Source organism: Equus przewalskii, chromosome 31 (assembly GCF_037783145.1).
Source record: "Equus przewalskii isolate Varuska chromosome 31, EquPr2, whole genome shotgun sequence".
In the NCBI taxonomy this organism is placed as follows: Eukaryota; Metazoa; Chordata; class Mammalia; order Perissodactyla; family Equidae; genus Equus; species Equus przewalskii.
This window is the reverse complement of record NC_091861.1, coordinates 27,734,519-27,851,322: the sequence shown is the minus strand read 5'-3', so window position 1 is coordinate 27,851,322 and position 116,804 is coordinate 27,734,519. Positions and strand designations below refer to the sequence as shown.

Below are 116,804 nucleotides of genomic sequence, written 5' to 3'. Positions count from 1 at the left end.
CCTGCCAGGTAAATAAATGTGAGGTGAGCGTGGCCTCTGCAAAGCTCAGTTGCCGTCCGTTTCAGTTGGCTGGAGCTGCGTTCTCAGAGGGTCTTGCTCTTGACCTATTGTTTAGATAATAAAGCAGCGGCCGCAAGGCGTAAATTGTTAATGATTTCTACAAGACTTTAGAGGTCAGAACTGTAGTGTGTCGGCAGAGGAAGAAGGGACCCAAATCAGGGGACACGTAGCTACCTTTGTTGCTCAGGAGTAGAGGGGCTCTGTTCTGTCCCACAGACATACCTGGCAGCTTCTGACTACACATGGAAAGAATTTCCTGGTGACTCTCAAGAGCTGTCCACGGCTTCATTAAATATGAACACAGTGATAGACAACACTTATTAAATACTTATGCATTATTTCACTTAACCCTCATAACAGCCTTATGAGTTAGGTACAATTATTGTCTCTATCTTAAAGTTGAGAAAAGTGAAGCACAGAAAGGTTGAGTGACTTGCCCAAGGTCACACAGCTGGTAAAGGACAAAGATGGGATGAACACGAGGGAGTTGGATCAGACATTCTGCTCTTGACCTCTGAGAGAGGAGAATCTCAAACCTGGATGCCCATCAGCCTCCCAGGAGGAGCTTTTTAAAAATATCAACACCTGGGGCCGGCCCAGTGGCGCAGCGGTTAAGTTTGCATGCTCTACTTTGGTGGCCCACGGTTCACTGGTTCGGATCCTGGGTGTGGATGTATGCACCGCAAGCCATGTTGTGGCAGGCATCCCACATATAAAGTAGAGGAAGACGCACACAGATGTTAGCTCAGGGCCAATCTGCCTAAAGAAAAAAAAAAGAAAACATCAACACCTGAGCCCTGACTCCTGGGGGATCTTGATTTAATTGGTCTGGGGTAGGGATGTTTTTAAAGATATTTTCTATTTATTGTGCAGGCAAAGATGAGAACCGCCAACTCAATCCCTTCCAATAGATGGCATTCATTTTCATTGTGATATTTTAATGCAAATGCACCAAAAAAGGGCAGAGTTACTTTTCAGTTTCCTAGAGAGAGAAGCAGAGCATTTAGAGCCCGGGCTGCAGGTGCCACCTGGCTCAATGGCGACACCTTCAGGCGGAGAAGAGGATTGCAGAGGATCTTGTAGAAACGCTTAGGGTTACAGCGCTTCATCTACGTTATGACGTCAGCATGCTAGCCGCCCCAGGGGGTCTCGCATAATTCATGGGCCCCTTTTTAAAGTGGAAAGGGTTTGCTTTTAAACCTCACACCAGTTTTTGGAAAGATTTAAAAAATTACTCCTTATCTCAAAAGCAATGGGCGTGCTGTTCCTCTGAGATGCTCTCATCGGTCGTCCCAGGCATGACGCACACAGCTTCTGCTGCATCACCTCGGGCAGCCCCGTGTGCTGGGGGGCTCCCGTCCCTCTGGTGTGCCCGTCCGCCCCCGTTCTCGCTGGCCGGCAGCTCAAATCTGCACCTCACGCCAGATGAGAAACGGCACAGGGCCAGCTAATTTGCACATCCGTTTGGCATTTGCAATGGAAATCAGGAAACAGTCATTCGTCCAAGGGTTTTCTGTTTAATGAGAGCAGAACGCAGATACAAACTAACATCCTGATATTGCAAATTCTTCTGGACAATATATCAATGTTTCTGATGGAGTTTGAGCATGTGAAATCGTCTGAAACTGGCCGTTAAACTTTTCAGTGCTAATACGGATTGTACCTCTTTCTGAATAACACTTGATTTTAGCCCAAAGCTTTTGACCTTATTAACATTTAAAGGCTGAATGGGACTATAAAATTCATATGTGTAATTTTGGAAACTGAAACTGATAAGCTTTTAACAATATAATTGAATAAATCTAAAATGTCCTTTTTTTCTTTTTTGAGGAAGATTGGCCCTGAGTTATCATCTGTTGCCAGTCTTCCTCTTTGTTTTTTCTGTTCCCCCCAAAGCCCCAGCACATAGTTGTATACCCTAGTTGTAGTTTATTCTAGTTCTGCTATGGGGGACGCCTCCACCGCATGGCCTGATCAGTGGTGTGTAGGTCAGCACCCAGGATCAAAAATAGCAAACCCTGGGCCACCAAAGAGAGCATGCGAACTTAATCACTCAGTCACAGGCTGACCCCTCCATGAAATCTTAGTGTCATAACTGCTATATGTTGTATATTATATATCGCAGATACATATCCGATGATGATAAGTGCTATGGAGAAAATCAAATAGACTAAGGAGGATAGAGAGTCCTAGGCTGGTAAGAGCCGGGTGCTATTTTCTGGAGGGGGTTAAGGAAGATCTCACAGATATGGCGATGTGTGAGCAGAGACAGGAAATGCTGAAGCAGCCGTGCAGATCCCAGGGGACAGCACTGGCACCAGAGGAACCGGCAAGGGCGAGGCCCAGGGCAGCGGGGAGCCCTGTGGGACTCAGGTGGGGGAGCCTGGAGTGGCAGGAGAGGAGAGTGTGGTTGGAAAGGGGAAGGGGCAGAGTGGGGACCGGGTGGGGGGGTTCTAGCCATTTGTAACATCTTGGATTTAGCTTTTGAGTAGAGGAGCCCTGGAGGGTTTCCAGCAGAAGAATTCCATGATGTGGTGGAGACTGGAAAAGCGCACTCTTTGCGCTGTATGGGAATAAGGCTAGACGGGAGAAAACCACTCAGGAGGCCACTGAAATAACCCAGGGGAGAGACGATGAGGCCATCAAGTGTGGTCCTTTCATGAACTTGAATAGAATATACTCCAATGCGACAGGATCCAGCTCACAGCATGAACAAACATGACAGCTTTGGCAAGGACACTGCAGCTCCTGAAGTAGCTCCTAGATGGCTCTGGGGCCAGGAAAGCTCCCCTCAGCGCTGTCTTCAGCCCAAGCTTGTTACACAACCATGAAGTCTTAGCAAGCAGCAGCCTGCGGGGGCCCATCCAGGGAGCAGCTTGGGATGCACAGAGTTTGGGACGACTGACCTTGGTTTGTAGAGCAGAGAAAAGCGAACCACATTGGTTGTCAACACGACAGTCAGCCTTGGGAAACGGAGCAGATCCTGGAGCCTAAAGATTATTATGAATTCCTCCTTGCCTCAAAAAAAAAAAAAAAAAAAAAAGTCTTGAGTATGATAAATCTACCTGGGAAGAATTGACTATACCTTAGATTTTTTTTTTTTATGGTAATGAGCCTGCGGAGAGGACCACCCAACAGGAGTCCCTTTGCTCAGGGCCCTGGAGCCCCAGGGAGCTGGGGAGGTAACTGTCACATCCTCACCCAGCTGCCTCCCTCTTGGCTCCTGCTGGGGCTCCAACACGAAGCCAAAGGTTGGCCAAACCCAACGAGAAGCCGGAGGGCGAGGGAGCCCCTTGGTGTAGCCGTGCGGGTCAGCTTCCCCACAGAGCCCAGCGGAAGAGGATCTTAGCTGAAAGGCGGTGAGCTCACGGGTAGCTGAGGAGGGAAGGAAATATCCTTTTGCTCCTCCTGCCTCTTGATTCTCCCTTCCTCCATCAGAAAGGAAATTCAAGATAGGAAAGAGGGACTGGGCAAGGTGCCCCCAGAGTCCAGGGAACCACACACCACGCCGGGCTCTGTAAGAAATCGGAGGTGGAAGGGGACAAATGCTCTTATGTGTCATAAAGTCAAGGTCATATTAACAGAGGAGGTGACCTTGAATGTAAACTTGAGAAGAGTAAGTAACAGGATGAACTTCTAGTTTCTAAGGGCTAATCAAAGGAAAACAAATGGGAAGACACCGCTCCAAGCTACAACAAGGAGAAAAGGAATCCTCTCCTCCTTCCCGCCCCTCCCGCCTTCCTTGGGACCAGGAGCTGCTACCCCTCCTCCAGCTGTGATGGGGAGAGGCTGGAGCCCACCCTCACCAGAGGCTGTGCAACCGGGGGACCCCTCAGAGAGGCTCGAAGCCTTAACTTCTGCGGGAAGGAAGGCCTGCAGAGAAAGGAAGGAGACAGGACATGGGGAAGGGAGCGTGGGCTCTGGCCGCCTGTGTCCCCAAGAGAAAGGCCCGTTTGTCTGGGTGTATGAGGAGCGAGACGACCTCTGACAGTCACTCAGCACTGGGCCCAGGCACTGAATAAAGGTGAACTGTTGCCAACCGTGCTTTCTGTCTACCGTCGCCCACACACGTGCGCACACGCAGATGTTACTGCACAGAATTGGGGCTCTCTGCCTGATGCATGTTAACAGCCGATTAATTACAGCATCAGCCTTTGGGAAGAGAGATCAGCTTTGTTCTGCGAGATCGACCTGCAGGGAGACGGGGGGCACGTGCCCCTGGATCTGTCCCCCCAGTTCAGGAGTTGGGGTGGAATTTAAGCTGTTAGGTGACCAGGCTGGCATGTGGAAAGGCTGGTGGGACAGGTTTTAATTAGTGGGCTTTGAGCATTTGTGGTAAGATTTTAAACATTTATGACAGAGCTCTAAACATTTATGATGGGGTTCTAAACATTTCCGATGGGGTTCTAAACGTTTCCGATGGGGCTCTAAACATCTCCGATGGGGCTCTAAACGTCTCCGATAGGCTCTGAACATCTCTGATGGGGTTCTGAACATCTCCAATGGGCTCTGAACATCTCTGATGCTGTTCTAAACGTCTCTGATGGGGCTCTAAACATCTGTGATGGGGCTCTAAGCATTTTTGACGTGGTGGGGAAGGAAATTTCACACCGCATCTTCCTGAATGAGGGACCCCTCTTCTGATAAGAGTCTGCCTTTCCAGTCCCAGCTGTGTCCCTGTCCTCGGGTTCCGTGGGAAGGAGGATCTTTGGTTCCATGGTCAAGTCACGATTTCTTCTTTTGCACATGCTCTGGCTCTGCGACTCTGCAGATTTTCTGAAACGCAATTCTTTTTTATTTTTTTTAAAGATTGGCACCTGAGCTAACATCTGTTGCCAGTCTTCCTTTTTTCTTCTTCTTCTCCCTAAAGCCCCCCAGTACATAGTTGTGTATTCCAGTTGTGAGTGCCTCTGGTTGTGCTCTGTGGGATGTGGCCTCAGCATAGCCTCGCCAGCGGTGGCATGTCTGCGCCCAGGATCCTAACTGGCGAAACCCTGGGCCCCCGAAGCGGAGGGCCCAAACTTAACCACTCGGTCACAGGCTGGCCCCAGAAAGGCGATTCTTGCTCACTCTGTTGATAAGAGATGGGGTCCGTTGCACTGGTCCTGGCGGGCCCGCGGTTACACAGACGCACATGTGCAAACAAGCAGATGACACTGCATACGCCTGGCTTCAGTTACAGGACCCGCCCTCTGCTCTTGCCTCCTCGTCGTAGCAGAATCTTCTCTGGGAGACCCTGCTGCTTCCCAGGGGGACCTGGTGGGGCCATGTGTGGTCTCTTGCCAAAGGCTGGGGGGGCCGGATGGGGGGGACTCAGAACTTCCGGGCCTCCCTCCCCTCTCCTGTTTGACCCTGGAATTGGCACTGGTCACTCCTGGGCACAGGGAGGAAGGGAATTTGCAGACTAGGTGTAAGAGCTGGGCAAGGTTTCCACGTGTGATTCTCCAGACTCCGTCCCGTGCTCCCGGGCCTGCGACAGAAAGCAGGTGCACACAGGACCTGAGGGCCCTGCGCGCAGCGGTTCCCGGGCTGTCTGGCATGGTGTAACCGTGCAGATCCTGCTGCGGGGGTGGAGGACAAGGCCTTTGAGGGCCTTCCTGCCACCCCACCCCTGCTCTACTCCCACCTGTGTCTCCCCTGCTCCCTCTGGGAGGAGACTTAGCCTGGAGCTTGGCGGTGGGGAGCCGGGGAGGGGGGTGTGTGGCGGTGGGGGGCGGGGCAGGAGGGTGTGGCGGTGGGGGGCGGGGGAGGGGCGCGTGGCGGTGGGGGGCGGGGAAGGGGCGCGTGGGGGTGGGGGGCAGGGGAGGGGGGTGTGGCGGCGCAAACATGGGACTGGAGCTCGGGGAGGGGAGCGAGGTGCAGCAGCCGCAGGGCCCTCTCTTCTTGCTCCCTGTCTTCTTTCTGCTCCCCAGCGCCGGAGCCCTCAGCCGGGCACCCTGTGTCCTGTCTGTTGGCCCTTTGTCCCCTCTGTGGTGCGGGCTCCTGTCTGAACTCCGGCATCTGCAGGGCTCCCTGTCCTGAGGGCTCAGGTTCCGCACACTCGAGGGAGGGCATGTGGGTGAGGTGTCCAGACTTTAATGCCTTCTCTGGGTCCCTACCCCCGCCCCTCCCTGGGCTTTGTAAAGTGCAGACCTTGCTCCACTGGGGGCTTCGCCTGAGCGTGGGCTCAGTCCCACCTCAGCACTGAGGGCACAGAGGATGTGGTGGGGCTGTGGTCCAGATGCCTCGGGCGGCCTGAGAAGGGGAGCGGGGAGGCGCCGGCGGGGCCACAGCTGCACTGCGGGGGGCCAGGGGGTGGGCTCAGCAGTGCAGGGGTCTGTGACAGCCTGCAGAGGCCTCAGCCTCAGGGTCTCCCTCCAGATTAGACACGCTCGCACCTCCTTCACACACAAACCACACGGACACCTCAGTAGTTTCTGTAGGGCGGCAGGCACCTAATGTGGTGGGCTTAACAGGGTGGCCCTTCACCACTGCCTTTTCCCCCATATCAAGTCAAGAAGCCTGAAATTCCTGTTGCAGACACCAAAGGACTGTGATTTGCCAGGTCCAGGAGAGATGGAAATGGGGCCTAGAGCCTGTGAGCTGGCCGATGCTGTCCATGAAAATGATAGTGTCAGTTCCTAACCCCAACTGCATCTGACGGCAGGTGCAAAGAGGTGAGCACACTCACACAGACGCTCTCCACCAACCTGCACCGGCGTCCCATCAATCTCCCCACTCAATCCACGTAGAGGGGAAGCGACACGCCCACCGTCACACAGCTAACCAGTGGCAGGGCCGGGATTTGAACCCAGTGCCCCCGATGGGCAGCCGCATGCCCGACCCCTGCGGTATTCTGCCTCCATGCAGACACGGCCACCGGGCAAGATTTGAAAGAAATGCTACATTTAAGTAAAACACAAGTGCTCCGTGATTGCGTCCGAGTCTCGCAGTCGTTGCTCGTTTCTGCCCGTTTCATCCCCGGTGCAAGTGAACTCCTTTCTGCCGCAGTGAATCCTGCCCTCTGGCTCGGAGCCTTCGAAACGGAGCAGATGAAACAGAAAAGCATGACTGTCACCCTGAACGGTTTCCAGCGACAGAACCCCACGGCAGCTCTGAACACGTTTCATAACCGTTACGTGTCCTGCCAGCTGTAAGCTCCCCGAGAAACTGGGCCACCCCGCCTTTCTCATCTCTCAGGACAGGGCAGTGAAAACGCCTGCACACTGGGCTTGCTTCACCTGAGCCACCCTAATTCCAAGGGGGGGCCCGTCCCTCTTCCTGCTGCCTGCTGGGGTCTGTGTTCATGGGAGGGCTGCACGCCGGGTCACTTTTGGCACTCCAAGTTATGCAGCTTGGGTTTTTTAACCTGATTTTCTGCCAACTCTCACTGTTTCTTAACGGGGCGTGACTTCTCTCCAGGTCAGAGGTGAGGCAGCCAGCTCCTTGCTCTGGACTTGGTCTTTATTGTTCCAATGGTGCCTCCCACTTCCCAGGGGCTCTGTCCAGGGCTGGCACAGCCATGTGCAGTCACGTGATCCACGCGGTCAGTCCCGCCTGGGCACAGGTCAGGGGTTGCGATTTTCATGTGCGTAGAGGCACATGAAAATCTCTCTGGAGGCAACAGAGAGTAGGTTAGGAACCGACCCCACACAATGGAAGTAACGACAGGGTCAACATCCCAACTCTGTAAAGCATAAATGCAATTTGAACAGAGAGCCACTAACACCGTGCAATGACGGCATGATCTTAGTTCCCTCAGCAGAGGCGGGACGCCATGTGACATCTAGGACGGAGCAGTCCTAGGATGGTAGAGCTTGAAAGGACATGAAAGGGCACGTGCTCCTCCTCCCTTTTATTTTAAAGTGCCCAAAGTCCCAGCCAGTTGTTGGTCGAGGCTGGCAAGAGTGGAATTCTTTCACAACTGGCTCTGAGTGTTGTGTCTCTAAGAAGCGGCGTGAGAAATCCTGAAATGCCACCAGGAGGAGGTACAGCAAGGCCTTGTCTAGAACAACGGATGCTCAGGAGGCTGGGCTTCATCAGATACGGCTGGCAGCCGGCCCTATATCTTTGGTGAGCCCAGTGAGCGTGTTCTGAGTCCTTCTCTACAACCCGGCCTTCTGTGAGGACATTTTCCCTTTGAGGTTGATGGCTGAGAAAGGAGAATCCCGGGTCTGAGAAGCTCGCCAGTGTCTCGCAGTGAAGGCTATTTTTTTCTGTCCGTTCAGCATCCCGGATGTGTTTGGTGAACTGTTTCTTCCCTATTCTCAATCATGGGATTCTGGCGCCAATTATAGTGCTCCATCCCTGGCCACGAGGCTGGTCATGTGACCTAGGCCTGATCAAGGAGAGAGAGAGAGAGGGAAAGCAGAGCCCTAATGATTTCAGTTGAATCCTGGATCCAGCTGCGTCTGAAGACAGGGTTTGCTCTTCTGGACTGTTGAGTTCCATGAGGCAAGTAAGTTCCCATTACTAATTACCTAAAGAGCTCTAACAAGTCTGGGGAAGGGTAGATCGCTGGAGGCGCTCAACATGGCTGATAGGTGTGGTCACCGGACGGGGCAAAGAGGTGCAGGGTTCCCCAACAGAACAGGGTCCACCCAGCCCTGTTCCTGGGTGGTGTGACTGCTGCCCACAGCCAGGATCCAGAAGTCCCCAATGTGGGGGCCTAGCAGGCTGGGGGGCTCTTCTCTGAACTCTGTCACCTATTACCTGAACCAATCACCCCGGGAAGGAGAGGGCAACGGACTGGAGCAAGTGTCCTCAGCTGCCCAGGAAACAAACATGGCGGCCAGCATGGGGACAGAAAGGGACACAACTCTGCTGTCATCTGTGGGAGAAAGGGGAGGTCCCTCCTGCGCTCTAGTGCTTCCGCAGTCCCTTGGGGAACCCAGGAGCACTGCTGGCCTTGCTTCCAGATTGGAGTGGAGGTGCGGGTGGTCAGAGCTGTCGGCAGAGAGTGCCTCCCCAGACCCCTGGGGCTGATTCGTAGCTGCCCCGGTTCTGCCAGCTCCCAGCAGGTGGCCAGCTGATGGGTGGTCAGCCAGTTGGAACAAGCACGGCCCAAGCTCTCAGGTTCTTGGGCGGACAGAGGGATGTTTCCACTGCTCCTTCTGTTGCAAAATACGCCTTCAACTCCTCCTCCTGGGTATCTGCTGCAGGCCCTTTGTCGTTGTCCCACAATGGGGCTGGCCTGTGGCAGCCCACTGTCGGGAGGAATACTCTTCACTTACTTGAAAGGATATTCTGATATTTATAGGAATTACTTCCACGCAGGTCTAAAACCTTGATCAGACGACTCCTGCAAATGCACAGGTACGTTGGCATTGGAGAGCTGTGGAAGATTTGTGTATGTGTTATACCCATGGCCCAGTACTCAGAAAACACTGCTGGGAAATACACACAAAGTGTCAAATTTGATTAAAGTGCTTGCTGATATTTCCAAGAAACAGTCAATGCTCGAAGCTACCATGTTTCTGGCAATGTCTAGAGAAATCTGGACCTTGTTGGTCACGTGATCCGTCAACTGGCCTAGTCATAAACACATGGGCACCTCCCGAGGGTTCATGCCCTATTTTGCATATGCTTAGAATTTTCTAGTTTCCCCTCTTTGCCTCTCAAGTATGCATGCAATTATCAGAAAGTTCGCTGGTTTTGAGACAGTCACAGTTCACGTTTCTGTGGTTCTTTTTTTTTTTTCCTCTGCATGGCATCGCAGGAGCATTTGGAACAAGCCCAATAACATTCATGCAGTTGACTCAGCAGATTGGTGCTGACTTCTCAGTGACTGGTCTCCTTTTCCTTTTTCTGTAGAAGAAGTTGACGTATTGAGGGTGACACTTTGTAATCTACCAGCCCCAAGCCTAATCCCGGTAATAATTGTTGGAAAATACACACACCGTGACGCAATATGTATTTTACTCACTAGGTATTTTCTAAATCCTCAGGGCAGGAATGGTCTCCTTTAAAGTTCCTCAGGATTTATGCAAAGAGACTCGGCTCCTGGATGTCGCTCGAGCAATCAGCACAAAGTCTTAAAAAAGCATTTGGGGGAAGAATTCTGGGGAAGTGATCTTTGCGCGGATTTTTGGCAATGAGGAGAAGCCCTCTGCTTAGCAGAGTGCATGATGGGAACTGGAGAATTCCAGAGGTTTCCCCTTTTTTTTTTTTTTCGTTTCTAAAGCTAACTTCAGAATAGATTTGTGCAGAGAAAAGGCAGGGCCTTCGTCAACTGACAGGTCACCAGTGCTGTTCCTGGTGGAGGCCTGGAGGGCTTCGCCAGCCTTGCTCTGTCGAAGGTCCTCCAGAAGTCTCTCCTGGACTCGCTTCCCCGCTCCTGAACTTGCTCTTCAAGAACTCTCACCCCCAGCTCCCCGAGGGGAAAGATGCCAGCTTCTTGGCTGGCGCATCCTGCGGTGGCCAGGTGCTGGCTTCTCGAGAGAGGCTGTGTTCCCCCTGTGGTGTGATCACCTGGGGACGGGACAGGTCTCCCTGCTCCCCAGACTTCTAAGTGGCCTCCTCTAGTGCAAGGTTCCCCCGTGGTTTCCACTAACGGTTTCCAGCATTAGTCAGCCCTTACGGTCAAAATTTAGGTCTGAAGTAGAGGTTGCTGCCGGGTGCACGAAAGGCTCATGCATCCAGGGTGGGGCTTTACTGGATCTTATTTTATAGAATCCAAGAGCTTTCTAAACTGTCCAGTTCTCTGCAGAATTAGAGGGTCAATAAGCAGGTGCCAAAGTCTAGAGCAACGTCCCAGCTTTTTTCGGTTTTGTGCCGTCCCACCCCTATCCTCCTCTTCCCACACTTGCTGATTCTTAACAGCAACCCCTTCCCACCCTCCCCCCCCCCCCCAGCACCGAGGACAGGGCCTCCCTCACAGCCGGCGAGCTTTTGGCAGTTTGTCCGAGCCCCCCATGTCCGTGTCCTTCCTTCAGTGATCTGGAACCCGCATGCTGTTAAAAGGATGCTAAGAAGCAGGAGAACTTCGAGGCTCTGGAAAGTTCTGCTGAGACGTCTGTGAATCAGCAGATGTTGACTCTGCCATGAGGCTCTGTCTGGAGAAGCAGAGCCCCTGGGGCCCTCCGTGCGGTATTTGCCTATGACTGGGGCAGAGGGAGACGCGGGGCAGGACAATACGAATCGAAAAAACGGCGTAAGGATCAGACGTGTAAGGAAGGGAGTCGAAAATGAGCTTTGGCTCCAGCCCTGTGTCGTTCTGTGCGATCCCGGGCAAATCATTCGTCCTCTAGGTTACACAAAACTCCACCTTCATTGGGAGCATCATCTGAGACTAGGTTGCAAAGGTGCCCTGGAGCCTGTTTCAGGAGATCTGCAAGTTGGTGCTTCTCAAGCTGCAGTGCGCCTGCGCTTGTTAAAATCAGATTCTGGATCAGCTGGGCTGGGGCAGGGCCTGACTCTACTTTTCCAGCAAACTCTCAGGTGATGACAATGCTGCTGGCCTAGCGGCCACATGGTAAGAAGCCAGGGTTGTCCCAAAGGTTGATCACAGCCCAGGCCCCTGGCAAGTGCTCCAGAGGTGGTCACGATTACTAGTAGTGATGTTCGAGAGAGCTTTACTTGTATTTTGGTTCAGGGAATTGCTTCCAGATTAACCCCTCACCTCCACCACTGATGTAGATGATGGTATATGTTTCAGCCCCGAGGATAATTTATAGCCTGAGCTCTTTTTCCTGAGGAGTTTCCTCTAGGCAGCCCCTCGATAGTGAGTGCTTTCACGATGATATTTCCAGAAGGATTTTTCTTTATCCCTTTCCATTATCTCCGCTCTTTGGATGGTTATCATGTATCATATCTAATTTTCCGTAAGGCCTGAGAGTGCGGGATAATCCTACATCACAGCCAGAAGAGGCACGAGAGTCCTACTAGTTATGTAATGCGAGAGCACGGAGACAGGAGAAAATGTGACCATTTTCTTTAAGTTCCTCTCTAAATGTCCGTAGACCCTTCCACACTGCTCTGGAAGTTGCATCTTCCTCCAGTTCTGACATAGAATAATAGATTCATGAAGAAGCTAGGAGCACCAAGGGGCTTCAAGAAATCTCCAGGTATTTTCCTCGTTCACCTTTGCAGATTTTTTTAAAAAAGAAAATTCCAAATTTACAACCGAACCTGAGAGGCTTGCGAGAATTTTGAGCAGGTGAAGAAGAAGGAACTCATGTCCCTTCTTGTCCCTTGGCCGCCTCCCTCGACACGCAGGGTGTGAGGGGCGGCCCCTATTTTATCTTATTTAATCCTTTCTGCATGCCGGCCGCCTAAGTTATTATTACCAGCCTCATTTTCCAGATGAGGAAACTGAGGCTGGAGCAGGGAGTGACATTCCCAACAACCGTGAATGCCTGCGGACTGACCAGGAAGATACATTCCTTGACCGCAGGCTCTGGGTAGATGGAAGAGCTGGTGGAATGGGATTCTGGTTCTTTTTGGAAGAATGTGGGTTTGTTCCTTCTTTTCCTTCCATTTGCTGAGGGTTTGACGCCCCTGCCTTTTCCCTCAACCATCCAACGATTAGCTGTTTTCCATCTGCATTCCTCTGTTAAAATCAACTTAAAAAGGGAGCTCTGGGCTTCCTGCGTTTGGACTGCGCATCATTTAGCAATTGTCACTTTTCACCCAGGAGGGGCTGCATTTCAGCGGTGGATGATGTGTTCCCAATGCGTAATTTATCTAGTTGTTTATAAAGCACTTTAAGGTCTTCTGGGACCGCAGGGGCTGTGTAAATATGCTATTTATTATTCATCAACATATCCTCTTAATGGTCCCCCCTGACGGGTCTGCATCAATTGAGAGGGGTCAGGTTGCCAGCAATGCCACACGACCTCCTTTCTGGGTGACAGGCTTGGCCCCTGCTCATGCTCTTCCACGTGGCAGGTGGCGTTCAGGTGAGCAGCTGACTGGAGGAGCTTCTGAAATCCCCACAGCGGCCTGTGTCCATCACAAAAATGATGTTGAGAGCACAGGGACCCTCCTCACTCCACAGGGGAGTCACGAGAGCAGTGGTCCAGTAAGTGGATATTTCCCTTTCAACCCTTTGGAGTTGCTGAAAATCTTGCTGATGTGTGTTGCCCCTACTTCATTCCTTAAGAGAGTAAACTGAATGCAAGTAAATTTTTCTCAAAATCAGATTTTTTGTATGATTATGAAAATATTAAAAAGCTTACTTGTAAAAATGTGAGAAAAATAGGGAAATCAAAGAAGAAAATAAATATCACCAATAGTCCTTATATACAAAAATAATATCTGCTTTAAAATTTTAATTTTTTTCCAGTCTTTTTCATGTACACCCCCGCCCCCCCAATATTTGGCATCAAGCTGCCTCTGTCTTTGCTCATTTAGTATTTTATACTTCCTGTACACTTTCCTGTTCATTAAGTATTTTTCACAACCTGATTTAAAAGTCTTCATATGCGTACGCAGCAGGTGTTTCTGTGAGGGGCTGGGCCTTGCAGTGTCTTACACAGTCATCCAGAATATTAATTTTCATTGGTGATATAAAAGGGGTACGTGACCTGTGTGGAACTGAAGTGTCAGCAAAACTCAGGTTAAACGTTGAGTATTTTAATGTACCATTTAATAAACCATATCTCACACTAATGAGCTTCTTTTCCCCGTTACTAGAATAGAATCAAAATCCTAGTTAGATTTTTCCTGAGGTTTGCGGATGGCAGAATCATTTGAGAGCACAGTGGGCAGGGAGCGAGCAAAGATATTAACTCAAGCCATGACAGTGTTCCTTAGCAGCCCTCAGAGATGCAGGAAATCTCTCAGCTTTGGGGCCTTCCCTTCTTCCCTCTGTTCTAGAGATGGCAGACGTGACATCTCAGACCGGACGTCTGCTCTGCCCTGTTTCCTTCCCCACCTCTATTCTTACTCTCATTGAGATGCGTCAGGTTCGTGCTTCCAAACTCATATGCTACATTCCTTTTAGAAGCACAAATTAGAACAGATCAAGTTGTAATCACAATAATTCATGACGCATGGACACCCAGGAGCCCAGAGGCAGAAGCTCGCAGGCTGCGCTCAACAATCGATAGCGATAGCGAAGGCCGACCATTTCGAGGGCGTCGCCTCACGCTCCTGTGTGGCTGTCTGTCATCACTCCTCCAGATGGGGTCCTTGTTGGGGGCCTCTCCTCGTGCTACGATTTGGTTCTGCCCAAGCTCCTAGCAGGCAGGGCCAGATCTGTGTAAATCACTTCGTACGGTAGCCAAAACCCACTCACGATGTCACTTAGCGAGAGGTTTTAATTTGTCTATTTCCCGAACAGGTAATGCATTCACCTGGTTCAAAATCCCAAGGGCACAAGGGTGTCCAATATACAGGCATCCTCTGAGCCAGCCCTCACCCCAGCCACCCCGATTTTCAGTTTTTATGCTATTTCCCATAGATATTTTAGGTATTCATAAGCAAATGCATATTTTAAAAATTACACTCCTTTTTAAAAAACAGCGCATTCTGTATACACTCTTCTCTACCTCACTTTGTTCCTGTAACAACATCTTGGAAATCATTTCAAAATCAGTTCGCAAGGAGCGTCCTCATTCTACCTTACAGCTGCCCAGTTTTCCATTGTTTGGACCATAACTGAGTGAATCAAGGCCTTATTAATCAACATTTAGGGTTTTTCACTCTTTTACTATTACAAACAACGCCTCAAGGAATAACGGTGGGCTATGTCATTTTACACATCTGACAGAATAACATACGCTTTTGACGCTCACTGAATGGATTTGAACCGGATGAGTCGAGGCAAATCTCGTTTCATGTGGCAGCGAGTAGGAAGCTAGTCTGTTCAGTGTTTTCCCAAGGAAAACAGAATCCACCTGCCCGGGGAAACTCTCCTAAGGTGACTCGCCTGTTGTCGGGATGACTGAGTTTAAGCGCTCAGAGCCAGCCGCGCTCTGATCACCTGGAACAGGTACAGGCAGTTGACCACAGGTCCTCACTTTCTCCAATACCTGCCCGTTCCTCCTCTCCCTCACCCAATCCCATTTTCTTGTATTTTGAAAGAACAAGACTAGGTATCAAACATCCTGAACGCTGGAATTTCGAGCGCTGTCTGTCCCCTGTCTTATCCTCACAAGAACGCGGAGCCTCCTGCCAGGTCAGCTCCCGCTCCTCCACCTTCCCTCCCTTCTTCCCCTGCTTCCTTCTCTCTCTGCCTGCTTTTCTTCCCTCAACAGCCAACTGAGCAGACTTTAGTCGGCGCCTGTCTTATGCAAGGCCTGTGCCCAGACCTCTGCCCTGGACGGTCCTACGACCCAAGAGGAGAGGACGGGAGGGCGGTCACTGTGGCTGGGCAGTTCGGAGAGCACTGCCTGGAGGAGTGAAGAAGGCTTCACGGCAGGACGGAGGTCAGGGAATCCTGGGCCCTGTTCGCTCCAGGTGGAAGGAACGGAGCAAGTGAGGCCCAGAGGGGAAGGCGTGCTCCGCAGCCCCACGAGCATGGAAGTAGAGGAGGGGAGACGCAGCAGGCAAGGTCGGGAGGGCAAGCGGGGGACAGACTCTAGGTCTCCCGGGTGGTGGGAGTCAGAAGGCAGCGACGAGGTCCGAGCTGGACTTAGGTGGCTGATGTGCTGTGTAGACGGACCTCTACTGTGGATGGAGGGGAGGGGAGGCTGGCATCTCGGGGCCAGTTAGAGGTCATCGTGGAGGTCCAGCTGAGAAGAAGGGCCCGAACAGGGCAATGCACAGACAGAGGGTGGAGGCATTTGGGGGCCGTAGATGGAGGGATCTGGCGATTACGCTCACATCCCTGCGGAGGGACCCACCGGACACTCAAGTCAGATGACGTCACTGCTCTGCTGAAATCCCCGCAACAGCTCCCGTCTTGCTCGGAGTCACAGCCAAATTCTGGGTGGCTCAGCGGCCTTTCCCGCCCTCCCACCCAGCGCCCTCCTCTGCCTCCCGCCAGCTCTCGGGTCGGTGCTCCCTCTGCCCGCCGCCCGGCCTCCTCCCTCCGCCGGGGCCGGTTCCCCGCGAGGCCTCCCTGAGCATCCCGTTTAAGATGACACCTGCCCTTCCCGCTCCGCCAGCACGCCAGCCCCTCACCTGCTCGACGTTTGCTTTTCCGCGGCACCCGCTCCAATACCGTGTAATTTCCCTGTTTCTCGTGTGGGGGGCGGTCGGCCCCGCTGCAGCGGGCGCGGCGCAGAGGGGCGCCTGTTCCCGGCTTCCCGGGGCGCAGGGGCCGCGCGGTGACCCCACAAAGGGCTGCAGCCACGGGGTTGGATGTGTGCAGAGAACGATGCACTGCCACCTGCGGAATAGGAAGGGGTCGGTCTCCACGTAGCCTTACTGACGAATTTCATAATTTAAAAAAATAATAAGTAATTTAAAAATAATAAATAAATAAAATTTATTATTTCAAAAATTTTCTAGGTGAACAATGACATCTTGCTTTGGATTGAATTATGTTCCGACTGTTAGTGAAGTTGAACATTTTTTCCATGTGTTCATTAACCACTCCTATTTTTTCTTTTGTGAAGGAATTATAGTTTTTGCTCATTTATATATATATTTATATATATTTATATATATTTTATAGTTTAGTGCTCATTCTACTAAGGCACTAGCAGGCTTGGTTTTGTTTGTTTGGTTTCGTTCTTAGTTTGTTTCCCGGATTTATAAGGATATAAAACTTGGTCATGTGTATGGCGAACGTTTTTCATTATCTAGTTTGTCTTTTAATTTTGTTCATCATATGTTTGAAATTCAGTGGGATCAAAATTGATCAATATTTTGTTCCATTGTTTCTTCCCATAAGCTTCATGCCTAGAAAATCTTTTCCCATCCTCCGAGTGTAATAGTCTGACAAACAGTCACCGTTGTGTTCTTCGAGCTCCGGTTAATGCTTTCACTTTAAATTCTTCGATGGATTTGGGATTTATTTTGCTGTATGATAAGAGATAAGAAAGATTTTTCCCCAAAGAATTAACCACTTTTTAAAACACTATTTGTCATACACTCCATCCCTTCCCCATTAATTTGTGACTTAAAAAATAAGCATAATATCCTATCTTAAGTATTCTAGGGCCATTTTATAACCACTTTTTCTACTCCATTGATCTATTTATTTATTCTCATGTCATTACCACATTGTTTTAATTAATGTCTTTTTTTTTTTTTTTTTTTTTTTGCTGAGGAAGATTTGCCCAGAGCTAACATCTGTGCCAGTCTTCCTCTAATTTGTATGTGGGTTGCCGCTTCAGCATGGCCGCTGACAAGTGGTGTAGGCCCATGCTCAGGATCAAAACCCAGCTGCCAAAGCAGAGCATGCTGAACTTAACCACTAGGCCACAGGGCCAGCCCAATGTGTCTTTAAATTGGTTTTAAAATCTGGTAAGGCAAATCCTCCTTCATTATTCTCTAACTGTTCTTCCTAACTATTCTCAACTGTCTGTTCTTTCAAATAAATGTTAAAAATACTTTTGTCAAATTTTAAGGCGTAGTATTGAATTTAAATTTCCTAAGCCTAGACATTAATTGAAATAAAATCTTCCTCCCCGAATTTCCCTGCCTCCCTTCTCAGGTGCCCTGCTCGTTCTTATCTGCCACAAGAAGCCCCTGAGAGTCCCCAGCAGATGACACAGAGGAAAATCGGGAACAGATGATGGCTTTTCAGGATGACTAGCACTGAACATTACGTATTTCCTTGTCAGAACAATTAGAAAGGGGAAAAAAGTGGGTAGATGCTTTAAAACCTACCAGGGAGTTAAGCGGGCAGTTTCAGATGTGGAAGATGCATGGGCATGTGTGTTAAAAAAGTCAGCGTGGCTTGAATTGTGAATATATCGCACTCACGCTGGCGTGCCCGCGTTTCCTGTGAGCTGGAGCGGTGTGTGTGTCGGGTGGTGGGGAGCTCCATCAGTGTAAACACAGCCGACCGTCACCATTGTGTCTCGTGCCTCCCCCCACTTCTGTGGGTTGGTGTGTCATCAAAGGCATCCAGCGTGATTCACTCAGCTGAGTCAGGGTCAGACGGGATCTTAAAAATAGACGCGTGGGAGAGCAGACGTGGTTGATTTCATGAAACATGCCATCTTACAGGCAATCCTGAACGCTGACGGAAACGAGCATTTTAAGCCACCTTGGAGAAAGTTCCTTCTCCTTTGGGCTAACTCAGCTTCAAGGCAAACCTAAGAAAGGGAGAGAGCACAAATTCCCTTTAAGTTCTCTCTGATTTTATAAAGACTGTCCCGCGAGGGTACGAATGATTGCAAAAGTAAAGCTGAAGTTCTGTACTCAGTTGTGCAGAGCTTTAAGGGAACGGGGCGGCCACGTAGGACGTCTTTGTTGTGCAGAAAAAGCGGTGTTTCTTGTTTCTAACTTCTAAAGGACTGTCTGGGAGTTTCATCTGCGTGGGTGGACCGGCTCCTGTAACAATGCCCCCATATCGAGTAGCTAGACACAATGACACTTTATTTCTTACTCATGTCACTGTCTAATGAGGGTCATGGAGCAGGAGGTCTTGGCTCCATGCGCTCATTCAGAGATCCCACCCTGTGGGAGCTCCACCCGCCTTTAGGTTCTCGGAGTCCTTTCTTTTTAGCTGCCACAGGGGAACAGGCAAGGAGGATCCCATAGAGAGCGTTTTAATGGGCCAGGCCCAGACCTAATGCTTCTGATGGCCAGAAACCGATGCCATGGCCACACCTCACTGCAGAAGAGACTGGAAAATGCAGACTCGTAGTGATTCTGGGGAAGAAGACAGGAGCCCAGATATTGCAGAGTTCTAGCAGCTTCTGCCACAGGACTCCTTCATGTACTCATGCATCCATTCATTCATGGCTATTTATTGAGTAGCTATTATGTGCCAGACACCATCTGCAGCCAAGATGGCCGTCCGCAGGGTGGCAGGGGGCGCTGCCTTCGGGAGAATGTGGTTGGTTCCGGATCCTCACTTACTAGCTGTGTGCATTCCAGTCGTTGAGCTGCTGGGCGGGGATGAACAGAGTCCACGGCGCTGTTGTGAGGCCTGCACGAGATGGTGTATGTAAGCTCCTGTCCTGCTTTACACACATGTGGTAAATGACCTACTATGTGCTGGTCACATACTGTGTCTTCAGTATTGATTGCCAGCTCTTACCAATGAGGCACAGAATTCACATGATACGCGCTTCCCTCTCAGATCTCAAAACAGTGGGTTTGTACTTCTACTTTCCACGTCTACAAATTAAATGGCTGGATTTTCTTTCTAACCCCAACTTCATTTATCCAAATATATATTAAAAAAAAAAAACCTTAATGCTTTAACCTGATTAGTTTATGGCCCATTTGTACTCTTCACACTGAGGAAAGGAGAGCATTCATTTGAGGACCTAGAAGCTATAGTCAATATTATTAGTGGGAGTGTTGGTGACAGGAAGCTCCTGGGTTTGCCAAATAAAGCCCAGAATTCGAGGGACAAAGGGGTCTGGTCATCCACTGTCATGGTCACATTGGACGCTAGATGGCAGCATCTCACAGGACTATGTTGAAGATCTGGGGCGACTGGTCGCTCTCCCTGCCCTTGGACTTCAAGCCCTAACTTCAAAATGAACTGAAGAGAGACAAAAGGAGCAGTAAAAAATGTCAAATATTTTTGTTCTTAATCTCATGAGGAGAAATCTCTCTAAACACTCTCAAAAAGTTGTGACATTTTATATCCATTTTTTATACCTAGAGGCTGGCAGAAATAACACAGTTATTATATTTTATGAGCAGCGAATGTGTACACACATGACTTGGGGGGTTTTCTGAGTCGTTTTCTAAATGCCCTGCGAGCTTGGTTTCTATTCTTGGCTGTCCTCGCACAGCTGGGAGCTGGTTTTGATGGAGGCTGCTGATAGAAATTCTCATTTTTTCCCCCGTGAACAAAATAGAAGGGGCCACTCATTTGGAGACATCCAGAGACATCCAAAGCTAAAGGGGCATTTCTGGCGGTTTTTATCCTTGAGGGGAGCCTAAGACTGTCCAGCTAGGAATGGAAGCCAGGTCTTGTTTCGTTTTAGTTTGTATCCATGGGCTTGTTCCAGAGAAGTAAATATTGAGTGGCAATTCAGTAGACATGGGTGGTGATGATTCCATAAGAGGAAATGTCGCTAATAATAATAACAACCACAGACGCTGTCATTTATGGAGATGCCACTCTGTGCCAGGCGCTGGTCCGGGGGCTGTACTGATGTTATCGCATTTAATTCTCCCTTGAGCCAGGGACGGAAGACATTGCTATTGCTAATTTACAGGTGAGGAAATGAGGCTAAGAAAGGTTAAGTAACTTCTCCAAGGTCACAGAGCAGGTAAACGGTAGATTCAGGTTTGGACGTAGGTTTGTCTGACTCCAAAGCCAATTAAAAAAAAAACCAAAAAACCAGAGGCTTTGTTTTTCTAATATGCCACATTTTACTCCCCTCTTAAATGCTAGGCTTGTCCGTGTATTTCATTTCCCTCCTCAGGTGTTTATTTTTAGACAACAGTGCTCTTTAACTCCGTATGAACACGCTACCACTCCCCCCCACCCCCCGTGCAGATAAAACAATTTCTGTAATCACCAAAGAATCCAGCCAGATTTTAAAAATCTTGATCCACAGCCTGAAGGAAGAAAAACAATGAAACTGAAGATTGAAATTCCCGCTGTGGGTGGTGGAGCTCTGGCTTTTTCCAGGGACTGCCTGGGAGAGAGGCCGCACGGCCTGGGATTAAACTGTCTCCATCACTGTCATCTTTCCACCTTCCCCTGGCTTCCTATTGTTCCTGAGACACCTGAGACGGCACAAGGGCACCAAACAGGTTGCAGGTGATCTGGCGTCCCCTTCCCCAGCCTCAGCTCTGCCAGCCTCTTTCATCCTGTTTCCCCCGCTTCAGTGACGTGGAATGCACCGTGTCCCCTCCGACCCTCATAGGCCGTATCTGAGTTTGTCACGACACATTTACATTGTTATTTGATTGACTCCCTGTCTACACCGTGAGCTCCATCAGGGCAGCATGGATGGCATCTGTTTTGTGCATCACCTCCCAAGGAGGGGCCCGATACACGGCAGGGGCTCCAGTACGATCCGTTCAATGAAGAAATGCACCGTGATCATATTTTCAGAGTGAAAATGAAGCCATATGATCTAGAAAAGGATATTTTCCCTGATTTGTTCATTTATTTATACGAAGTCATGTAAAGGTAGAAATATTTCATCACGGGTTTTGTCGCTCTTAGGGAATCAACATAATCAAGAACATACAGTGACTGATACCCAGATCAGGATGGTGGGGAAGACGGGGTTGCTGTGCCGAAAGGCGGCTGGGAGTTGTCGCAGCTGCACGGAGAGGGCCATCCCGGGCCGTGGCTCTGGACTGTGAAACCAAAATCCGGCTCTGAGAGCTCAGAGAAGAGAGCGAGGCCTGTAGGGTGGAGCAGTCAGGGGGGCCTCAGAGTGAGGACCAGAGCACAGGTGGATGGGTGGGAGGGCGTTTGTCACTCCTCCTCCTCCCACCCCCAAATCACCCATCGTTCTGCCTCTGCTCCAGCACCTGTTCTTTCTTACAAGTTCTCCGTTGAAACTTGTCAAATCTCAGCTTTAATGAGAAGCCGTTTCTCGGCGGTTCAGCAATACTTCTGGGGCCTCCCTCCGCCGCTGTCAGGTCTGCGGGTTTTATTTTTGTGTGTGTAATTGGAAAATTCCCCGTGAGACTGGGGACAAGCATCAATGTCGCTACAAAAATGGGCTCTTGGTCCAGCCTGTAGGGTCGGGCGAGCCTCGGAAAGCGGAGCCCATCAGAGAGGTGAGGGTCAGGCTGGTAATTTCGCGTGTCGCTCTGGTAGGACATTGGTCTTTGTTCCAAACTATTAGGATGTGGCGGCGGCCTGGGGGAGACGAGGCTGTCGCGAGCAACATGACACATAAAACACATTTACGACGCCTCCAGTGGCAGAGCTCCATGGCTGCCTGCAATATCCCAGGCACAGGAGCGGTTTTGTGCTCTGCCTGAGGGCCACCACTGCCGGTCCCCACGGGGTACTGACGTTGCTAGAGGGGTCTCCCTCCGTGCAAAGGCCAACTCGTTGGTCTTTCTCCTCCCACATCTCCTTACCTCCCTCTTCCCTCCTCCCTCTGTCTGGTTTAGCTTCTGTTTTTCACCCAAGATGAGAAGAAACCATCTCCAAATGTATTCTTTTTCTGTGCGCCAGAAATGAATCTCTCATGTCCATGATGGTCAATATTTTTTAGAAAATTCACCGGAGGAAATTTATTTTGCATTTTAATGTTTCTGTTATAGAGTGTGTGTGTCGTGTCTAAGCGCGCCCATGTGCACTGATAGATTAAATAACTACAAAGATTTGCTTCTGGAGCAAGGGAGCATCGCTGTCCCGACCAGCTGCTTCCTCCTCTTCCACGTTCTTGCTTTTCTATAGAGCTCCCCATTGTGGCTGGAGCCTCATCCAGCATCCCCTGGAGACAAATTCCCCTCTTGCCTCTCGGTGTGGGACTCACTTCATGTCCAGCCTCCAGTTTTCAGGTCTCTGAATGCCCCAAATCTTTTGGGCTCCTATCTGATAGACCTGTGTTGGTGTAAATCAATGCCCATAAACTGCTCACTCGGGAACCGAGAGCTGGTGTTTTTTATGACTTGAAGGACAGTAAAAGCGGCTTCCACCTCTGGCGGCCCCCGGATTGTGATTGAGTTATTCAGTCCTTGTTGGATCCATCTGGCCTGACGTCCTGCACGTCTGCTGCAGCCTGTAATTTCTCTGGTAGGAAAGGAGCTCAGACAAGCAAGCCCACCCCGACACCCCCTGGAGTGTCAAGGACGCTCGCAGTTTGAGAAATAATTCCAGTTTGGGTTTCCTGCGAGGCCAAACATTAAGTACGGGATGCACTAAATTGGTTCCACCTAAATTCGTCTCTTGCTATCTCAGTATATTGATTAACGGTGCTTATTTGGTCCTCTATTGGCTTCTTAACACCTTCTTCTGGAGCAGGAGTTTGCAAACCAGGACCTGAGCTTGGAATGGTTTTACATTTTCAAATGGTTGAAGAAGATTAAGAGGATAATATTTGATGATGTGAAAATTATGTGAAATTCCAATCTTAATGCCTATCAATAAAGTTTTATTGGCACACAGTCACGCTCATTTGTCTCCGTATTGTCTACGGCTGCTTCTGCTCAACCGTGGCCGAGGTGGGTAGCATGCCCCATGGCATGCAAAACTTAAAATATTTCCTCTCTGGGCCTTGGCAGAAAAAGTTTTCAGATTCCTGTTCTAAAAAACAAAATGATGCTTCTTTGCTCACAAATAATTTCTTGGCATGCAAGTCCCCCCAAACTTTGCAATTCGTTCATGTTCAGGATATCAGTTCACCATGATCCCTTCAGACCCAGGTCTGGTCTAATTGTACTCCAAGGGCTTCTTCAGATTAGGTGGCCGTCCCTTTAAAGGATTCCGTGAGTATTTTTTCCTAAATGATACCTTTCGACAGGGATACAAATTCCTCATTTGAAGAACCTGTAAATCCGAGCTTCTCATCCCTGACTGTCCTTAGGATAACCCGGGGAGCTTTTAAAAATCCTTACGTCAGCCAGCCCTGACGGCCTAGTGGTTAGAGTTCGGTGCTCTCACTGCTTCGGCAGCCCGGGTTCGTTTCCCGGCTGTGGAACCACACCACCTGTCTGTCAGTTGCCACGCTGTGGCGATGGCTCGCACAGAAGAACTAGAAGGACTCAAAACTGGGACATACAACCATGCACTGGGGCTTTGGGGAGGAAAAAAAAAGAAAAGAGTGAAAAAAGGAAAAAAGAGGAAGATTGGCAGCACATCTTGGCTCAGGGAAAAAAAATCCCAATGGCCGGGTTGCACCCCAGGCCCATTAAGTTTGGATCTCTGAGTGTGGGGCCCAGGCATGGCGTCTCTTAGAGTTTCCCAGGGATTCCAGGGATTCCAGAGTGGGGTCAAGGTTGATGACCGCCGTGGAAGTCCAGCTTACGAAGGGGGAACCCTCTGCTCTTTAGAAATTAAGGTTTTAATCCAATTCTATGGGAAACTCAATTCCTTTCCACGAATATTTGTTGAACGCCCACAAGATGCTAATTGCTCCAGAAGCTGCATCTTAAAAAGCAATGAACCATCTCTCTGCTCTGGAATTCGGCAAGACAGACCCTCAACGGCGGGTGGGGTGGCCTGCATTTCCCAAATAGACCAGCATCATCGAAGTCATTATTTCTGAGAACTAGTTAAATACGTAGAATTGGGTATGCACATATATGGAAGCCAAAAGTATTAAACTAAAGTACTAGCTTTCGAGCCATCTCACGACCATTTTGGAAATGGCCAGGTTTATACTAACTGCAACTGGGTGGGGAGCCTTCAGCTTCGCTTCTCATCAGAAGCAGCATCACCACCACATAAGGCTCTCAGGCCCTCCTGCGTACCCGCGCAGCAACGTGCGCGCATCCTTCATTTACCTTAGATTTGTCTTCCTCTTCTATAAAATGGTACCAGTAGTTCCCACGTCACAGGGCTGTTGAAAGATTCGATGAGATGACGTTCACAGAAGCTCTTTTGTGACTGTCGAGCTCCAGACGCCGATTCCACAGGTTCTCCTCCGGGCTTGCGCTGTAGTGGGAGAGACAGGAAGAGACAAGGAAACAAATATGAACGGATGCCATGGGGGTCAGAGCCATCGAGGAAAGCCAGTGAGGTGAGGGTGCTGTTTCAAACAGGGCGGACAGAGAAGGCTCCCATAAGTGTTAGTTATCATTACAGCGTTGATGAGAAGTGACAAGCTGCCTGGTATGGCCACTGGGTGGGAGAGAAGGCAGTGACCAGCTCACCCAGATCTTTTGTCTACTTCCCTCCTTTGACTCCAAAACGGGCGAGTCCCTGACTTGGACAGGGTGGGCCTTTGAAGTTCGTGCTGGTGAGTCATGTCCTAAAGGTAATCAGGGATGGTAAAATGATGCCCCGCCTCCCAGAGGCTGGCGGGTGCTCCCTCGGTCTGCCCAAGCACAGGTGTTGCCTTCGTGAGCTCCGTGGAGGAGCTGAATGCCGCCGACTTGACTTGCAATTGATAAGATGAGCGGCCCCTTTACACTCCTTCTAGAAAATGGGTCGAGGACATGAAAAGACAACTCACAGAATTAGCTAATAAACATAAGGAAAACACTCATCTTCACTAATGACCAGGGAAAGACAAATTAGACCACATTTCTTACCCGTCACATTAGGAAACCGGCCGTATGGGATTAAGAACTGAAACCTCCTTTTGGGGAGGGCAATTTGTCAGTACCTATCAAAATTTAGAATGCTTACACACTGAAGCCCAGAAGTCCCATTTTTAGGAATCTGTTCTCTAGAAATAATCACACACACAAGTAGACAAGAATATATGTATAAAAAGATTTATTTATTATAGTGGTAAAAAATTATAGATGACCTAAGTGTGTATCACAGGCACTTGATAAGTATTTGTTAAATGAGTAAATGAATGCATGATAAATGGAATATTACAAGACAGTTAGAAGTGAGGTACATCTGTGTGCACACACAGGAAAGGATGGCTGCATTAGTGAGTGAAAAAGGGCACTGGAGAACAATAGTGACATAGGCAGCATATAAATACAAACACATGCACCAGGCTATGGAAGGGTCTGGAAAACTGCTACTCAGACTGCGCAAACCTATTGGGTTACCAACAGCAAAGAACATTTAATCATAGACTTTTTTTTTAGGAAGATTAGCCCTGAGCTAACATCTGCTGCCAATCCTTCTCTTTTTGCTGAGGAAGACTGGCCGTGAGCTAATATCGGTGCCCATCTTCCTCTACTTTATATGTGGGATGCCTGCCACAGCATGGCTTTGCCAAGCGATGCCATGTCCACACCCGGGATCTGAATCGGTGAACCCTGGGCCGCGGAAGAGGAGTGTATGCACTTAACCGCTGCGCCACCAGGCCGGCCCCTAATCACAGACTTTCTTCACATGCTGCAGAGCAGAAGGTTGAGGAGGTCATGAAGGAAGATTTCTACTTTCCATTTTATACAGTTCAATATGGGCAGAAATGTTTTCAGTTATCACAGACTACTTAGGTAAGCTTTAAAAATTAATTTCGTATTTTTTAAAAAGCCGTTTAGAAAGATAGGCATTTTTAACCTGGAGAAGCATCCTGTTCCTCGCCAGCCAGCTAGCACTCATTTCCTAAGCACTGCAACTAATTGGAGATGGGTGGCATCTCGAGTGCCAGGTGCTCTGCATTTGTCATTTCCTCTAATCTTGCCAGATGGAGAAATGGAAGCTTCTAGAAGTTAAGTAACTTGCCAAAAATCACACAGCTGCACGTTGGAAGACTCGTCTGGTTTCAAAGGCCATGAGCCCTCTTGTTGGCGACCATTAGCCATGGAGGGGGCCAGGGTCCTGAGGACACAGCCCACCAGGTAGCAATGAGGACTCAGATCCTCTCAGGGCGCCCCCAGTCCCTCGAGAGCAATATTGGAGGCAGGGACATGCAGAAAACAACTCTCCCTTTCTCACATTTTACCCAGGGTCAGTCTATGTGCAATGAAAAATTGAGAAATAGCTCTAGAAATTTTTTTTTTTAAAGATTGGCACCTGGGCTAACAACTGTTGCTTTTTTTTCCTTTCTGCTTTATCTCCCCAAACCCCCCCTGTACACAGTTGTATATCTTAGTTGCATGTTCTTCTAGTTGTGGGATGTAGGACGCCATCTCAACGTGGCCTGACGAGCGGTGCCATGTCCGAGCCCAGGATCTGAACCCTGGGCCGCCGCAGCGGAGCGCGCGAACTTAACCACTCAGCCACGGAGCTGGCCCCTTCTAGAAAATTTTGAATCATCTTTGAACGCTACAAGGCCAGACACAGGCACCCATGAACGAGTTCACACCTCGCCAAGTGGCCTGCCGGCCACTGAGCCGTGGGAGCCAGAGACGGCCACGTGAAAACCGGTTCGGATTTGCTGTAAAACTGTTTCCTAGAAAATTGACCATTATATTCCTCAAGGTCCTGAGTAGAAGATTCGAGGGAAACTTTGTAGGATCCAGCGCTAGGACTCGATTGGTCACCCCAAGACCTCAAGACATCTTCCTTCTGGACTTCCAGATAACGAGGACCTTGTAACCTTGTCACCCTTTGGCTCTGTTGTCAGAAAGCAGACCTGAAGCGCAATGATCACACCTGTCAGCCCTTAGAGGTGGCAGACCTGTCGGCTGTGGTTAGTCTCTTCCCAGAGCTTCTGACTTTGCTTCCATTATATCGCCGTGTCTTCGGCTCCCGGGATCAGAGCCAGAGTCCCAGTAATGTCCTGCAGGGCTCCCCACAGCCTGGCTCCCGACCAGCTTTCCAGCCTCAGGTCCCATCGTTGGCTCCGACCGGAACACCCTTTCTACAAACACACACCACGCTCAGACCTGCTTGGGGCTTTCCCTCTCTCAGCTCTCCGTGGCCGCCTCCCTCTCACCCCTCAGGTCTCAGTGGGAGGCCCTGGGGATGCTCACCCTGACCTTTGTCCCATCAGCACAGTCACTCTGCCGCAGGGCAGCACGTTCATTTCCTTCAGAGCATCGACCGTGGTCTGTATTGATCTTGTTTACTCGCTGACCACCTCTCCCCCTTGACAGAACAAGAGTTCAGGACCTGGTCTGTCTTCGTTACCTCTGTATTCCTGGAGCCTGGAAGAGAGGCACGGAGCTGGTACCCAATAAATATCTGTTGAATGTTGAAGGAGTAAATTTGTTTCTGGCTGCTTCAGATTCTTTTTGGTGCTACAAGAAAGGTAAGTTGTTGATATTTCAATCGTACAAATGTCAAACATCCTTGTGAACTCGAGAGCATTTTCCTCCTATTCGCCTGTGGGGTACGCACCCAAGATTTTAGCCTACCTTCCAAAGCACCGCAATGTCCGCGTTCCCTGTAGACAGGTCTCTGGCAAGGTGGATACTGCGCTAGAGAATCCTTACACGCCAACTACCAAACTTTGTTGCTTAGTGTCCCTTTCGTGGATCCATAGAATATGTTTGTGGAGGGGTCAACAAGTGTGTGCTGTTTCCTCCTGGCTCCTCTTTCACGTGCCTTGACCTTGTCTCAAGGAGATGGTCAAGTCTGGGAGGGCAGGGAGAGCTTATCTTTGTCTATGTGACTCCTCTCTCAGTGCCTGGGACCCAGGGCAGCGTCAATGCTAATGAAGCATTTGATGATTGAGTGACTGACGGATGTATTGTGTACCAGTCGGTCACATCATCAACGGGAAAGCAGGTTTATTTCCTATTTCATTGAAGTTGTGCCTTGACAACACGCCGTTCAGTTATGTACTAGATGAAGCCACAGAGCACACTGGTCAAGGACGGAGCAGTCCCAGGTGTTCTGGAGGAGGCTGGAAGGAGAAGGAGGTCGGGCCTGCAAGGAGCTCGTGGTCTCACTTGGGAATGGCAGTTATCTTAAGGTAAATGTTAGCTCCAGTGTTTTCTGAGCAAAATATTAGGTGGTTTGCAATTCTGGAAGCTGTCCTTCCACCCGGAGTTAAGTGAGCCCCTTGCACCATCCCGGGCTCCGTCCATAGTACACAGCCACGTGACGCTCAGTGCCGGGGCTTCGCTCTGACAAACGTGCCGTTAGGCCATGTGGTCTCCGTATGAACATCACAGAGTGTCCCTACTCAAACCTAGATGGTGCAGCCTATCACACACCTAGGCTGTGTGGTGCTCATCTTATGGGACCACCCTTGCATACGTGGGCTGTCGTTGACCGGAATGTCGTTATGTGTCGCGTGACTGTAGATGGACGATCTGGGCGGGCCGGGGCCTCAGGGTGCAATGCATGAACTTTCCCTCGCTTTCCCATTTCCCAGCCTCCTCCATTTCCAGACATCCACTTATTTTTGCTTTCTTTCGAGTCAGCCCTGCCTTCCCTTTTCTATTTCCTTACTGTAGAGTCTGATAAACTATTCACACACACAAAAAGTCAGATCGAATGACATGTGTTCCTACCCCCAGTGGCTTTTGCATTCTGATTGTGAGCCCAGCCCTTTTGTCAAATTGTGAAATTTCGGGAACTTGAACTTACTTTGAAAAATGCGCTACAAAATGTCAAATATACACAGAAATAACAGTAATATTAATAACACTTCATAGGGTGACGGGTCCAATGAGCTGATCTTTTTTAAGTGTCTGGTACACAGCACACACTCAATAAATGGTCACATCACTATTGCTGCCTAGCGAATCTCTATGACGGATCAGAAGCTGTCATCTCTGCGGTTGCCGTGGAGACAGGGCATCTCCCTCACGTCCTCCTTCCCGGTGTAAGCCAAGCGCGGTCCGGTGTTGTGGCGATGAGTTTCAATGGTTACGAATTTTATACTATATTTCTCATGAGTGTTTTTTAAACTTGCAAAATGTGTGCATTTTCCCACTGTGGTGAAGTTCAACTTACCAACAGTAAGGAGCAACCAGTGGTGGGTTTCGCAGGGGAACGGCAAGCTTGAAGCGCAGAGACCCACTTTGGAAGCCCTAGAGAGGACGTACGTGTGATGGGCATTCAGGGAAGGCCGCCTAGCCTCACATTCTTCTTTCCTTAAATCTCCCCACAAGCAAGTTAAACGTGTTTAATGAAGCGAATTCTGTAACGCACCTACGAGACACCGTTTGCAGGACACGGTTGCGAGGGGATTCGAGGCTGACGGTGAGGTCCTGGGAGGGGGGCTGAGGCTGGTGGGCCCTCCTGGACTGGGACCGAGTAACCGGGTTGTGATAAGCCAGGAAGCAGTTCAGTGGCAGCTCCTGCTCCCGCTGTCGCTGCTGTGCCTTTTTACTCCTGCAGCCCCCTTGTGCCCCCAGGCAGCCTTTCGAGCACCTCCTTCCTGTGGAATTTCTGTAAACCATTGGCTCAGATGCCAAGAGGCCGTAGAAGCAGCTGGCTCTGAGGGTCTGGCAGGATGCACGAGTTGGTTGTGGTTCCGAATATCACTGAGAAATTCTCCGTCCCTGTGTTCCCCAGGAGAGAGGGGAACAGTATCCTCTACCTTCGGGGAGAGACAGCAAACTGGCCAAGCTGCAAAACCCAAGTGCATTGTTCGTACGGGAGTGTTGAACATCGTTTCTTCTTCCAAAATGTTTTATGAGGGTGACTGACAGTGAGCCGCGGGGGTGCTTTCTGAGACTCCCACTTGTAGAGTGAATTGCCGAGTGTGACATGGTCCCTGAGTTAACTCATCCTTTGCAGCAATATCATGATTTCCATGCATAATCCGGTGGCCTGTTACGGAGCGACAGGGACTCTGACCACCCCGAACCCAGGCTAACACAAGGATTCGGAGACAAGCTTTCTTTTTCATTCGTCTCAAAAGGGTCACCCCATCCGCTCCTGAACAGTGACTTAGGCTGGCTGAGGGAGAAGCCGGGGACAAGGCACGTGGGCAGAGCTCCACGCTCACCCCACTGTGCACCGTGCGTGGGGTTTCAAGGACACCACAGACGACAGCGATACGTGGCACGTGTCCCGTTTTCTGGTGGGGCAAATTGAGGCTCACCGAGGTTGATGAGGGACAGAATGAGAAATAAGTCCCAGACCCAGATCTTGCCAGTGCTGCTGCCATTTTCTTCCTACCACATCATGTCAACACACTTTTCTTTTGAAAAATGAGGGAATGACAGTTGACAACCTATGCGGTCTCTTGTCACTCTTGTGTTTTGTCAGTACGACTCTGAAATACGAAAGCTGGCTTTTCAGGCTCCGGGGAGTGTCTTGGTCAGCGTGGTTTCGAAGGCTGCGTCCCACAACCAGGCTAGTCCATCCTGAGAAAATTAGTCGTACCCTGAAGTCAGAGGCAGAAGGAGATGACTTAGCGTTCTTTGTTTTTACTGCATCTAAATACGTCTTGATGAGTGGTCCCTGAGTAAATGATGGGAACAAGACAACGACCATTCAAAGACACTTAGAGATCCTGATCCTTTTTGCAGCAGTTTCAGAGATAGGAGCAGAATTAAGAAATCAAAACGTTTTTGAAGAAACTCTTGGCAGTTGAGTTTCATGCTATTAAAATAAGACGTTGCTAAACTAAAGCTGCCTCCAACGGCCACACGGCTCCTGAGGCTCGTCTGCACAAAAGTAGCAGGGTTCTTCTGGGGGACGTTGGGAGACCCATAAACCCCCTCTCATTAAAACAGGATTACAGAAATGTATGTTCCATGGGAGAAAGTCAATTTTTAAATATAGGGTTTTTTTTTTTTTTACTTCTAAATAGAGTAAAACTGTTTCCCTTTATTTTAAAATGTAAAGCGCATATTCCTGAAAGCAACATGACCGAAGCGCTCTTGTCCTAAACGTCTACTATTTATTTGTTTTGCCATTATCGGGTGTCTCAGCAGTGTCTCGTCATGCCTCGTGTCACACGAAAGCAAACACAGTCACGTTACATTAATGAGCAGTCTGAGATCATGGAGCTGACTGGCTATAATTCTCTGCCCCCTTGCTATTAAAACATGACTCTAAATCCTAGCCAGCTCTGGAACAAAAGGCCCCACAATTAGGATATAGTAACAGAGTTCATGGTATACACAATTTGATTGCTTCAATGCTCTTTGTCGATCCATTTTCATTTTACCTGCTATTTGTATGTGGTAGTAAAAAGTCAAGTGGAAAATCCACTCTTTGGTATTTTAGGCACAATATTCATTTACCCAACATGTTTGGCAGGATAAAGTAAATATAGGGGAAAGCGCTCTATAATCCTGGTGTTTGAAGTCAGAGCTAAGCCCGCCCTGCAGTGTGATTGCAATCACAGACCTTTTCCATATGGATTCATGTTTCCAGTGAGACCTGGTAACGATCTCCATGTAAAGGGATGATCAGTGATCCCCAATACCACCTGATGGTTAGCCAGACTAGTCTTTACCAGATAGTAGGATGTCAACAAGCACTAACTATTTGGAGCAGAAATAAACGTTCTGTTTGGGCTGTTAGTTATCCAAAGGGGCCAGTACAGACTCTGAGGAAAAGCAGAGCTACGTGCCCAATATATTAAGCAAAACAGCCCCAGTGACAGTGGGTCCGCACGACGCTGTCTTCCTGGCGGGGAGCAGCCATCGCCGAGGTCTGCGCGCACCTCCGTCCTGCCCGTGAGCTGGCACGGTTAGAGCTTAGAGGCTGCACGGAGCAACCGTCCGCAGCTGTATGACTTCCTTCAGTGCCAGCACCTTTCATTCTTTCCAACAAGTGTTTGGAGGAACGTGTTGACGCTTATTAACCTGTTTCTTGTCTTACAAATGTGCTTACGCCTGACTGGTGGCAAACCCGCCTACCTGACAGCCCTCCGTGTAATCGACACGGTGGGACCGGCTGCTACACTGAACAGATCTGCGCGGAGTTGTTATTCTTTGCAATTACCTTCATTAACGGAAAGCATGTGTCAATCAACTCCGAACTTTAAACAAACGAGTGGGTTGCCAGAAAAATGCATTTCTGTTTCCTCTGCGCGCATGTGTGCTTGAAGATGAGTATATGTGGAGATAGGTAGGTACGCTGTGTTAGAAACATGTTTTTGTAATTTTCTGAATATATGGTTTCCCCTGGTTTGCATTTGATAACTTTAAATGCAAATAAAGTGCACAACAACTCCAGAGAATTGTGTCAACAGAGTAAGTTTAATAAATAGCTAATTTATGTACTAGTGGGAACAGATAGTTTTAAACTAAGGCACACTCCTTCCTGAACTTCTGCAGTAACAGTACACATGTACGTTGATTTTAATCACCACTGCTCACAGAGGATATAAATTTGAAAACACGTTTGCCCTCCTGCTCTATCATAGTGTAAATGGTCCACGGCGTTGTAACTGTCTTGATCTGATCAGACTTCACTTTGGTCCGGAATCTGCAGCCAAAGCAGAGAACATTCCGGGAAAGCATTGGGAACTTCTACGGGTTCTGAACTCAAGGAGCCCTCTCATTCCACCCTTCACCGATGGTTCTGGACCCATCCCTTCTCTCCTTGCAGCAGACGCCCCCCTGCATTTGGTCATTCGCTCGACCGACCCACATGGATGGAATCACTGTGTGTGCACAGCGCTGCGGGGGAGTCACCAAACGGACAAGATGCTCCAAGGAGGACCGAGGGAAGGAAAGAGGAGAAAAGCTGCAGAACTCACCGCATTTCCATTTCCAGCCTGTGCCTTAGGCAAACTCCTTTTCCGCTTCCCAACAGTAGCCTTTTCCCTCCACCAGGGGGTGTCCAGGGATAGAGAGAAAAGACAAGGTGGGGGAGGCAGCTTCGCAAACTCCTCGGCAACCGCCTTCCCTCCCAAGGGCCGGGATGACGACGGAGGAAGGTGAGCATCTCAAAAGGTCTGGGGACCTCAGTTCATCCTCAACACAGGAGCCAGAGGGTCCTTGTGGACTGTCCTTCCTCAGCCTCCAGCTCTCCGGCGCTGCCCAGCTCCCCAAGTGAGGGCCGAGACGCTGCTCCCTGCCCTCCGCCCCCCCTCCCCTCATCTCCGCCTGCTCCCCCCATCCCTCAGGCCGCTCCAGCCCCCACCTGCACCCCCCTCAGCCTGGCCCGGGCTGCTCTCTCCACCTGGCACTCCCTTCTCCAGATACGCTCCCGGGCCTCCCCTTCAAGTCCTTGCATATGTCACCTTCTCCATGAGACCCACTCTGATGGTGCTTTCAAAAATCGCAGCCCGCTCACTCCGTGCACAGGCAGTCCTGCCCCTTTCAAACAGCCCTGCAGACATTCTAAGGCACTACATGACTTCTTTCCTGTATTTACTGTGTGTCCCCTCACGAGGGGTAAGTTCTGAGGGGTCGGGGCCTCTGCTTGTTTGACCGTGTGCATCGTGTGCATCCCCAGCTCCTCACTTGCAACCTAGTGTCTGTTAAATTGTTTTTGAATAGATGAGCATTTCCAGATCCCCGTGACCCAGCACATCAGCGGTGGTGTCTTTGGAATGTCCTTCACTTCCGGCCCACTCACTGCACGGGGAGCTCATGATGGGAGAGACGGGCGAACGGTGTGCTCCGAGCTGGGGCTCAGCTTTAGTGAAGTCCTTCCTCCCGTCTCCCCGACCTGTGAGCTCGGGGAAACAAACGCCTCCTCTCCAGGTGCCGGCGGTTTTCATTCCTAAATGGAGACGAGGGCGACACGAAGCGCCTCAGAGGGCTGTGGCGGCTTCCCCGGGGGGCTCAGAAGACGAGTGATGCTCGCAACCTCTCAGAGGGGCCGTGGGGGACGCCCCGGGGGCTCTGGCAAAAGAGAAGCCTGTGGTGAAACTGAGGGCTAGTCCAGAAACTCTCGGTTCCAGGCGTCCTCGGAGGTGCAATGATGGACGCAGGTGAAGAAGCTTCTGGAACACTTTGAGAAAATTTGCTCTGGGGCGCTGACTTGGAAAAGAGGTGCTCACGGGGGTGGGCTGAGAGTGGGGACATTCAGAGGGAGAAAGTCTTCGAAAGTTGTGGCATTTAACCTGGAACGGAGGGGGACCCACAAAGTCCATCGTGGCCCTGGTGTGGGGCTGAGCGTATGGGGCTGGGTGGGCGCTGAGCAGGGCTGTCTTTCGGGACTGGACTCGATCCTGTACCTCAGGCAGGGTCCTTACGACACACAGCCCTGATCGTCTCCGTAAGGAGGGCTCAGAGTTCCACGCGGACCTGGTAGTGGAGGCTGTGAAAATGAGCCAGACAAGTAGAGAAAACTGTTCATTACTGGGAAGGAAGAGGCGCCATTAAATTGAGGGGGAGAGGGGAAAAGCGTTTATAAGATGCCCAAGCGGGGCATGCAAAGGTCTGGACTTTCCATCATCAAGGAAAACATTTCTGGAGGTGACGGGTCCTGTCTCTTTGTGTTACATGCGATTGCTCTGCCCATAATAGTCCAGTTAGCACACTCTCTTTGAGCCCACATGATTTTTAAAAAATATGAATGTCTCAGCATTCATAGTTTTCTGCAGCTTTGTTGAGACGTAATTCACATCCCATGCAATTCGGCCATTTAAATTGTACAGTTCAGTGGGTGTTGGTGCATTTGTGCAACCGTCACCACAATCAACTTTAGAACATTTTTATCACCACAAGAGAACTGTACCCACTAGCCCTCACTCCCGGTTCCTCCCTCCTCCCAGCCTCTAGCAATCACTTACCTCCTTTCTGTCTACAGATCTGCCTGTTCTGGACATCTCGTAGGAACGGAATTAAACAATATGTAGACACTTGTGACTGACTTCTTTCACTTAGCATGTGTCTTCAAGGTTCATCCAAGTTGTAGCAAGTATCAGTGTTTCATTCTTTTTTAGGGGTGAATAATATTCCATCATATGGACGTACCACATTTTGTTTATCCGTTCATCAGTTGACGGACATTTGGATTGTTTCCAGTTTTTGGCTATTATGAATAAGACTGCCATGCACGTTGGTCTACAAGTTTCTGTGTGGATATATACTTTTATTTCTCTTAGGTATTTATCTAGGAGTAGAATTGCTGGGCCATATGGTGACTCCGTGTTTAACCTTTTGAGGAACTACCAGGCTATTTTTCAAAGCACATTTGCAGTAAAGCAAGACATTTTATAAATGCTCTGGCCTTTCAATGACAAGAACTACTTTTCATCCTACCCTTCCCCTAAGAGCTGGTCCGTGCAGCCTGAAGATGCCAGGGGGGCCGGCCTGCCCCGGGGGGCCAAGGGCAGGTGTCTGGGGGGCCTGATGGAAGAGAGTGGAAGGGAAGAGGACAAGGAGGAGAAAGAAAGAAAAGAAAGGGCAGCTGAGGCCAGGGTTATGAGGGCTGAGCTGCCTTTTAGGGGCTACCAACTCCCAAACCTAAAATTTATTAATATATGTGGATTATGAGTTTTCCGAGTAATTCTCTCAAGTGCTCAAGAGGGGGTGTGTCTGAGCTCCACGTAGAAGGCTGAGCATCGAGTGCTCGGCTGCAGCCTGCTCACAGGGCGACTCGGGTCCCGTGCTGAAGGGCAAGGGGGCAGGAACTCACCTCACCCGTGGAGCGTGTCTCCTCCCCGACACGCACAGGAATCCCCGGGGAGCTTTGAAAAACCACGGAAGCCGGGGCCTCGGGCCAGGATTCTGCGGGTGCTGGCCCGGGGTTGGGCCTGGGTGCAGGCATATTTCAAAGGCTCCCCAGGTACTTTCTATGTGCAGCCAGGGTTGGGAACCTCTGATGCAGACACACCGTTTTTATATTTCAACAAACATTCTTAAGATAAACACACTGCCAGGATGATCTTCCGACGCGCCATAGAACGTTTTCAGAAGCGCTTCAGAGCCCCGATTTTTGCTGCTTCTAAAAAGTGCTCGTGAGTAAGGGATTTTGAGTGCAGTATTAATTGGCCTCCTTAACTGGTCAGAAGTCACTCTCTTTTGGGATTGGGGAGCCCGTCTGTTGGGACCCATGAAAATCTCCAGTGGAGCTGACCCAGGTGAGTGTGAAATCAACGTGCTTCCAGAGACCCTCCAGCCTAGAATTGTTCCTGGATCCGAAATTTGAGTAATGCTCTCTCCATCATTCATACATCCCTTCAGTATGTATTTTCTGGCAGCTTCTAGGTGCCCCGTCATGACCTGGATCAGCGCTGTGGAGTCAGGACACTGCATCTCTGAGCTCTGGGACTTCAGTCTCCGTGAGCTCCGTGACCTTCCCACCGCCACCCGAGGCCGGGTCACCTTCTTCTCCAGCCCAGACCTCTGCAGGTGCCTCCTGAAGGGACTCCTTGCCTCTGCTCTTAGGCCTCTACAACCCCTTCCCCTCACAGCCCGAGGGATCTCTTTAAAAGTCGATAAATCACCTGCCACCATTCCCTAGCTCAAAGCTGTCCAATGGCTTCTCATCGGACTCAGAATAAAGTTCAAGCTCCTCACGCCTCACAAGACCTCACCTGTGACCCCCTCTCCATTCTCATGGCCTTCCTGCTCATTTCTTCCTTGGGGTCTTCACACGTGTCATTCCCTCCCCTTGCACTGTCCTTTCCCCAGATCATCAGTGGGTGCTTTCCTCTGCTGTGGCCCTTGGGAGATGACAGGTCTCTCCAAAGCAAGGACCCTGTGCCACTCATCTGTGTGTCCTGCACAGCATCCATAAGGTGTAGTGCATTCAGGAGGTACTCAGTAAGACACTTGATGTCATCAATGGACAGAACTATAAAGAAAGCCACCTGCCAGGAAAATCCCTGCCCAAAGTTCTCCGGAACAGGTAACTCAAAAGAGCCAAATCAGCATATCCAGGCCTGACGGGGTTCTCCCGCGGCTCAGAGAGCTGCAAAGATTTTACGCTTGTGCAAGCAGATCTCTGGAAGAAGTAATTTTCTCTTTAGGAGAGTGGCAGCGCACAGGACCAGCAGTAAATTCCCAGTATTTTACAAGAAGATGAAAAGTGGAAATCATATGAAAAGTAGTAATCATACACCAGCAGCACTGACCTCTGAGCGTTAATGGTACGGTGCCATAATGCGGCCATAATTTCTCTCTCTCTCTCTGTGTCTCTGGCTCTCTCAACTATGGGAAATGCTGAGTGGCAGGTCTACACAGCACGAAGGAAACCAGCGGTAGTATAGACAGGTACGTTTGGCCATAACACAGTCTGTTTCCTGTATTTCTTCTCCCGTTTCAGTAATATGGGCTTTGCCTCTGTATAAATAATGTGGACAATAGTGTGGTACTATAAAGACATGGTCCCTGATGGCTGGGGTCCCTGGGTCACACCCTCAGGTGAAGATGGAGCCCAGTATGGAAGATAGACACCATTCCAATCTGTTTTCTTCTATCTTTGCATTTAATGGGTTTTCTGAAATGTTCTTGCCCCATAAGCATTCATTCTGCTTACTGTTTCGGAGTCGCTTCTCCTCATTCAAAAGTTGTTTATGACCGTCCTCAGTGTACGGTCATATTTGGAAATATATGGAATAAAGAAAAACCCGCCACTCATAGTTCCACCACCCAGAGAAAAGTCTTCCTAATTTCTAGATTCCTGCGTGGGAAAACTTTAAAATATTTCAACTTTCTTTTCCCCCATGATTATGAAAGCACTACATCTTCATCACAGGAATTTTGGAAAACGCAGAAAACGGTAAAGCAGCAGAGGGAGAAACAGCCCATGAGGGAGAAAGACTTTTCGATAATGAGTATTTCACCGTGGTGCACATGGCAAGCCAAAGCATCGGGCTGATGGTGGAAAAATTCCGAATAAACAAATGCAAAACAAAGATGTTCCCCTTGGCCTGAAACCGGCAACACTCGGAGCCTCTCAGCATCGGTTCTAGCCCAGCTCTGACACTCACCAGCCTGAAGCCTATTATTCTGTTTATCCTGGGTTTGTGTTTTTGTTTTTTAAAGTGAAATCAATGGCTTACCTCTCAGGAGAATTGAGAGCATAAAATGAGGCGGTAAACACAAACGAATATTGCTCTTATTTATAGTAATATTCCGGGGCCGGTTCCCACGCATCCTTCAGGTCTGTTAGCGCAGCCCTCCCTTGGGGAGGCCTCCCCGGACCCCCAGGCTGGGTGAGGTGCCCCCACTAGGAGCTTCCACAGCTACCGGTCCCCAGCAGGTTGACTGGCGCTCAGTGTTCTTCGCTGGCTAAGCCAGTGGGGGGCTGGCTGGTTGGTCCCGTGTCCTATCCCAGCACCCTGCACACTGCTGGCACCGCAGAGGCTCCATAAGTCTTCGTTGGCTGAATGAGTGAGCACTGCTATTGAGTCATTGCCGCAAAGAACGCAATAGTTGCTGGTTTGCTTTTTATATAACGAAACCAGGAATTGAGCCATAAAGAGCCAAAGAAATAAAACTCAGGAGACTCCAGCCGCTTAAGGCAGATTTGCATCCTGGATGGATGCCAACGTCCTCTGTAAAACCGCCACCCTGGGCATTCACTGGGTGTGAATTTTGTGCCGATGGAAGAAAATCTATTAAAACTTCATAACTACGACTTTTCCCCCCCAGGCCAGCTCCTTGAGGCCAGAGGTAACAAAGGGAAGACTGGGGAAGCACGAGGCCTGGGAAGCCCTGGATTCCAGTCTAGCCTGGCCCGGCCCAGCTGTGGGGTGCTGGGCACAGGTCACTGCTCCCCAGCTCTGCTTGCCTGTCTGTAAAATGAGGTGGTGGGGAGGTTGCTGACCCTTTGACTTATATTGACCTGAAACGTAAAAACGTGTGAGGCCAGCAAGGAACCTTTCTGTCACAATATCTGGCAAGAATGAATCCATTTAAACCAAAAAATGTGGAATAGTAGAATTTGTGCCGTGTGCACGGCTAAGTCTGTGTGGTCAGTGTGTGCGCAGAGGGCTAGACCAAGAGGAGAAGCCACACCAAGACTCCACGGGGCTGGTGAGGACGTGTGCCATACTAATGATAAACAGATCCACACAAGTATGTGTGTGTGCGTGTGGCAGGGGAGCGGAGTGGAGGGTGGGTTGGGGATCATAGGTAAATTTTCATTTGTTATTTTTGGTAATTTTCATAGGGCGCAATATGTTTCTCATTGTGACATATCTGTAGCATGATTGACAGGCTATTGCCACCATCTCCCAAGGTCTCACAATTGGTCCCAGCGCAAGGACATTCTCTATTAAAATTGTAAAACTATCTCTAAGCATGTTATTTTGTTGCTAAGCTCTTGGCCTTATTTCATTTTAAATGACTCTAATGAAGTACCTAACATGTTTAACTATTACCCTGATATTGTATTTAATATGTACCTAATGTATATTAAAAGCGCATAATATCAAATACCTCCAACTTTACATTATAGCGTTAATGACCCTGTGTTCTGAAACTAGTAGTGTGCTTACTGAATTATATAAGGGATATTTTCAGGAAAGAAATTGTTTAAGATTTGGACGGGTGAAAAAGTAGTTTTTGTTTTCTTTAATAAAATATTTTTCATGAAAAAAGTTTCGTTCACGTGTAGTTACTGCAGGATGAGAACTTGTGGGCTATTCTGGCACTATTCTTCCCCCCCCCCCACCCCCGTCTCTACTTTATCACTCTGTGTTCATTTAGTAGCGAAAAGTATCCTCCTCAGCTGAGGGAGGATGTTTCCGAGGAAGGTGCTGGTTATCTAATAATAAAAAGGATGCTTGACTCTTCCTACCGTGCCGTCCTTCAACATCACTGCATATTTTGAGATGAGAGTGATCTATTACACATGGAAACTCTTCACTATTACTTTACAAACTTTTAAAAAATAGATGTTTCAAATCAAGAAAGAAATGTGTGGTAGACTAGTAATTTCATCAGAGCATAAAAGAAAAAAAAAAAAAACTCTACTCGCTTATAACAATGTTTAAATTGTATAGAGAAATAGCTTTGTCCTTTGTTTGAAGAGAACAATGGCACAAGCCTCTGAGGGAGGATGATTTGTCTCTCGCTAAACCGCCCTAACTGTTTATGACAGCAAAAAGACAGGTATCATTAACCTTAGGTGTTGACAATTGAGAATTCATGGGAATGAGTTAGAAAAACGGTGGACGGGTCCCACCCCTGAGTTTGTGGAGAGCAGATGGATTCTGTGAGCCATTGTCACCGACTCCTATGTTACCAGAAAAGAGTCCCCTCAAATTTTCACAGAGGGGGGTTGGTTTCTTGTCCCTTCCTTCTGAAGTTGAAGTGAAAATTCTTTTCAGGAAAAATGGATCTATATTCCAATCAAAGTATTTCCCCAGGTCCTACAACCAAGTTTATTTGTAAATCCATAATTTACTGAACTGTTTTGCCTTCCTTTGTAAGCGATTCTTGTATCAATTAGTGATGGATTCCTGATTCATTTATTTCGGCTGCTGTTCTTGGATTTTAAAAGCTTGCATTCCTCAAGATCACTCTCTTCACAAATACCGTCAATAAATTTCAGCCCAGGACGACAGCTCCAGCTCTCTTCTCCTTTATGGGGTGCTGCTGTCGGCATTCGGAAGCAAATAAGAATTCGGTGACCCCAAGAAAGTATTGGATCAAAACCTACCAATAAAAAATGAAGCTTTCCCAGAGAAACCACTCTGCAGCTATCCTTCACTTCAGAGGCACATGGCAACAACAGGAATTTGGGCTAAGATCTGGTCTCAGGGTGGCACACATTCATTCACGTTTCAAAATCTTTTACATATGCTTATCTTCTTATGCGCATATGGCTGGACTACATTAGATCTACTTAAAATCTATTGAGAGTATTGATTTCTCTTCTTCAGAAAAACCAACATAGTGAAATAGTCTCCCTCCTCTTATAAAGCCCATTAGAGAAAACCAGAATTGTGTTGACATCAAGAAGAACGCTTCCTAATGTACGTGACAGATTGCTGTGGTTCAGGAGACCCGACTCTCTTTCAAATCTAATTAACTGACGTTGTCACACTTGTGAGCTAGTTCCGGCCCCCGTTTGCACAGCAATCACACCTCTATCAACATCAACTCCCTATTTCGTAACCAGAGGTGGCTGAGAACAGGACTAATTAACATATAACTCTCTTAATGATATTTTACCAAAGTAGCACTATTACATCCAATAATTACACGAAGTGTTTGATTTTCATTTGGGCAGTTTTGTAAAAGATAATCTTCAATAACTATGAGACTGGAGTTTAAGAGTGTACGATTTAGCTGAAGTGTTTTAGTAAAACTCGGTAGATGAGTCAGAGACCCTGAACTCCCTTAATAGCTGTTATGATTTTGACGTCTTCTTATCTTGAAGAAATTGCCGAAAAGTTGAACAAAACTAATGTGGACGGCTATAATTGAACTGGACAATATCTATATGGGGAAGAGGTGAAGTCACTATATTTAGAAACGAACGCTTGCATCCCGTCCCAACTGCATATTCAGGTTAAATGTGTGCACATCCTGGGAGCCGGAACATCTGTTTCTAGCTTGTTGTTCCTCTTGGCTGCTTTTCAATTGGATTTCCTCGAGCAGGTCCCAGGCTTGTCACCGCAGCCAGGGTCTGTTAACCATCACCACCGGTCCTACATTAAGTAGGAGGTTCAGGGCTGAGCTAATAACTTGCCTGCCTTTCTGACTGATCGCAGTGATGCTCTCCGGGGCCGCTTATCATCAGCCTCCTCGGGGAGGGTGCTCTTCTTTGTCTGTACCTCTGGGGAGAATTGGTTTTGTTTCTCCTTGTTCCTGGAGTTATACGTGAAAAGACAGAGCTCTCGCTGTTGCTTCTATGAAGCGGCCGGGCGAGGCTGTGCCTGTGTGCCCTTTCTGCAGGGACTCTAAGTATTTTGTGTGCGTGATGGTTCTCTTTTCCTTCTTCTACTCTGCAAAATAGAAAAGGAACTATCATTGAATAGGGTTTAAGGAAGCCAGGCAACTTTCAGAAAGAAATAGAGTACTTGAGTGTTTGGAATCGTGGTTATGATTGGGCACCAGATCCCAAGTGGAACATGTTTAATGTTTATAGGGTGGCAAGTGTGTCGTCCACATCCCAGGGGGTGAGCTGGGGGTGGGCTTGGAAGGACATTGGCAATTGTCAAGATGCCTATAAAGGTCTTTATACAATTCAGTGGCTTCCACCTCACAAGTGGTGCAGGCTGACCCTATCAAACGGGATGTCCAGATGCAAGGGTAGATGAAAAGCACGTAGAAAGTTTGTGAACTGGCAAAAGGGGGACGCCTTGGATTTGCTTCCCCTTTCTACCTTCTAGGTGGCTTCTGAGACAGCAAAGAAACTTGGGTTCAATCCCCGCCTTGTATCCTGGGATTGACACCATCCTGTTGCGACTGCCACAGCTAAGCTTTGATTGCCAGGGCCTCTCTGACAAACCTTGCACTGACTGCAAACATCACAAGTATTCCTTCCCTCGGGCAGGCCTTTCATTGGGAATTGTCTCTTTTGCCACACTTTGCCCTGGTCCCTCCTGTGATCTGTTGCAAGCTGAAAACAGATATTAGACGAGTAACCTGGAAGTAACACCCCAAGGGACCAGGCCCAGTTACAGAAGCACAGGAAATCAGATCAGCACGCAGTACTATTCTGATGCATGTGGTGTTCCTCTTTTGGGGGAAATCGAGGAGGCAGGTGGACATTTTCCACATTTGTAACCACCAAAGTCATGAGTAAACCCAGCGCTGGGCCTTACTAAATATGATGATAAAAGCTCTTTTGTTCTGATTTTATCTATCTCCTTTGCTTACCCATTTTATAAGCACTTCTGGAAAAGGAGCCAATCTTTAGGAATTGTAGTCATTAAAATCTGCTCGTTAGCCTGCTTTCTAAGTCACAGAATTCCATTGTTAATGCAGTTTGAGCTTGAAAGAGAAAATAAATCGATGACATAAAGAATAATCAGAAAATTCTAGCATTTTGGGGTAAGCCTCTGATTTCCCTTTTGACCTTGCAGAAAATGCTGGCGAATCCTGGGCATTTCCTAGATGGCCAGCCTTGCACAGAGCGCTTCACTGCATTGTTTCCCTGAATTCTTACCAGAAGCCCATGAGGTCTCTGCTGCCTTTATATTTACTGATCCAAAACTGCAATTGTTCCAAAAGTTCATCAGCACAGCAAGCGTCGACTCCTCCTGTTTAAGAAAAATCTGAGAAATGCCTCTATCCTTCCCTCCCTTCAGCCCCACCCCATCCACCCCTTATAAGCTGAGGGGAACTTGTATCGTATGTAAGTATGGGATGAACCTGAGAAAAACCCTGAAGAAAGGTGACGTAAGTTGAAAATCTCCTGAAACTACAGCTTCAGTCTTGAGCTTTTGCACAGAAACAAAAACATCTGGAGGGAGGAAAAGGCAGCAGAGAGTGGCTAGGAAAAGGAAGACCCTCATGGGCAGTAAAGGTGGTCTCGAAACTGTTAATTTCAACACCACTAAGACTATCATTATTGTGATGCCCTTATCCTTATATCTAACTAATCTACCACTCCATATTAGAGGGACTTTCCTACTTTCCTTCTGGCACAGATGCAATTATTTAAAACCATAATGAAAGAATTCCCTTAAGAACAGTAACATGTAAATACCTTGACCAAATCCAAACTATTTCCAAATTCTGTGTGTGTTTATGGGGAGGGGGGGCGGTGGGGGTAGGAGAGATGCACATTAGAAACTAGCAGCATTAATTCAAACTCCTTATTTCATTCAAAAAATCTGCTTTAAATGATTTCATTTACTACATCTATTATTTCATTGACAATAAATAACAATGTGCTCATACTTCCTGTTTTTATTGCCGTTTTCTTCTTGTTTTAGGACTTTGTTTTACTTTGACATAGTTCCGCTCAGGCACCAGATTCAATTTTGCGTCCTACTTTCTCCCCCTCAGCATTATATCTCAAGCACAGCATTTACTATGGTCTTAAATAAGATGCAAAGACAAGATTTTTAATGGCTATATAATATTCCATCTAGTAGGTGGTCCAGAGTTACCCCGATAGCTCATGTTTTGAGGTTGTTTCCAATGTTTTACTGGCAAATATGTTAGTGTGTGCAAACATTTTAATAACTAGGATTTTCTCTATGTTATAGTCCCAGAATTAAATAGGGTGCATAGTTGGAGGGATCTGAGGTTCTTTAACTTTTCAGTAATAGAAAGAAAGCTCTCTTTCAAGGTTTTCTTTTAGCAGAGGAGCTAAAACTGCGACTCTAGTGAACTCGTGTATCTGACCCACATCTTACTACTAGACGGAGTGGTTCCTGGCTTATTCAGAAACACTAAGGTAATAATCATAAAGAAAATTTAAAGTGAAAGAAGCACATTTCATATCTTGCGTTCAATACAAGCAAGTTTTCCAGAGGTAGAAAAGTTCTGATTTATCTCCATAGGTGTATAAATTTGGCTTGTGAATATATCTTAGGGAAGGTAGATGGAAATAGGAGGATGCAAAAACAGAGAGGGTGTATGAACAGGTCTGTAATGATATAAAATTTATTCTGGGGGCGAGGTAAAACTTAATGGTTCGTAAATAGCAAATTCATTATATTTTTAATACTCGCATTATATTAACACCATATAACATCTTTATGGTACCGTCAGTAGCATTTAAATCCTTGACTCGACTTGAAAAACAAACATTTCCAAATCTTGACCATGAAATGATTAGCCAAATAAAATGTTTTAATAAATATTATTGGATTAGAACATGGTTGGTTGGCTCATAAACTGTCTTATAAATGTTTTATGTCATCTGTTACACTGCATTTTTAAATGTTAACAAATTAATTTATTTTAAAGGCCACATCAAGGTGAAAACACCTTGTTTTCACTGGCACATCAGGCAGCAGGACGATAGATCATGGAGCCATTTCTAATTCAGCACATCAGTGGCAGAAGAGATGTTAAGACATAAAATGTGGTATGGTTTGTTAAATATTCATTTATAATTTGCATTCATTATTAAATTATGTGTTGGGCTAATCTTTAATCTTAAAAATACATAGAGTGTCATAAAGCTCTCAGAAGACATAATAAATATTTTATTATTTAGTGTTACTTTGAGTGTTGACTAGAATGCACACAAATGTTTGTCTGTAATGATACTTAATTATTCCAAGGAGATGTGACGTGCGCTGGTATGAAGTTCAATAATTCACTCAAGCCTTCAGGTCACTAAGAGAAATATCAGTTTGGGGACACCATCTCTTCACAATTAACAATGATTCAACTGCTTGCTCCTCATGGTTCCACTGTCATTTCATTGCCTAAAACCGTTTCAACACAGGGTGGTGACTTTGAGGGGCTTATTTTTTGGGGGTCTCAACAACCATCACGATAAACTTCACTTTTAGTATAGAAGCTTGAGAGTTGACATTCTCAGAGATTCAGTCCTTTGAATAGACTATCCCAGAATATGGTATGTTCCAGGCTAAGAATTCCCATGCTTGAATAGTCAACTATTTGATTAAGCTCCATAGCCGTGATATTCAATTTGCATTTACTAAACTGAAAAAGTACAGCCATGATGAGAAAGCTGGATGTGACGGAGTGGTGATTTGTATTATAGTCGCCTGGTAGCTGCCCAATGAACCATGTAAAAACAGTTCATTAAAATGTTTATGTGCTTGGCTGGTTAATGCAAAGAAAGCTTTATTGCAGGCTTATAAAACCTTGGTAACTTCAGGATGGAGCCAGATCAATGCATTGTAATAATGTAGGCATATGCTTCATCTCTCCAGGAGTGGAAAGAAGAATCCAGAAACTTCCTTTTCTTCCTCGTTTCTATGACCACATATTTTCAGGTTTTTAAAGCTAATCTAGACCTAATTCCTTTTAGCTTTTTTTAAACTAGATAAAATTTTCCAAGTTCACTTGTAGACAATTTGTAATAATTTTTTTTTGCATAAAACCATGGAGTATTGTTTGTAGTAAAATCTAATCAACGAATATGTGATGACTGCAGTTTGTTTGGAAGTTAAACTTTTATGGAATCTCAACTATATTGAATATCCAAAAATAATCAGTATCAATTGGAAAACAGATATGTTAATTTATTTGTCAGCTTGTTTCTCCCATTTCCCTCAACACTTTTGGGGATCACAGACACATTTTAAGCCCATGAGGATATGACCGCGAGACTATAACTATGTGATCTTTAGAAAAATACTTAGGGGCTGGCCCGGTGGCTGAGTGGTTAAGTTTGTGCGCTCTGCTTCAGGGGCCCAGGGTTTCACCAGTTCAGATCCTGGGCGCGGACACGGCACCGCTCATCAAGCCATGCTGAGGCAGCGTCCCACCTGCCACAACTAGAAGGACCCACAACTAAAAATACACAACTATGTACCGGGCCGCTTTGGGAGAAAAAGGAAAAATAAAATCTTAAAAAAAAAATACTTCTGAACAATTGGGTCTATAACAAGAAATGATAAAAAAAAAAACTTCCTTAAAACAAACAAAACACTCATTTTTAATAGAAAGTTGATCCATGTGGGCATTTACCTTCACAGGGTGGGCCAATCAGACTTATAGACGGAAAGGCATGTTTCCAACTCACCTACACAAAGTCTTCCAATAAAAATGGGTTATTCATTCGATTAGTATGTTGAAAAGTGCCTCAAAAACCAGCATGAGAAGAAAATATGCTTTCAGGAGCCAAGCCAAAGGTGTTAAAAATCATAAAATAGTATAATAGTAAGAAAGATATCTTTATATGTTTCCTCTCCTTCTCTCGCGGTGCACACCACTATTTATTATAACAGAGAAAGACACCATACAGTACATTGTCACAGTCAAAACCTATCTATTAAAATAGATACTTCTTGCACACAGCAGACGGTCTCAAAATATTCTTAATGTCCTGTGCATCAGCCAAACTATGGAATTTGAGAACCGCACCTTCATGTGCTTGTGAACATCAAAATCTACTCCCCCCCCACCTCCTGTGAATTGGAGGTTGCGTGGCTGCCTCTAATTGGCATTTGGAGCTTTTTTTTCCTAATTCCTAGGTCTACTCCATGTAAGAGAGCGTTCTTTTGGGATTAGGTATTATATTATACAAAGATGAATTTGACTCCAACACATTATATCTATTCAAAAAGTATTAGTAATAAATCAAAGCCAGCACCTAGCATAATGCTTTACACATGGTAGACACTCAATATACACTTGTTGAATGAATGAATGTTGAAGGAGTGGACTTCTAAAATCTGCTTTGAAATGCAGTGGCTGGGTCCTCTTACCTGAGGATATGAGGCCAGGTAGAAGGAAGGGAAGGGAAGAATCCATGAAGTTAAATACATGAAGCCAAATATTGACCTGCTCTGGAGGTCTAGCCTAGTGTTCAGACGGACACAGAGCACCATTTAAAATATCCCTTAGCACACTGCTGGATGGACATTAGATAGTTTTCCTTCTCTATGCAGGTTTTTAAAGCAGACTTGGGTTGAGTTGGGTCGGAAGCCACACCAGTTCAAGACCATTTAATTGAGAATCTCTTCTTATCCTTTGAGATTGCACATCCCATCCACTTTCATATAAGATTAAGAGGCTGTAAGCAGTGATGTGGCCTCTGGTTGGTGATGACAGATGAGACACTTATGTGCACTGACCCACATCTTACACCAGCGCTACAGACGTCAGTGGCCACACCTGATTCGATGACTGTTGTGGCTTCAGATGAGACTCAAAGCAAGTCAAGAATCCATTGTTACCAGAATTGTTTGACTAACATCTGTGCGCACGCGCGTGTGCAACTACGGCAATGTGAGTATAGTGAGAGAGGTGACAGCACAAGAGGGGAAAGAAGGTCCTAGATTTGAAACCCACCATACCCATGATTATGGCTTTCCAATTCCTAGGATGAAAAAAAGAACTTGGTTAAGTATAATTAAGCTTCTTCATCTTTTGCATCTTTCAAAAAAGCTGGGTAGGGTGCAGAGGGGAGGGTTTGCTCACCATGTGGGTCTCCTCAAGCCCTCTCAGATTTAATTGCAGGCGTAAATGACCCCCAGTCCTGCAGCATATCAACTTGATGTGTATAATTGATAGCCAAACATTTTTTACAGGCTGTTAAATGGTGAGGCCACAATGAAATGTATATAATGTTGATTAAAGTGATTTTTTTGTACAAAAGGGTCAGAGACATTAACAAGTTAAAAGAAAGTGTGAGCTCTGTTCTTATTCCTCTAACCCCGGTTGAGTTTTTTCCCATAATTGACACCACATGTTTACGATGCCTATTTTTGTCAAATTTAAGGCTGTGAGTCTTGAGTGTATTTCGAAGTGCTCTTGAGATTAAGGCGCTCACAGAGTGCTCAGAAAGGTGGATTTCAAACATTATTGCAGCACATGGTAACGGAGAAAGATTTAAATAAACCCCCCTAGCGTGCCTTGTATTAAATTGTCTGGCTCATAATGGCAGACTAAAGTAAGAATAACTCTGAAAAGGATTCAAATGGACACCTAAATGATAATTACCGGGTAATTTTGTTTTGGTTATAATTTGCAGTGTTATTTTTATAACTGACATGAGACATAATATATTTTTCAGGGTTCTGCAATAGCTGAGCAACAAATGGAAGCTGTCAGAAAGCATTTGTAGGAACAGTTATTGCAGAAAGCTGTGAGATTGTTGAAATGCTGCACGGACTACATTTTTTTAAGCCCATCCATTGAACACTTTCCTAAAAATGTAATGGCTGCAGACGTGTCGTGCAGCGAGCCCTCTGCCTAAGCTGTTAAAATCCTCTTATTCTCATTAATGTGAAACCGGCACGGTATCTCTCAAGGATCTTTTCAACACGTCCTGTGTCATTATGTAAACATCCCTGAGCATCTGATTCTGTGGGGGCTGTGGTCTTGTCTCTCCTCCTGTCCTCGGACCCGCCGACCGTCTCCCTCATCCTCACTCTCCTCTCTTCTGTCTGTGCTCGGGATCTCTCTGCGGCACCAAGGACACTGTAGGGTCTTTAGCTCTTGGTCCTTAACTGGCAGCCCTCAAATCTACTGAATTTACTGACCTCTGCCCGAGCCATGAACTGAGACCGACGAACAGACCACCCAAACTCACGGCAACTACCAGATGGCAGTTACACTTGGCCCTTCCCATGCGACATAATTTCATGGAATTCACCTCTCTCCTCATATGGCTCTGATTATTTGCTGACTTGTAATTTCAGTTGCTTTCGTGCAAGTCTTATCTTCCTTGCCAGACTGTAAGCTCCTGGACGACATGGGCGAGGCTGGATGCTTTTTGCATGTCGTCCCTCCTTCCCCCGGCTTCGCATGGTGCTCTGCCCAGTGTGGGAGCCCAGGAGATGTGCGCTGAGTGAATTAGTGACATTTAAGCTAGAGACATGGAATATCCTAAAGATAATCCAGGTCTGGATGCCCAGAGATTGGCCACATCCCTGGCTAAATGGATAGCTACTCAAAGTAAGTTCACAGTTTCTTATTTCCATAGATATGAAATCAAGAGGACGTATATTTTGAAATTTCCGCAATATCTTATTTCCAGAGATTTGAAATCAAGACGTTATATCTTCCTTCATCGAGGAGGAAATAGCTCTCGGGCCCGGCTGTGGCAGTACAAGGCTGAAGGAGTTATAATGATCCTTGAACTCAAATCTACTGATAACACATTTTATTAACTGGTTGGAGACCAGAATAAGACTTGTGGGGGAACCCAGCGTGTCACAAGCAATTCTAATTTCCAGGCACAGAAACTGTACATTTTAGCAGTAGAATTTTATTTGACTTTACTAGGGGGTTCTACCAAGCATTTAATTTCTTTTTTCCCTTAAATTATACGAAAATAGTACCTCCCAGCCTCAAGAACTCAAATCCATTGAACATTATAATACACACACTGGCATTGTATTTTGTTTGCTTGATAGTAATTTTGGGGAAAAACACAAGAAGCTAACTGACTGTGTTTCCTTATGAATGTTTCTAACTTGTCCAATTTTTCTTGACTATCTCTTTTTACACCACATAGAGATTAAAAATAACAAAACCAGTTACTGAAATATTTCAAACAGGAAAAGTCAGTACTTTTTCACTCACACTGTTTTCCACAAAGAAGAATTCTTTCATTCCAAATTATATTTTCCTCAATCTCTGTCCAGTCTTTGATATTAAATTTTCATTGAGATGAAATATTTTTCTCATCATAAGCTCATCAACACAGGTATTTCTAATATGTTATAAAAGTGAAAATTCAAGAGTCCTGAAGTTAGAAACATGTTTGTGTCTTTTTTCCATGACTAACCCATGTCTATTCTCTATGAAATTGATGTCAAAAAAGTATTATATATTTTCAGTAGGAAATGGAAGGCTGCCCCCTACTATCCTTGTCAGACCGTTGTATCCCTTTAATCATACTTTTCATTTCAGTACATTGAAATTTCCGTTACCAAGGACAACATCATAAATAAAAGTGTTTGTGAAATTTTACCTGCAGCTTCCTAACTTTGTGCATTAAGCATGAGACCAGCAGAGAGGTGGTCAAATGTGAAAATTTATAATCATTTATTACGTACGGCTGAAGCAAGAGGGGAGTAAAAGCGTGAAGGCATACATCTATAAACGGAAGCCGAAAAGCTTAAATGAAAAGTAAAGTGAAGTTCTGCGTCTTGTCATAAAGTAATGAGAAGCTAGAGCCTTTATTCATAGCAACCCCAGATGCATTTACTCTCAATCTAGCTTCAGCAGTAAACGCTTCCCTGATGGATTGCTCTGGACTTACAAAGAAATATTTGTGCTCTACATAATAGTATACTTAGGAGAATGACTGCATGGTTGAGAAGATTCCATAAGGCTTTATAGCTGGTGGTGTTACTGTAATTTAATCACAATGTAGCTAATGTAGTACTTTCATATCATAGGTTACTTTTTTATTTACCATTTATTAGTAACTGACAGAGTCAATCATCTCTACATCATAAACAAATCATGGAAGGATTCCACAGGAACCCGAAAATCCCGGCAGAGATGGACGGGGCTTGTTTTCCGCTACCACCTGCCCTGTAATGAGCTGGCCATCAAATTATTATTTAGATCTGTGAAATGTAAGGCAGGCTCCTGGTCCACAGTCCATTGGCCAAAGAAAACTTGGGAACATTTTATGTCGTGAATGCAATTAGCAGTGCACGTCGTGTATGCACAGAAATAACACACTGACCCGGTTTGAGCAACGCTTAGAAGCCATTTCTGAAGAATCTTAAGGTAACCAGCCAGAGAAGTTTTCTAACTGTCCTGTAATATATTCATGGACGTTAACACAGTATTGAGCTCAAACCAATGCTTTCTCATTAGAATTTTCTATAAAAAGTTTTTGTTTTTACATTTGAAAACTAAATGCAACTGCTTTTATACTTGCTGTTTCTATATATTCCTCCTTTGATAAATAGGTAGATAGAAAGGCAGGTAGACAGAGACAGACAGGAATAATTAGTTGTTACATAAATCAAGCCACGTTAACCCGGTTGATCCAGAGAGTATTAATCGAGACAGGAAAAGAAGGGTAGTCACGTACCGAAGCTGCGTGACGTTGTGGAAAGTAGACTGAGGGCAAAGCCAAGTCTAAGCCAAGGTCTGGTTCTCCGACCCTGGACAAGTTTCCCGACCTTGGGGAATCTCAGTGGTTCCATCTGTAAAACAGGACTAATGGGATTTATCCTACTAATCCCTCTGGATTGTAAGCATCAAATAAGATATTGCATGAAAAAATTCTGCAGACTGAAGAGGTGTACACACTGTCGGGGCTTTGGACATAAAAGACATTAAATAAATGCAGCATTGAGTGTTCAGAGCAGGTATTTTTTAGATATTTGCACAGCTTTTATTACCAAGTGGGTGCAAAAGTCGTACAAAACAAAAGGTCTGTCATTCAGCTAATATGTATTGATGACCTACTATGCATCAGGCGTTGACAGAGCCCATCGCAGTAAGAAGAACTGACGCAAGTTTCTAAAGGGATGGTGTATTTGAACTAGGCCAGATGCTGGTCGACAGCCACACGTCCCAATCATCCTTCTAGCATCTTTGCTCCTGGGACTCTATGCCACTCGGCCTTCCAGCCTAATTGATCAGATTTTCCAAATTTTTAAATTTCTGGGCATTTACAGACTCTTAAGTTCTCCGTAGATCTTCAACTCTCCTAGGGCTGGTCCCATGTGAAGTTGTTAGGCTAGAATTCAGTGACAGTGACTGATCCCTAGTTTGGGAGGTGACACTTGTGGAAATAAAAATAGCCCTGCTCAAAAGCACAACCTTAGATTAACAACTCAAAGCAAGAGAAACAGTCTTCAGGTAACTGGAGTGACCATTCAGTTGAGAACAGAAATGTCAACACAGGCATGGCCTTTATTGATTTCTTCGTGGATGTTATTTAGTTCCTGGAATGTCCTCCCCTTTGGCTGTCAAAGTCGCACTGATTCTTCAAGGTCCAGTTGAAAGGTTACCTCTTCCATGAAGTCTTCCCGTCCACCCCTCGTATTCCATCACATGATTTCTTACTTATAATTCTAAAGTTCTCCTTATATTATAGTTAGCGCCATGTCATTATTTATTATACTTTAAGTTTTTAAAAGCAAGGGCAAGTTGTCTTCATCTTTGAGCTCCTTTTGGCTTCTGGTCTGGTCTCTTGCACAAGAAGTTAATCAAATGGTCATTGAATTTAATTACCACCCCTTTAAAAAAATTGTGATACAGGCATTTATATACCATTAGCATTTGTCAATTTTGATGACTTCAAAAACAAGAGTTAAAGCTCTTTTATGCACAATGAAACAGCTGTATATTGGTTTCATATTTCTTTTATGAAATTATTATCTTTTTGGGGGTGAGGAAGATTGGCCCTGAGCCAACATCCATTGCCAATCCTCTTTTTTTTTTTTTTTTTTTGCTTGAGGAAGATTAGCCCTGAGCCAACATCTGTGCCAGTCTTCTTCCACTTTGTATATGGGACACCTCCACAGCATGGCTGATGAGTGGAGTAGGTCCGTGCCCGGATCCAAACCTGTGAACCCAGGCCACCGAAGCAGAGCATGCAGAACTGTAACCACTTGGCCACGGGGCTGGCCCCTGAAATTAATTTTTAAATATCATCAATTTTGCATTTTAAATGCAGTTTAACTTTATTTTGTTTTTCTCCTCTATAGTACATTTTAATTCTTCATTCTGTACATCAGGCGACATAGAGTTCTGGCCAGAATGGTCCTCCGGTATCTTCCGCTGTGGGATGGGTACAAGAAGACTCCCGGGACGTGGAAGATGAGAGACCTCCCAGGGGTCTTAGCTGTCTCATAACTACAACAAATCTGGGGGGTCAGACCCCAGCAGAAGAAAACACTGTGAGGAGCCCTCTGGGCGTGGGTCCTACGTGACCTGATGTTGATGGAATATCAAGAGGAGACTGAACACATTCCACTTTTCCAGCCTCTCTGTGGCTGAGGCACATTATCTCCATTCTAGAATATCGAACATTTTATCTCAGGACAAGAGTACAGAGCTACAGCAAAATAGGATTGATAAAATATGCCTCAAGCCCTCCTACTCGAGGTAATTTTTAACCATTTTCTAAATACATTTATCTTCCTACAGTATAAGATGTAGAAATAAACTTAAATATTTGTATTAGTGATAAGAGAGAATCATGATTTAGTGGAAAAAACCGTTTGGGAAGTTCTGTGTATTACATCAGCTCTAACACCACAGCAAACCCCTTTACCCATCTGAATTTCTAGTTTCACATCTACTAAAAAAAATTAATTTTTCATAATGTTTTTCATGTGAAATGTCTAATTATACCTCTTAAAATTAGAGACTAGAATAAATTAGTTCAAGTTAAAATTTTTGAAAGTCTACTCTGTGCCAATTTCTTTGGTAGGTATGTGTGTGCATGCACGTGTGTATGTGTGTGCATGCACATATGTGAGCCTATGTTTTGGAGGATGTTGTGAAGAGAAAGATACATAAGACCTGCGGTTGGCCCTGGTGGGGGATGCAGAGCACCCCAATGTCAAATGGCTCACCCCAGGGGATGACCTATGAGGGACTTCATTATTATAAGCGGGATCTCTTATAAAATATTGAAGACATATTTCCCAATTCCCTTTCATTTTAGTTGATTTAAATGTCTGTTTTCCTTGACTGGATTCTACCACATTTCGTGATTTTTTTTTCTATTTTTTTTCCAAATCTTAGGAAACGATCATTCTTCCAAAGAAGCAGTAAATACATATGGGTTTTTCATGATTTGATTAGCATTTAACTCTTTAATTCAAGTGTTGTTAGAGACACCTTTAAACCTCATTTTTCTGGATACACACAAAATAGAGGAACTTGCAGGTTTAAAGAGCTGCTTGGAAATTTTAGGAAAGCAGTTTACAACATTACAGAAATCAACCCAAAGAAAGACTAGCTGGGTTTAGACAGATAATCCTCACTCTGGAGAGGTGTAATATGGAGAAAACAAAATAGTAAGGGGAAAATATTTGACACAGTGCCGGGTGTGTAGAAAATACTCAAATCCTTGTTGCCTTTGAATCTCAGGGCAGATGCTCACAATTACTCCTGAAACCACTTGAGGTTCCAGACATACATCCTAAGTATGATGCTTTCTACTCGAGGGAAAAAGTGGGAAAGGTAAGTAGCCATCAAAATCAGTAAGGATGCAAGCAGAAAGAAATTGTACCCACATTTTTGCATTTCTCTAAATGTGGCTGTAAATTATATAGTTCCTATTGAAGTGTAATTACTTAACATAATTACTTAAATACAGTGTTAGTATTCCCGATGTCTAATGACAGTATTTAATGTATAGCAATGACAGCATTTAAGGAGATTATTTAGCTGCCTGGAGAAACGCAGAGCCGAGTGGGAAAGTCTGCCAAATCTTCACCTCGATTAATTATATTCGTTCTTTCAATATGATTTATTGAGCTTCTACTCTGCGCCAGGCACTGCGGATGCAGCCGACAACCAGCTGTGGGGCTCAGTTCTGCGAGAGACAGAGATTAAACAACGAATTACGAGGTAAGTATTTAAATACAACTGTGGGGAGTGCTTTGAAGGAGTAGAGGAGTGTGGGAGGGGGTGCGTCAGGTGTCCCGGATGGAAAGCCGGTTGATGGGGTATTCTGCAGGTGAGTTCATGACTCAGACACCATCCGCTCGCATCTACCAGATCCAGCTTCTCCTACAGGTGCAGAACACCTTCTTCCTGAAGAAGCAGAAGGACACAGTGTGCGGCGAAGATGGCCCTATGGACTCGTGGTCAGCCCTGGTTGATGGGTGTTCTAATCGCCAGCCTGTCCTGGGGAGGGGGGAGGGGACAAGAGGAAAATTCTCTCCGTATGAAAAACACAAGGGAGAAGCTCACAACCTGGATTTTTCCATCGACTCAGGGATACTCGGGGATAGTTTAAAGGTCATATTGGGCTTATTTCAAACGTTATCAAATAAAGTCTCCGATAACAGAGGACAGGAGGCAAAGGTGGGAAGATTTAAAGGGGTTAACGGAGGGAGAAAATGTGAGAGGGATTAAGAAAGATTCGGAAAAGAACTGAAAGGAGAAAAGGGGAGCATGTGATAGCACTTCAAGTTATGAGGGGACAATTTACGGTCACTCAAATTAATGCACTAAGTCCTTTTGTGGCGAATATTCAACGGAGCGCTTAAATATGTTAGGTGATGTGCTAAGAACGCAAGGGTGAACAAAACCAGACCTTATTCCTGTTTTCATGGAGTTTGCAGTCTACTAAATCACAAAATAAAATAAAACATAGGAAGAAATGTGTAATTAAAGTTGGATTCAACTGGATTGCATTAGATAGGTGCTACTCAGCACAGTGCAACAGGGGAGCCCCGCCTGGTCCAGGCCCTGGGGCTTTAGGGAAGGGCTATCTGGGTGGAAAGGCGAAGAAAAAGTATAAGGTTCACCGGCGGGGGGGGGGGGGGGGGGGGGGATGGAGTGCTCCAGGGAGAGGGGCTACGATGCGCAGAGGCCCTGTGGCTGAAAAGAGCGTGAAGCTTTGGAGAAGCTGAAAGACATCCAGTAGGGCTACAGCTGAAAGCAAGAAGGAGTGTAGTCAATGAGACTTGGGGGCCCAGAGGGGTCAGGCTGGACAGGGCTGAGCAGACTATGTTTAGGATTTGAATATTTGCCCCAAGAGCAACGGGGATCTGTTAGAGAGCTTTAAATAATGAGTGCTATAGAGTTTTGTAAAGATCGTTACTGTTGCTTGAGAAGAACACATTGGAGACGCAGCTGAATGGATGCAGGAAGACCATTTGGGAGGCTATTGCTGCAGCCTGGTTAAGCGATCATGGAAGTGTGAGCTGGGGTGATGGTGTTGGTGGTGGCCATGGTGACGGTGAAGAAGATGAAGAGAAGCAGACGGACGAGGCATAGATTTAGCAGGTGAAGTTGTCAGGACTGGGAGAAAGTTTCCGGCTCACGGAACCGGGTGGATGAGGGTGTCATTTCCTGATGCAAGGAAACCTGAAAGAGGACCAGATGAGCCGTTGAGACAAGCAAGTGGAGATGTTGCCCAGGCAGCTGGATATTTGTGTCTGGAGCTCAAGTAAGTGATTAGGACTACGATGAAAATGTGAGTGTCACTGACTGCGGTCACAATTAAGACAGCCAAAAGAGAGGTTTAGTGTGAGAGGACTACAGTGTGTGGGACCAGTCTTGAGAAATTCTAGCTTTTAGAGCTTAGGGAAGGGAGAATGAGGCTGAGGAGGAGATAGGAGGGTAGAATCCTGATTGTAACTCCAACTTTCTGAATTCTGGCATTCCGGTATATTGTACTATTTCTTTTTATGGAAAAAAAATACCATTATGCCATATTCTACAAACTCTGCCCTGAGTCATTCGTGTCTTGAAACAAATCTAGACGGTTACACACTGTTCTAAAGTCTTTAATTGAACAAAGATGTCTTTGATTTACAAAGCACTTCGACCACATCCCTCTCCTGTTCAAAACCCTTTCAACGGTTAAAATGTTGCCATTTTAATTCCCATTTCCTGAGCTAGTGAGGCGATTATTTTTTCCTTTTCTCATATAAATAGGTAGATGGGAGCGCCCTTAAAATTTAGGAGGGAGAGAAGAAAAGACGGGGGGAAGTTTCCAGGCCCGATTCCCAGCCTCAAAGTCTTGCTTCTCTCTGCTCCCATCCTCTGAGGCCTGACCATGGTTTGCCTAGAATAATTCTCAAAATAGAAACAACCATCTCCTCTGCAGAGAGGGTCAAGCTACAAGGGCAGCCTGGACTCTGGGCTTTGGGGATGGCAGAGCATCTGAGGATGACAAGTGCAAGGGATGGTGACCACCTCTCGCCTCTTCTTAGCATGTGCAGTGGACCCTCCTGGACCACTCCTGTCGGTTTGCTCTCCTATTGCGATCGCCAGATGGGAAGACAGCGAGGGGACCTCGGTATCACCAAAGCCAAGGAAGGTGTTTCAAGGAGAAGGTCAAGAAAGACACGGCCTCAAATACGTCCATGAAGCGGAAGAGATTACTTTTAGTGGGAGCCGTTTGGGGTGAAGGGGTGGAAGCTGTTTTCAAGTAGGTTGAGGGGTACGTGGGGAGTGAAGAAATATATAGGAAGCACAGACGACTCTTTAGGAATTTGATTGTGAAGAGAAAGAGAAAGAGAAGACTGGAGAGGATATAGGGGCTAAGGAAGGGGTTTGCTGTTGTGTTGTTCATTGAGAGGGGAGAATCTTGAGTATGTTTAAATCTCCTTGGCTGGAACCCAGTTGAGAGAGTGAGGTGAATATTCCTGGAGAGAAAAGAGACAACTAGGAGTACTGGAAAGTGGCATTCCTGAGAAGGAAGGAGCGAGTGGATTGAAGGCCTCTAGGGCACGGGGCCTGAAGCAGCAGGGGGGGAGGAAGGGGCAAAGGAGGTTGGGAAATGGGTGGAGATGCTCTTGAAGTAAGGGCTGAGTCTGTGATCATGAAAAGGAGGGAATCGAAGTAATTTAAAAACTGGGTAAAAACCTCTCTCATTGGATTGCGAGCTCCTGGAGGTCAAAGGCCTTGTCCTAATTATCTTTGCCCCAAAACAAGCACTCAATAAGTGTGTGTTGAACCAAATTGATAAGAGCCCTCCTATTTCTCAGATCTCTAGTAAATGAGTGTCAAAATGCAAATCCAAACCCTACGGGCTGTCGATTATGATCTAACATAGAAAACATACGGAACTTTCTTAGCCTGCTGGCAGAGTATATTTTAAATGATGGGTGTTGATGTAATGAAGGCTCGCCATTTTTATAAACAGCGTTGTCACTGATACATTTTTATTTTAATCTAGTAGAACTGAAGAGCGTAGCTTGCCTGAATGTGAAATTTAACTTTAGCTGTTCGTTTGCCTGATTTAAGGCTCAAGCTAGTGCTCCAGAGTGGTCTGTTTGCATTTTATAGACCTGTAAACTAAATCTGCCTTATTTCACGGTATTCATGCTAGATCCATAAGTTAGGAAGAATTACACATCAGAATACTTGTAATACAGAACAAATAAAAATCTAGCCTGTTGGTGATGACCAAGACAGCCAGCAAGAGGATTACATTAGGAGAGAGCACTGAACTGTGACTTCTCGTTTCAAAATAAATGATCCCCATAAACAATTGAAGCAGCATTAAAAATTTAAGGATCGGTTTGGAAAATTTCCAATTTCTTTATTAAACCAGATTTCTGGAGATAGAGAATACGTTTCCCTTCCTGTTTTTAAATAAAGTTCATTTGTGCCTGGCTTAAAGTAACCCGACACCTGTTAAGTATCTGAAAGAAGTAAGGCCTTTGCTTTAGAGGAATCGCTTGAGTCACCATTGAACGACATCGTTAGAATATTCATTCATATCCATTTATATTGATATTAATTGGTTATCCAATATCTAATCCCGTAAGTGAACTCACATAATTTTTGTATTCTCAGGCTTTTAGGCATACATATCAACGCTTAGCATGGAGCCTGGCTTATCACAGGTGCTTGGTGAGTGTTGGCGGGACAAATTAATGCCACGCAATAACACATCTAGGTGTCAGGTCCTCATCTCCCCCATTCAACAATAAATGTAGGACAGGGGCTGTCTACACCTCACCCTCCCATCTCTTACATGGCCAGGCATGCAGTAGACACTTCAGAGATGCTTGTTGAATGAATTCATAATATTATAGTTGTAATTATTACTGAGTTTCTATTTAATTAGTAGTATCTCCTTTCATTCATTTTCTCTCTTTAATTTTGGTTCTTTCTTTCATCAGCTTTTTTCCTCCCCTTCTATTGGTCAATGTCTCCTCTTTTGCCTTTTCATGTGTATTTTTGGTATTAGTCCTTTCGCATTTGCCTTTTCAAGTATATTTTGGTATTAGTCCCTTCGTAGTTTGCTATCTGACTGCGTTGGACAGATCAGGTAAGGCAGCCTTTTCTGTTGTAAAGACCCACAGAATCAACCATATGATTAATCAAGTACAGTCAGCACAATGATGACCCAACGTGACACTGAAACACTTGGATGTCCTTCAGAATTCGTCAGCTCAGTTAACTTCAGTGTGTGTGTGACTGTGTGTGAACGTGTGTGCGTGTGTCCCATTCACAACCCCATTCCTCCTGTAATAGAGATAAAAATGTTCTCTTCCCCTTCTCCTTTTGTGGTTTGCTGACTTTTCCTTGTCCTGTATTAATAATAACGCTTCTGGCATTGGCGGGTCCTCACGACCATCAGATTTGTGGTTATCCCACGTCTCGGCTTCCTGTGGATGTTTAATTACCCACAAAAGCAGCTCGTTATGTTTTATACTCCACTGCCATGAACATTATTTCTTAAATATATTTTGATTTAGCTCAACGGGATTCATTTATTTTTGAAAAATAAAGTGGCAATTATGATAAGTTTTTTCATATGAGGAGTCCAACACTCAGCCATTCTTGCTTCCACATTCAGACGTTGTATTTTTTTAGGTGGGTTCAAGAAAGCAACATTAAGCTATAACTGGAGTTTATTTGGTTGACATCTCAACAAACTGTATCTCCGTCAATAATAATAATAATTACTGTTTTCGGTTGAGGGCTCGCTCCGCGATAGTATTTTAATTATATTATTCCTAATCCTTCCAAGATTCATACAAAATGATATTATTCTCCCTCTTCAGGTGAGGAGAGCGAGGTTTACGGAGATTAGATTACTTGCTTACAGCCATTTGACTAGTGGCTCCATTTGAAAAAGAAGCCTGAGACACAGTTTCCAGGGAGGAGCCTAACTCAGAAACGGGGTAAAGAGGGGCAGGACTGGGTAGAGATGGCGGGACAAAGAGGCCAGACATGGAAAGGGATTCCCCGACACACGACCTCCTCCCGTGGCTCCTGGTGCCCAGGTTCCCATCAGGAATTCCAACACCACTGCTAAATGGAGCTAAGAAGCTGGTACCCCACTCCAGGACAAATGTCTGATTGGCACAATAAGCAGAGAAAAAACAGAGATGCGAGGATGCGAGTTGGACATTCTAGGTTGGTGTGTGTCAAGGCCGCTCCCCACCTGCATCGCATCAACCGGGCATGTCTGTTAAAGATGCAGGTTCCTGGACCTGCGGCAGACCGACTTCAGTGACTCCTGGGCGGGGGGTGGGGTGGGGCACGCCAGGTGACGCATGTGCACACTCAGATGGGGAAATTCCTAATTTAGGCTAAGAGCCAAGAGATTGGGGGGGGATAGGTGCTGTGAGAGGAAAGATGGTCTAATTTAATCTTTTCACCTTGGTCTTCAAAATCCACTTACTATGCCTGCTTTGCTAGCACATATACTAAAAATAATTAAACAAAAAGGACATAAATTACTTATAGTTTAGTGGGATGATTTTTGTAAAAAAAATAGGAAATTTATGAAAATATAAAGAGGATGACGAAAATAACAGAAAATTCTACAACTGGAGAAAAGCCCCATTACTATTTTGGCTATTTCCTTTCAGTCTTCTTCGAAATTCAAATCTCGATATATTTATATAATTGAGGTCACACTGTCTACATTCTTACCTCCTAACATTGTATCCATCATAAGCAAATTTCCAAGTCACTAAAAATTCTTTGAAAAATTAATGACCGCATAATATTTTATCATTTGGATGAAACAATTTATTTAACGATGTTTTCATCATTGCACATTTAAGTTGCTTCCGTTTTTTTTCTCTTATAATATTCAGTGTATCAAATACAGCTCTCATTATTTGAGATTCAGCTTTACTGAATTAACTAATCTTTTTTCTTATGTCTCTTAGAAAGTTTCAAGCAAGTTTCACTCCAGAGGTTCTAAAAGGTACGTATTTCAGGCATTTCTTGGTATTTTGCACTGTGAGATGCATGCCAATCCCGCTGGGGCCCCAGGAATGGACATCCCTGGATACACAGTGGACTGGGTAATGAGTGTGGCTTAGAAGGACATTATCAGAAAGAATGAATGAAACAGTTATCTTAATAAAATCGAAACCAGGGGATTTTGCTGAAGCTGCTTTCAAAACATGAATGACCCATGCTGACATAAGGAAAGAATAAAGATTACACAGTTTGGTTTCTATATGATTGTTTTGGGGGTTTTCCAGTGAAAAAGCGTTATTTACTAGTACTGTAGAAGTATGCCAAAAATACGTCTTCAAATGCAGAAGGGATAATTAGGTTTTCGCTGTCCCAAGTCAAAAGAAAAAGAATTACTTTCTGTCCAATCTCTAAAACTCTGGCCACCTGCCTGGTATTTCTCTTCAATTTCACACTTTGGAATGGCCTCCAGGCAGACACCACTCAGGAACGGTCCCAAAAAACAAAGCTGCCAAAATAACCCGTTCACTCACTTTTCAAAGCAAACCAGCCATCTTAAATCTATATATAGAGGGATCACTGAAATTAACTTTTGCTTATGAAAATGATTGGTTTTGTGTCATATTTCTTACAATACAGCCATTGCTGATTGTAAGCCAATGAAATTCACGGAATTTACAATAAATATAACCTATCTCACCAGAATCTTCAAGCCTATAGAATTTTAACTAGATTGTGTTCCTTTCCCCACAAAACTAACCCTAGGCAAATTTTTGACAAAGACAAAATGTGTCTTTGAATATTCTTGCACCGATGACTTGGGGATCCATACACGTCTTCCTCTTTTCTGCAGGCAAATCATTCACACCAGGTTACAAAGCACCGATAACCACTTAAAATGTTACTCCTCCCAGACGTCATCACCTCAAGGCAATATTTCTCAAACTTTAGGGTACAAAAGCGTCCTTGTTAAAATGCAGTTCCTGTGCCCCCCTTTCTGGGGGAGACCCAGGAATCTACACTATTCATACACATCTCAGGTGCTTCTGATGCAGATGGAAGAGAGGCACACAAGCTCAGGTGGGTGAGAGTATAAATACTACCCAGTGGCAGTGGAATTATCATATTGAGTACTGGGCTTTTTCCTGTGGTTCCCAAAATGGAAGCAAGGAGACGGCTCTTAATCTGCCCCAGGTAGGACAAATTCATTCCTCAGCTGTTCATTCAACTATTCATTCGCTCGCTCACTGATCACTGATTCCCTCACTGACTGATTCCCTCACTCACTTAATAGAGACATTTTCAATAAACATTTTTTCTTTTTAGGAAGATCAGCCCTGAGCCAACATCCACGCCCATTTTCCTCCACTTTACATATGGAACACCTGCCACAGCATGGTTTGCCAAGCAGTGTGTAGGTCTGCACCCAGGATCCAAACTGGCGAACCCTGGACCCCCAAAGTGGAACATGCGAACTCCACCGTTGGGCCACCGGCCCGGCCCCAAATACACACTCTTTTAGAGAATTGAACAGAGGGAGGCACCCAAGGTGAAAAAAACTTTATATGCGCCCATGAACTCTAGTATGGAACTTGGGCATATTAACAAGGAACTGCAGTAAGAGACAAAATTCAGGAAATACCAAAGGATTTCAAAGTTTTTTGGGAAGTTATTGTTTACCTATTTCTACCTCATTTGGTTTCAAAAAATGATTTGGGGTGGCTCGAGGGGATGCATGTAATACAACAGAATGAAAATAAAACAGATGAAGTAGTCAGAGGAATAGAAAGATAGGCAAAGAAGATGAATCAGAGTCAATACCATATACAAAATGTCCATCTTAAGCATAAGAATGACTAGAGATGGGCAGCACATTGGGGTCTGAGCTTTCTCAGCTGCCAGAAAAAAAAAAAAAACCAAAGGTGTCCCATTCTGTGGCAAATTCACTGTATCCATAAGATGTATAGTTTCCCGGAACCACGGCCTGAGAAAAATCTCTTTTTTGGGTCTCCATAAAGGAGAGTTTTGTGATATTTTGTGACAAACTACATTCCTTCAAAAAACACAGAGTTGTGCTTCATAGAGCTGTTTATTACAGTGTTAAAATGCTCTTTGGTGAAAACAATCCTAGCAATAGCCACACGCGAAAGAATGAAGTTGGACCCTTGCCTCACACCATATACAAAAAGTAACCCCAAATGGATCAATGACCTGAAAGGAAGAGTTAACATTAGAAAGCTCTTAGAAGAAAATGTAAGGGTCAATCTTTGTGACCCTGGATTTGACAGTGGATCCGTCTCTATGACACCAAAAGCACAAACAACAAAAACAACAAATTAATAGGACTTCATCAACATTGAATCTTTTGTGCTTCAAAGAACACAACAAAGAATGAAAAGACAACCCATAGTGTGTGAGAAAATACTTGCAAATATAAGGAGCTTCTTTCTAGAATCTATAAAGAACTTTTGCAAATCAATAATAAAAAGACAGCCCAATTTAAATAAGGGACAAAGGATCTGAATAGAAGTTTCTCAAAAAATATATACAACTGGTCAATGAAAGCTCATGAAAAGATGCTCAACCTCATTGGTCATCAGGGAAATGCAAATCAAAACCACAGTGAGAGAGAACTTCACTCTGAGTAGGACGGCTGTAATGAAAAAGTAGATAATAACAAGTGTTAGAGACGCTGTGGAGAAATCAGAACCTCACAGATTACCAGCAAGAATATACAGTTACTGTGGAAAACAGCCTGGCAGTTCCTCAAAAATTTAAGCACAATGATACTATTTGGCTCAGCAATTCCACTCTGAGGCATGTATCCAAGAGAAATGAAAACATATGTCCACATAAAAACCTTTACATGAATGCGCATAGCTGCATTATTCACAATATCCAGAAAGTGGAGACAAGCCAAATGTCCGTCAACTCATGAATGGATAAATGAAATGTGGTATAGCCATGCAGTGGAATAGTATGCAGCCATTAGAAAGAAGTGAAGTACTCGTACCTGCCACAACATGGATGAACTTCGAAAATATTATGTTAAGTGACAAAAGAAACCAGTCACAAAAGACCACATAGTATACAGTTCCATTTATATGAAATGTCCAGAATAGGCAAATCTGTAGAGACGGAAGTCAGATTAGCAGTTGCTCAGAAGTGAGGGAGGTAGGCCAGGGAGAGGTGAGAACTAAAGGGTAATTTTTTTGGTTTTTTTTGGTAGGTGATGAAAATGTGCTAAAATTCATTGTGCTGATGGTTGTAGAACTCTGTGAGCTTTCTAAAAACCAGAGAATCGTATACCTCAAATGAGCGAAGTGCTTCTATCTCAATAAAGATGTTACCAAAAAAAAAAAAAAAACATCCTAGGGGAGTTCAAAACTTGGAAATCAAGTATGTGACCCTCTGACGGTCAGGCTTGGTCCCAGGCAAAATCTGCAATATCCAGGAATAGACAGGCTGCATATCTTTCTGGAAATCATCCATTACTATCATTTATCATAAGTGGCCTTTGATAAGAATCAAGAGAGTTTAAGTTCCATTTTCTGGGAGGATCCTAAAATGCAATTGTTTTTTAATGATTCAGGCTGAATTCACGTACTGTGGCAATCCAAAATAGAATCCTTTCACAGGGCCTGAAGGTTTTGATATATTCTATTGGAAGTGTTTTGAGGTCTTTTGATTACAGCACTGCTCAGTGTTGAGCACAGAGACTAAATGGTCATGGGGGTTCTAGTCAGTAGTCAGAATAATTGTTTATCAGGTAGAGTGGACTATACAATGAAACCAGCAGCGGTCCCAAGTACCACGATGAACTAGAACAATATAATGTTGAAAAGTAGTGGTATCTGTTCTGGTTTTCTTAAATAGAAAGCCACAATAACTTAAAAAACCGTTTCTTTTTAAAGACAAGTATTCCACGACACCAGTCTCACAGAACTCAGGTTAGCAGGTGCTCGTCGGCACGTCCAGTGCTTCATATTATTTTGCTGTGTGATGCCTGTGGAGTTCGCACATCCTTATATTCCCACCATCAAAAATAACCACGACGTAAAGGGGAACAAAGGCCATAGATCATCTCACTCTAGGTACCACCGCCTTAGATAATTCTCCTCCTTGAACCATCCTTTTTGTTAGAAGGAGTGCAGGAGAGGAGTCCAGGAGATGAGCAAGACTGCCTTACCCACCTAAAGAGCCCAGGGTTTCGCCATCACTACCGTCTTTGAGAAGGGGCTTTGCCCAGCCCAGGCCCTTCGAGATGTCCTCGCGGGCTGGCCTGCTTCGGGTACTTTCAAACACAAGGCTCCGTTCTATCGCGACAGCGCTGGAGGAGACCATTCAGGTCCAACTCTGCCACCTGGAAGTCCCATCGCTGTCTCGGTATACTGTAGACAGTTCTCATCTTGGGTTTGGCTCCTCTCCTCAAATTAATTATTTTTAAGGCTTCTAAAAGGGAGCAGATAAGACTGCACTGCGTGCCACCTGCACAAGATGTATACACGTTGATGGATAACAATAGCGAATTCAAGTTTTCAAAATGTCGGTTTCAAAGTGATTTTTCTTAAATGTGACGGAGAGTCACATTATCTTATCGTCACAGCAAAGGTTCTTAACTGCCCATCAGATGGGGGTGAGGTGGAGACCCCATCGCTACTATTCACAGGCAAACCACTGAATCTCCCTGGGCCTGATTCTCTCCATTTGTAAAATAAAAAGGCAGGATAATTTCATAGTCATTAGGAGATGGTATTTAACGCACTTTCTAGCTTTGACATTTATAACGATTTTGACCGATCCTATTCATCAGACGTGGAGAGAAATCAGAATTGTGTGGCTAACCTGTTACTTTGTTTCCATTGTCTCCGTCAAGGAGAATGGCCTTTATACTGGAAGGAGCAGCTAAGAAGGGCTGGGCGCCCAGTTTGGATGTCAGAGCTTCTGTGGAAAGTTCAGCTTCGGACCCTGACCATCCCTAGGGACATAGTTCCTATTAGGGACAGGAGCCTACCCTGACTACCTAGGACCCTGTAAGATCGACATGAGTTCTCTCCCAGAGTCACACTACACCTGTCCTGGAAAACGCAGGGTTTTGCTGATGGAACAAGAACAACCAGACTCAGGCCCAGTTTCCACCTCATATGAGGCTTTGTCTCACGCAACAAATACTTATGGGGCACCCACTATGTGCTAAATCCTGAGATGACAGCAGTGACCAGATCGACAAAGTCTGCCCTCATGGAGCCAAGGAGAGATGGGCAAAAAATAGTAAACAAATCAATACTTGTAACATGATCCATATGGTCAGAGCTAATAAGGAAGTAAGTAGATGTCTAGGAGAATTCGTGATGGGGAATGTCCTAGAGAGTTAGGTCAGGACAGGCCCCTTGGGAGACATGACACGGAACCTGAGACCTGAAGGCAAGAGGAAGCTGGCCTTGCAAGGACTAGGCAGAGGACTGCCAACATCAAGTCCCTGATACGGAGAGGAGTTGAAGCGTTCCAGACTCACAGAGCAGGACGGCGGTGCAGGGGGAGCAGGAGGGAGAGGGGCAGAAGGCAGGCTGGAGAGAGAGCCTGGACCAAGTTGTCAGCGGCTGCAAGGCCCACTCACTATATTATTAATATTATTATTTTATTTTTTGTGTGTGAGGAAGATTTGCCTTGAGCTAACATCTGCTGCCAATCGTCCTCTTTTTTGGCTTGAGGAAGATCGGCCCTGAGCTAACACCTGTGCCAACCTCCCTCCACTTTGTATGTGGGATGCCTCCACAGCATGGCTCATGAATGGAGCAGGTCCACACCCAGGATATGAACCCGTGAACCCGGGCTGCCAAAGCAGAGTACGGGGAACTTTAACCACTCGGCCATGGGGCCGGCCCCTATGTTATTAATTAACTTCTCTTTCTTTGAACCATTTTCATCTATATTCTACATTCGCATGTATATTGACCCATTTCTGGGCTCCATTTCATCCATCTGTTGGATGGATGATCCACGCCAGGGCCAAACTGTTTCAACTGCTGTAACTTTATCATATATTTTGGTATAGGGTAGAGCTAATCCTCCTCTGCCATTTTTTTAAAGAAATGTCTGGGTACTCTCATACCAGTGGTCTTCAAACTTTGTGGAACATTAGAAAATCACCTGGTGTGCTTTATTACAGGACCGGGGGGGGGGGGGGCTGGGAGTTTCAAAGCTCCCTGGGTGATTATAATTTGCAGCAAAGTTTGGGGACTGGTGTCTCAGGTTTATTTTTCCAGATGAATTTTAATATGATTTTGTCAAGTCTCGCCCCTCTTCAAATTCCTCCTGTTATCTTCATTGGGACTGACTGCACCGTATTTTGAAATTCAGAATTAATCTAAGGAGAATCAACATCTTTACAATGTTTAGTCTTCCTGCTGGAGACACGTATCTTTACATGACACTTATTTCTACATGCACTTGAATCCTTTTTTATGTTAAATTCTTCAGGACTTTGTCTGATTTGTCACAATCGCACACGGGAGCTTTCCTTCTACCGTCTTGTTTAACTTGTTGAAGACATCTTGGAATGCTAGTGGTTTTGTTTAACCTGTTTTTAACCTGCTGCTCTGTCCTTCTTTTAGCCTCTATCTCTGCCACACGTGTAAATAGAATTTCCTTCCCCCATCTTTGCATATCCATCTATTTCTGCCTCAAAGCCCAAGTCAAACGTATTAATCAACCTAATCAAAATTAGAAAAGGAACACTTCGTCCCCCTTCAATTCATCCTCATTAACTCCCACCACCGCCATCTCTGCCCAGCAAGGACTCCACCGTTCATGTCTGCGAATCCTAACAGCACCTCATCCCCACTTCTCTGGTGGCCCTTATTCAACAGGACAGCGCGGTGGTGGGGTTTCCCTATAAACAGGATGCTTATCGGGAGTAGGGTCTTCTTTGTATTTTCCCACAGGCCTGACCTCAGTAACTTTGCAACATATTAAGTACTCAATGAGTTTTGTGAACAAATGGATAAAGGAGTGACACCTGCATAGAGGAATCTGGTGAACGGATAAATGGACAAAACAAATGAATCTTTGACTTAACTACTACCAAAGTTCTTTGAGGAGCTCTGTCTAAAAGTTCAAATAAGCCTACCAATTAGGACTTAGCAGCATGCGGCGTCCTTGATCCTGTGTAGAACCCTCCAGTCATTCATTCATTCCTCTCTCATTCATGATGTCCTACTGTGTGCCTGGAACTGTGTGGGGTGGGAGCAGATTAGGAAACTCAGAAGCATTTTGCTGTCTAATAGACTCTATGGGAAAGCAAATAAGTAAATAAAAAGAGACTGGCAGAGTATTATAATGCTGTGCTATAGAAGTCTGAATGGGGTTCCCTAGGGGCAGAAAGACAGGAACAGTCAATCCCAGGTGGGGATGAGGAGGCACTGGAAGGCTTCCTGGAGGAGGTGACCTTTGACCTGAGTTTGTGTTTGACATTTTTACCAACTACTCAGATAAGGAAAGAAGATGAGCTTATCACATTTACAGGTAATACAAAACTCAGAGAGACATACCACGGGACAAACTCAGGAATTAAAAGAAAAACTGTGCTAGCCATACTTCTAAGAATTTATACAAAGTGCAAATTTACACAAGCGCAAAAAGACTGTTTATCGTCATTCTGCTTATAAGAGTGTAATTGGGAAAGAAATTACTTGTTTGTTAAGTTGTGTTGCACAAATGCAATAGAATTTATTTATTAATGCATCATCATTAAAAATAATGTTGTAGGGGCCTGCCTGGTGGTGCAGCGGTTGAGTGAGCACGTTCCGCTTCGGCGGCCTGGGGTTCGCTGGTTCGGATCCCGGGTGCGGACATGGCACCGTGTGGCACGCCATGCTGTGGTAGGCGTCCCACATATAAAGCAGAGGAAGATGGGCATGGATGTTAGCTCAGGGCCAGTCTTCCTCAGCAAAAAGAGGAGGATTGGCATCAGTTAGCTCAGGGCTGATCTTCCTCAAAAAAAAAAAAAAAAGTTGTAGTTCTATATTTATTACCTGAAAAGATGTATATGGTGAGACAAAACAGTACGTTACAAGACAGAATATAGTGTGGTCCTATTTTTTAAAATTTGTATCTTCCTATCGATAGGCATGGAGTTTCTTTTGTCAATGAACAAAAAGTCTGATTATACATTTTGGCAAGTTTCATTTTTTATGTTATCGTGCCATAGACCTCTTTCTATACTTAAAAATGACAAAACGTAATTATCAATTCAACTCTACACTCACTGTTATAAACAACATTTGTTTTTTTTGACACCATTATAAACATAAAATTGCATGTTTTTTAAAAAAATGTAATCACTCCTAGGCAGCAGAATTTTGGGTGATTTTTACTTTGTTCTCTGTACTCTTGCCACTTGGATTTTTTACAACGAACAAATATTTTTTTAAAAAAGGAATAAACTACTCTTTTAATCACACAAAGCTAGTCTACATTCCAAAACAAAGATGAGACAAAAGAGGGATAAATGTGAAGCTCTGATTTCACGTCCTCTAAACAAAGCACAAAAGACAAAGGATGGGAGGGGTGTAGTTAATCCCAAGAAGATCTGGGGTTTTAATTCATCTCATGCACATGCTCCCCGTGCACAGTCACATGGTATGATGTTGTTGCTCAGATTCTAAGGCAATTTTCGGCTACACTAACAGAATTATAACATGCCAACCATTGGACTGTCAGCTTGTCCAACCACACGTGGACTCAGCTCCACCTTTGCCCTGTAGTAAGACACATGACCATCCAGGGAGCGTTCACCCGGGGAGAGAGATCAGAAACACTGTCATAGGTCCGTGTTGAGAAAACTGACAACAATTAGCCGGGAAGAGAGAAGATGCAAGAGCACACGTGTGACGGCTTCAAATACTTTGTGCGCTGTCCACAGAAAACAGCATAGAGTTCTGTGCTGCCCCAAAGAGCAAAATTGAGACAAAGGAATGGATTTTACAGAGAGGCAGAATTCAGCCCAATGTTACCATATAAGTCAGTGCTGCCCCCAAACAGAGCTGGTGCCCACAAAGCAGGAAGTGTAGAACGTTTCCTACCGTTGCAAGTGTTCAAAGAAGGTAGGTAATCACTTGACAAGGAAGTTACGGTGCTGGGAAACTGTTCCAGATGACAGACAAGCTCCTTCTAAGTCTAAGATTAGATGGTTTATTTTTTCCCCCGTAAACATGCATCCTCATTGGCCTCAGAGTCCGCTCACTCCTGACTACTTCTTCATTTTATCAGTCACGTTAAATTACAACCTCATGCTCCTTAGTTGGAGGAGCCTGTGGCTCAAAGGACCGATGACTATTAGGGAGGGATTTCTTGGTATGAGCTCATGCCCGAGAAACTGGGGAATGTATCTTGCTGAACAACCTCATGCGTTTTCACCTACAGGATTTGTCTCAATAATGGAAAGTCTGGTTAATAAAAGATATGCAGTGGTACCTGAATCTGGCAATGATAATTCAGGTCCCTCCCCCAAAGACCCATCAAAGTCACTGCCAACAGGTCTCCTATTGATTGCCCCACTCTCTTGGCAAGGGTACTTTTATGTGAAACACTGACGTTTACAACAGTTACAATAAGGTTACCGACAGTCAATAAGTTACTGAAAGGTCATTTTAGCATAGCTATTTAAAGGTGATCCTTTTGACCAAGTATTTGGTGCGAGAGACATTCTAATCCCTTAATGCTGTCCCTGAACCTTATTTCTAACCCCGACTCAATCTTTTGCCCCATCCCTGAGTCTTGCCTCATCACAAAACCTTACCCATTCCTTTTGTCCTATTCTGTGACAGAGCCTGAGCTCATCCTCACCCTCTCCTGTCTAGAGAAAGGGTGTGGTTCCCTGGGAAACTGAACTCAGAAAGCTTTAGGCAGGTGGGAGAAGGAATTTCTCATCAGTCTCTGGGTCTCCTTTCTTAGATGCAAAAATCTGGACATCAAGATGTCAAATGAAGGAGGGAGTAAAGGAGGATGCTAAAATAGTGCCCACCATATGGAGGCGAGCCATCAGCTACGATGGGATAAAATCTACAAATTCCTAAGGGGGAGATTGCTTTCTAAGCAAGATTATTTATTATATATGATTAATCTCTGTTGTTTCCTTTCTATGATACCCAATAACGACAACGCCTTTATTTAGTCTTGCCTATAAGTTTTATTTCCACTTGATGATCATAACTGATTCATTTTTTAATTTGATGATCTGTTCAATCATTCATTCACCAATCCATCAAACATTTATTGAACATTGTGTTCAACAGTGGGAACACAAGAAAGAACAAGATACAGAGCTACCCTCAAGATGCCCACACTCTGAGCTGGATGGGATCTCCATCCTTGATGCCCCCGAAATGCAAAGGTCTAACTTAGGGGGCAGTAATGGCCCTGCTGTGATCTCTACTGGTGAATTCTCTTCCCAAAGGCCAATCTTCATGAAGTAGCCTTTTATTAAGAAGGAAGCTCTCTGGGAAATGCCTATTCATCACTGGAAACCTACATAAAATACTTAAGATAGTGTCAGGCATCTTGTCTAGTAAGCCTTTCCTGACTTGCCCTGACACTGCAGAATTATGAAAAATCCCCCGGGACAACTTTTGTACCTCACTGTGTACCTCTCTGTCTCCCCCTCCAGAAAGTTAACTCCTTGAAAGGAAGGACTGAATTTTAGCATTACTGCGTCCCAGCCCCAAGCAGAGTGCCCGCCATGCGGCTGGTGCACGGCAACCACGTCCAGAAGCGGAGTGCCCTGAAGGCTCACTGGTCCACTGTTGTCATAGCAACCTACTTCCCAGCATTGGGGTCACCCCTCCTTTTAGATGTCTCTCCCCAGACTATCTAGATACCAAGGTTCTTAGACTTGCTGAGCTGCAATGGGAGAAAGCCCTAGAGAAAACCCTTCTGCTTTAAGGAACAGTTCTCCTTCTCTTACATCTCAACATTGTCTCTGCTTCCATTTTAAGCTCCCAAACAGGAGCCCTTCCTTGTGGGAAAAGCTGACTGCAGCTTGGTCATTTCTGGATATGTCTGTCCTTCCTCCAGAGCACCATGGAATGGAATCCTTGTGTTTTCACACAGGGAGGCTCTCCTCTGAACTTCATTTAATGTCCTGAGCTAGAAAAACGAGTCATTATCCTTAAGTCTGTTATTCAGGATAACCTCTACCGATGCTGACAAGACTTTCTAAAGCAAAAACCAGAGCTCATGTTCAGTTACACAGGGGAATATTCACGAGGTGCGGCAGAAATTGGGACTGTCATAAATAACTGGGACACAGTGTCGCTGGGCGTCACTCTCTCCTCTCCAAGTGTAATTCTCCTGAATATCAAGCATGTGCTCTACTCTTACAAAAGTATACCACAGTGGTCAATAGGTGCACAGGGCCCCCATTATTCTTCCATCCAATTCCAGGAGAAGGCTGTGCAGGGAAAGAAAATGCACTTGGACCCGAGGTTGAATCTCCAGCTTTGTTACCTATTAACCTGTGACCTTGGGCAAGTTAGCTGACTTCTCTGAGACTCTTTTCTTATCTACAAAAGGGTTATTTGGGGAATAGACGTGATGAAGTCTATAACACGTCGAGCAGACACCACGGACACGTGATATGTTCTGGATCCTCTTCTGTCTTCCTCGGCTCCTGTGACACACGGAGATGATCCCTGTATAAAACCAAACCAAAATAAACCAGCACAAGATAAAAATAAGTTTAAAAAAAGGAAAAGACAATGGGTTGAAAGTTCTGGCTTCCAAATTCCTGAATACTTCACTCCACGAACGGTGGTCATGTACAGAATAACCTGGGTTACATCTGGTGGTGTCCCAGTGTCCCAAGAGGGGTTTCAGGATCGGACATTTTGTGTTTCTTTGGGTTGACAGTGGCCACATTCCCTAGAATCACGTTCTCTACTCACGTGACTTTGCGACGTTGATTCAATTTTTGTCATGCACGTTGATGAATGCCGTTCAGGACGCAACTCAAAATCTTGGCCAAGTCATATTCTGCATTCCTTCAACCACAAATAGTGAAATTTATGGATTATCATTTTTGGTAGAAATACAAGTTGCCTGTAGATTTGCTTCTTCTGTGTTTCTCTGCAACTAATATCTTGAGAGATCAGGTTTGTCTATCAAGGGTTCCTTGTTTCAAAATCGGTTTATTAGTTTGTTTCCTTAGAAATGGTTTTAAGTTTATTATTGATGGTTTTTCCCTAAAATTTTCGAAGCCATTAAAGTGAGGTTGACTAATACGTTATGTGCAATGTAGACAAAACTCTGAAAGGAAAACAATTTAACTTAAATTTAAGGACAATGCAAGTGTGTTTGTGATATGTTGTTCTGTAAAAACAACAGGCTGCGAAGCAGAAAGTACAGAATGAGCTGCCCTTCCCTTTTAAAAAGAACGTATGTATATATTTAGGTATTAAAATAAAAAAGACTAGAAAGATAGATGCCAAAGTGATAATGGTGGTTATCCCTAAGTTGTAAAATTACAAATGACTTTTAAAAACAATTTTCTAATTTCTAATTTATAGACCAACTGAAAGGTAGCCTAAAATGAGCATAAGTCACTTGTCTAACAGGAGGTTAAAAAAGCCTCAAAAGTTATCTTAATTTTATGTGTCTCCACAAAAGGTATGTTGAAGTCCTTGCCCCCAGTACCTTAGAATGTGCCATTATTTGGAAAGGGCCTAGGCAGATGTAATGAAATTAAGATGAGGTCATTAGGATGGGCCCTACTCTAATATGACTGATGTCCTTATAAGAAGAGAGGAGGCATAGAGAGAGAGAAGGTGGCCATGTGATGACAGAGGGAGAGATTGGAGTGATGTATCTACTAGCTAAGGAATGTCAAGGATTGCTGGCAAAAACCAGAAGGTAAAAGAGGACAGGGTTTCTTCTCTACAGGTTTCAGGAGCCTGGCCCTGCCAATACTTTGATTTGAGACTTCTGGCCTCCTGAGCTGTGAGACGATAAATTTCTGTTGTATTAACCTAAAAAAAAAAAGTTATCTTCATTTTTAAAATCTGTCTTTTAAAATGATAAGCTCAGATGGACCACTGTGTTAAAGTTATTTATATGTAAAGAGCTCTTACAAATCAATAAGATTTCGGAGTTGATTCCAAGATGGCGCCGTGAGTAGTCCTCTTTGTCTCTCGCCCTTCGAGTCTACAATTATTTGGACACTTATCGCTTGACAAAGGATATCCAGACAGCATCTCAGGACGTCTGAGACACCCACGCGACTATACATCGGAAGGCGGACGGACTTTCCTCCGGGAGGATGTGGAAATAGGTGAAAACTCTCCGACCCCGACGGGCAGCCTAGTACCCGCAAGCGGCTTTCTTCCAACGGACGCCCCCAGAGGATCCACACACATCTAGGGCAGGAGCGAGAACACAACAGAGGAGCGACGGTGGAAACAGGTGACCAGAACCCTACTTAAACCCCCTGCAATTACTCCTAAACGCAGAGGGAAACTTTGGAGTTGCACACCTGAGCCCGCGGGGAGAGTCTCTCCCCGCCATTGGCGGGGAGACCCAGCCTGGTGCTCGGGGCGCCCGGAGGGTCCCAGAGAGACGCCCGCCCCGGGGGACTAGGGATTGCCGGAGATCTCGGAGAGGACCGGGGCGGGGGAACTTTCAAAGGCGGGTCCGGCGACCCGGTGGGGAAGCGCCGGAGCTCCGCCAGGCAGCAGACAAAACTCTCTGTCTGCCGGTAGCAGAGGGGCCACGCTGAGCACTCAGGGCTCCCGGCAGAGGCCCGGAGAGAAGCCCAGAGGGCGGGGCGACCCCCAGCTGCCGTTGCCCGCCCCGTGGGACTAGGGATTGCCGGAGATCTCGGAGAGGACCGGGGCGGGGGAACTTTCAAAGGCGGGTCCGGCGACCCGGAGGGGAAGCGCCGGAGCTCCGCCAGGCAGCAGACAAAACTCTCTGTCTGCCGGTAGCAGAGGGGCCACGCTGAGCATTCAGAGCTCCCGGCAGAGGCCCGGAGAGAAGCCCAGAGGATGGGGCGACCCCCAGCTGCCGTTGCCCACCCGGTGAGGCTAGGGATTGCCGGAGATCTCGGAGAGGACTGGGGCTGGAGAGAGTTCCAGAGACCCAGCTTAGTAGCCTAGGGGGAAACCCTACAGGCTCACAGAAGCCTTAGGGAAAGCCTCTGCACAGCACCAGTAGAAGGCACCCAGCCGCCAGCCACAAGGCTGGAAGACCCCAGGGCAAAAGCAGCATAGCTAGGTGTACTAACCACAGACTGTAGAAGATGCCAATAGCTCTCCTGCGACCCATAGAGGACAAGTGAGATTTGGTGGGTGCCGACAGCAACGGAGCGACAAATATAAGTGATCCCACCCCTGGCCGCTGGAAAAGCCCATAACACCGTTGCAGACCCCAAGGAGAGAGCGCATCTAGGTGGGCAACAACAGTAGGCCCCTGCAGCCTGAAGCCCCCCGTGACGGCCCCCACGGCAGAGGAGGGAATCCAAAGGGCCACTGTGGCTACGAAGAGGGGCCCAGGCCCAGTTAGCAACTACGGACAGGGTTCCTGGTCGGTGAAGTATAAACAGCTGCTCCCCCCACCGCAGCAGCTGAAACAAGTGAAAGGAGCAACTAAACTCTATCTCCATGCGGAGGCACAAATCAACATCATCAAGCAATATGAAAAAATACATTAAATCTCCAGAACAGAAAGAAAGTAACAAATACACAGAAAACAATCCCAAAGAAAATGAGATATATAACCTAAATGATGATGACTTCAAAACAGCCATCATTAAAATACTCACTGAGTTAAGAGAGAATTCTGACCGACAACTCAACGAGTTCAGGAGCTATGTCACAAAAGAGTTTGATACGATAAAGAAGAACCAAACAGAAATATTGGAAATGAAGAACACAATAGAGGAGATTAAGAAAAATCTAGATGCTCTGAACAGTAGGGCCGATAATATGGAGGAAAGAATTAGCAATTTGGAAGATGGCAATATAGAATTGTTGCAGGCAGAGGAGGAGAGAGAAGCAAGACTTAAAAGAAATGAAGAAACTCTCCGAGAATTATTAGACACAATTAGGAGATGCAACGTAAGGATTATAGGTATACCAGAGGGAGAAGAGAAGGAGAAAGGGGCAGAAAACCTATTCAAAGAAATAATGGCTGAGAACTTCCCAAATCTGGTGAGGGAGATGGATCTTCAGGTGACAGAAGCCAATAGATCTCCAAACTTTATCAATGCAAGAAGACCAACTCCACGGCATATAGTAGTGAAGCTAGCAAAAGTCAACGACAAGGAGAAAATATTAAGGACAGCCAGGCAAAAGAAACTAACCTACAAAGGAACCCCCATCAGGCTATCAGCAGATTTCTCAGCAGAAACTTTACAGGCTAGAAGAGAGTGGAATGATATATTCAAAAATCTGAAGGACAAAAACCTACAGCCGAGAATTCTCTACCCAGCGAAAATATCCTTCAAATACGATGGAGAAATAAAAACTTTCCCAGATAAACAAAAATTAAGGGAGTTCATTGCCACAAAACCTCCTCTTCAGGAAATCCTCAGGAAAACCCTCATTCCTGAAAAATCCAAAAAAGGAAAGGGGCTACAAAACCAAGAGCAGAGGAGATAAGTAGAAGGACAACAACAGAGAGTAGCAGCTCTACATCAGAACAGATTAAACCATGGGACGAGAAACAAAGGAAACTGAAGAAAACCGGAAAACAAGACACAAAATGGTAGTGGTAGGCCCCCACGTCTCAATAATCACTCTAAATGTAAATGGATTGAACTCCCCAATCAAAAGACACAGAGTGGCAGGATGGATCAAAGAACAAGATCCAACAATATGCTGCCTCCAGGAAACACACCTCAGCCCCAAAGACAAACACAGACTCAGAGTGAAGGGATGGAGAACAATACTCCAAGCTAATAATGAACAAAAGAAAGCAGGTGTCGCTATACTAATATCAGACAAGGTAGATTTCAAAGCAAAACAGATAAAGAAAGACAAAGAGGGACAGTATATAATGATAAAAGGGACTCTCCACCAAGAAGACATAACACTTATAAATATATACGCACCCAACACAGGAGCACCAAAATTTGTAAAGCAACTCTTAATAGAACTAAAAGAAGACATCAACAACAATACAATAATAGTAGGGGACCTCAACACACCATTAACACCAATGGACAGAACATCCAGACAGAAAATCAACAAGGAAATAATAGAATTAAATGAAAAATTAGACCAGATGGACTTAATAGATATATATAGAACACTTCATCCAAAAACAGCAGGTTACACATTCTTCTCAAGTGCACATGGAACATTCTCAAGGATTGACCATATTTTGGGAACCAAAGCAAACATCAATAAATACAAGAGAGTTGAAATAATATCAAGCATCTTTTCTGATCATAACGCTATTAAACTAGAAATCAACTACAAGAAAAAAGCAGAGAAAGGTGCAAAAATGTGGAGACTAAACAACACGCTTCTCAACAAACAATGGATCATTGAAGAAATTAAAGAAGAAATCAAATATTATCTGGAGACAAATGAAAATGAGAACACGACATACCAAATCATTTGGGATGCAGCAAAAGCAGTCCTAAGAGGGAAATTCATCGCAATACAGGCTCACCTCACTAAACAAGAAAAAGCTCACGTAAGCAACCTCAAACGACACCTAACAGAACTAGAAAAAGAAGAACAAACAAGGCCCAGAGTCAGTAGAAGGAGGGAAATAATAAAAATAAGAGCAGAAATAAACGATATTGAAACAAAAAAGACAATAGAAAGGATCAATGAAACAAAGAGTTGGTTCTTCGAAAGAATTAACAAAATTGACAAACCCCTAGCCAGACTCACCAAGAAAAGAAGAGAGAAATCGCAAATTAATAAAATCAGGAATGACAGAGGAGAAATCACAACAGATACCAATGAAATACAAGAGATCATAAGAGAATACTATGAAAAACTATATGCCAACAAATTGAACAACCTGGAAGAAATGGACAAATTCCTAGACTCCTACAATCTCCCCAAACTGAATCAGGAAGAAATGGAGAATCTGAATAGACCAATCACAAGTAAGGAAATAGAAACGGTAATCAAAAACCTCCCCAAAAATAAGAGTCCAGGACCAGACGGCTTCTCTGGAGAATTCTACCAAACATTCAAAGAAGACTTAATACCTATTCTCCTCAAACTGTTCCAGAAAATTGAGAAAGATGGAGAACTCCCTAACACATTCTATGAAGCCAACATCACTCTGATCCCCAAACCTGACAAGGACAACACAAAGAAGGAGAACTACAGGCCGATATCACTGATGAACATAGATGCAAAAATCCTCAACAAAATTTTGGCAAACCGATTACAGCAATACATCAAAAAGATTATACACCATGATCAAGTGGGATTTATACCAGGGACACAGGGATGGTTCAACATCCGCAAGTCAATCAACGTGATACACTACATCAACAAAATGAAAACCAAAAACCACATGATCATCTCAATAGATGCAGAGAAAGCATTCGACAAGATCCAACACCCATTTATGATAAAAACCCTCTGTAAAATGGGTATAGAAGGAAAGTACCTCAACATAATAAAGGCCATATATGATAGACCCACAGCCAACATCATACTCAATGGACAAAAGCTGAAAGCCATCCCTCTGAGGACAGGAACAAGACAAGGGTGCCCACTTTCACCACTCCTATTCAACATAGTTCTGGAGGTGCTGGCCAGAGCAATTCGGCAGGAAAAAGAAATAAAAGGAATCCAAATAGGTAACGAAGAAGTAAAACTCTCGTTGTTTGCAGACGACATGATCTTATACATAGAAAACCCCAAAGAATCCACAGAAAAACTATTAGAAATAATCAACAACTACAGCAAAGTAGCAGGGTATAAAATTAACGTGCATAAATCAGTAGCATTTCTATACACTAACAATAAACTAACAGAAAAAGAACTCAAGAACTCTATCCCATTCACAATCGCAACGAAAAGAATAAAATACCTTGGGATAAACTTAACCAAGGAAGTGAAGGATCTATACAATGAAAACTACAAGACTTTCTTGAAAGAAATAGGCGATGACATAAAGAGATGGAAAAACATTCCTTGCACATGGATTGGAAGAATAAACATAGTTAAAATGTCCATACTACCTAAAGCAATATACAGGTTCAATGCTATCCCAATCAGAATCCCAAGAACATTCTTCACAGAAATTGAACAAACAATCCTAAAATTCATATGGGGCAACAAAAGACCGCGAATTGCTAAAGCAATCCTGAGCAAGAAAAACAAAGCCGGTGGAATCACAATCCCCGATTTCAAAACATACTACAAAGCTACAGTGATCAAAACAGCATGGTACTGGTACAAAAACAGGTCCACAGATCAATGGAACAGAATTGAAAGCCCAGAGATAAAACCACACATCTATGGACAGCTAATCTTCGACAAAGGAGCAGAGGGCCTACAATGGAGAAAAGAAAGTCTCTTCAACAAATGGTGCTGGGAAAACTGGACAGCCACATGCAAAAGATTGAAAATTGACCATTCTTTTTCACCACACACCAAAATAAACTCAAAATGGATCAAAGACCTAAAGATTAGGCCTGAGACAATAAGTCTTTTGGAAGAGAATATAGGCAGTACACTCTTTGACATCAGTTTCAAAAGAATCTTTTCGGACACTGTAACTCCTCAGTTGAGGGAAACAATAGAAAGAATAAACAAATGGGACTTCATCAGACTAAAGAGCTTCTTCAAGGCAAGGGAAAACAGGATTGAAACAAAAAAACAGCTCACTAATTGGGAAAAAATATTTACAAGCCACTTATCCGACAAAGGGTTAATCTCCATAATATACAAAGAACTCACACTGCTTAACAACAAAAAAACAAACAACCCGATCAAAAAATGGGCAGAGGACATGAACAGACATTTCTCAAAAGAAGATATGAATATGGCCAATAGACACATGAAAAGATGTTCATCATCGCTAATCATCAGGGAAATGCAAATCAAAACTACACTAAGATATCACCTTACCCCCGTTAGATTGGCAAAAACATCCAAAACCAAGAACGACAAATGTTGGAGAGGTTGTGGAGAAAGAGGAACCCTCATACACTGTTGGTGGGAATGCAAACTGGTACAGCCACTATGGAAAACAGTATGGAGATTTCTCAAAAAGTTAAAAATAGAAATACCCTATGACCCAGCCATCCCATTACTGGGTATCTATCCTAAGAACCTGATATCAGATATCTCAAGAGTCCGTTGCACCCCTATGTTCATCGCAGCATTATTTACAATAGCCAAGACGTGGAACCAGCCTACATGCCCAGAAACTGATGATTGGATAAAGAAGATGTGGTATATATACACAATGGAATACTACTCAGCCATAAAAAAAGACGAAATTGGCCCATTCACAACAATGTGGATGGACCTCGAGGGCATTATGTTAAGCGAAATAAGTCAGTCAGAGAAAGACGAACTCTATATGACTCCACTCATAGGTGGAAATTAGCATATTGATAAGGAGATCTGATCGGTGGTTACCAGGGAAAAGGGGGGGTGGGGGGAGGGTACGGAGGGGGAAGTGGTGTACCCACAACATGACTAACAAAAATGTACAACTGAAATCTCACAAGGTTGTAATCTATCATAACATTAATAAAAAAAAAAAAAAATCAATAAGATTTCAAATGCCTCAACAGAATGTTTACAAAGGGCCTCAATAAACAGTTCACAAAAGAAGAAATTTCAATGTCCAACACAAGTATAAAAAAGAAATTCAAATTAAAGGCCACAAAATTGATTAAATTTTCATAAATTGTTTCATGCTGGTGCAGAGGAGTAAGATAGTAATAGGAGCTACCATTTTTTGTGCATTTACTTATATCAGCACTCAACCAAGCCTTGAAGCTTAAGTAACTTACAAGCAGTGAATTTGACTCAAAATCCTACACTCTAAACCATTTATTAGTTGGGTCAGAAAATACGAACATTAAGTCTCTGGAAAAATATTGTCAAATTGCTTTCCAGGGAGTTTAAATCAAAATAAACCCTCTCACCAACTGCTTAGAGCCTACCTTCTGGGAATTTACCTCTCATTCAAGGAAATAATCAGAATGCAAATAAAGATAAACACAAAAGTGTGCAGAAGTGAAACACATAGATTAGAGAAATAGTGAAACAAACTACATTACATCCTATTTTGCTGTTCTTAAAAAATGGCTCTTTTGAAGAATTTTTAATGACCTAGCAAAATACTTATGATACAATATTTTAAGCCAACAAAACACCCCAGCCAGATAACCATTTAGTGAAGCCACAAACCCAGACATGGAGCTGCCAGGTAACTTTTTTTGTGTCCCACTCTTAAATACATACAAGAGAAAACTTAAAAAAAAGATACTCCCAAATTCTATTATTAATATCATTAGTATCCATGAAACGAGAATAAGATGAGAACAAAACAGAGTTTTTGAAAATTAAAGTAATACGGTCTGACAAACTAAAAACTTAATAAAAGGTAAGAAGATAAAGTTGATGAAATACCTCAGAAAGCAGAATGAAAAGATACAAAGGTGGAATGTAAGAAAAAGAAGAAAGTTAGAGATTCTATCCAGGAAATCCAATATTCAAAGAATAGTGTGCTCTAAAAGTAGGGGGCAGGGGGTGGGGAACAGGGAAATTAGAGGAAGGAGAGGAAATTGTCGAAAGGGAAAAAAAAAAAAAATTTAGGAAAACTTCCCAGACATGAAGGATAAGAATTTTCAGGTGGAAAGGGCCTCCAAATGCCAGCTTGATGGATGAAACTTCACCCACACCAACAGCATCATCAGACACTAGGAATAAAGAGGAACAAGCTTCCAGACAGAAGAAAGTAGGTTTCACAAAAAGGATCAAGCGTAAGAATGGCAGCTAACTCCTCAACATCAGCCCTAAAAGCTGAACGGTAACTGAGCAATGTCTTACAAATTCTGAGGGAAAGTCATTTCCAAACTAGAGTTCAGCACTGTCAATTGTTTATGATGGAAATACGAAGACTTCTTCCGATATGTCGGGTTGCAACTTTGCCTCCCATTCACCCTGTCTCGGGAAGCTACTGAAGGATGTGTTCCAACAAAAAGAAAGAATAAACTCAGAGAAAGGAAAGCAAGGGGTCAAGGAGGTAGAGTGGGGTTAAAGAGAGCCAAATTCACATTTTCCATGGTGGAGAGTCCGTAGATGGAATGAAAACCAAAAACTAGGAAGTAGCAGTGTAAGCATATCATTTAGACTTATTGAGTTAAGTATGAAAACAATCAACTAAAGGAGTAAAAATCAGTTGCCTCTGGGAATGGGAAATTGGAGGTGGAGGTCAATGTTTTTTATGACAGGCCTTGGAGAGCTATTTGACTCTATAAACCATGTACGTGTGGAACTTTGATAAAAACAAAAATTAAATTTAAAAATTAAGGTACATAATATCATTGCTCATTGAAGGAAGCCATATTAATATGATTTGAATATGTTGCTTTCTGATGATCTAACTTTAAATAGAAATAGCACTCAGAGAACCTAGGAATAGCTGACATATATCCTTGATACAGTCTCTCACAAATATCAGGTGTCTCAAAGGAGCCTTTGGCAAGCGATGGGTTGCAGTCAATGGATGCGTGAAACTCTGGAAGTGCCTGAAGAGCTGGTATTCTGTGATGTGGATGGAAGGGCTTCCAGTGAGCCTGGAAGCCAGCTATATAAGGCAGAAGTGTCCTTCTCTTGTGCCACATCAAGAATCGCTGTGTCCTCGGACAGATTTTGGGTCAGCATGCTTGTACAGGTGGGATGTAGGAGGAAGGGTACATGCCAGAGTGCTCTGGAACATTTTCAGAGCCATCTAGTAGCCCAGAATCTTGCTGCAGTAACACAGAAGACATTATTTCGGCCTGAAGAGCTCTAACCTGAAGGCTGCAACCCAGTGGAGCTCTCAAGATGTCAGCCACAAAAGCATTCCCAAGTATCTGAGTATCATCCCGTTGAAAAGAGTCATTTTTTTTTTTTTTTTTTTTTTTTTTTTTGAAGATTTTATTTTTTTCCTTTTCCCCCCAAAGCTCCCCAGTACATAGTTGTATATTCTTCGTTGTGGGTCCTTCTAGTTGTGGCATGTGGGATGCTGCCTCAGCGTGGTTTGGTGAGCAGTCCCATGTCCGCACCCAGGATTCGAACCAACGAAACACTGGGCCGCCTGCAGCGGAGCGCACGAACTTAACCACTCGGCCACGGGGCCAGCCCCTGAAAAGAGTCATTTTACAGCTACTTTAACCTTAAAACAGGTCTACTGAAGACAACACTCTTACTATCAATAGTTGGTGCTAAGTTGCTGCTTCCTTTTCTACTAAGCAATAGGGTCAGCTGCCTCTGAAGTTAGCACCCAGGTGAGAGAGAACATTCCAGGCCATTAGCTGAGAGGTCAGAGTTTATTCAGTTCATAGAATAACTGTTACTTAATTTAACTATAGATTAAAATAATGCGGAGCCTACAGCAAAGACTTATTTTATACTCTTTAGGACTAAAGGTTCTTTCCCCTGATTTAAGCAGTAATATTATACTACAGGTTTTGAGAAAGAATGATTAATATTCCAGGATTTGGGGACAATTTAGGTACTGTTTATGAAGCCAAGAACTGAAAGTCTGGTTATGTTTCAAAGATCCACATTATCCTTAACTACTCAATGGCGAAATAAAACAGGATGTAAGGTATTGTGGACCCATTACTCTTGAAAACTGCTTAATCTTCTCCTAAGATTTTAGGTTGAGTCCAAAAGCTTGTTGAGTAAAAAACTCAAGATCCTTGGCAGAAATAGCAGATTTCATCAGTGCCGCCTTTTAAAGATGGGTCAGATGAGCTTTTAAATCCATCTTAGGAATTTGTGTTTATAGCCTGTCTTCTGTAAGAAATTCGCCAATTAGTCTTTCGTCTACCCTATGAAGTGAGCAAAGACGATAACTACAAGTTTAATGGAAAGAGGAGCAGGCATGAGTAAGCCATTTTATTCGTCAAGCAGAAGCGTGCTATCGTCAAACAGATGCCAAACCAGCAGCCACAAGGTCCAGGTCCTCTCTTTGCTGCTTTATTTTGTAATGTTAGGCAAGCCACTCACTTCCCTCAGTTTTAAAGTGGGATGTAATGAGGCCAAGACGCGATCACGCGCCATCAAAGTAACTTACGAAGTAGAAAGTACTAGGCAAACGTTTACAAACGAACAAATGAAACGTCAGGAACTGACAAGGGAGATTGCACAGGGTTAGTCTTAAGAATTCTGGCTCTTATTAATACTACGGCTAGGGTTAGACTTAAGGGGGGGATTTCCAAATATTTTGGCCTTGTGTCATCTTATTGTTGATTTTTAAAATTTCATGCTTATGTTCTATTTTAAAAAGTTTTTTCTTTTTTTTTTTTGGTATATATATAATACACCAAATTTCCCACCAGTTGGTATACTTGTAATAGAGGAGCCCTTGGATTTGAACGTCTCGAGACTAGAATTCTGACAGTTGACTATCCAGGCAACCTAAGCACTCAGTAGTATATGCTCATAGTAAGCACTCAACAAACACGTGTCCAACGACCCCAGCTCGTGATGAAGTTCAGCCTGGAGGGTGTGTCAGGCCAACTCAGCACCTTGACACGAGAACTCTACTGAACCACACTCTGATGTCCAAATGGTACGCGTTCCAAGAACCGCGGCTGGCTTTGGCAAAAGACACAACTTCAGTTCCACTTGCCAACATTTTTATGCTTTCTTTGTTTTTCAAATTTTTCAACAGACCGCGGCAATTACTCAGTGAATTTGTTTGCTAGAACAATTTGCCCCAGTTCCACAGAAGAGGCTACTGCGGCCTCTTTTTGGTTCGAATCAACAACTTCTGTTCTTTATGTTCTGTCACCAGACGGCAAAGTAGCACAATCCCCCTGTTTTCCTTAGACAGTCTATTCTGTGTAATTATCTTTTAGACACAACAGGAAGCATGGGACTTGTTGTCAGCTCTGAGCTTCTGGGAAGTTCTCAAAACTCAAGAGGTGGTTCATTTCTGCTAAATGTTAAGATGCTTTTTCAAAACTCTTTCTTGGAAATGTGTAGCGACATCTTCTTAATTGAAAGTGGAAGTCTAGATTTAGGACAGATATAGTCATAAAGAGAGCAGTTAAATATGGATATTTCAGATTTATTAGGTTTTATGTTTATGGAGCCCTTTTTATGTTATTTGGAGGGGCAATTCTGATTATAAAAGAAACACAAGTCCATTGGAGGAACAACAGACAGAAAGAAAGAATAAAAATGCAGGAAAAAGACATTTCCTTAAATTTTACCACATGGTAGCAAGTTTAAACATTTTGGTATGTTTTTGTCCATTTTTTTCTATGTGTATTTTTATATAGTGATTACATTGTGATACAAATTTGAAGGTACTTTTTGTCATTTAACAGCTGAGAATATTTATTGCCCCATGCTATTACAAATCTTTTTGTTTGGTTGGGTTTTTTTGTTCTTTCCTTTGGTGAGAAGATTGGTCCTGACTTAACATCTGTTGCCAATCTTCCTCCTTTTGCTTGAGGAAGATTGTCCCTGAGCTGACATCTGTGCCAATCTTCCTCTATTTTTCATGTGGGATGTTGCCACAGCACGGCTTGATGAGCAGTGCACAGGTCCATGCCTGGGATCCAGACCCACAAACCCTGGGCCGCTGAAGCGGAGCATGTGAACTTAACCACTATGCCACTGGGCCAGCCCCTAAAAATCTTTTGAAATCTATTTTTAGAAAACATTTTCTGATAACAAAAGAAATAAAAATTTTCAAAAATTTTAAAAGTTTAAAATTTTTATAAAAGTATATAAGGAATAATTTTATATCAAAGTATTATAAGGAAAATAAAATTTCTCCATAATCCTACAACTCAAGGGTAATTATCATTAATACTTCGGCATATTTCGTTTCTTTTTCTTTAAATGCATTTTCTTTTACATCGCTGAAATCATACTTGTTTCATATCCTGTTTTTCTTCACTCGTGTATCTTAAGCAGTTTCCCACATGATTAAAAACTTTCTGTAAAAATTATTTCTAACGTCTGCCTACGTTACATCACACTGCTCCACCAGAATTTGCTTAGCCATTCCTTGACTCAGTCAGGGCTTTTTCCAGCAGTTTAACTCTGTCCTGAAATGATCCAGGAGTCTTGAATTTCACATTAATTTTCAATAAATAATGAAATAGCTTGAGAAATTCACATCAATAATCGAAGAAAGAAAAAAATGGGTCATTAGAGATACACAGTCAAGGTGGACTCATTCTTAACCATTGGCGCTGTGCCAGGCTCTAAATTTATGCTGCAGGCACATTTTCCAAAAGAGGATTGAGACGGTTTATGGACACTCAGAAATTAGGACAAAGTAAAAAGTGCTAACGGCAGGCCACAAATTTGATTCTGAGCAGCCAGCAGCCAAAGCAAATTAATTTTAAGATTCACAGTTTCCTTCCGACGAAAACCAAATTCGGCTCGGAAGGGCAGCATTACCTGGTATGGAGACCTCAGAGAAATCTTTACACAAGGAGCAAGACAAGGGCAGGGCATTGTGGAGTACGCACGAGTCTAGAAGAAGGGAGGTCTGGATTCAGCTTATGGTTTTGCCGCTGACGAGCAGTGCAAACTGCCTAAGTCACTTAATCACTCCACCATTTAATGGTCATTTTTAAGTACCCACTATGTGCCCCTAGAACCACAAAAGCAAATAAGAAGTTAGCGTCCTTAAGGGGCACAGATCCTGATGGAGAAGACAGGCATGGAAGCTGTTTGATTGAATACACGGTAGCAAAGTTGTAGCAGGGATAGGAACAAGGATGCGAATGGCCCCTCCGACATCCTGTGACTTTTAGGTTACCCCAGACACCAAATACCACCTCCTGCAAAATCCCATCGTGTTTGTCAAAATCAATATCCTGAATGAAGAAATATTAAAATTTTAATAGGACTGAATTGACTGACTATCAGTGAATCGACCACAACTGGGAATGGTAACTGCTTTACGTAGAAAACTGAGGACGCACGCAGGCACGCGATAGAAACATCTGTCTACTCTCGCTTGCTTTTGTCATCGCAATGTGGGTTGTTTTACAAAATCCACTCCATCAAAGAGTTGTCTTTTTAAATTGTATGCTTTATCGGAAAACCGACTCTCTCTCTCTTTCTTTCCTCTCCTATGTCTACTCATGTTCTCCTGAAAAACAGTCCAGCTGAGCTCTCCTTCCAGAACCTCCACCTTCACGCCCCTATCTTCCATGTTATTACTGCAAGTCTCCGTTTGCTGTTTCACCCTCAAGTTTAAAATATTCACATTTCTTTGGCACTTACTTTTCTTTGGTTTCTCGTATCCAGTCAATCAAGCTCTGCAACTTTTTTTCTGAAGAGCCCGTTCTGATTTTCCACTCCCCTCTGTCCTCACTGACAGTTCCCTGCCTCCGCTGGGGTGAGCCCTCATTTGGGATCCTCTGGTATCTTCCTCACGTCCTTCTCTGCTTCTATTTCCTGCACCCCCTTCTAATTATCCCAGGAATCTTTACATCGTTAGCATCTACGGTGATTTAATTCTTAGAATTCCTTTAATAACTCTGCCATTTTCCAGAGCAAATGACTCATCTGGTCTTAATGGAAAACTACCAAGACTCTAATCAGGATTTTCCATCCAAGGAGGTTTTATTTCACACACTCTCTCTTTTCACACAATCTTCGTCTCTCAGGCCTGAGACCCCTCATGGGTCGCTACGATTTCCTCTCCTCTTTTAAGACTCAGAATCCCAATTATCCAGGGATCCCTCAATATTTCACTTTGCATTTTCTTAACACCATACTCCAGGTATGTAAGCCTTTATTTGTTTCTCATATACACATTTATTTGCTTTGCTCTCCCACTAAGTTGTGTGTCCTGAGGATCGGGACCTAGGGACCACGTCTGTGGTATACACTAATGGGGGTGGCAGACATTCCCCAGGTGACAATTTCTGTGCTTTCCTCTCCCTCCTCTGGCTCTGGCTAAGTCGTCTGAATACAAGTGGTCATCTTTTAGGATCTTGTTTTTCTGATCACAGGATTGGCTAAGGGGTAGGCTTGTAAAACAGCCTGAGCCAATCACAAGAGTCCACTCCTTAGACTACAGTGACTGGTCCACTGAGGGACATGTGACCCAAATGGGGCCAGAATCCAGTCTCAAGAGTTGTGAGAGAAAAGCCATTTTTCCCCTTCGTGTATAGGAGCTGTAAGAATGACAGCCTGGACCTGCCGGGCATGACATCTCCCACCAGAGAAAAATGCTCTGGGAGGATGACCGAGAAGCAGACAGAGAGTTCTTTGTTCATTTTTCTTCTTGCCACCTCAAGATTTAATTATTCAACTATTTATTCAAGTCTGATCGCTACCCCAGTATCCTTCCAATAAACCTCCTCCCCTTTTGTTTCATCTGGTTTGAGTTGGGTTTCTGCCATTTACAACCAAGAGGGTCCTGATTCATATAATATTTAAAAAATATATATATAATTTTTTTTTGGTGAGGAAGATTGGCCCTGACTTCTCATCTGTTGCCAATCTTCGTCTTTTTGCTTGAGGAAGATTTGTCACTGAGCTAACACCTGTGCCCATCTTCCTCTATTTTGTATGTGGGATGCTGCCACAACATGGCTTGATGAGCAGTATGTAGGTCCTCGCCCAGGATCCAAACCCACAAACCCGGGGCTGCCGAAGTGGAGCATGCGAACCTAACCACTATGCCACTGGGCCGGCCCTAAGCTATATTTTGAAATCCTTGTAGCAAAGACCTGTAAAATGATAATCCCTATATATGGCATGCCATATATATCATATTATCATATCTGGCCACTCATCTTAGCCCAAAAAAAGATACAGAAGAAAAATTTTGTTGCCAAAACTCAAAACAGTGATTTCTTTATCTTACATGACAAATGCGTACAGAATGCTTATTTTGAGCAAGGCATGGTGCTAAAAATTTTGCTCGTTTGCTCCTCCCAACAATCCTCTGAGCTAGGTCCTATTATTATCTCCGATGAGGAAACCAAAGCCCAGAGAGGTGGAGTAATTTGCCCCGGGTCACAGAGTGAGTGGGTAGTGAAACTGGAAGGAATTCTTCAACTTTATCAGGCATCAGAACGACTGGGGTGTGTGTTAAAAATGCAGATTCCTGGGACCTATTAATTCAGAAACAGACCAAGAAAAGGTAAGATTACTCTTTAGATTTTTTTTACATTTGCCAAATATTCTTATCTCTCATCTGCAGCCTTTAGTGATTTTAAATTTGGTTGGGAGTACGTTTCATCTTTGATTTTGTAATAGAATGAGATTCTGCCACATGTGGATCTGATATTTAAATTACACTGACCTTGCTTCAATAAATAATACCAAATATATACCCTTCAGGCATTCACGAGAGATCTTAATCTGGAACTGACTGCCACCCAGCTCATTGCAAAGGAATTGTGGAAACAGACATTTGAGAAAGACTTGACCAAGGAACACGCTTATGATTTAATCCTTTGGCTTTTCTTATTCTGTCACTCAAACAAAATAAATCCACCGCAAATCCGTGCTTGGACTTTGTTAGTTTGGTTCTCTGTGGAAATGCCTTGAGCATCTCTCCCCATTAACTAGCTCCCATTTGAAGCTCAGCTGACAGCAGTCTGGACACGGCCCCCACCAGGCTTCTGAAGCCGCTGACACTGAGGTCACCTGCAGCCACCTGGAGACCGTATGATTATCAGATTCAGGAGGCGTTCAGAGCCAGTCCAGCTCAGTCTAAATCCTGCTTCTGTCATCTCCTGGCTCCAGGACCTTGCTGAACCCCTCTATGCTACTTATTGTTCTTATCTATAAAATGGGGATCAGTAGGGTACCAACATCCCGGGGTAACTGTGTGGAATGAGTGAGGTGACGCTCATCAGCTGATTAGAACAGCGCACACAGTAGGTGTTCAACAAATGCTATTCGCCAGAGTATAAGCTCCATCAAGGGCAGGCTCAATGTTTGGCTCATGACCGTGTCCTCCGTGCCTGACATACAGTAGGTACTCAGATATAAATGGAACGAACCATTAACTCCCAATCCAATAGCATTTCAGGTCCTTTCTCATTGGACCCAACTGTGACACATGATCCCTCATAGAGTGACCTCATGCCAGGCAGTGTTCTAAGCACTTTACAAATATTAACTCATTTAACCCTATAACAATCCTATGAGACAGGTACAATTATTGGGTGCATCTAATACTTGATGAAAATGAGGAACAGAGATATTTAGTAATTTGCCCAAGCTTACGCAGCCAGCAAGAGCAGAGCTAGGACTGAAACCCAGGCAGTCTGGTTTCACAGTCTATCCTTTAACCTGTGTTTGCCGCTAGTCATTTCTTCCTTGTTGAAACTCTCTTCCATTGGCTTCCATGGAAACATCCCCTTTTAAGCTCTCGGACTCCCCTCCACAGGTTCTCTTCTTTCTGCTCATCACTGAAGCAGAGAAGACATTTCCCAGAGCTCTGTCAAGGTCAAGGCCTTTATTTACTTTACTTGCTCCCGAGTCGATGGCTTCTATTTCCATCCTACTCTGATGATTCTCAAATCCATACCTCTGTTCCAGACACCCTTCCTAAGGCTCAAACTTCTGTGTCCACTTGCTCACTGGACCACACTCACATGCAACATATGCAAAATAATAAAGGTACTATTTTGCCCATCAAAGATGCCTTTTTTCCATTTAATTCTCTCTCTTAGGAAATCGTACCACCACGCACCCATCACTGAAGCCAGCAATCTAAGACGCATCCATAACTCAGCTCCCTCCTTTGCCCTCCATGTGCATCAGCACCCATGTCTATTGAGGGTGCCTTCCAACCATCGCTGAATTCTCACAAGAATGTCCTTGATTTTAATTCCCTTCCCCTGACGATAGCTTCCTAACTGGCTGTCTGGCCTCTAATCTGTGCAGCTTCAATCCATCTCCCTCATTGTTACCAGAGTTACTGAAAGAAGAAACTCATGACATCACCTTTCTCTTCATGGAAGATTCAAACTCTTCCATGATGCCCTTTTCCTGGAGAGAAATACCTGAATTCCTTGATGTGATATGCAAAGGCTTTCACTATCTGCTCCTCTCCCGCCTCTGGTTTCATCACCGTCCCCTCTCTCATGGGAAAACCACCTGCTCTAGCAATCCGCAGCTCCTTGCAGGTCCTCTGGAGAGTTCTGTGCTCTCACAAAGCTGTGCTTTTTCAGAATCTCTCTCTGAAGTGCCCTTTCCCAGCTGTCTCCCTGATCACTCTTCCTAATCCTTCAAAAATCACATCTTCAGAAAAGTATCAAACAAATGCGCAACAAAAAAGAGGCAATCACTTCGATTTTAGCTCCCCTTTCACCATCATGCACTTGCCCGGGCACAATTATTTGTTCCATTGTATAAACTACTTATGTGTCTTTTACTCTACTAATCATAATGAATACATATTTATTTAAATATATTATAAACTCATTTAAAAAATAAATTTACTTTAAATAAAGTCATCTTTTTTGTTCAAATTTATTGCAGTTTTTATGTTAAATCAAGGAATCAAGGGAAAAACCCACAATCTTATCCCCAAATCAAACTAATATTTTATTTGTCCACCTTATATTTTGACCTTTATCCGTGTGCAGATCCTGTTTCCTATATTGATTGGCAGATGCTCCCTAGAATTTTATATTCCACCTCTTCTGTTGACAAGGTCACCCTCGTTTTTCTAGTTTGCTTCCATTTCTCTGGTTTCTGACTTACCTCCTCTCCCTCTTGTCCTTTCCACTAGGAAACCAGTGACGACAGTTTGGTGTGTTATCTTTCCACACCTTTCTCCTGTTTAAACAGTTATATCTGGGGAGGGGGAAGGGGGTGCTGTCATTTTTGTTTTACAAAAATGAGAATACATAACACATGTGTCTTTTCCTCTTGCTTTTCTCATTCAACAATGCATAGAAGTCTCTTCATGCTAATAAACATAGCTCTACCCCGTTCTTTCAGCTGCCTCATATCACAAGTGATGGAGATGCCACCATTTGCTCTGCCATTCCTGCACTGAAGGGCATTTGGGTCCTTTCTGCTTCTCTCCTGCCACACGCAGGGCTGTACCAAGCAGCCTCAAACATACACAGCCTTGTACACTAGTGCTTTTGTTTCTAGGGGGTTTAGCCCCTCAGATGGGAACTGTTTCTAGAAGGTAGGTTGGAGCATGATTTATAAATAAATAAAAGCACACAGCATAGCGCCATACATTCAGGGAAGTTCACTAAAGGATGATAATGAGAAGGATATTTGGCTATGCGGTTACCTAGCAGCCTGTTGATGGGAAAAGATATGTTTCCCAGCAACTAGCAAGTATATATCTTCAAATGAGAATTCGTAAGGAAACTACAAAAGACAGAACCTGGCCCATAGCAACTGAGAACCGTTGCCGCAAAGCCTGTTTTCTGTTGTATTTGCTAGTCCATTTTAGACACGTAGAGAACCAGGGCTACCTGAAGCCTTCTCCGTGGACACTGAGTCCCTGACCTGCGCAGCTAATCAAACTGCAATACGCTTTCAAGAAACCCCAGCTTTGATACATCTCACCAGTTGCATTGTCTTGAAGCCGGTGACTTGAGAGTTACGAAGGTGTCTATTTAAGGCAGTGTGTGTGACAGAGCATTATCTTAGGAGTCAGAACAGTAATCCTTGGCTCTGCCAACTTGTCAGCCTCGTGGCGCTTTGAGCAAGCCTCAAAATCCCCATATAAAAAATAAAGCTAATAATACTCACGCTGCCTCCTTTGCAGTATTGTAGTGGGGAACAAACGGAATTATGTAAATGAAAGCGCTCTGAGAGAGCTATACACATATTAGCATTGTTCACATTACTCTGACTTTTCAGTAGACAATGTACCGTGTATGGCGGCACCTTTCCTGTTCTTTGTATCGCCAGGAAAGAACATATTACCACTTAAAAGAAGATTGATTTTGTAGCAGTCATGAAGTGCACGGTGAAAGTACAGAACAATCAGTATAAAAGTAATAGACTAGACGTCAGCCACGGACTCTATCTGCAGATATCCTTCAACGGACTTCTAGAACAGTGAAAATATTTACAGAGCTGCCCCAGGGTTTTTAATGTTTCACAGATAAATGAGAATAAAATAACAGAGGAGGATTTTTCTCCCCTCTTGCCCTTAAGTTTCTATTTTTAACTCCTATACAGTATCAGATGTAATATCCTGGTGTTCTTTCCCCAGCCCTGGCTCCTGCCCATAAAATACACACATGCTGCAAGAATCCAGCTACGTGGGGGAAGGCTTCCTGCCCAGTTACAGTTATTCTTACTGGGACTAAAACACTGAGAAATTGGTACCTCTCTAGATCAATACTCCACACGTGTTATGGATGGACATGTCTATGGATGGAGTAGCAGAAAGCACCTAATGGACACGAGGGATCGCTCGGGACAGAAACGTGGCGTACCTGCAGGGTTCCCTCTTTGGCAGGACAGAATGTTGGTATAAGGAGTTGCAGAAATCCCAGTGCCAGTTGAAGTTTGGCAGTTGGTTCCTTCCAGCTGTTCTTAAAGGTATTGTCTCCGCAGGGATTAAAAGGGGCTCAGAGTGATGGCTTATGATTTTTACGTTTAGCTGTGTTTTGATTCTTCCCTTTGGAAAATAGAGCAAATGGGATGTCTATCCAGTAGTAAAGGCTTTATGGAGCTCTGTAGAGTTTGATCTCAATGATTGCAACCATCAATAGCTGGTAAAATCAGTGGGGAAAAGTCATGACGTGTGAAGCATACAACTGGATTAACTGATTATTATTACGAATGTCTTACCTCTCATCTGGTTCTGGTGCCATCAGGTAGACAACCCCAGAGAAACAGTGGTGGAGATTCTCAGAGTGATTTCAAGTTTCAGACTGTTTCTAGGTCTCTAGAAGTCCTCATTTGGGGGCTTGCTTATCATGCTCTTAAGTGTGAAGAAAAAGGAGAAAGAGAAAAAACTTTTGAGATTGAAGCTGCCTTTATTTAAAATCCTTTTTCAGTCTAGATCCTTCTTTGAAAAGGGAGACTTGCTGTTGATCATTTTCCATTCCTTTAAAGGGTTAAATGTACTAAAATTTAAAATGTGTAACAAGTAACATGGAAGGGCAGTAAATAAAAATATTAGGACATACTCCATGTTCTTCTCCCTTTACCGAGACGTGGGGAAAAATGTGATCTTTTTTAACTGTCTTTTCTTTTAGAGAAAACTGAATTTACAAAATAGAGGGTAGGAGTGATTATACACGTTATACAAGGCTCTCTGACTTTCAAAGGATCATATAGATTTCACGGAAAAAGCCGAGTTTCTTAACATATAGAAATCATAGTGCATATTGTTCAATATACAGGAAATTGTATTGTCAGGAACTCATCTCCTGCACAGAGCAAAATACTCCTATCTCATAAACAGAATGAAAATTCGAGTGATATCTCTTAATTTATATTATCTATATAACACAATATGAAGTGCAGAATTAGCAATGACTAACGGAAGGAGGACTGTTAATTATCTCATAGTTTTTTCATAAATCAGAGAAGAAATATTTTTCTCTTGAATTATCTAGAATAGGGGCCAACAGCCTATAAAATGAGTACCAAGTAAGCAACTTGAATTCACCCTGTACTGTGTGGATCTTGACAAGGGCAACCTGAAGGAGGGAATTGAGTGTTAATACTGGGCTTTGGGACATCAAACATACACAGTGAGAAAACTCTCACTATACTAGAATTTTTTAAAGTTTATGATCAAAATGGAAATTTTTGGTTGTTCCAAAGCTCTTTATTAATCTTTCTTATTAATACAAATGCATGTACTGCAATAGTTTTCGGTTCTGAAATCATATAGATAGTAGTATTGAAAACTAATAAGATTAATTGTAACAAATGTACCATCTTATATAAAATGTTGATAATAGAGGAAACTGGATGTGAACTCTTGGTATCTTCTCAACTTTTCTGTTAATCTAAAATTGTTCTTAAAAAAAATAAAGTCTTCTAAAAAAGAAACTAACAGGAACGAAACTCCTTTTTGTTTTATTCAGTGTCCTTGTTCTAAGATTGTTTCCATTATCTGTAAGATGTAAGTACTCAGAGGTAAAGCAAATATTAAAATATTCCTGTAATATTTTCCTTGAAAATATCCTATTACTTAACTATTTGAACCATTTCTGGATCTTAGTCCAGATGCCCATTTAATATTTGGTTTATTAGTACCTAACAAGAATAGTACAATGTAGATTTTTATTTCTTCTGTAAGGCAAAAACACATAGAAAATTTCGTGCTCCCTATTATCTCTAATAAGGTTAAACCATATCAAAAATTTAAGATTTTAAATTTAAGAGTGAGACTTAATTTATATTTTACAATTAACTAAGTATTTTCTAAAGCTAAGGACTAATAAATAGCAGGTCTTTGAGACTTTTATTATATATAAGATACAATAAAAATGTGTACATTTTTACAACAGCTGATAATGTGAAATATTATCTTAACTTGAACTGGCTTTTAAAATATTATTTAAAAACTATTTATGCTTATTACCTTAACTTTATTCTTTTAGCTGTTTTACACTTTAACATTAAAAATTTTTTTTTACCCCATTGAAGCCTGTAACAAGTATATTCTAGTTGCTGCAACCTAACACAGTGCTGAGAAATACTGATGCTTAGTCTATTTCTATGACTACTTTGATGACATTTTCTGAGTTTAATTTTTTCACTATGCAGCTATCTTTCAGAGACTGGCATATTGATTTTTCTAATTAATATTCTATGTATCTGAGACAGTATTTTTATTTTCTATTTCCCAAGAAGGGAACAGCACATCCACTCTAAGTGATGTGCGGTTATGTTATCTTATAAATGCTCAAGGTACAGCTTCTAATGTTGAAAAATAGAAAAATAAATTGACCTTGATGAAGTGTGTCTTCTTTTGTCTGTTCCCAGGAAAGTTTATTTCAGGTATTTCTACTGCGGAAATGATTAGCGTTAACAGCCTTTCCCCTCCATTTTATTTTACAGGGTCTCTTCATCTTCCTGATATATGGGGTGTACCACACAGAGGTAAGTCGGCTTGGAGTATCTCAAGGCTGACAGAGTGAATGAGAGAAATGACAGGTTTCTTATCTTGATAACTGAGGAACAAAGTTGGCTTTTCATATGAGTGTCCCACTGCCCTTCATGCATGAACTAGCTTATATGCATCCAGCTTACCATTAAACACTGACACCCTGAATAAAGGGACAGCCTCATTTCTCACAGGCATTGACTAATATTTTACAACTGCCCTAAGTTTTTGAATTTTCAGTCTTTCTTTTAACACTTCACCATACTTGACAGTATTAAAGTTTCACAGTTTAAGTGGCAGAATGCCTATACGTAGTTGCATGGAGTTAGAAAAATACTAATATTTCTTATCTCAAAATGCTCGTTAAATATTGTCCTTCTTTTGAGCAGGCTCAGAGAGGCCTATAAGGATTCGTTAATAACCTTTATGGTTTCAATTGTGAAATTTCTCAGAAAAGCCATTTATTATTTAATTATGAGAAGTTATTTAGCTAGAAATATTGTGAGAAAATTGACTTATTTCATTAAGAAAATGTACTATGTAAATAAATTATTGTCACAGTTCTAGCTCTTTCATGAAGAAATGTCTGTGATTTATAGATACTCTTTGTGATAGTTGCTGGTTTAGATTTTTCCATGCCTAACAGGAAAGTGAGTGCCTTGTGTACATTACACACTCAATAAATATTTGATTTTTGTTGCTCTAACTTTGATTTCAAGGTTGTACTGTGTAATTTTCCCTTAAGAGAAAAACTGGTAACTCTGCACGCGTTTCTCAGTAGGTAGTCTTACTAGGGGAGGGCAGAGTGGATCCTAGCATAGATCCCAGAAGGGCCTGGTGGTCAATTTCTCAAAAATAACACGAGAGGCCAGGCGGCAATACAACGTGGCAAACAGCCTCATTAGCCAGCCTGAGCAGGTATGTGGGCATTTAAGTAACATCTGATGATGATGAAGCCTGTGTGTGGGCGTGTTTTACAGGGCTGCCGCACCTGGATTACACGCGCTTTCCTTTTCCAGTAGCCTTCAGGTAGGTTGGCAGCAACACAACTTTTTTTTTTTTTTGCAACGGTACCTGTATTGCGGTTTCAAAGTAGGCTATTCCTATAAATGCCAAGGACACGTGCCCATTATGACAGTGTTTCCAACCTCAGAGGGATCCCAGCTGCAATCTGTTTTAAGAAACATTGAGCATTTGAAGCTTAAGGCTTTTAGGCAGAATCCAAAGCGCCCCCAGTCACCCGCTTCTGGGTCCGGATTTTGACTCAACACCCGGACTGCACACCGCAAAGCCGAGCAAGCCGCCCCCGCACCCCGCCCCTGCCCAGGCCTCAGTTTCCCCATCTCTCCCTCCAGCCCCTTTCCCCGCAGCACTGCCCCGCGTGTCCACCCGCCGGCGCGGGGCGGGAGGGTGGGGTTCCGCCACCGGAGCGCCTCACCCACGTCCCCCCTCCTTGGGCGCGGCCCACCAATCGTGGAAGCCTCTCTCCCCGTGGCGGTGGGTGGGGGCTTCCGAGGCCCCGCCCCTCGAGCCCGGGGCCGCCCCTCCGCCCAACCGCCCGGGTGATTGACAGGCGGGCCGGGCGGAAGCTGCGGCGCAGGCGCGCCGGCCCCGCCGAGCTCCCCTCCGGCCCGGGCCGGGGAGTTCCCGGCAGGCTCCGCGCCGCGCCTGCGCAGTGCGGGGGAGGCTTTTAATTCCATTGTGGAGAGGACGGCGTTATTTTTATTAACCGGAGGCGGCGGCGGCGGCGGCGGCGGCGGCGGCGGCGGCGGGACCGTAAGTGGGGCGGCCAGCGGGGCGGGCCTTGGGCGCGGGGGGCGGGCGGCGGCGGCGGCGGCGGGCGGGGGTCCGGCCGGGTCCCACGGCCTGCTCTCCCCTCTCCCTCAGCCAGGCCTCGTCCGGGGCATGAAAGTCGGCGGCGGGCTCCTGAGCGGCGGCGGCGGCGGCGGCGGCGGCGGCAGCGGGCCCGGCGGGCGGGCGGAGATGGAGCCCTCGTTCCCCCCGGGCATGGTCCTGTTCAACCACCGGTTGCCCCCGGTCACCAGCTTCACCCGGCCGGCGGCGGCCGCCCCCCCGGCGCCGTGCGTGCTGCCCCCCGCGGCCCCGGCCGCCGAGCCCCCCCCGCCGGCCCCGGACATGACTTTCAAGAAGGAGCCGGCGGCGTCGGCGGCCTTCCCGACGCAGAGGACCTCCTGGGGCTTCCTGCAGTCGCTGGTGAGCATCAAGCAGGAGAAACCCGCCGAGCCCGACGAGCCGCAGCCGCAGCCCCACCACCACCACCACTACGGGGGGCTCTTCGCCGCCGGGGCCGAGGAGCGACCCCCGGGGCTGGGCGGCGGCGACGGGGGCGGCCACGGCGTCATCCAGGACCTCAGTATCCTCCACCAGCACGCCCAGCAGCAGCAGCCACAGCCCCCGCAGCAGCAGCAGCAGCCGCCGCAGCAGCCCGCCCAGCACCCCCGTGACGTGCTGCTGGGCGGCGGCGGCAGGACTGATGACCACCCCGGCCCCGAGGAGCCAAAGCAGGACACTCACGTCAAAAAGGCGAAGAGGCCAAAGCCGGAATCTCAGGGAATCAAAGCCAAGAGGAAGCCCAGCGCATCTTCCAAACCTTCTCTGGTCGGAGACGGAGAAGGGGCCATCCTCTCCCCAAGTCAGAAACCTCACATCTGCGACCACTGCAGCGCCGCTTTCCGAAGCTCCTACCACCTGCGGAGGCACGTCCTCATCCACACCGGGGAAAGGCCCTTCCAGTGCAGCCAGTGCAGCATGGGCTTCATCCAGAAGTACCTGCTGCAGAGACACGAGAAGATCCACAGCCGGGAGAAGCCCTTCGGGTGCGATCAGTGCAGCATGAAGTTCATCCAGAAGTACCACATGGAGAGACACAAGAGGACGCACAGTGGAGAAAAGCCATATAAATGTGACACTTGCCAACAGTATTTTTCAAGGACGGACAGACTCTTGAAACACAGGCGCACGTGTGGTGAAGCCATAGCGAAAGGAGCCGCTAGTGCAGAACCTGGGTCAGCAAACCATAACAACATGGGTAACCTGGCTGCGTTGTCTCAGGGAAATACAAGTTCCTCAAGGAGGAAAACGAAGTCGAAGAGCATAGCGATGGAGAATAAGGAACACAAGGCGGGGAAAACAAATGAATCACAAATTTCCAATAACATCAACCTGCAGAGTTACTCTGTAGAGATGCCCACCGCCTCTTCCAGCGGGGGCATAATTGGCACTGGGATAGATGAACTACAGAAAAGGGTGCCAAAACTGATCTTTAAGAAAGGAAGCAGAAAGAATACAGACAAAAACTACCTGAATTTTGTGTCGCCGTTGCCAGACATCGTTGGACAGAAGTCCTTGTCTGGGAAACCAGGTGGTTCCCTTGGCATAGTGTCGAATAATAGTGTGGAGACCATTAGTCTTCTGCAGAGTGCAAGTGGAAAACAAGGTCAAATAGGTAGTAATTATGATGACGCCATGCAGTTTTCAAAGAAAAGAAGATACTTACCAACTGCCAGCAGCAACAGTGCCTTTTCTATAAACGTGGGACACATGGTCTCCCAGCCGTCCGTCATTCAGTCTGCAGGTGTCAGTGTTTTGGACAATGAGGCCCCATTGTCACTTATTGACTCCTCAGCTCTAAGTGCTGACATTAAGTCTTGTCACGACAAGTCTGGGATTCCCGATGAGGTTTTACAGAGTATTTTGGATCAGTACTCCAACAAATCAGAAAGCCAGAAAGAGGATCCTTTCAGTATAACGGAACCTCGAGTGGATTTACACACCTCAGGAGAACACTCAGAACTGGTTCAGGAGGAAAATTTGAGCCCAGGCACCCAAACGCCTTCGAGTGAGAAGGCGAGTATGTTGCAAGAATACTCCAAATACCTCCAGCAGGCTTTTGAAAAATCCACTAATGCAGGTTTTACTCTTGGACACGGTTTCCAGTTTGTCAGTTTGTCTTCACCTCTCCACAACCACACTTTATTTCCAGAAAAACAGATATACACTACATCTCCTTTGGAGTGTGGTTTCGGCCAATCCGTTACCTCAGTGTTGCCATCTTCCTTGCCAAAGCCTCCTTTTGGGATGTTGTTTGGATCTCAGCCAGGTCTTTATTTATCTGCTCTGGATGCCACACATCAGCAGTTGACACCTTCCCAGGAGCTGGATGATTTGATAGAGTCTCAGAAGAACTTAGAGACTTCGTCAGCCTTCCAGTCCTCATCTCAGAAATTGACTAGCCAGAAGGAACAACAGAAAAACCTAGAGTCCTCCACAAGCTTTCAGATGCCATCTCAGGAGTTAGCTAGCCAGATAGATCCTCAGAAAGACATAGAGCCTAGAACAACGTACCAGATTGAGAACTTTGCACAGGCGTTTGGTTCTCAGTTTAAGTCGGGCAGCAGGGTGCCAATGACCTTTATCACTAACTCGAATGGAGAAGTGGACCATAGAGTAAGGACTTCAGTCTCAGATTTCTCAGGGTATACAAACATGATGTCTGATGTGAGTGAGCCATGTAGTACAAGAGTAAAGACACCCACCAGCCAGAGTTACAGGTAAGGTCCCCAGAGTGACCAGGCTGGAGGTCTTCTAACGTAATTTTGTTTTATTTTGAGAACACTGCCATTGGAATGTTTCTACACGATCCTATTAAGAATAATGTAATGCCCTTTCAATGCAACTTTTCATATTTAGTTTATTTTGTTAGCGTGATTTTAGCTCTGTTTGTATTATGATTTTTAATCAAAATCAATAGATTAAAAATAGTTTGACATTCAAAGTGACAATGTTTAGCAATCAAATTTACATGTATAGATCGTCAGGGACTAGCCCAAAAGTTAAATGCAAAAAAAAAAAACAAAACAAAAAAACCCTACAAAAAAACAAAACAAGAAAAACACAAAAAAAACTTTGTTGCTAGGATTAAGGTTATTCTAATTGCTTTACTCTCAGGAAAGTGTAATAACGCATGGGAATTCTGTACGTTATCACTGTAATGGAATATCCAATTTACAGATAGTATGGTATACATTTCATCATTTAAGTAAGGGATCGAAAACATTTCAAATTGCTGTCTCCATCTGGGCTGATCCAAAATTCTGAGATGTTGGCTACCTATATTTTGTTGCAGCTTTTAAATGTACTCTGAACTTCCAAACCACATTCATTCCAGCCTGGTAGAACAAATATTCTTGGATCTTTGATCAAAGCCTGGAATGATAGCTTTAATAGAAGAAGAAGAAAAAGCACCCTCTCCTTATCCCAACTGTAACAAGGCTCTACTTCCATTAAGATCTACTGACATCCAGCACAGTGTTGAAGCCCACGTGGTTGGTTGGTTCCAGTGTTAGAACCCGAGTTGGAATTACATGATTCTTCGAAATTTGGGGTATGCGGTATTTATTATACATGGCCTAAAACATCCTGCTCTTGTCTGTGCTATTACTTATCACCCACACTTCTGTTTTTTTTTTTTTTTTTTTTATTCTTACTCTTAACCTGTCCTTTCTTAGAGTTCTGGGCCTGCCTTGTTTCCTCTTCTCCCCATCTTGACAGTTTCAATCTTAGAATGATTTACATTCCAATAGATAATTCATTATGCATTTTATATGCCTTACGGCCTCCAAATACTAAACAATAGGGTAAACATCCCCTCTACCTTTTCTAAAAACAAAACCTGTGCAGATTTCCATGTATAATAAAACCCCACATACTCAGAGCTGTAGATATCATATCAGTAAGGTGGTAATTTCAACTGGTGACATAGCTAGTGTGAGGGATCGTGGTAGTGACGTCAGAACCTCTTTGTGAAATGGCAGCCTTTAATGTACATTTTAGAAGGGTGCATTAGTCAGTATTGTACAGGGGTCTTGTAAAGTCATCAAAACTTGCTATGAACGCTAATTGCCATTTGAAGCTACTGGTAGACAGTGGCTCTGCTCTAAACCACTTTTTAGCAATTGTATTTTTTTCCTGATTATATTTTTTAATGTACTTTGATGTTTATGCTGATGAGTTTTTTATGTACTTTTGGTGATGTTTCAGTCTTATGTACTCTTCTGACGTCAGAAAAGTACCACTGGTTGTTTGCAGTCTTATTGTGTAATCAGCCTACACAGGCTTCCATGTATAATAAAGTAATTAATATTGTGCAAGTGTAAAACACTTCTTTTATGAAAGCAGTGTTTGGAAAATAAGAAATTATTAAAAATGGTTACAAAATACTAGTTAATTTCCTCTCCCCGCTTTCCCCCCTTAAGTCTGCTTTACCAGCTAAAGGGTCACCTATTTGTCATTGCAGGATTCTTAGAAAATGTGTTTAATTCTCCTAAATACGCTCAGTACTAAAAAGTCTGTATTTCTTACCTCGGTAAGTGCGGTAAGTTCTATCGGGTACAGAGTACAAGCTGTAATGGAAGGATGGAGAGGACCTTTACCACTGTATCTCTTCAGCTGTATGACTTTTCTCCAGTGTTTTGTTTTCTACAGGTTTTGAATTTTCTTTAACTTTTATTGTGTGTACTGAATACTGCATATGTATTATTCTGATTGTTTGCTCTAGTTTACTACCAATAAAAGACCTGTTAATCACAAAATTGAAGAAAGGAGATATCACTTAATATGAAGTCACATTTTTCAGATTTTTCTATTAACTACAGTTCATAAAATATTCACATCAGTGGTATAACCTGCAGTTTAGGGACTTGTATTTTTATTGTATTTTTTTTAACTTAAGTATTTCATGTTTCTAGGTTTATTTTATTTGAAAATTGGTTCAATATTTGTGTTTGTGGCGCACTATATGGAAGAAGAGAAATTTAATGTGTAAATTAAGAACATGTTTTGTTGAAATTGGGTTAGCCATCCTAAATATTATTCCAGAGAGAGTATTTATTGAGGCTTCATTTTAAATCAGTTTCCAATGTCTTTTGGTTCTAGGTGCATCCTTTTTGCCTCAAAAAAGGTTGTAATAAAATAACAGTATGCCACAAATAAAAATGGTCTTGAGCATTTTTAGTAGGAAAGAAGTATCGTGAAACCGTAGTTAATGTTAAAAGAAGGTTAGAAGCGTAGATATTAGAAGGAAAGAGCTAAGAACGTGTAAATGTTGAAGATGCGGAACACATGTTTCAACATTAGTATGTATGTTCAGTTTTAAAGATGCGGGAGAAGAGATTGTAGATGTCTGTAAAATCATGAGAAAACTGCTTTGAAATTGAGTGGTTACAAATGTTGAGGAATTAGGAGTAAAAATATTAAAGGGAAGAATAGGCCCCTTTGCCTTTTTCATACATGATACTGTTGTAGGGAAATGATAAATTATTTTAAGCTAAACATGGCTTTCTCTGTGGAGAAATACCTACTTGTGGGCCCGTAAGATTAGGAAAAAGTAAATTAGCTTTCTCTTTGCCAAGGTTATTCCCTAGATTTGGTCATTTTCTTGAACAAGTGTGCTCAGCAGAATCTCACCCATTCTGCGTTGATGCCCACCTGGAGCTCTGCACAGATGCATTCTCTGCTCTACATTAACCCTGTCATTTTAACTTTTTCCCACCCACTCCTTTTTTTTTTCCTTCTGTGGAATGTTTGTATCTAAATATCATTTTAAAGTTAAGGTTTCTACTTTGAAGGTGTTAGAGGAGAAAGTAGGAAACTAGGCTTTGCATTTCTGTTGTGCTGCTATCAATTCAGGGTAAGGGCCACCATAGTTTAGCAGTTGCTGGTCAGTAATTTGTGAAGAAATTCAATAATGAGAAGAGAAAAATGTGAAAAAAAATCTGTGCTTAAAATCTTTTAATGTTTTTTGGAAATTGCAAACGTTAATACAAATATTTCTACCTCAAATTTAGGTTTTTTGCATTACACTAATCAGATGAGAGAGACAGGAATTTTTGTTCATTCCTGGTATCTGACATTTTGTAGTTATTTGCCATGAGTAGCATTTAAGCCTGAACTGGGTGACAGTTTGAGCAATATGGCCTTGTGAGGACACACGTCATCCTTAGCTTCCAAATTCATAGGTTCTTATTAAACTGAAGAACTTCCCTAAAAAAAAATTAGCTTCTGAACTTCAAAGTTATATTTTTAGAGTAGACTACATCTGAAGACTATCATTTTCTGAGTTTTATGGTCTTCGTGTCTTCTACGATACTGAATGACAGGCTCTCATTTTTAAAATGTCATGGAAGATTCCTTTGTTAGTGCTCTGATAGGATCCAGGCGTCACGCTGCCTGAGGCCATGTCAGCTGTGGTCCATGCGTATTTCTGTTACAGGGTCCCTCCTGCTGGTCAAGAGGAGAGAGCTGTGGTGGTGTGCTGGGCTGCTTGTACCCTCTGAGATGATGGAGAGTTCCTGATAGATGTTGAGGAAAAAATGTTCTCTTACTTCCAGTTGTTACATTTTTTATGTCCTTATAATTTATCGCTTGAAATGAACATGAGCATGAAGACCACATCTGGGAATTCTGTTGTCTTAACTCTGGATCAAAAAAATCCTCTGTGAGATTATAGTTAGTTTTAAAAGAGATTGTTCCCATAAAGAGGGCATATGCTTTTAAAATTAGTTTTGCTTTCTTTGTACCTATTTTGCTTTTTAAAAAAGTATTTACTGTATGTGACTAACTTAAGTAGATTTTACTTAAATTCTTGATGAACCTTTGGCTCACTCTAGGGAAGAAGTGCACAACATTTTTAGGGTCCCAGACTCTGTGGGCAGCTGATGATAGAATTGGTGCCTCCCTACTCCCATACATTAGCAGAAATAGGTTTGCATGCGAAAATTTACAAGCCAATCTAGATGCTCACAGGAACCCTCCCTAAAAAGTTCTTAACCTTTGCACCCCAAGTTAAGAATCCCAGCCTTAGAAGACTGCCTAAATATTGAAATTTTGTTATACGAATAAATTAGTCAATACCTAAACTAGAAAAGCTTCAACTGGTAGGGTCCTTTACAGTTTCTTTATCTGCAATTCAATCAATTACTTAGCATTTATGGAATACATTTAGGTTACGTAAACCCATAGAGTTTTATGATAAGCTGGTCAGATAGTGAGCTGAATAGAATTTAGAGTTGTTTGCACAGTTTCTTATTTGACAACAAGGCCCGTAGAGATGCTAGACTTGACAATAGTTCAGTATTTTCCGTGAACAAAGAAGTGTGTGAAGAGTGTGTAGTGACTACAGTCAACCACTGCGGTTGTTTACACAGAACTTGCTTACGTATCTTGGCAAAAATGAAAGCCCGCACCGTTTTACCTGAAAGGAATAGTGTTGAGTTCTGAAGAACATGAAGACTACTTCATGCAGCCTGCGTGTGACTAGCTAGGTTGAAACGTTCTGTGCAAGATAAGCCTTGTAAAGCATGTTATATGTTGAAGTAGGTTGTCTCTCGGGAAATGGAGATCAATAGCTGGAGGAGATTGTTTGTAAAGATCTGGACGTTATGCTCCAAAGGGGAAAGTGTGTTCCCTGTGTTTGTGGGGAATCAAAGAAGAATGGGCAGAGGTTGTCGTGAAGGGAGGTAAGGGATATCTTAGAATGGAGAAGAAAAGGAATAGGTTTTGAAGGAAAATAGGAAATACGAATTTACTCGGATATTGACGGGAGTCCCTGGAAAATTTAAGTAACTAGAAGAGATCTGTGATTGGAAAACTCTGTTCTTATTTTGTCATTCTTTTAGTTCAGACTTCTTTTGGTACTTTGGTTTGATGTGAACTTTAGTACTATTGTGGAACAATTAATAAATAACTCTTAACAGACAACTGTGGTGAGCTTCTGTTTACATTCCCAATCTAGGAAAAAGGTGGCTAATCTTTGTGTTTATATATTAAATCTTTTCTTTAGTAACTCATAAAATCACACAGCTTCCATTGGTTGGTGAGAATTTCAAATAAATTTTCTTACCAAAACAATTGCAGTCAAAATTACTGTCATATGTGATTAAGTGATTGCACAGAATTTAGGAATTCAGACAAAAACCACATCCCCAACCCTCCAAAAAAAGAAATTTACAAGTGCAGTGTATAAAGGCAAATTGTGTTAGGACAAAGGAAAAGTGTGAGTGATTGTAAAAAGTTGGAAACTCCCTAATTAATATTAGTTTTTAAGTTTACTTTGGAAAGTATTGTTTAATTTTAACTTGTGACTGGCTTATTTGTTCGTTCTACTTTAAGTAAGAATATTGTTTTATAAGCATTTTCTGTTGTAAAGTTGGTCTGAACTGGGAGCTAAAGTTTTAACCTTGCGTTTTGGGGTAAATACAGCTTTTTAAGTCTGGAAGGACATTTTTAGATTAATTTTCAGAGCAGATTGCAAAACTGAATGACAAGGTCAGCACCATGACTGTTTGATGTCTGGTTGCGCATAAGCGAGGCTCTTGCTGTGAGGAAGCCAAGTGCAGACTTGAGAGAGAGTTCTCCTTTCTGGAGGAGAATGAGAACTGTCAGTGGGTGTCATTGTGGGTCTCCGCGAATAGATACCCATGACCTTGATCACTTCAGCGGTGGAACTGGGAACATCCTTTCTGAGGCTGCAGTTTCTTACTTCGTGGCCCCGAACAACTAAAGTGCTTAGCAGAGATTATGAAGCAGACTGGACGAGACCTAGAGTTTTCCTCTTGCAAATGGATAAGGTACCGGAAGGGAAATTACTATGAAAACGTTTGCATTTCATAGACCCAATATGTAAATTTTACTCAGTCATAAGCACAGCATTAGAAAACCGAGCAAAGTTCATAGCACTGCATAAAGGCATTAAAACGTTTTTAAAAATCGACCTTGCACTACTTTCCACTGTTAGAAGTAGCCTTTCAATGAACATCTTAAAATTACGTTAATATTGTTAGGGATTATGTTTGTAAGGCAAGTTGCTGTGGAATTTTATTCCTTTGGATTTGGGAGACAATGCTGCAGAAGTTCCAAACGTTTAATTTTTTTTTTTATGAAGTCTGCTAAGATATTGTAGATATTTCTATACTTAGTCACATTCGGAATAGTTAGCTGTGTATTGTTTTATGAGTGTTTATGTCAGTAATTTAGCTGATCTCTTAGTGGTTTAGTTTAGAAAATCTGCAACAGTAATCTGAAACCATTACTCTTAACTTTTTAAATTGCCTCATTTTTACTAAGGAAAAGATTAGGTTGTGACTAGACTTAGCCTAGTTTGTTCAGGATTTATTTGAATATGATAAGCTATGAATGTCGAACTTAGTGTAGAAAACAGAGTATTAAAGTTGTTGTGACAGGTTTGTGTTGGAAAGGGAAGGAAGGACTGTTGTGTAAGGAGAGTGGGAAGGGGTCTGAGGAGGTTGATGTCAATGGACTTGTTTCCCACGGCCACGCAGCTACCAGACCTTCCAGATTTCAACTAGAAGTGTTTGGAGGACTCGTCACGTCCCCATGAACTGTCAGGGTTCCTGCCGGGGAATCCCAGGAGTGTGGTGTGAAGCCAAGATTCAAATGTGATCTGGGGAGATTTCTAGGGAAGACTGGTAGAATGAATAGAAAACTACAGGTTTTCATTTCGTTCCCTCTTTGATTTTGTTAACCCTCTGAAACAAATTGATGTTTGGCAAGGAGAGAAAGGTGGTATCGATGATTGATAGAATGGTATTTTTGCCGATAATGCTAGTGTGTGTGACCCATAAAAGGAGACAAGGTGGTACTACTTGGGAAAAGATGGGCGAAAATGGAGTGCCTTGCATAATAGTATATTTCTAATAAGTACATTTAAATTTTCTGTCTTGAAACTTGAGATTTTGAATTACTGTCATTTCAGTATGGGTAAACATCTTAATTTGGAAAAAATAGTATCACAAACAACTAGTTTGTAATACAAGATAAAAGAACATTTTCATTCTCAGCTAAATATTAAGTAGTAAAGAAAGATTTATAAGGGGGAACATTTTTTTTGCTTTTAAATCCTGTCTCTTCATTTATGTATGTAATTTAAAGCTTATACAACATGTAAGTAAAATGTTTTAGAATTGGATGTATGATTATGAGAGAATTTCAAGGCTTCCCATAGCATTTAACGATGGAAATTATTTTTCTGATTTCCAAACCCAAAATAAATAATATGCATTTTATGATTTAATAAGAAATGATCACTCTAGATTATATTTAGTCATTCACCCAGCTGAACCAGTACTCCATCTGGAACTAAAATACAAAAACATCTTGAACAGCCTGAAAGTACTGTTTGTTAAAAATGTTCAGTACTGAAATATCAGTTGGAATTTTGGCAGCTGAATGTGAGAGCAGAAATGCAAAATATTTGTAGAATTGCCTTTCATATTTCAGTCAGTGATTTTGTTTACAAACCATGTACAAATAATTATTTGGATGGTCATATTTATTCTCACCACCTCCCTGCCCCCATGTACTTGCTTTGTAATAAAATATTCAGAATACAAATTACTGGGGCTGAATATACTAAAAAAAAGTTATATTTTCCGATGGAATACTAGCAAGAGCAGATGGTGGGGACATTGGTCAGCAATAAATAAGATTAATGTGTTTGGAGCTATTAAGATTGTGAAGAGAAAGGAAAGAAGTTTAGCCTATCAGTAGGAAGCAAGCCACTGCCTGAACCTGAATTGACTTGGGTTTTGAAAAGCTTATTTCTGGTAAACATGCCAAAAAATTGAGCTTCAGAGAACAGAGATTATTTGTGAAATTCTTTATTCGTGTAAGGTTTAAGGTATATCCAGTTTCTCCCTGTGACTTGAGAATACCCACTTCATATCTTTTAGGAGGCTTTTAAGTAAGTGTTGGACATCAGCAGTAGTTTGAGTTTTTAATAAAATTTAAGTCAAAGATGTTTTTTTGAGGAAAGCTGAAATTTTTCACTTGATAAAATTACGATGCATTTTTCCTAGAAATGTCAAGGTGAAAAATCAATACTTCAAAGATACTGAGTAAAAATTTACATTGTGAACACGTGAATGAATTATCCTTTAAAAAATGATCACTATAGTGCATTTGAGTAGAAGAGGACAAAGAAATCATAAACTTAGTTTAGCTTTGGAAATGGATGTCTTAAAAATTCTGTTGTTCCCTTCTGCCATTTGTTCTATGAAGCCATTAGTGAAACCTATTAACTTATTAATTTATAAATGAATTTGTTTTAGTTATATTTTTTCTTGCATAAAGTGTCACTTGATTTTAAATTAGGAATAAAAAGAGGTGTTTTGATAATTTTATAGTTGTAATTTGCTGATTTGATTTAAAACTGCCTTTTGTGATAAAAATAAATGGAGCATTTTACTGTTACCAGGGGCTCTCATAAGTAAACATAATTTTTAAGTTGGAAATGACGATGCTCAGTGCTCCTCTTCATTTTGGTCCTGATTACGTTATTATCCAAGTCGAAACTGGAGGGTCAATTGGCTGGTCTTGAACTTGGAATACATACGGATTCTCTCCTCCATTTAGCTACATTTTTTTTTAAGATGAGGGGTTGCATTTGTTTATTCTATCTCTTTAGCCTCTTTTTTGTTGTTGTGGCTGTGGTGGTGGTTCTTTTTGGAGGAAGACTGGCCCTGAGCTCACATCTGTGCCCATCTTCCTCTACTTTATATGTGGGACGCCTGCCACAGCACGGCTTGATAAGCGATATGTAGGTCTGCACCTGGGATCTGAACTGGCGAACCCCGGGCCGCCAAAGTGGAACGTGTGAACTTAACCGCTGCACCACCGGGCCGGCCCCTCCACTTAGCTACTTTTAATCTCGTAATTTTCAGCTGCTCCTGTTCTACCAACTACTAAATTCAGAGGTTGTGTATGTGCTGCATTGTATTAAGTAATGTTACAGCAGAATAACTGGAAAAGAGAGCTTTTGCTAATCTATTATTAAAATCAGACACATTAGTCATTAGTATTTTGTATTACTTAAGTGGCAATCAGAAATGAAGCTGAATGTATTTTTTAATATTACACATTGCAGTATGTTACTTCCCAAAGAAGACCAAAAGGTATATAAATGATCATTGCATTATGGAAAAGGTGCCATGTGAATATGAGATTATTTAGTACTGGGATTTGCAGATTGTTAATTCCATGAAGTATTCCATGCCTCTTACCAGCCTGAGGACTGAGAGGGCAGCAGCACAGAGAAGTGTGGCAGGTCCTCTTCGTTAGCAAATAACTCGTCCAGTTAGTCCTCTCGGCCCTGACTCTCCTCTCAGTGCAGAGCTGTTTTAGATGCTGCCCAAATGCACTCTCTGATTGTGTGGGGCTGGCTATGTGAGGTGGGCCAGCAATACCGACATCACCTAGGAGCGTGTTAGACACCGGAGTCTCAGCCCCCAGGCTCACTGAATCAGAGTCTGAATTTTAGCAAGAGCCTCCAGGAACGTTACACCTTGAGAAGCACCGTCCTAAAGCTTTGGCCTGTGCTGTGGCACTTTCTCCTGAGCCTTCTTGTCTCATCGCTAATCAAGATCCATCTGAGTCCCCCACGTCGTTACTTCAGATTTCACCATTTAGTTTTTCTTTTTTGTTCACTTTTCTTATTATTGAAATTTAATTGATGTATAACCCTGTGTTTGTTTTAGGTGTACAACATGATGATTTGGTGTATGTATATACTGTGAAATGATCACTACAATAAGTCGGGTTGACACCCATCACCACACATAGTTATAATCTCTCGTTTAGTTTTTTACAATCAATCCACTGAGCAAAGTCTGGGTGCCCACTACATGGCAGGCACTATGCTAGGTGACAGGGGTGAAAAGAAAACAGAATTAAACATCTTTAAATCTAGTGCAGGAGCCGGGTGGACAAACACATCACGTGATGAGGGGTAGGGTGAGCACCAGGAAGAGACGTAAAGGGACTAGAGAGAGCGAGTGAGGTTGTGTGCTCCTTCAGAGGGCAGTCCTGGCAGGGTAACGTGGGAACAGAGACCAAAGGAGGGAGGAAGGTGAATCTGGAGGAGAACACTAGGGTGCTGATAACGGACCGTGAGCATAAAAACGTCATCGGTGATAATTACACTCGTGTGGCCTAGCTCGCGTCACCTGTGTGCTGGAGGTGGGAGGAGTCTTTTCATATCGCTGGGGAAGAGCGGAGACCCAGGGAGGGAAGGGACCTGCCGTCTCCTAAGGTTACACCGTGGGTGGAATTGGTCAAACCCCTTCTTGGGTCTGCATCTTGTGGGTTTGTTTTGTGTTTAACTCGACTGTTCTGCCTTCTTTCTTCAGAGGTCCTTTCGCCTCTGAAGATGCGTATAAAAAGCTTTAATAGACCTCATTTAAAATCTTGGCTCCGGCACTGAATAGCAGTCGAGTTCCTTCGTCTTCCTGACCCTGCAGTTTCCTCATCTGTGAAGAGGTGCAGGTGGCACCCACCGTGGGACGGGGGCTCCTGACTGTTCGGAGGCGTCAACAGTGCCTACTGGGTCAGTATGTGACCGGTCCAGGGGTTGCGTGTGCACTGCGCAAGGCTCTCGTGGGGACGGAGACACCAGAGGAATGACCAAGTCAGCAGGTCTCAACGCAGAGCAGTTTGGCCACCTAGGGGATGATAGGCCATATCTGGAGACATTTTTGGTTGTCACAACTTGGGGTCAGGTTGTGTGCTACCGGCGTCTCATAGGAAGAGACGAGGGATGCTGCTAAACATCCTGCAATGCCCGGGACAGCCCCCCACGGCAAAGAATTATCCAGCCCAGGGTGTCAGTGGAGCTGAGGTGCAGAAAGTCTGCTCTGCACGGTGTGCCACTCTGGGGCTAGTCTGGGAACAGATGGGGGATCTTCTGGAATACTTAAGATAACCTGACAATTACTACTTAAGAAACGAATATAGGGCTCAGGCGTGGTTAGAGATGGGACAATTTTTAGTGAGAAGCTTTCCTAGGAAAAACTCCTTGGGCCTACCTGATTACATTATTTAATTTTTAAGCTTGTTTTTAAGCAAATTGCCCTTTTATTCCTGATCATTGTGTCTGACAACCCTGTTGGTTAAGTGAAGAAACTTACTGCTTCTTAAATTCTAAATTAAAATCACTGATGGAATATCGAGGCATTTGCAGGCTTCACTCAAAGCTCTGATAATTCTGTATATTCTGGATAATTTCCGGCTCACTAATTATGATGATAGATTTAGGATTATTATGTGGTATTTAGAGTTTGAGATCAGCCTGATTTCTTTAATGAGAATAAATCTATTTGTGGCTAACTAAAGTTCCCTGTTTATATGAATTGTATGTTTATAGCTAACATTTAAAAAATCCATCAGTCAAGGCAGTGGTGCCTAATCTCTCTTTTATTCCAAGACTTTGTTTCTTCTCTTTAAGAAAGCAAGCTCCTCCCTTAAAGACAAGTCTTACTTTGTGTGCATTATCTGAGTGATGCCTTTATGGGCGTGCAGCCGTGGCATGGGCTTGAGCAGCAGGTCAGCAGCAGCTCCTGATCCAGGCGGAGGAGGGAGGAGGCGTGTCGTTAGGAGGAGTGGCTTATTTGTGACTTGAAATGTCATCCGTTGGAATGTCTGATTTTGGAGCTGCATAAACCAAAAGAACGCCCGATGGCTGTGTGCCCTGTCATCCTGGGGCAGAGTGTGCACAGAGACAGAGCGTGCAGCCTGAAGACCCGAGGGCTGCTCATGGAAGTGCCACAGGTTGCTGGTGGCGGTTGGACACGACCATTTATTGAGCAGCTACCTGGTGCCAGAGATTTTGCAAACTCTGCCCCATTTGATTCTCCCGACAAGCCCGAAAGGCAGGGTAATATCAATCTCATTTCACAGACGAGCAAATCGGGTTAGGAAACTTCCACCAGAGAAACACCGGAAACGGTGGAGCAAGAAGGCAAACATGGACTTGGCTTGACGCTTTCCACCACTCACAGTCAGCCTGGCGCCACGTTCCTGCGTGATGGGATAGAAAGGGCCCCAGCCTTTCCAGAGGCTGATTCTTGAAGCACGTGCCGGCTCCAGAACTCGTGAGCCGTGTGACCCAAAGGAGACTGCGAAACCTTTCTAGATCACTTCTGCCCACAGATGTCAAAGTGCTGGCCTGCCTGGTTCTCAGGACTGCTGTGCCCATCACCGCAGAGAACAGGAAGCTGCCCTGTGATAGGTGAGGTCTGTGCCCCAAGAAATCCTGACCTGCCCGATTAGCGGAAAAGTGGTCGACTGGCATGACCGGGCCGACTGAATGACCAGGAGTGAAGGCTTTCTATTTTCACTCCTCCTTCTTTACAGAATCTTCCCACGTCCTGCTTGTGACTCCCCCGTGAGGCCGTGTCGATGCTGTTGGGCTCAGCTGTTTGTCTGCAGTTTGCAATGTGTATAGTTTATGGTGCTAATATTTGCAGTTTGCACACTGCAGAAGTTTCAGGAAAGCAAATTTTGTAACATGAGAAAGATTATTCTCTGTCTCTACGATATTCAGATTATTTTTGAAGTTTCCATTGGAAAGATGAATATGAAGGAAATTTAGTATAAATATTAACCACCTTCCTCATTTTGTTTCCCCAAAATGTAACAATTTATAGAAACACTTGGCTCTTCTTGTTATCCTGTCATAGCATTCTTGCCTAATAAATATTAATAAGTAGATAAAGGAAAATATAATTTTCTCAAAAATAGAAGTTGCATCCTGATGTCAGCGTTGTCTATATATCATGTAGTTTGATTTGTTTTCAGAGTAACTACTTTAGAGGAAAAAAAGAAAATAAACGATATATCTGAGAGTAAAAACTCTAGTGGTTATATATAACTGTATTTTTTGAATTATAGTCTATTGAGGAATCTTTTCTGAAGCAGTTTAATATAGGACTGACTTAGAGAATGAACTGAGAAGTCGAAGATAATTTCAGAATGTTTTGAAATTTTTTAAAGCAAAAGTGCCACGGTTTTCTCCTGCTTGTGTTTATAATCTGATGACTGTTTTTTTGGGGGGGGGGGATTCCTTATTATTTAGCCAGTTAGCTGATTTAATCTTTTCCAAAAAATTGGTAGAAGGGAAAACAAATTTGTTGCTTGTATTTGGGATTTGACTTCAGTATTCTAAGTATGTGAGTGTCAAGCATAAAACATAATTGAGGAGATTATAGACACTTCTAAATGCAAACCAGTAGTTATTGTTATTAAGATGCAACTCATATTTTTTAATTTTTAAGGCTTTAATTTGACTAGTATGCTTGGCGATTTTTAGCAAAAAAAATTTTAAAGATGGCTAAGATTAATAATAATATGATAGTTCTATGTAACAGATTTGCTACATTGTTGAGACCTCCCACTCTAACATGCTGACATACACCAACCAGTCTTTTCCAGTGGATTTAATGCCATCAACTTTTACAAAGGTGATTTTCAGCATTAGCTTTTTAAAATGAAAATTTCCCAAAAAATGAATAAATACACGAGCATTTATAATAGTCCATGTTTCAGATACTCTGCGCTGCTGAATAGATCCTAACATCAGCCAGATATGTTTTGCCCTCGGTCACGGGGGAGATCAATAGAATTGATCAACGTAAAATCAGTTTCTGTTGGTGGCAAGGCAATTTTATATCACTTGCCTAGTGGGGCGGTATTTCCTTTACATACAAAGGGTTACTGACTAGGTATGTTTGGTAAAAGACCAAATGTTACGATTTTACATTTCAACTCAAAAATTTCTCCACTTTCAATGTTTCAGTTTTTAAAATATGAAATCACTCCATAACAGTATTTGTGGCATGCCAGGCACCACTAGCTGCTGACACTGAAGTTAGATCAGAATGGTCCTTCCTCTCGAGCTTCACTGAAGTCTGGTGAGGAAGAAGGGTGTAATGAGAGAAGGAAGTGAGGATGCTCTGGGTGTGTATGGGTGGGAATTTGCCCTGGCTTAGGACTCATGGAGACGTGAAAGATGAGGACTTAGGCAGCCAAACAGTAAGTGCAGAGAAAACAAGTGCCAAATTTGAGAACGGCCATGACTGTGTAGCCAGTAGTGCCAACCGGAATGAACAGGACAGCAATGGGAAGTGGATTACAGGATTGGGGTGGAATCCAAGCCGGATGGAAGGGACAGGGACAGGGGAGAAGGAAAGAGCACTCAGGGGGTTCGAAAACAGCTGTGGTAGAACTAGATGAGTAAGCCAGAAGAGGAGGCTGCAGTCAGAGCGGAAGGCCAGAATTCACGTCAGAGAGAGAGCAGGTCTGGGTCTGACGAGGCCTCGGGTGCCTCTGTGTGGGACGTGATCGAATTGGCGCAGGGCGGGATAAAGCTGGAGGTAGGGTGGTTGAGAACATGAGGGGCAAAGTGTTGGATGGCTGGTTCGCCTGCACCTTGAAGATACTCAGAAGGATGGCAGGACTTGGAGAGGAGAGGAGCGAAGGAGGTGAGGAGAGGTGGTTCATAGATGTCAGCCAGGACAAGTGGTGGAGGAGATACCCAAATGCCAAGAGGCGCAGGGAAACTAGTTCACAGGAGGGTAAACGTTTTGGAAAGTTTTCAGAAAGGAGCTATGTGGGATGGGGAGGACCCCCAGCCCACCCAGCCCCAAAGCCTAGTCTTTCTTGATTCTCCCCATTTCAGTCTACTGGCAAATCCTACTGATTGGTCCCTAGAATATATTTTCAATCTGTTCTCTTTATTTCCATTGCCATGGCCCGGGTTCAGCCACCACTATGTGTCACACGTCTAACTTCCTAACTCTCCTCCCTGTTTTCATTTTTGCTACCATGCCATCCGTTTCCTCTAGAATTTCTCATGTAACGTCACTCCCCTGCTTTCAACGCTTCGGTGGCTTCCTACTGCTCTTAGAATAAAATCCAGGCTTCCTGTGAGGCCCTGCCCAGCCACTCTGCCGTCAGCCCTTCTCAGG

At 44.2% G+C, this 116,804-nt stretch overlaps 1 protein-coding gene and 3 long non-coding RNA genes across 7 annotated transcripts; 2 read left to right on the top strand and 2 right to left on the bottom strand.

Moving 5' to 3' along the window:
- Positions 1 to 16,746: 16,746 nt before the first annotated feature.
- Positions 16,747 to 17,902, bottom strand: LOC139080606 (uncharacterized). Its single transcript, XR_011535227.1, has 2 exons — positions 17,764 to 17,902; positions 16,747 to 16,950 (listed from the first exon to the last, which is right to left on the bottom strand). It is a non-coding gene; the product is annotated as an uncharacterized lncRNA (long non-coding RNA).
- Positions 17,903 to 39,885: 21,983 nt separating this feature from the next.
- LOC103559096 (uncharacterized) lies at positions 39,886 to 94,478 on the bottom strand. The gene is made up of 3 exons (XR_546898.2): positions 94,337 to 94,478; positions 43,448 to 43,541; positions 39,886 to 42,281 (listed from the first exon to the last, which is right to left on the bottom strand). It is a non-coding gene; the product is annotated as an uncharacterized lncRNA (long non-coding RNA).
- LOC139080604 (uncharacterized) lies at positions 94,326 to 98,084 on the top strand. Of its 2 annotated transcripts, XR_011535224.1 has the most exons (4): positions 94,329 to 94,442; positions 95,945 to 95,982; positions 96,924 to 96,965; positions 97,950 to 98,084. It is a non-coding gene; the product is annotated as an uncharacterized lncRNA (long non-coding RNA). The 2 variants fall into 2 exon arrangements; XR_011535225.1 differs by lacking the exon at positions 95,945 to 95,982 and having other exon boundaries at positions 94,326 to 94,442.
- Positions 98,085 to 98,548: 464 nt separating this feature from the next.
- On the top strand, positions 98,549 to 114,690 carry ZNF281 (zinc finger protein 281). Of its 3 annotated transcripts, none has more exons than XM_070602017.1 (3): positions 98,549 to 98,745; positions 98,857 to 101,540; positions 112,191 to 114,690. In XM_070602017.1, the coding sequence occupies exons 2-3, from the start codon at positions 98,875 to 98,877 to the stop codon at positions 112,228 to 112,230; spliced, it is 2,706 nt and encodes a 901-aa protein (XP_070458118.1). In that variant the 5' UTR covers positions 98,549 to 98,745; positions 98,857 to 98,874; the 3' UTR covers positions 112,231 to 114,690. The 3 variants fall into 3 exon arrangements, with proteins under 3 accessions (XP_070458118.1, XP_070458117.1, XP_070458115.1); XM_070602014.1 differs by having other exon boundaries at positions 98,653 to 98,745; positions 98,861 to 101,540; XM_070602016.1 differs by lacking the exon at positions 112,191 to 114,690 and having other exon boundaries at positions 98,626 to 98,745; positions 98,857 to 103,983.
- The last annotated feature ends 2,114 nt before the right edge of the window (positions 114,691 to 116,804 follow it).

What these genes read in the sequence shown, in the direction of transcription:
- ZNF281 (XM_070602017.1), top strand. Translation starts at nt 98,875, where the DNA reads ATGAAAGTCGGCGGCGGGCTCCTGAGCGGCGGCGGCGGCGGCGGCGGC. An exon ending in CCCACCAGCCAGAGTTACAG is followed by an intron (nt 101,541 to 112,190) that starts GTAAGGTCCCCA and finishes TTCTTTCTTCAG; the next exon opens with AGGTCCTTTCGCCTCTGAAG.